Source organism: Cucurbita pepo, chromosome LG10 (genome assembly GCF_002806865.2).
Source record: "Cucurbita pepo subsp. pepo cultivar mu-cu-16 chromosome LG10, ASM280686v2, whole genome shotgun sequence".
Lineage (NCBI taxonomy): Eukaryota > Viridiplantae > Streptophyta > Magnoliopsida > Cucurbitales > Cucurbitaceae > Cucurbita > Cucurbita pepo.
The window spans coordinates 4883205-5017169 of NC_036647.1; the positions used below are offsets into that span (position 1 = coordinate 4883205).

The 133965-nt window shown below is 35.3% G+C and overlaps 24 protein-coding genes and 2 long non-coding RNA genes across 40 annotated transcripts in view; 14 read left to right on the forward strand and 12 right to left on the reverse strand.

Annotated features, from left to right (window-relative positions):
* Positions 1 to 1588: 1588 nt before the first annotated feature.
* LOC111803985 (pentatricopeptide repeat-containing protein At5g42450, mitochondrial-like) lies at positions 1589 to 3442 on the reverse strand. Its single transcript, XM_023688617.1, has one exon. It carries the CDS (start codon positions 3199 to 3201, stop codon positions 1657 to 1659), a length of 1545 nt encoding a protein of 514 aa, XP_023544385.1. The 5' UTR covers positions 3202 to 3442; the 3' UTR covers positions 1589 to 1656.
* A 601-nt stretch (positions 3443 to 4043) lies between these two features.
* Positions 4044 to 7353, forward strand: LOC111803986 (diaminopimelate epimerase, chloroplastic-like). Its single transcript, XM_023688618.1, has 9 exons — positions 4044 to 4463; positions 4791 to 4958; positions 5052 to 5122; positions 5403 to 5460; positions 5734 to 5913; positions 6461 to 6545; positions 6645 to 6704; positions 6790 to 6863; positions 7002 to 7353. Exons 1-9 carry the CDS (start codon positions 4062 to 4064, stop codon positions 7119 to 7121), a joined length of 1218 nt encoding a protein of 405 aa, XP_023544386.1. The 5' UTR covers positions 4044 to 4061; the 3' UTR covers positions 7122 to 7353.
* A 2216-nt stretch (positions 7354 to 9569) lies between these two features.
* LOC111803151 (kinesin-like protein KIN-5B) lies at positions 9570 to 16214 on the forward strand. The gene is made up of 24 exons (XM_023687438.1): positions 9570 to 9683; positions 9807 to 10031; positions 10621 to 10750; positions 10815 to 10970; positions 11064 to 11401; positions 11496 to 11634; positions 11836 to 11933; positions 12063 to 12219; positions 12297 to 12366; positions 12461 to 12537; positions 12735 to 12788; positions 12868 to 12948; positions 13059 to 13170; positions 13255 to 13341; positions 13637 to 13812; positions 13889 to 14050; positions 14151 to 14258; positions 14350 to 14508; positions 14587 to 14670; positions 14757 to 14962; positions 15063 to 15164; positions 15251 to 15360; positions 15445 to 15596; positions 15742 to 16214. The coding sequence occupies exons 2-24, from the start codon at positions 9850 to 9852 to the stop codon at positions 15946 to 15948; spliced, it is 3147 nt and encodes a 1048-aa protein (XP_023543206.1). The 5' UTR covers positions 9570 to 9683; positions 9807 to 9849; the 3' UTR covers positions 15949 to 16214.
* Positions 16215 to 18128: 1914 nt separating this feature from the next.
* Positions 18129 to 18687, forward strand: LOC111804504 (zinc finger protein ZAT11-like). Its single transcript, XM_023689334.1, has one exon. It carries the CDS (start codon positions 18204 to 18206, stop codon positions 18669 to 18671), a length of 468 nt encoding a protein of 155 aa, XP_023545102.1. The 5' UTR covers positions 18129 to 18203; the 3' UTR covers positions 18672 to 18687.
* Positions 18688 to 19271: 584 nt separating this feature from the next.
* On the reverse strand, positions 19272 to 23446 carry LOC111804484 (WAT1-related protein At2g37460-like). The gene is made up of 7 exons (XM_023689306.1): positions 22030 to 23446; positions 21864 to 21926; positions 21672 to 21788; positions 21354 to 21594; positions 20950 to 21111; positions 20084 to 20235; positions 19272 to 19609 (listed from the first exon to the last, which is right to left on the reverse strand). The coding sequence occupies exons 1-7, from the start codon at positions 22224 to 22226 to the stop codon at positions 19426 to 19428; spliced, it is 1116 nt and encodes a 371-aa protein (XP_023545074.1). The 5' UTR covers positions 22227 to 23446; the 3' UTR covers positions 19272 to 19425.
* Positions 23447 to 29073: 5627 nt separating this feature from the next.
* Positions 29074 to 33172, reverse strand: LOC111804398 (ras-related protein RABE1a). Of its 3 annotated transcripts, none has more exons than XM_023689188.1 (9): positions 33057 to 33172; positions 32808 to 32880; positions 32210 to 32282; positions 32023 to 32123; positions 30704 to 30769; positions 30365 to 30462; positions 30219 to 30281; positions 30046 to 30138; positions 29074 to 29369 (listed from the first exon to the last, which is right to left on the reverse strand). In XM_023689188.1, the coding sequence occupies exons 2-9, from the start codon at positions 32878 to 32880 to the stop codon at positions 29286 to 29288; spliced, it is 651 nt and encodes a 216-aa protein (XP_023544956.1). In that variant the 5' UTR covers positions 33057 to 33172; the 3' UTR covers positions 29074 to 29285. The 3 variants fall into 3 exon arrangements, with proteins under 3 accessions (XP_023544956.1, XP_023544954.1, XP_023544955.1); XM_023689186.1 differs by having other exon boundaries at positions 32808 to 32932; XM_023689187.1 differs by lacking the exon at positions 33057 to 33172 and having other exon boundaries at positions 32808 to 33041.
* Positions 33173 to 36187: 3015 nt separating this feature from the next.
* On the forward strand, positions 36188 to 39828 carry LOC111804224 (soluble inorganic pyrophosphatase 4). The gene is made up of 9 exons (XM_023688954.1): positions 36188 to 36362; positions 37907 to 38042; positions 38147 to 38175; positions 38457 to 38522; positions 38601 to 38708; positions 38798 to 38863; positions 38935 to 39055; positions 39184 to 39265; positions 39368 to 39828. Exons 2-9 carry the CDS (start codon positions 37916 to 37918, stop codon positions 39408 to 39410), a joined length of 642 nt encoding a protein of 213 aa, XP_023544722.1. The 5' UTR covers positions 36188 to 36362; positions 37907 to 37915; the 3' UTR covers positions 39411 to 39828.
* Positions 39829 to 42165: 2337 nt separating this feature from the next.
* Positions 42166 to 44149, forward strand: LOC111803191 (actin-depolymerizing factor 1-like). Its single transcript, XM_023687485.1, has 3 exons — positions 42166 to 42364; positions 43374 to 43639; positions 43710 to 44149. Exons 1-3 carry the CDS (start codon positions 42362 to 42364, stop codon positions 43861 to 43863), a joined length of 423 nt encoding a protein of 140 aa, XP_023543253.1. The 5' UTR covers positions 42166 to 42361; the 3' UTR covers positions 43864 to 44149.
* Positions 44150 to 45179: 1030 nt separating this feature from the next.
* On the forward strand, positions 45180 to 47760 carry LOC111804315 (pentatricopeptide repeat-containing protein At3g53700, chloroplastic-like). 2 transcript variants are annotated; one of them, XM_023689077.1, is made up of 2 exons: positions 45180 to 46026; positions 46111 to 47760. In XM_023689077.1, exons 1-2 carry the CDS (start codon positions 45373 to 45375, stop codon positions 47671 to 47673), a joined length of 2217 nt encoding a protein of 738 aa, XP_023544845.1. In that variant the 5' UTR covers positions 45180 to 45372; the 3' UTR covers positions 47674 to 47760. The 2 variants fall into 2 exon arrangements, with proteins under 2 accessions (XP_023544845.1, XP_023544844.1); XM_023689076.1 differs by having other exon boundaries at positions 45180 to 47760.
* A 431-nt stretch (positions 47761 to 48191) lies between these two features.
* LOC111804539 (cation/H(+) antiporter 20-like) lies at positions 48192 to 52061 on the reverse strand. The gene is made up of 4 exons (XM_023689387.1): positions 51775 to 52061; positions 50672 to 51697; positions 48811 to 49746; positions 48192 to 48710 (listed from the first exon to the last, which is right to left on the reverse strand). The coding sequence occupies exons 1-4, from the start codon at positions 51952 to 51954 to the stop codon at positions 48321 to 48323; spliced, it is 2532 nt and encodes an 843-aa protein (XP_023545155.1). The 5' UTR covers positions 51955 to 52061; the 3' UTR covers positions 48192 to 48320.
* A 3939-nt stretch (positions 52062 to 56000) lies between these two features.
* Positions 56001 to 57325, forward strand: LOC111803160. Of its 2 annotated transcripts, none has more exons than XM_023687447.1 (3): positions 56001 to 56193; positions 56310 to 56352; positions 57016 to 57325. In XM_023687447.1, the coding sequence occupies exons 1-3, from the start codon at positions 56073 to 56075 to the stop codon at positions 57020 to 57022; spliced, it is 171 nt and encodes a 56-aa protein (XP_023543215.1). In that variant the 5' UTR covers positions 56001 to 56072; the 3' UTR covers positions 57023 to 57325. The 2 variants fall into 2 exon arrangements, with proteins under 2 accessions (XP_023543215.1, XP_023543216.1); XM_023687448.1 differs by having other exon boundaries at positions 57060 to 57325.
* A 297-nt stretch (positions 57326 to 57622) lies between these two features.
* LOC111803975 (mis18-binding protein 1) lies at positions 57623 to 60555 on the reverse strand. Its single transcript, XM_023688603.1, has 9 exons — positions 60329 to 60555; positions 60163 to 60248; positions 59855 to 59999; positions 59632 to 59770; positions 58759 to 58937; positions 58544 to 58634; positions 58025 to 58083; positions 57849 to 57915; positions 57623 to 57778 (listed from the first exon to the last, which is right to left on the reverse strand). Exons 1-9 carry the CDS (start codon positions 60419 to 60421, stop codon positions 57747 to 57749), a joined length of 891 nt encoding a protein of 296 aa, XP_023544371.1. The 5' UTR covers positions 60422 to 60555; the 3' UTR covers positions 57623 to 57746.
* Positions 60556 to 61063: 508 nt separating this feature from the next.
* LOC111804038 lies at positions 61064 to 65096 on the reverse strand. Of its 2 annotated transcripts, XM_023688704.1 has the most exons (6): positions 64718 to 65096; positions 63106 to 63211; positions 62641 to 62728; positions 62311 to 62522; positions 62042 to 62218; positions 61064 to 61369 (listed from the first exon to the last, which is right to left on the reverse strand). In XM_023688704.1, exons 1-6 carry the CDS (start codon positions 64801 to 64803, stop codon positions 61292 to 61294), a joined length of 747 nt encoding a protein of 248 aa, XP_023544472.1. In that variant the 5' UTR covers positions 64804 to 65096; the 3' UTR covers positions 61064 to 61291. The 2 variants fall into 2 exon arrangements, with proteins under 2 accessions (XP_023544472.1, XP_023544471.1); XM_023688703.1 differs by lacking the exons at positions 62042 to 62218; positions 62311 to 62522; positions 62641 to 62728; positions 63106 to 63211 and adding exons at positions 63548 to 63724; positions 63817 to 64028; positions 64147 to 64234 and having other exon boundaries at positions 61073 to 61369; positions 64612 to 65096.
* A 415-nt stretch (positions 65097 to 65511) lies between these two features.
* Positions 65512 to 67594, reverse strand: LOC111804107. Of its 2 annotated transcripts, XM_023688801.1 has the most exons (3): positions 67458 to 67594; positions 66734 to 67377; positions 65512 to 66643 (listed from the first exon to the last, which is right to left on the reverse strand). In XM_023688801.1, exons 1-3 carry the CDS (start codon positions 67569 to 67571, stop codon positions 65707 to 65709), a joined length of 1695 nt encoding a protein of 564 aa, XP_023544569.1. In that variant the 5' UTR covers positions 67572 to 67594; the 3' UTR covers positions 65512 to 65706. The 2 variants fall into 2 exon arrangements, with proteins under 2 accessions (XP_023544569.1, XP_023544568.1); XM_023688800.1 differs by having other exon boundaries at positions 65512 to 67377.
* Positions 67595 to 72279: 4685 nt separating this feature from the next.
* LOC111803465 (heat shock cognate 70 kDa protein 2) lies at positions 72280 to 75277 on the forward strand. Its single transcript, XM_023687871.1, has 2 exons — positions 72280 to 72611; positions 73330 to 75277. The coding sequence occupies exons 1-2, from the start codon at positions 72398 to 72400 to the stop codon at positions 75057 to 75059; spliced, it is 1944 nt and encodes a 647-aa protein (XP_023543639.1). The 5' UTR covers positions 72280 to 72397; the 3' UTR covers positions 75060 to 75277.
* A 2706-nt stretch (positions 75278 to 77983) lies between these two features.
* Positions 77984 to 79112, forward strand: LOC111804313 (dof zinc finger protein DOF3.6-like). The gene is made up of 2 exons (XM_023689072.1): positions 77984 to 78464; positions 78635 to 79112. Exons 1-2 carry the CDS (start codon positions 78050 to 78052, stop codon positions 78967 to 78969), a joined length of 750 nt encoding a protein of 249 aa, XP_023544840.1. The 5' UTR covers positions 77984 to 78049; the 3' UTR covers positions 78970 to 79112.
* A 2977-nt stretch (positions 79113 to 82089) lies between these two features.
* Positions 82090 to 83938, reverse strand: LOC111804220. Its single transcript, XR_002816488.1, has 2 exons — positions 83765 to 83938; positions 82090 to 82393 (listed from the first exon to the last, which is right to left on the reverse strand). It is a non-coding gene; the product is annotated as an uncharacterized LOC111804220 (long non-coding RNA).
* A 768-nt stretch (positions 83939 to 84706) lies between these two features.
* Positions 84707 to 88153, forward strand: LOC111804151 (putative E3 ubiquitin-protein ligase XBAT31). Of its 3 annotated transcripts, none has more exons than XM_023688857.1 (8): positions 84962 to 85141; positions 85227 to 85286; positions 85405 to 85476; positions 85579 to 85700; positions 85779 to 85919; positions 86015 to 86122; positions 87001 to 87259; positions 87453 to 88153. In XM_023688857.1, the coding sequence occupies exons 1-8, from the start codon at positions 84962 to 84964 to the stop codon at positions 87840 to 87842; spliced, it is 1332 nt and encodes a 443-aa protein (XP_023544625.1). In that variant the 3' UTR covers positions 87843 to 88153. The 3 variants fall into 3 exon arrangements, with proteins under 3 accessions (XP_023544626.1, XP_023544625.1, XP_023544627.1); XM_023688859.1 differs by having other exon boundaries at positions 85061 to 85141; positions 85405 to 85492; XM_023688858.1 differs by lacking the exon at positions 85405 to 85476 and having other exon boundaries at positions 84707 to 85141.
* An 833-nt stretch (positions 88154 to 88986) lies between these two features.
* On the reverse strand, positions 88987 to 93756 carry LOC111803275 (WD repeat-containing protein 44-like). Its single transcript, XM_023687604.1, has 7 exons — positions 92126 to 93756; positions 91954 to 92044; positions 91719 to 91876; positions 90487 to 90538; positions 90301 to 90380; positions 90121 to 90214; positions 88987 to 90036 (listed from the first exon to the last, which is right to left on the reverse strand). Exons 1-7 carry the CDS (start codon positions 93692 to 93694, stop codon positions 89309 to 89311), a joined length of 2772 nt encoding a protein of 923 aa, XP_023543372.1. The 5' UTR covers positions 93695 to 93756; the 3' UTR covers positions 88987 to 89308.
* A 5171-nt stretch (positions 93757 to 98927) lies between these two features.
* LOC111803633 (actin-like) lies at positions 98928 to 103977 on the forward strand. Of its 6 annotated transcripts, none has more exons than XR_002816407.1 (9): positions 98928 to 99022; positions 99933 to 100004; positions 100193 to 100586; positions 100734 to 101347; positions 101443 to 101529; positions 101917 to 102236; positions 102349 to 102437; positions 102643 to 102711; positions 103895 to 103977. XR_002816407.1 is itself a non-coding variant. In XM_023688137.1 (5 exons), exons 2-5 carry the CDS (start codon positions 99945 to 99947, stop codon positions 101506 to 101508), a joined length of 1134 nt encoding a protein of 377 aa, XP_023543905.1. In that variant the 5' UTR covers positions 98928 to 99022; positions 99933 to 99944; the 3' UTR covers positions 101509 to 101783. The 6 variants fall into 6 exon arrangements, 1 of the variants encoding a protein (XP_023543905.1); XR_002816408.1 differs by having other exon boundaries at positions 102647 to 102711; XR_002816405.1 differs by lacking the exon at positions 103895 to 103977 and adding an exon at positions 103774 to 103856.
* Positions 103659 to 106559, reverse strand: LOC111803632 (probable protein phosphatase 2C 23). Its single transcript, XM_023688135.1, has 4 exons — positions 104735 to 106559; positions 104533 to 104646; positions 104190 to 104454; positions 103659 to 104101 (listed from the first exon to the last, which is right to left on the reverse strand). The coding sequence occupies exons 1-4, from the start codon at positions 106238 to 106240 to the stop codon at positions 103986 to 103988; spliced, it is 2001 nt and encodes a 666-aa protein (XP_023543903.1). The 5' UTR covers positions 106241 to 106559; the 3' UTR covers positions 103659 to 103985.
* A 4171-nt stretch (positions 106560 to 110730) lies between these two features.
* Positions 110731 to 111353, forward strand: LOC111804064. Its single transcript, XR_002816457.1, has 3 exons — positions 110731 to 110868; positions 110995 to 111024; positions 111118 to 111353. It is a non-coding gene; the product is annotated as an uncharacterized LOC111804064 (long non-coding RNA).
* Positions 111354 to 113119: 1766 nt separating this feature from the next.
* Positions 113120 to 118772, forward strand: LOC111804126. Its single transcript, XM_023688827.1, has 9 exons — positions 113120 to 113360; positions 113656 to 113778; positions 115612 to 115695; positions 115776 to 115901; positions 115978 to 116082; positions 116173 to 116316; positions 116400 to 116534; positions 116641 to 117109; positions 118013 to 118772. Exons 1-9 carry the CDS (start codon positions 113193 to 113195, stop codon positions 118531 to 118533), a joined length of 1875 nt encoding a protein of 624 aa, XP_023544595.1. The 5' UTR covers positions 113120 to 113192; the 3' UTR covers positions 118534 to 118772.
* Positions 118773 to 119975: 1203 nt separating this feature from the next.
* LOC111804127 (receptor-like cytoplasmic kinase 176) lies at positions 119976 to 122084 on the forward strand. The gene is made up of 6 exons (XM_023688828.1): positions 119976 to 120290; positions 120524 to 120852; positions 120973 to 121108; positions 121195 to 121337; positions 121417 to 121540; positions 121615 to 122084. The coding sequence occupies exons 1-6, from the start codon at positions 120242 to 120244 to the stop codon at positions 121965 to 121967; spliced, it is 1134 nt and encodes a 377-aa protein (XP_023544596.1). The 5' UTR covers positions 119976 to 120241; the 3' UTR covers positions 121968 to 122084.
* Positions 122085 to 124606: 2522 nt separating this feature from the next.
* LOC111803823 (expansin-A4-like) lies at positions 124607 to 126261 on the reverse strand. The gene is made up of 3 exons (XM_023688404.1): positions 125996 to 126261; positions 125597 to 125915; positions 124607 to 125325 (listed from the first exon to the last, which is right to left on the reverse strand). The coding sequence occupies exons 1-3, from the start codon at positions 126150 to 126152 to the stop codon at positions 125016 to 125018; spliced, it is 786 nt and encodes a 261-aa protein (XP_023544172.1). The 5' UTR covers positions 126153 to 126261; the 3' UTR covers positions 124607 to 125015.
* Positions 126262 to 130870: 4609 nt separating this feature from the next.
* Positions 130871 to 133965, reverse strand: part of LOC111803822 (ribonuclease II, chloroplastic/mitochondrial-like) — a 9081-nt gene continuing 5986 nt past the window's right edge. Inside the window, exons 12-16 of one of the 2 annotated variants that reach the window (XM_023688403.1) lie at positions 133684 to 133965; positions 132948 to 133172; positions 132331 to 132515; positions 131841 to 131931; positions 130871 to 131093 (exon numbers count right to left, since the gene is read on the reverse strand). The exon at positions 133684 to 133965 is cut by the window's right edge and continues 114 nt beyond it. In XM_023688403.1, the coding sequence (XP_023544171.1) occupies positions 132393 to 132515; positions 132948 to 133172; positions 133684 to 133965 (630 nt within the window). In that variant the 3' untranslated portion in view covers positions 130871 to 131093; positions 131841 to 131931; positions 132331 to 132392. Of the gene's footprint in view, positions 131094 to 131255; positions 131932 to 132330; positions 132516 to 132947; positions 133173 to 133683 lie in introns of those variants that run through there. The other variant, XM_023688402.1, reaches the window with a different exon arrangement.

Genomic DNA, 133965 nt, shown 5'->3' on the forward strand with positions numbered 1-133965 from the left:
TCTAACCAATACGAGATCTGACAGTCCACCCACTTAAGGGTTCCAATGTCTTAGTTGGCATACCACGCTCTGTCTAACTCTGATACTATTTGTAACCGCTCAAACCCACCACTAGCAAATATTGTCCATTTCACTTCTGAGTTTCCTTTCAAAATTTTAAAACGTGTCTGCTAGGGAGAGGTTTCCACACACTTATAAAGAAAATTTAGTTTCACCCTCCAACTACGCGTGCCGTGACGGGGTACATTGAATAATTAATGTAAACTTTTGTCATAAACTTAAACTAGTACACATCACTTTCAATGAAACACAGTGTTTATGAATTGGAGATATTCCAAAAATGGGCAAGCAATTCCAAACTCAATCACATGCCTTCCTATTATCAACTTAGAATCTTTCCAAAGATCTTCAAATTCTCAATGCTAATTAAAATATATTGAGATTAATTTATGCGGTTGGGTGAAAATTAAATTTGTGTTTTTTGTGGACCAAAATGCAAAAAAACAAAAAAGTAAAGGGGCTAGGACAAAAATTTAGAGAAAATTTGAGGGTAGGACGGTGAAAAGTGAGAAATATTCCGAACTCATTAGCCACCGAGAGATGAAAGCTATGGGATAGGGGTTGAAAATGGTTTATTTGACATATCATGGTTCAATAATTGTCGGGTTAGATCGTTTGCCTCGACTAGAGGTAATTTTATACCATATTACTTCAACTATACGTTTTACTACAGTTTCACTTATGCTAAATCTGTTATTCAATAATTGTCGGGTTAGATCGTTTGCCTCGACTAGAGGTAATTTTATACCATATTACTTCAACTATACGTTTTACTACAGTTTCACTTATGCTAAATCTGTTATTCTATCATGTGAATGATTGCAAATCATGTTTTTTTTATGGTGTGGATTGATCGACGTTGGAGGAATTTACTCTGGGATGTCGAAACGTCAATTTTCTCGGTGAGTAGTATTTGGTTTCTTGTTGGGTTGCAACTTCCCACATGGCACCTCGTGATTGGCCATGTATTTGGTGCAGCCGAGCTAGCTGGCAAATATTACTTGGTGTGGCAAGTTAGTTTATGGTTGTTGTTGTAACGACCCAACCCCTCTGTTAGCAAATATTGTTGTTTTTAGGCTTTCTATCAAAGTTCTTAAAACGTCGTACCCTTCTATAAAGAATGTTTCGTTCTTCTCCCCAACTGATGTGGGATCTCACAATTCATCCCTTCGAGCCCCAGCGTCCTTAGCACTCGTTCTCTTCTCTAATCGATGTGGGACCCACAATTCACCCTCCTTTGGGGCCCAGCATCCTTGTCGGCACATAGCCTCTTGTCCACCCCCTTCGGGACTCAACTTCCTCACTGACACATCGCCTGCCATTTGTAACGCCCCAATCCACCGTTAGCAGATGTTGTCCTCTTTAGACTTTTCCTTTAGGGATTCCCTTCAAGGTTTTTAAAACATGTCTACGGGAGAGAGATTTCCACACCCTTATAAAGAATGCTTCGTTCTTCTCCTCAATTGGTGTGGGATCTCCCAGATTTTGTCGTCCTCGTCTAAATAAATAAATTCATACAGAGAATTATTGAGCAAATTGTTTCTACCCTTTCAAGTTGCAATAACTCTTGTCAACCTCATACCAATCATATCCAATTTATGAATCTGAAAGAAAGTTGAAATCTTCACTCTCTTTCAAGTGTTCAACAAAAAATTTCAAGGTAGAACAAATTTCATCCTTTTGGTGGTGATTTTTGTCACCAGTTACAAAGACATGAACTTTGCTCCTAATTTCAATCCAACTGCAACCCGGAATTCTCTTCATCCCCTTCTCCTTCATTTCCCTTCTTAAGATCGACACGCTATGCCATTTCCCGGCTGCTGAATGCACGTTCGACATCATTACATACGACGAGACATCACTTGGATCCAAGGCCAGGATTCTTTGAGCTGCAAGCTCCCCAAGTTCCATATTCGAGTGAATTTGGCAGCCCCCAAGCAATGCCTTCCAAAACCCGATCCCTGGATCGAAAGGTAGGTCGCGTATAAACTCCTCTGCTTGTCTAAACTGACCTGAACGTGAGAGCAAATCGACCATACAAGCATAATGCTCGGGTTTTAACAAGCTGGGGTTCTCGAGTTTCGCCTGATTGAAATATGAATAACCTTCATCAACTAGGCCAGCATGATTACAAGCCCATAACAAGCTAAGAAGTGTCACTCCATTGGGTTTGCAGCCTGAAAAACTCATCCTCTGGTAGAAATCTATGGCTTCCTTTCCCCTACCATTTTGAGCATAACCACAAAGGACAGCATTCCATGAAACTGTATTTCTTTTGTCAAGCAATTTATTGAAAACCAACAAACTATCTTCCATACTTCCACATTTTGCATAAAAACTAATAAGTGAATTGCTCACGAACACGTCGAGATCGCCCAAGAACTTGATACCACAAGCATGAAAACTCCTCCCTATTCCAATGGAAGCTATATTAGCAGCAGCACATAAAGCACAAGGAAAAGTAGATTGAGTGGGCAAAAACCCTTCTCTGAGCATATCAATGAAGAGATGCACGGCATCTTCATTGTGTCCCTTTCGGCTAAACCCGCCAATCATCGCATTCCAGGACACGATGTTTCGCTCGGGCATTTCATCGAACACCCGGAACGCATCTTGAATCTTCTCGGTTTTCAAGTACCCAGAAATCAAACTAGTGTAAGAAACCACATTAGGCATCTTGATATCATCAAAAGCCCTTTGAGCTTCCTCAATGACACTCAACTTGACATACAAATCCAAAGCCGCACTACCAACAAACACATTAGAATGAAGGCCTATTTTTATGGCACAAGCATGAAGTTGCTTGCCAATATCAATGTCCCGGAGTGCCGTAGCAGAGTGAATCACAGTGCCAAAAGTGAACTCATTGGGCCTTAAATTTAACACAAACATTGCAGAAAATAGACCCAACGCCTCTTCGTGCTGATGCTGCCTTGCGCAGCGCCCAATCATAGCGGTTGCAGAAACCACGTTTATTTGAGGCATTTTGTCGAACAGTTGGCGGGCATCCAATTCACCGCGAGGAAATGGGGGTTTCTTGGATTGTTCAGCCGGAGTAACAACGGCGCCATGGGCATCCGCTTTGAGTTTGATCAATTGCCTACAAGATGAAGCATAAGATCTTCTCCATATGGGTATCATATGGCTGGGTTCTGAACTTGGAAGATTGGAGATCGGACCGACGAGCTCGAATCGCTATTGTTTAGCGGCAAGCACAACAGAGCTACTGTAAATTATTGAGCTTAGATCATCATCAGCTTAAGAATTCAGAAGATTTGAAGGATTCTGTACTCCATTAATGGCAGTTTTTGATACAATTTTCAAATGGAAGAAGAACCCAATTGCTTCAAAAGCTTATCTTCATGTCAAAAAATAAAAGAATATATTAATAGACAATAAAACATCGCGAAATTAAAAGAAGTTTCCTTAAAAAAATTCTATGAAAAATTAATCATTTAACTTAAATATTTCTAAAAATAGATTTAATTGAGATTTAAAACACTAAACTTAAAATGAAATTTAAATAATTATCCAAATATCTTTTTATATTTTTTAATTTATTTAAAATGCATCTAAAATGAAATTTAAGGAAGAAAATAATATATATATATTTTTTTATCCTTTTAAAATTTAATAATTACTTTTCTTTTTATTTTTTACTTTTAAAATATTGTATTTTTACCCTTAATTTATTGGTTTAATTTCAATTTAGTCTATGGACTATAATATTTAATTATTTAAAATAGTTAAAATAATTATGATCAAATTAATTTTTTGTCACTAATAAAAATAATTGAAGGATCCACTTTTTATTACTATTTTAAATTAATTAATTAATTAAAAGTTAATAATAAAAAATAGAGTACAAGTATAAAATCTATAATTTTAAGGACTAGATAAAAATTAAATTAAAAAAAATTAATATTTGAAATATAAGGGCCGAAGGAAAGATAAGCCCAAACCACGTGTTCTGAAATATGGGCTTGGCCGTTTTATGGCCCATGGCCAGATCAGCAACGACGACTCCTTTCCCCGTCGTATATGCTCCGACTTCTCTGTTGCGCTGCTTCTGCTCACCGAAGAGGGAAGTCTCTACTCCGACACCACAGGCAGCCATGGCCATAGCCGCCACCATTTCTCTTCCACTTACTTCTCCATCTCGACGCTCTCTCGCCTCAATTTCTTCTCTCCGATCGTCTGTTGCTTCCACGCTTCAACTGGATTCCTTTTCGAAGTATTCGGCGCGGAGAAGAAGCCCTAGGCTCTCTGTATCCGCGTCTTCCGCGTCTTCCGCTGGCCTTGAAGTTACAGAGAAAGCGCTTTCGTCTTCTTTTCTTGACCGGAGAGAGAGTGGCCTCCTTCACTTTGTTAAATACCATGGTCTTGGCAATGACTTCATCCTGGTAATGACTTTTTGAGTGTACTGCCTGATATGATTTTGTTTTGTTTTGATTTTCTTTAAATTGATTGTAAATGTTTGGTCTATCTATGGCTTATCTGTTGGAGCTTTGGATTTGAAATGGTGGAAGTCTGAAATCGGAACTTTGTAACTTAACTTTGCTACTCCAGTGATGTTAATCATGGAGAATCACATGGATTTTAATAAGAAACTAATTGGAAACTTTTTCTCGGCCAGTCTTCTCTTCATGCAGGATAGTTTTATTCATTCTCAGCTAATCAGTCTGCATTTTGGTATTAGTCTGATATTAATTGCAAGTGAGCTTGAATAGGTCGATAATAGGGACTCATCAGAGCCTAGGATCACCCCGGGGCAAGCTGCGAAATTATGTGATCGAAACTTTGGGATCGGTGCTGATGGAGTTATCTTTGCTCTGCCGGGCGTTAATGGTACGGATTATACCATGAGGATATTCAATTCCGACGGGAGTGAACCGGAGGTAATTAATTGTTTTCTTCAGAAATAATTTCCTGTTATTGTATTTCTATCGATTACGTCTGAGTCTGAATTTTTGTGCGCTTGTATCTTATAGATGTGTGGTAATGGAGTACGATGCTTTGCCAGATTTATTGCGGAGCTTGAGAATTTACAGGGAAGGCATAGGTATATCTTCTGCTGTTTTACCATTGTTTTATCTTTTCAGGCCTGCATACCGTTCCAACGTAGTATAGCCCTTTCAAAACACTACTTAAATTTACCTTTCGATATTAATATTTCAAAGACGAACGATTTGCTTTATATTCCTGGTCCTGAGCTAAGAAATCTGTTTCCTTGTGTTGTTGACCTATAAAACTAATTAAATTGTTATAGCTTAGATCTTTTATTTCATGTTCATTTATGTATTAATTTCTGAGTGAACAGTTTTCTATACATGATCTTGCAGTTTCACTATTCATACTGGTGCTGGTCTCATTGTTCCACAACTTCAGGATAATGGACTGGTATATCTCGACAGATTTTTTAATCTACAGTCAACTGCTGTTAAAAATTTTTAGAGTTCTTGTGAGGAATTTTGGGTCTTTTTTTAGGTTTAATGCTTCGCTTTGGGCATCTGTTCACTGTGCTTCTTTATACTTTCTGCCACTTTTCTCCATGAAAGTGTAGTAGCCTTAATAGGCACATCTTTACCATTTCTTTCATTGGAAAATGCAATCTGTGTCTTTTCAATTTNGGGGGGGGGGTCGGTTCCCATCTTAACGTACATGCAATTTCAGGTAAAAGTAGACATGGGCGAACCAATTCTCAAAGCATCAGATGTGCCTACACGATTGACACCAAATACGGACCAATCTGTTGTTAAGGCAGAGATAGAAGTAGATGGAGTTGCATGGAGCGTGACCTGTGTCAGTATGGGAAACCCCCATTGTGTAACTTTTGGCAACAAAATTGAGCAGGTATTTATTTAGAAGTACATTTTGTAACATCTCATTCACTGTTCTAAATCTTCTTAAAGTTCTTAAAGTGGATTACTTTGGCTTGCCCTTTTGTTTTCTCTTCTTTTACTTAAATATAATCACTTATCAAGTTATATATATTGTGTACGTGATGTAGTAGATTAGAGACAATAAGTGACGATTTAATATTAAGTACAAGAATTTCTGAGTACTTTGTTGGCTCCGGTCCGTAAGAGTACACAAATTGTATTTATCAGAATTTAGTTGATTGATTGAGATGTGTTCAACGTTGTTATGTTATCTTTTAGAGCATTCATGAACCATGGAGTACAATTATATTAGGAAGCAATACTAATGATGTCTAAGCTCCTTTCACATTGAAATCATTCCTTTCCTCCTTTGATCTAAAATAGCTTACGGCAGTTTAAACCCTTTAATGCAACTTCCTAGAGTCTTGAGGTACATATGACTGCCTCTAGTCATTCTGTTGGGGTTCAACTTTACCGTTTATTTACTACTTGTGCTGATTTAGCATGGTCATGAACAGAATCTGCAGGTTGATGACATCAATTTAGCTGCAATTGGTCCAAAATTTGAACATCATGAGATGTTTCCAGCACGAACAAATACAGGTTTGTTTCTTAGCGAGTTGGCACGAAAATTTTCTTTTATTTTTACGTAGATGGTCTTTTTACACTGCTCATGCTGTTTTTTCTTGATGCCCACGACAGAATTTGTGCAAGTCTTCTCCAATTCACACCTTAAAATGCGTGTTTGGGAGCGTGGTGCAGGTACAAATTTGATATAATTTAAAGTTGTAAGCATATAATTATTGAAACGCTTCATAACAAACCTGCCTTCTCAATGTCACTACAGGCGCGACGCTTGCTTGTGGAACCGGAGCCTGTGCGGTTGTTGTTGCAGCAGTTCTTGAAGGTCGTGCTGGGCGGGTAAGAAGATCAATTGTATCTTGTAAACACAACGGAAACAATATAACATGGTTTCATCAGACAAAAAAATAAAGATCATGCGAATTTCAATCCTTTCCTTTAAATTTCCTAACTTTTGATTCAAATGTGTCGAGACAGAATTGCACCGTTGATCTGCCTGGAGGACCATTACAGATAGAATGGAGTGAGCAAGACAACCACGTATACATGACTGGACCTGCCGAAGCAGTGTTCTATGGATCGGTTCCCCTACAATAAAATCATCCCATAGAATCAGGACAAAAGCAACTGTCAATTTTTGGTCTCTCAGCCGGCACACAGCTCCTTTAGCCCCCTCGACAAGTACCATTAAAACCTGTACGTGGCAAGTTATGAAATGCTTCTTCTGCTTGAACTTTCATGATTCTGTTATGCACATTGTCCTGTTTGAATTATATTGTCTTCTGTTTCTTGAGAATAAAAGTTTTGTCTTTGCTTTTGTACTGATACATAATTTCGAACATGCAGAGTAGACTTATTTTGCTTTGATTTCTTTTGTTGGCTCTGGTTAGTGTTGAGTTTCCCACTAAACACTCCAAATATTATCCGTTATGTATCGCCATCAGCCTCACAGTTTTAGAATGTGTCTATTAGGGAGAGTTTACCGTCCAAACCCAACACTAGCAAATATTATCTGTTTTGGCCCGTTACGTATTGCCGTCAGCCTCAGGTTTTAAAATGCGTTTATTAGAGAGATGTTTCCACACCTTTATAAAGAATACTTATATTCTCTTCTCCAATCGATGTGAGATCTCACACTCCTCTATCGTGAACATTATCCAGTGTGGTTATGCTTACTTTGGAATAGTGCCTAGGATAGAATTAATAGTATTAATTTCTATGGAGGTGGATAGACTGTTGGAGGAGGTATAGGAGGGGACAAGGGTTAATATTGAAGTGTTACCCCTTCTTCAGTCCCTTTCGATACTTAGTTCTTGTGCTCCCTTTTGTTTTCTGATTTCGGTTGGGCTGTTTTTTTATGTCCTTGTATTCCTTTCCTTATCGAAGTACGGTTTCTTACAACATGTGGAGTATCGAAATTTGAACTTTCAACTTCATAGTAAGAAACATGTGCCAACTACCAGCGAGCTATGCTCGTGTTGGCGAACAAGTTCCTAGCTTGCTATTTGCTCTTAGTTGATTACAAATGATCGTATAGATTTTTACAACAACCTTGTCTCGATGAACACATTTGCTCACGTAAGAATGGATTCCAAAAAGATTCTCAAGTATATTTTGGTTCATACATTTGCTCCTAATTCAAATTAGTTGACGATCTCGATAAAACTTTTGGGAAGTAATAAGCATTAAAAAATAGTTGCTTATTTTGAGATTCGCTAAAGTGTATTCAATTTGAAAAAGGGGCCATCAAATTCCTTGTCAGACGTGGCAAAATTACCTACCCCTACTGTAATTGGCCACACATTATGCAATAAAATACTTTCCTTTTCAAGTGCATTTTCTTTATAACCAATTATATTATTCCAAAAATACCCCATTCTTCCAATTCAATTACTTTTATTAATGTTAAATGTATCTTTGATTTTATTCTAGAAAAAGAATACACCATCGGAATATATTTTTAGAATTTATAAACTATAATTTTAAAAATTAGAATATCATTCTTATGGTTCGATAAAACTCCATACGGTAGGGATTAATTTCTAGAGTTTTATAAAATTATAGGATGAATTCTAGATTTTTAAACCCGGAACTAAAGGGATCAAATTTGAAATTTAACATTTTTATTAATTTAATATTAACTATATATTATATTTATCTTGAGTTCGGAAGACTTGCCAAATCTAAATTATTTTTTTGTCGGTATAATAAATGTGAGGATAAAGATTTGAATATGAGGTATCTTAAAAGTTGAGATGTTCGACTAAATTGTATATTAACTTTTAACATTATTCGTACCTGTTTCTCAGTTTGATTAATACTCCATATTGTTGGGCAACGATGCTCATATAATATACTAAACAAATTATAAATGAGTTTTGTGTATATTTTTCTTAAAACATTTTTAATAAAAGTTGTTTTAAATAAAATATTTATATGGTTGGTTTGGTTGTATTACATTTAAAAGTGATTCTAAATACGTTATATTACTATAATTTATTTAATAATAAAACACGAACATAGTTGAGCAGTTAAAACATTTAATCCATACCTTGAAGCTAGACGTTTAAATCTTTAACTTTACTTTTATTGTTTAAATCTTTAACTTTACTTTTATTGTCCTAAAAAGAATCGGGACAATTATTTTTTGAAAAATTAAATTTCAAGAGTTTCTTTGAAAATATATATTTTAAAATCAATTAGATTAAAAAATATATTTTTTATTTAATTAAGAAGGAAAAATTTTAATTTATAAATTTCAGAAATTAAATGGTTGTAATATTTAATTAATTATCCCAAAAAAGCAGCCCTTTTTTACTCCCTTTTCTTAAGGATTAAAAAAAAAAGAAAAAAAAAAGAAAAAAGGAAAAAAAAAAAAGCTTTTTGGAGATAAATCCAACGAATTGCAATTGCAGGCTCTAGTGGTGCCCCAGAAATTTGAATTTCTTTCTGGAGTGGGACCCGCCAGCGTTCATTGAATTCAAATTTACGAATCTAACGGCTACTTTCTCCTATATGTAAAAATGTAGTGGACAGTATCCGAGGGATCACAGACAAGAAACCTTTCCCCCCCTTTCTTCTCCATAGCGCTGCTCTCCAATTCAAGCGATCTTCGAATCGAACGCGGGAACAACTCTCTCCATTGCATCTTCGATTGAGGTTTTCCTCTTCTTTTCTCCGATTTCTGTTAATGTATATGAATTTATGAGCGAGGAGAATACGGTGAATTGGAATCTCTTTTGTTCTGAAGTAGTTGTTTCGATCCTGTTTTGTTCACTGTAGGTTGGTGGTGATTTTCTGCTAGTTTTTGAAATCGAGAAAGAAAATGGTGCCACTGACGCCTGATCAGTCTAAGAAATCCGGAGTTGGAGTTACGCCATCTCCAGCTCCATTTCTGACTCCTCGTCCCGAACGGCGGCGAACTGATTCTAGAGGCTCTGATTCGAGTTCTAATCATCATCAGAATAGGGATAAAGAAGTTAATATCCAGGTTGTGCTGAGATGCAGGTGAGTTTGTTTGAGTGTTAGAAGTAGATCCACTGCCTGATTCTTTGCAGATTCTCATTCCACTTGATTCATTAGGTTAAAGAAGAATCTATTGGATTTAGTTTTCCGTTTGAAATGATTTCGAGAAGTATATACAACTAACAGGGTTTCTGGACCAGCTCTTACTTGGCTTTGCTCTATTGTTCTTTGTTATGTGTGTATCTTCGTACTCTTGGTGAATTGCTTGTGCCGACCTCAAATAACCTGCTGATGTTCTTGCAACTGTCTTCTGCTTCCTTTTCTTCACTTGAAAGCTCTTATAACATTAAACTTTGATTTAATTATCATATTTCTTGGCTTTGCTCCGACCAAAAATTCCAGAGCAATGTGTCTTTTGATGTCCATATCGCTTTTGAAACCAAGCTCGGTGGATTTTTCAGAAGTACTGGCGACTTGTTTCCTGATTTTCTGCTTGTATGACCATGTTTTTTTTTTTTTTTAATCTCGTGATCTAATATTTAGAAATGAAGTGGTGATGATGAATTCTTTGAAAGTGTTGAGAATGTACATTTCTCTGAAGGGGACCTAATGTATTGTATTCCAATGGTAGGCCATTAAATGACGATGAACAGCGGTCGAACATTCCACAAGTGATATCATGTAATGAAGTAAGAAGGGAAGTCAGTGTCTTGCAAAGCGTAGCCAATAAGCAAGTAGATAGAATCTTCTCCTTTGACAAGGTAAGTTTCTGATACGTTAACTTTGTGATAATGGTTATTTTAGCTGACTATGAATGGTTGTCAGGTGTTCGGTCCGAAAGCACAGCAAAGATCAATTTATGAACAAGCTATTGCCCCTATTGTTAATGAAGTCCTTGAAGGCTTCAACTGCACCGTCTTTGCTTATGGGCAAACGGGCACCGGTAAAACATATACAATGGAAGGTGGGATGAAAAATAAGGTATGGATAGTCAAAACAAGAACCTTATATTTCATTTCCTTGCGTTCATGTATTCTCTGTTTTTGACATATATTTACCATGTCAAACAAATAGGGTAAGGATCTGCCTGCTGAGGCTGGTGTTATTCCACGGGCTGTTCGTCAAATTTTCGATACACTTGAAGAGCAAAATGCAGACTATAGCATGAAAGTGACATTCTTGGAGCTTTACAATGAAGAAATTACTGATTTGTTGGCTCAGGAAGATCAATCACGATCTGTAGAAGAAAAGCAAAAGAAACCTATTTCCTTGTTGGAGGATGGAAAGGGAGCAGTGGTCGTCAGGGGCCTCGAAGAAGAAGCAGTCTACAGTTTAAATGAGATATATACCCTTTTGGAACGAGGATCTGCCAAAAGGCGTACAGCAGACACCTTGTTAAACAAGCGGAGCAGGTATATCTTTATTAGCATGTTGATGAAAATGATTTGGATAATTGAAAAAATTGGAATCCTAACATGTTTTGTTCAATATGGTCTATTATTGCAGCCGCTCTCATTCTGTCTTTTCTATTACTCTCCACATTAAAGAATCATCCGTTGGTGATGAAGAACTGATCAAATGTGGAAAGCTTAATCTTGTTGATTTAGCAGGGTCAGAGAATATATCTCGCTCAGGTGCACGAGAGGTAAAAAAACTTGTGTATGCATAAAAAATCTTCACCATGACAAACAAGACAGAACTGAAGTTGATATACGGTCAATTGTGTTCATCATATTCTAACCTTGTCCCCATTCAGCTATGAATGAACATGAAGCCAAGAACCTTTTAGTTCAGCAGATATTTTTGTTGGTCAGATTTGAATCAATATACTGCTTTTAACTTTCAGGCTCGAGCAAGAGAAGCAGGAGAGATTAACAAGAGCTTACTTACCTTGGGACGTGTTATAAATGCATTGGTTGAACATTCTGCTCATATACCTTACAGGTATCTCCTAAAATTTATTAATATTACAAGCTTTATTTCTTTATCAGTAGATTTTCTTTTTTTTTTTTTTTTTTTATTATAACTGTTAATAATTTTGTGGCTCTTCTGTCATGGCAAATTCTATGGCAGGGATAGTAAACTTACTAGGCTGTTGAGAGATTCTTTGGGAGGGAAGACAAAAACTTGTGTCATTGCTACAATTTCTCCTTCTGTTAATTGTTTGGAAGAGACACTTAGTACGCTAGACTACGCCCATCGTGCAAAACATATCAAGAACAAACCTGAGGTTCACTCCCAAAAAACTGTTTATCCTATTAATTTTTACTCTTTTTCCCCAGTGCTGACAATGAAGTTTAATTGCAGGCAAACCAGAAAATATCTAAAGCTGTGCTACTAAAGGATCTGTATCTTGAAATAGAGAGAATGAAAGAAGGTTGGATAACTCTTTAACATATTTAGATTGACGTCTGTCTTAATAATCGAGGAGAAGTATCCTTTTTGTTTAATATATGCAAAAATTGTTGCAGATATTCGAGCTGCAAGGGACAAGAATGGTGTTTATATTCCACGCGAGAGATATGCTCAAGATGAAGCTGAAAAGAAGGTCAGTCTGGAACTTTTTTTTTTTCCTTTTATAATTCTGATTCTTTCAAAGCATTAGCTTTCAAAATTTGATAAATGGATTAAGACATATTGTCGCTGCTTAATAGTTGGTGCATAAGACATGAAAATTGGTTTAGACCCGAAAATTTCAAACAGTAATTTTGTATCCTTAAGCTTTTCATGGTAACTGCTCCACAGGCAAAATCTGAGAGGATTGAACAACTTGAAAATGAACTCAACCTTAGCGAGAAGGTCAGTTTTGCTCAACAAATAGTTTTATTCTTTCTCATCAACATTGTTTATAAGACTGCAAGGTTGCCTTTTCGTACAGCAAGTTGAAAGCTTCCGAGAGCTTTATCTGACTGAACAAAAGATGAAACTGGACATGGAATATGAGCTCAAGGATTGCATGGTACGAAGTCGTACACACTTCAAGATATTGTTTTTTCTTTTTGTTGGGTATATATCTACATAGAATGTCCTGAAACATTGCTTCTCTTCTCTACATACTTGTTCGTTCAGATAAATTTGGAAAGCCGGAACAAGGCATTGTCTGACCTACAAGACGAACATGGATTAGCCATTGCAGCCTTGAAAGAAAAGGAGTCCATCATCTCCCATCTGAAAACCTCAGGTTTGTTGTCTCTCAGTTATAAGAATTGTTAAAAAAAAAAAAATTTGCTTTCATTAAATAATCTTATTACTTTGGTACAAACAGAAAATTCTTTACTTCAACGAGCAAAGTCATTGCGCACAGACTTGCAGAATGCCTCTGAGGACATTAGTTTACTATTTGAAAAAATAGGTATGTCCTCTTTCCAAATAATTGAATTTTTGGATTGTAAAGTTTACCCTATGCAAAACTATTATTCTTATCACGATGATGCATAGTGAAAATCCAGATAATTTTGGTTTCTTATCATTGTGCAATTATGTTTATTTAATGCCATTAGTCTGGACAACGTAGTTTCGGGATCTCACATCGTAACGATAGTCCAGGCTGACGGCGATACGTAACGGGTCAAAACAGACAATATCTACTAGCAGTGAGTTTGAGTAGTTACGCATTATCCTAATAATTTTGGTTTCTCCCTTTACAGATCGGAAAGATAGGATGGAAGCAGAAAATCAGAGTAGGGTCTTAACATTTGGTTCTCAACTTGATCAGAATTTAAAAGATCTTCACAAGATCATCCTAGGATCTGTTTCTCAACATCAAGAGCAGCTAAGATGCATGGAAGAACATGCACACTCGTATCTTGCAAGTAAATCTGATGTAAGGAAAGAAAGAATCTTGTAAAGTTTCGATGCATGTTTGCCTTGTAACTAATTCATAACCTCCTCATTTTCAGGCAACTCAAATCCTGGAGACAAAAGTAGGAAAAATGGCTCAGACTTACTCTTCGGGAGTAGCTGCCTTAAGACAGTTAATCAAGACATTGCAACAGAATGTTTCTACCGATCTAGAACAGATGAATTCTACCGTATCATCACAGGCAATTAATGTTGAAAACGTATGAAATGCATAGGAATACCTTTTTTCTGTCCATTCATTTTCATTTATAAAGTTACATGTGAAAATTCTGACAATTCAACATGTGAAATTTTGTCCAGTTCTTGGTCAATGCAGTATTGGAGGCCAAGGAGGTTGTCAAGGAGATCCAGAGTTCTCTTGATGATCAGAAACAACTTCTTGATCTCTATATGCAACGACAAGAAGAGGTAGTGATCATTATTCGTAAAACTGGCTTTTAATGGTTAGGAGTTCTTGCCAAGTCCAATTAATTTAATCCTTGGAAAAAAAAAAATTCAGGGATTGCAACACAGTTTGGTTTCAGCACAGAAGATATCAAATGCAAGTATGAACATCTTTAATGAACTTCATTCCCATGCATCCAAAGTCATGACGCTGATTGAAGAAAATCAAATTGAGAAGTCCAACCAATTAGTGAATTTTGAGAAGACGTTCAAGGTAGCTAAAGCCAAATTGCCAATTGAAGTTTTTCATCGTTCGCTATCAATTTTTAACCCACTTAATTTTATGAAACAGGAGCAGGCAGAGAAAGAGGAGAAACAAGCTCTGGCGAACATCGCAGCCATTATTGCAAATTTGACATCTAAGAGGGCTGAGATGGTTGGTCAATGTTCTTCAATATCATTGGCATATTTTTTGAAAACTCGAATGAAGTCTTATGTGTCCTAACTTCTTAAATTCAATAGGTATCAGAGGCATCAATCAACATTCAGGAATTGAACCAACAACACAACAAGATATTACAGCAAGAAATGTCCTGCATGCAGGAAGTATCAAATTGTGCCAAGAAGGACATGAGTGAATATGTTGAAAAGGTGGAATCTCATTTCACAAAGAGCATGATTTCAGCAAATGAATCGAAGACCGAACTGGATAACGGAATCGTTGAATGGTAAGTTTTACTTGAATCATCTTTTGTGATTGAAAAAATAACCAGTCCCACAAAATGATTAAAGTTTTTGAGTATAAATCTGTTTTCTTACAATGTGTAGCTCAAAGAGATTGAATCATTCTCAAAAACTATGGGAAGATGCACAATCATCGGTGATAAAACTGAGTAAGAATGGTGCTACAGAGATAGAATCTTCTGTAAAGTGAGTTTTTGTTCTCCTACTTGTTCTTCAGTTTCTCATTGACTATGATTTGCAAAAAGTAAACTTCCTTAATTGTTTTAAAACAGGGATAGTATTTGCAAAAATCATTTTGCACATGAAGAATTTGCAGCTGTTTCTTCAACACTGGATGCTGACTTTGATGCTGAAGTCAGTGGTATACTGACTGCAGTAACTGGTACTTCTAGATACCTTTAAAATGCGTTGTTCTTTTTGAAAAACTACGTTTCTTATGCTTACTTCTGGTGAAAATCTTATGTAGATTCTCTGAGATTGGACCATGAAAATAAAAATGAGTTGGACTCGATTGCTACCTCGTGCTTGGACGACCTCAAATCCACGCAAGATAACCATGGACGAACCGTATCGAAAATCCGAGACCAGGCAGAACAGTGCCTCATAAAAGATTATCTGGTTTGCCTTTTTGCTTGACTACTGACTCCATTGATTTAATGAGCTTAGATCTGTTGCTGATAATAGCTAGCCATGATCATCATGTCCATATATAGCTTTGTTTACAAGAATTTTCATGATATGATAAAACTTCGATTGCGAACAGGTCGATCAACATGCCGACTCGACACCGAAGAAAAGAGTAATTGCGGTGCCAAGTTTAGGATCCATTGAGGAGATGAGAACTCCAGCACATCATCTGAAAGAAGGCATTTCAACAGAGAATAAGTTGAAATGGGGTTTGATAGAAGGCAAAGTTCAAGATGGAGCAGTGTTATTATCCTCAAGAGCTCCTCTTACAAGTATCAACTGAAAAAGAGCACCAAAACAAAGCTTGCTTCATGATGCTGTGAAGCTGCGAAAAAGATCCTTTTCATTTCATCACAGAATCTTATTAAGGTGAGTTTGATGATTGATTAGTGAAAATAGCCAGATGAGATGATGATGATGAAATTTATTCATCTTCTTCTTCTTCACTGTTTGTATATGTATCATTTTTTAGATTTAGTTTGTTCAAAGATGGATCAGATATTATTCCTTACTATATGAATATATATAATATTTTGATCTGTTTCTTCATGTTGTTGTTCATCATCAAAGCTAGCTTTCTGCAAGTCAATGATGCTTGTGTTGAAACCGCCAGGTGCCGGTTGGCGGCTGTTAGCCGCCGGGCCGTTCTTTCAAAGCACAAAAGTGATTGAGAAGTTTCAGCCTTCTCACGTGCTTCAGTTGAGGGCCCTCTTTAGAAAGACCACTTTTCAGAGATGATTAGGTATTCCCCTTTTGGATTAACTTGAAAATTTTCAACATCCAAACACGATTCATCACTATGTCAATGATTCAAGTTAGAGATTACATGGGATGAACATAGCATTTACTAAACTTTAATGATTCGGTATGCCAGTTAGGACGTTGGTCTTCACGAGTGAATTGTGAGATCTCACCTCAATTGAGGAGGGTAAAAAAGTCATCCCTTATAAAGATGTAGAAATCTCTCCCTAATAGACGTCCAGCAAAGACGCAGATCCTCAAGGGAGGTGGATTGTGAAATCCCACATCGGTTGGAAAAAGTAACGAAGCATCTCTCGTAAGGGTGTGGAAATCTCTCTCCAATAGATGCATGTTTAAAATCGTGAGGCTGGCAGTGGAACGAAATATTTCTTACAAGAGTGTGGAAACCTCTGCCTAATAAACCTATTTTAAAAATCATGAAGCCTACAATATCTACTAGCGATGTTCTTAAATTATTACAAAGTAAGTTAGGAAGAAGACAGAAGGCCGGCTGCCCGTTCCCTTTTTATAGTTCATATAAATTACAATTAATGTACACATGCTTTAAAAAGTTTTCAAATAATATTTATTTTTTGAGTTAATATTCAATTTTGTTTCTGGTCAACCTAATCAACTAAACTAATCATCTAAATTAATATTATATAAATAAAACATCATCATTATATAAATGAATAACTTGTCACGTATTTAATAGAATAAATAAATAATTAGTAAGAAATAAAAAAAATAATCGATCATATAGATACCAAGTAGCAGTAGCTAAATTTATAGCGTTGAATTAAACTGTTTAATCTAAAATTAAATATTATGTAATTATATAAATTATATATATATATATATAATGGATCATTACAAATTTGAACTTGCTATAAGACGTTGAATAGATAGTTTTTCAATTGGACACGTGGGTGAAGTACGGCTTCTAGAACACATGGGAGTTTTTATTAATTTTCCTAATTAAACATGATAATTGTGGGGATTTATTAAATAAAAAATAAACATATATATATCATAACTCACGTGTCAATTAATATTGTGATTAGTTTTATATTCCTTTGACACTGTCTTCTCAAACTCAATCACTTCAATTCAATAATCTTTTAAATAAAAATAATTATTATTATAAATACTAATAAATAAACAATTTTGTCAATTATGCCATTAAATTTATGATCTTATGATCGTTACTCGGTGACTTGAGATTCTAAGATACACTAATATTGTCCGTAAATTCCGACTCTCACACAGTTGACTTAATTGATTAGAACAAGTACTGCACAATCGTTATTCCAAAGAAAAAAGTCAAACGAAGATTGGGTTGGAAGCTTCCATGGAAGGTCGCCTATGGTCATACCCAGCTCGCCACCCATGACTTTTTTTATTTTTTTATTTTTTAAAAAAACTATTTATTGCTCACCAACTTCACTTATTTTTACACATTCATATTACGTCATTATTATTATTATTATTATTATTTAATTTTTGGATAAGGATTGTTGGATAAATTCTGGGACACGATTAATTGTTTCAGAGTCCAACTTGTTTAAACAAATTCCAGCCGCCAATATATATATATTTAAATTTTAAAAAAGGTCTGATTTTTGTTTAGTCAAACCAAAACCCACCAAGAATTCAGAGGTTAAATACTTACAAATCCCATCTCCTTCATCAAAATCAAATCTTTCCTTTTCCTCTGTAAAAAACCCATCAAAACAGAGCTCCTCTGCAACTCTTCTTCTTCTTCAAATTCTTCAAATTCTTCAAATTCTTATTCCCATGGCGGCTAAGAGAATCAGACAAGAATTCGAGGCCACCGACATGGCCAAATCCCCCATGTTTATCTCTTATGGAATTGAATCATCCAACCCCATCATTCCATTCCAAAACGCCTCTGTTTTCGAGTGCAAAACCTGCAACCGCCACTTCTCATCCTTCCAGGCTCTCGGCGGCCACCGGGCCAGCCACAAACGGCCCCGGACCACGGCGGAAGACCCCAAGGAGGCGGTGGATTTGAAACACAAAATGCACGAGTGTGGCCTCTGTGGACAGGAGTTCTCTTCTGGGCAGGCTCTCGGTGGGCACATGCGCCGCCACCGTGTGACGGCGGTGCCGGAGAAGATTCCGGTGCTGAAGAGATCTGGGAGTAGGAGAATTATGTGCTTGGACCTCAATTTGACGCCATTGGAGAATGACTTGAAGATGCTGTTCGGAAAAATGGCTCCAACCGTTGATCTTGTTCTTTGATTTTTATTTATTTATTATTTTTTGTGGAACTCTTTGATATTTTGGATTCTTTCATTTGTTATAATTTATAAAAATGATTCCTAAATTATTTTCAGTTCTTTCCCAAGAAAATTGGAAGTAATAATCACAAAATTTGTATAAATTCGTCTAATAAGATGAAAACGTCAATGAAATCGTTGTATAACCATAAATATTCATTTCCTTAGGTTATTGTTGGTCGGAAGAGACAACAATAAAAACTTGTTTAAATCAAAGGTATGTCAAACAATCCGAGCTCGAAGGATTGATCTACGCCCATATCTTACTTTTCGTACAACTTCAACTTTTGTTGCCCGTGAAAATGTCGAAATTCCTTTTTTGAGATCCAAAAACTTCTCAAAATATTGATCATATACTGAACGTCACGTCAAATTCGATAGAACAAAATAATAATAATAATCCAGTGAGGCACAAAAACCCAATAGGAAAGGTACCTACTGTAAGATGCCTTATTTGAACTCGAGTTTTTAAAATCAATACACCAAAGCAGAGTCTGTGTTTATCTCAAAAACATTAAATCGTTCTTTCATAATCAGTTTCTTGTTCGACAACAACTAAATATATTAAATACCAAAGTTTGTTTTACATTCATCGTTATCTTTCCATAACATTACACCCGACCCGAAGAACCCTAATAAAAAACCCTAATTTTCCGAAAATTATTCAGAAAAATTCAGGAAATCAAAGATGATTCATAAGGTTTTGGGTTCCAATTTCATGATTTTTGCTCATTGTTTGAATCAACAGAATTAAGTTCTTGAACTGATGATGAACTTTCTTCCATTTCTGTTGTTTGTTTGATGGGCAATTTCAAGTCTTCATTTGAGGAATTCCCATCTTTATTTTTCCCCCAAACAACAAGGTACAGTCCCACAATTATCACCCCAGCTCCAACAATCCTGCAAAATTATTATTTTTTAATTTAATATTAATAACATCCATAAAAATAATCGATCCAGAATGGTCTATATTCATCACTGATACGTTCCGTCGTTATAGGTTAAGAATGCTAAAAAAATTTGATGACTCAAAAAACCCGATCAACCGTTGGGTTGGGGTTATAAATTAGTTTGATTCATAAGTTACTGATGAGGTTGAATCGAATCCACCCGAATTTATTTTTAATTCTTTTTAACCAAATTAGATGATAAATTCAAATAAATGACCTAAACAACTTAACTTAACCATGGTTAGGTTAGGTTGGGTTTATTATTTAACCAACGTTACTTGGGTTGGAAAATTTAAAAACCGAACAGTTGAGTTGGGTTTAAAAAATGTCAAAACCCGATCCAATTCAACCTACGAACACCTCTACTTAACACTCAACTTCTCTCGAGACTCGATATTAATAATCAACTGGATATTGAAATTACCTGCCAAAGTAAAGACGTTCGCCCAAAATGAAGGAGCTCATGATAGCGACGATGACCATACTCAATGGGCTAAAGGCAGTGACAAACACAGGACCTTTGTCTTTCATCACTAATCCTTGAATGTAATAAGCAAGTCCTGAACAAAATATCCCCTGCCATAATTTACAAATTTTATTAACCACAAATATCTTAAATTCCTTTTAATATTTAAAAAATTATTTCTTTTTCTTTTTAAAATTAGAAAAATAAATAAATTATAATAAATAAATAAATAAAAATATCCCCTGCCATAATTTACAAATTTTATTAACCACAAATATCTTAAATTCCTTTTAATATTTAAAAAATTAATTCTTTTTCTTTTTAAAATTAGAAAAATAAATAAATTATAATAAATAAATAAATAACACAAATAAATGTTGGTATGGGAGATTATTTTCCTTTAATTATAATAATTATTATTTACTAAAAAATAGTTTAAATTATTTATTACCCATATATTTATATCTTAATAAACTTTCAGTTAAAATATTATTATATTTTTACTTTTTAATTGTCCAATTTTAATCTTTTTTTTTTAATTAAAATTAATTTTATAATTTGAATAAATCTTAAATCTAATCGTTTTTACAAAAATTAATTAAATAAAAATAATAATAGTTTTTATGTGTGAATATATATATTTATTAAGAATGTAATAGAGATTATTTTTTTTTTAAAATATTATTAAAAATATTATAGTAAAAAACCTATTAATTATTTCTATTAAATAAATAAAAAAAATAAATCTGAAAAACTGATTAAAATATATTTTAAAAAAATAGTACTGAAAATTTGAACTTAATTAAGAAATTAGTGGTGCTTACACTATAAACGGCAGCGAGCAATTGGGTTCCCCAACCAATGGACCAAACGGCGGCGTTTCCTCTTTCCATCACCAAAGCCAACACAGTGCCCTCCGCTGTGCCCAGCAGGCAGATCCAAGCCGTGAGAGAAAGCTCAGCTGGGTAAGCTTTCAAAGTGATTGCCTGTATATCCCAAATCATTGATCATTAATTTCTTTATATAATTATCGATGAATTATAGTTCTTTTTTCCCCTCAAAAGTGGGGGGGGGGAAATGGTTGAATTCGATTGTTGTTCTTTTTGTCAATCGTCGCGTGCTATTAAACTGTGTGATGGGAATAAAATCTTCTGTTGGGGGAATCAACAAATGGGTTCTTTTCGGATTAGATTATGGATTCGGGAATCTTGTGAGGGGAAAAGGGCACCTGAAGAATCATGAAGCAGGCCCAGCTGAAACACCCAATTGTGATCATAATTGAACCTTTGATTGTGTGTTGAAGGCTGATATCGCTCCTTTGTTGTGCATGATCTGCTCTCTGTTTCACCCAGAATAGCTCCAGAATTGGGCCTTTTATCAGTGTCATTATCATGGCTCCTCCTACTGTTGCTATTGTTCCCACCAATTTAGCTTGGCTTCTGATGCTTTTGATTTTAACCTTCTCTAGCCTGAAAAAAGTATGAGGAACTTCAATAACAGAGATTGGGTTTGGGTTATATGGTTTGGTTGTGCTTATTTTGATTACCTGAGGATCCAAGCCATTACAAAGGTGATGGCAGGGAGAATATTGCACATGGCAGCTGCAAAAGTTGCTGTTGTGTACTTCATTCCCAAGAAATATAAGTTCTGATCAATCACAGGCCTGTCAAAAGGGGGAGATTTTAAATGTTATGTTCTTGAAAGATTTACAAGGAGAAAGGGGTATCCAGGGCAGTACTCTAGCAAGCTGAGGATCATTAACTTGGCGAAGATTGGAATTGTCATCTTTGGTCTGACCTTCCTGGGAAAAGAAAAACAGCCTCAAAGGGTCACTTCATGCATGCATGTAAAGTGTTTGATAAAATGTCCCAACGAGGGAAACTGAGTGGAAGAGAGAAAAATACTTGTCAAAAATCAATGCAAAAGGAGCTATAACAATTGTGGCAACTGCATGGCGGTAAACAACAAGAACATAGTTGCTCATTCCTTGGTTCAGAGCTGCTTTAGACAGGATGTCCATTCCTGCAAGCCCAAACTGCAAGAACACCACAGCAAAAAAAGGCTTGGCTGAGACACACCATTGGCTAACTTGGGGATTCATCCTGATGCTGAAGGATGCTGAAGCTGCAAGATGAACAGGTGTGTTGCTATAATTTCTTTAATGTCTCATATTTGTTCTGCTTTTATAGGAAGTAAAATGCATAAAGCATATGACACATCTCTTCTTTCTGAAACCTTTCAAGCTCGTTGGAATCTATTAGGTATAAAAACATGGTTAGAATCGTGAACCCACTTCATTCATACATGTTTAAGGAAAAAGAATAATGTGATTAAGACACTAATGTTTAATTTGATAGTGCTTTCAATTATTCACTTAACTTTCTGTCACTGAGTGATCACTGATCTCATGAATGGTTTTGGGCCCCATAGTGGCTAAGGCACCCCACTTGCTAGAATTAATATATGCTCCAATTCCTATAAACAAATATTCCTTAAAGAATTTGATTATAAATATTTGGTAAGAAACCAGCTTTCATACCAAAATGGATTATATTTGATTATTTGATTATTACATAAAATGAACTTTATTTAGTGCACTATGTATATGTGTGTGGATAAAATCTCCAGATTACTCTTTCTAGAATTTTCTTTGCCATGTCCTTCATATGTGTGAACTAAGTTGTGAGTTTTGCATCCAGTGCATATTCGATCTCTCTTCGCAACGCAGTATATTAGTCTTGTTCTCTCGGCGTCTATCTTTTAAGTCATTGATTTCATATTGAGAAGCGGTGTTCAGTATTAAGCCTACACTCAATGCTTTTATTAAGGTTCAATACTCTTTGTGTTAGGCTTTCCTCCACCATGCTAGTTACTAACTTAGGTATCTAGCCTATAATCCATAGAGAATATCAAAGAGTTACTTTTTCTATGTCTATATCTTTTTGTAACACCCCGGTTTTAAAATGCGTTTTCTATGGAGAAGTTTCCACACCCTTATAAGGAATGCTTCGTTCCCCTCTCTAATCGTTGTGAGTTCTCACACTTTTAATCATCAAGGTCCTACTCTATGGTAGGTTTTGTTCATCCTAAAGTCCGCTTAACAGGATCACAAGGACTAAACTGTTAAGCTTTTCACAAAGGGGTTTGAACCCAAAATCTTGAAGAGTAAATCACCAATCAACCCAAAAATTTAAGTTGATAGTTTACGTTAAATTTAATTATTTCAGTACTTTAATACTCTCCCCGACTCGTGGGCTTGAAATTTTGGAGAATACCCAACGAGTGGAAATCAATATAAATTGGAGAGGAACTCGCATTACAAGATAGTTTGAACATGGGACCTCTTGATGTCATGTTATATATCAATATTTCAACGGTATCCCTAGACATCCCAAGTTCATACCAATTAAGCCACATCTTTGGGGTCTTATTCTATAAGTTTGATTTCATTAAATTTCTAATTCGATAATTAGGGATGAACTTGTCGACCATATCGAAAATTAGCTTAAACCCTTACTTTGTAGTTATATCATGTAACCAATTGGATCAAGTGGAATATCTATGACATATTTCTAACTAGAATTTTCATTTATGGATGCTCACTTCCTGGAATATCTTTTAGGCCTTTTCTTTTCCTTGTCCTTCCCAATGCGTTACTTGAAAGATTGAAAGTTCTCTCTCTCTCTCTCTTTAAGCCTTTCTTTATGGGATTGAAGTATGGGCTGTGGTTCACTTTTTACGTTTTCACCATTTCCTGCATGGGCTGTTTGTTTGTAACATCATCTATCTCGTCTTTGCATCAGTTTTAAGAAAACTGTACTACATCGGTTGGGGAGGAGAACGAAACATTCTTTATAAGGGTGTGGAAACCTCTCCCTAGAAAACGCGTTTTTAAAACCTTGAGGGGAAGCCTGAAAGGGAAAGCCCAAAGAGGACAATAACGTCATATTTAAAAAGCAATAGAAAACGATTCTTGTATGGTTAATAAACATGAATATAAAGTGCAGCGTTTTTCTCTTGAAGGCAACATCCTTTTGATAAGGGAATGCATCTGGCAATAAAAGGCTTTTGACCATAACTTTTGAATTACTTTCTGTTTGTTGAGGATTACATTTGGAATGGTTAAGGAAAAGAGGAACTTTTTCATCNCTTTTTTTTTTTTTTTTTTTTTCTTTTATTCATTTTTCTCAGTTCTGATTGGAGAAATGCCAATTCTTTGGTCAATCCCCCCTCAAATTATTTCACCTTTATAGCTTTCTTGATCTTGTTGCTTTAATAATGCATGAGGCATGACTAAGACTATTGGTCCTGGCAAAGTAACTGGCTTGATATCATATGGTTCAAACTTAAAGGACCCTTAGAATCAACCAATAGCCCTTATAGCCAGTAATCTCGTGACAAAAAATCTCTCTCAATAGACTGATCTGAAAGCTCCTCTCTCGTGGGATCTCACATCGGTTGGAGAGGGGAACGNACGAGTGGAAATCAATATAAATTGGAGAGGAACTCGCATTACAAGATAGTTTGAACATGGGACCTCTTGATGTCATGTTATATATCAATATTTCAACGGTATCCCTAGACATCCCAAGTTCATACCAATTAAGCCACATCTTTGGGGTCTTATTCTATAAGTTTGATTTCATTAAATTTCTAATTCGATAATTAGGGATGAACTTGTCGACCATATCGAAAATTAGCTTAAACCCTTACTTTGTAGTTATATCATGTAACCAATTGGATCAAGTGGAATATCTATGACATATTTCTAACTAGAATTTTCATTTATGGATGCTCACTTCCTGGAATATCTTTTAGGCCTTTTCTTTTCCTTGTCCTTCCCAATGCGTTACTTGAAAGATTGAAAGTTCTCTCTCTCTCTCTCTTTAAGCCTTTCTTTATGGGATTGAAGTATGGGCTGTGGTTCACTTTTTACGTTTTCACCATTTCCTGCATGGGCTGTTTGTTTGTAACATCATCTATCTCGTCTTTGCATCAGTTTTAAGAAAACTGTANTAAGGGTGTAGAAACCTCTCCCTAGTAGATGTGTTTTAAAACTGTGAGGCTGACAGTGATACATAATGGGCCAAAGCGGATAATATCTACTAGTGGTGGGCTTGGACGGTTACAAATGGTATCAGAGCCAAGCACCGAGCGGTATGCCAGTGAAGACGCAGGCCCCCAAGGAGGGTGGATTGTGAGATCCCACATGGGTTGGAGGGGAACGAAGCATTCCTTATAAGAGTGTGGAAACCTCTCCCTAGTAGATGCATTTCAAAACTGTGAGGCTGACGGCGATACGTAACGGGCTAAAACAAACAATATCTACTAACAGTGGACTTTAGCTGTTTCATCTCTCGATGGATTGGATTGAACTTTTTTACTGTTCAAATATATTCAAGTCTATAAACATGAGATCTGATCTTAGGATAAACCGTAGAAGTTACGGTCGGTCTCCTAAGTAATCATTTAAGGTAGTAGCTACGAAACTTTTGATGCATTGCTCTCTCTTACATCCAATGTTATAAAACACGCCAAACACACGACCTCCTAAGTAAGAAGATTTAAATGGTGGATTAAAACTTCAAATCAATTAGATCGTAACGATGAAACCATGAAAAAGAAACTTAAACGTCTTTGGTCGAAAAATCTCACTTCTCCATTACTACTTTTTAACTTTGGTGATTTGCTGGATTATGCTTTTGTGTTGCATCAGCCACTAATTAGACTGATCCAAATGTTGATGTTTTTTATATGTCTGTGTAGGAATCCATATCCAATCTGGAACCCATTAGATTCATACTTTTTTAGATAATGGTTCTTTCATGGACCCATCAACTGGAAATGTAAATATGTTTGTTATATGATCTTTTAACCTCTTACTTATGTCAGACACCATTTTCTCTCTCTACCCAGATGGGAAAGAAACAAAATTAAGAGAGAAATTAGTGGATAAGATAATGTCGGTCTACCCAGGTTAAAGCTCGGTCTATGTAAGATTCCACCCACATCAGTTGGAGAGGAGAACGAAACATTTTTTGTAAGGGTGTGGAAACCTCTCCCTAGTAGATGCGTTTTAAAACCGTAAGACTGACAGTAATACCAAATAGTGTGCCAGTGAGGACGCTAGGGTTCGAAGGGAGTGGATTGTGAGATCCCACATCGGTTGGAGAGGGGAATGAAGCATTCTTTATAAGGGTTTGGAAACTTCTCACTGTCAGACGTGTTTCAAAATCGTAAGGTTGATAGCGATGAGCTTGGGGGCGGTTACCCTCTCTAAAAATTTGGAGAGTGTTGGTGGAAGATGACAAAGCAGTGAAGAACAGAATCCATTGACGTGGGGGAATTGGATAAGCATTGATTCTTAGAGGAACCCCCTCGTACTTGACAGCTTATTCCATACAATATAATCTTTTTGTTTGGGGGATAAAATCTTCTCCATTTTTATATTTTAATTTCATTCTAAGTTGGGTTTTTATTTATTTTTTTAATAATATTCGTAAGGACTTTATCCCCCGAAGAGTGTTTTTATTTTAATTCCATTTTTATATTTTAATTCCATTCTATGATATTTCTTATGTCAAATTGGACATTTGTTATTATTTTTTATCCACTTATCTTTTATATATATATATATATATATAATAAATAAGATGTTTAGAGTGAGTAATATAATTGTATATAGTTGTAAATATTTTATTGGAATAAATGTTTTTGTTGATATATATTTTTTATTTTAAAAAGTAAATAATAAAAGATTTAGAGTGAGTGAATTCTAGCCAAATTTTAATTACTTTTGGATAGGTAAATTCACTTATTAAAATATTAGCTCTCAAATTTGTGGACGTTTCCTGATATATTAATGCGCATGAAAGTTACAAACTTTTTATGCAAACATAGTTACTCTTAAGATTTATTATCGAAAATATAAATAGTTATTTATGTTATATAATTATGATTTCAGACATTTTAAATATTAAAATTGAAATTACAAATTGTTTTTTTAAGTCAAAAGCTTGTTCCTTTATATTTCTTGTAGGCTCGTGAGTCATTCAAGTAGTCTTAATCAAACTATCTTATAGATTAAATCGTCTTCATTTTAGAGTTTTAACACCTATACATATCCATAAGAGTTCTTAGATTTCGAGTCTTATTCGAAGCGGGACCAAGATCCAACCAAGTACAATTCTGCTGTGTCTATGGTGAAGCAGGCGGCGTGGTTGGTTGGTTGGTTGGGTGTAAATTGTAATGTAATCTGACGCCTTTGGTTTTCCACTACTTATCTCAGTGCTTCTCCCATCTCACAATTCAGCCTATTGAGTAATCACTTTTACAATCTTTCTACCTTTTTTAAAAAAAAAAAATATTATTATTTGTAATTAAAAAAATAGTTTTTTTTTATGTGGATAATAAGAATTGACCTTAGTCTTCTTCCATTATTTATTTTATTGGGCAAGAAATCCAATTGTTTTGATGTGTTGGTGGATCGTGACCCTTGTCAAATAAATTATGTTAGAAGGTATAGGTATGGATAAATTACTATGACACGCTCTGGAAGTATAATAAGATGTACGATAGCAAAAATAAGTGTACAAATTTGTCAACCAAACATAGCTTTGACTAAGCTATAATGCATGTTACCCACTTTCAAAACCATTAATCAAACATCTTTTCTTAAGACCTAAATTATGAGTCTAAGAAACAGGAATAGAGCCACTTAATAATCGGGTCGAAAGGGGCAGTTTTGAAGGGTAAGTTATGATTAAATTTTGAAATTAAATGTAGAGTACAATAACACCTCAATTCTCAAATTGCAATTATTGTTATTTAAGAATAAAAAGGAAAGTGTACTGAGAATCAATCATGTCCAAAGGAGAGACACCACAAGATGCACATGCTAACATATCTTGGGCCGGACATGATCTAATAGTAACATGCTCTCAAAGTGTTCCTAATTTTTCTTTTTAAAAGAGTGATGCATGAATGCAAAAAGAAAACCAAAGATATCGAAGGAAATATTAAAAATCTTAACATTGTACTTCCCTACTTCATCAACAGCTCATTGGCGTTCTTAATTTGAGGCCTAAGTTCGAGTTAATAATGTTTAAACTATAATTTTGGTCCGTAATAATAAAGTTCTATTCCGACACTTCACTAAATGATATATTGATTTTTTACATAGACCTACTCAATGAATTGAGGTAGGTAATATTATAATTTTTTTCAGGTGGGTATAAAGCAGTGGATCCTCCTGATACTAAACCCAGACAGGACTATGATTTGAGAGCACAGTGATGTGAAATTTCTGCATAGTCAAACTATGTCGTCTTAATGAGACAATGATATGCATTTCCCAAATGATTTTGATAATGTTTTACGAACTCAGCAATCCATTATGGAGAAGATTTGATCCAATCCATCAGGCAAGAACAAAATGATTTTTATATCAACAACAAAAGATAATGATTGATTTGTGCATATGGGAAAAACTTAAGAGGTCCCAGCCAATTTCTACGGTGATTCCAGGCTATTCCAAAACAAGAAAGTGAGTGTGGTGCGGAAGAGGAAAACATGGATGTTATGCAAATGTAATAAGATAGGGACAATAGCACCTGCTGTGATGAGGTGGACCAGTTCCATTTGCCGGCAATCATTTGAGCTCGCCATTGGCCGAGAATGAGAGACCGCGTGGGCTCACTGTGCGCATTAAGCAAAGCTGCGAGAACAAGCTAAAGCACAGATATTGGACTAAGAGGCTAATAATAGAAATTAATGTCCTGGAGAAAACAGAGACAGATGACAGAAGTAAAAGCAGCAGCTCAGGCTTACTCGAGGAGCGGGTCATCCAACAGTAATCACCACAGAGCAAGCCTTTCATTTCAAATATGACCTGCTATTTCTTTACCAAGCTGGATCAAATAAAGTTCGATGAAGAATGAAGTCGGCTGTTTGTAGAAAATCAACTAATATATAATTAATTTTCTCAAATAAGGATATCTGTCTGTTGTCATTCACACTCAGATTAGCACAAGTTGGGAAAAAAATATGATAATGAGAACTGATACAAGCAGCACTGATATAGTTGTAGCAGGACCCATCGATAGTTTCCACAAATGGTTCCTTAAGAATGTACCCTTGAGATCCCATCGACGTAACTTGCTTAAGAACCGCAGCATGCTGATCTTTGAGCAGCTTGAGCAGCCCCTGCACCCTGATCTGGTTGATTAATCTTGATTGTCTGAGGCTGCGATATCCAAAAGTAGAGTACATATCAATCACATGGAAAGAATGCCACTTAATTAAAGCATGTACTATGCAAACTTGCAAAATCACAAGGCACTATAAAACACAAACACATCAGTGAAAAAAAATATATATGAAGCAAACGAGAAAGTAATGCAATTGGCGGGATACTTTTTTACCCAGAAAACAATAATTAAGGGTCTATTTGATAGGAAATCCAAAAATAGAAATTTGAAAACAAGATATGCAAAGAAACATAGTTGTATTTTCAAATATGCGTTGGATAGCAAACTTAGAAATTGGATTCTAATTTAAGCAAGTTTTCAAAATGTGTTTGATATAGCACTAAATATTAGGTTGAATATAAATTACTATAAATTAATTTATGAAAATGTTTCATGCTAAAATTTTTGCATAATTATTATTTTACAATATCATATAATTTATAATATATTATATCATACATATTTTAATTTACCAAAAATAAATTGAGTTGATAAAATGAAATGCTATATTTATTTAACTTGTGATTTTTTGTAATATAAATCTGTATTTTAAATTTTCAAATTCAAAATCTAGATACATTGAAAACATAAAAATATTGTTTTCGGAATTCGCACTACTCTAATCACAGAAACCGAAAGCAGTTTTCAACCTAGTGATTTAAGAGTCTATACCTCGGCTTTTGAATCAGTATCAGCGAGTCTTTGTTTAATATCCCTAGCTATTGAGAAGAAAACTTCTTCCACGTTTAAGTTCGTCTTAGCACTCTGTAAAACACAAGATCTTTAGAATAGAATGTCCACCGGACATCATATCATAATTTTCCAAGCCAAGATGTGTAACTCACAGTCTCAAAGAACTTGATGCCATATTCATCTGCAAGAGCTTGACCCTTTGAGGTGGGAACAGCCTGAAAAATAAATTCTTGTCAAAAACATGTCACCTGAAAAATACAGACAGGAAGACCGATATAGAGAAAAAGAGAGAGGGTACCCTTTTGCTCTCATCCATGTCAGCTTTGTTACCGACCAGAATTTTGTTAACATTGTCTGAAGCATGTTGTTCAATGTTACGAATCCAGTTCCTAATGTCTGCAGAAAGAAATCAGCTTAGTTCATAATGCTTGGAGAAGCTAAGAAGATTCATCGTCTACAGAGATTTATTCCCAAAATAAAACTTCAATACATGGAGTGGCACTGAGAAAAGATACAAGCATTACAGTCATTTCAAATATCATAGTGAAGATAGACGGATATATAGAATCGGAGGCTCAAAATAGATACTCTAAAAGACAATAACAACTGAAGCTAAAAGAGGGTAGGGAAACATTACTGTTAAAGGAGGACTCATCAGTTACATCGTACACAAGCAAAATACCCATGGCTCCACGATAGTAAGCTGCAGAGGATAAAAAAGCGCAGAATCAGTTAAACTTGGGGGAAAATCCAAAAAATAAACCTGAGCTATATGGGTTTACGTATCCCAAAACTTGCAAAACTGTTGCAATTAAGTCCTATCACTTAAAAATCTATAAGTGGCAGCTCAAAAAATGCACAAATCATTTCTAAGTTACAGAGGTTCTTATATTTAAATCCTTGAGAACTTAGAATTTATGCAACTATACTCCACTTTTATATCCAAGAAAATTTGCAAACTAAAATATTATTTTAAATCTGAGAACTAAAATACCATTGATAATTGGACAATCTAAATCATACTTAATGTGCAGTGTATACTTGAAAATAATTATTAATTTACCAAAGAAAGAAAATTGTAACAATAAAATATAGTTAAGTAACTAATTAATCAAGGTCCCATTCGTTTTTTGGATTGGCTCCATCAAAGAGTGTGGTCTATAGAATTGGCATAAGTCGTCAAAGAATGAGCAATGAGTTATAAAGTAGGAAGTTGTCCACCACACTCATTTCGAGCATACTTATCAACCGCCCAAATCAAGAACAATGAGCAATGAGTTATAAAGTAGGAAGTTGTCCACCACACTCATTTCGAGCATACTTATCAACCGCCCAAATCAAGAACAATTGGCTGGACTCTTACATGGGCTATGAAGATCTTTTGAGATAGGTAAGGCAATGGTTAAATTATACGAATTCAGTCAAAAACATTGGAATAAGGTAAGAGGCACGGCATCAATGTTATAGTTCAATGGTGGTTTTTGCATTTTTTTTCTTAAACCTAAAATATCAAATGTTTATCTATTTATCTGAGCCCATATGACAATGGGACCTCAAAAACTAAAATTTGTTAGACAGCAAGGAATCAAGGTCTCAACACGCAAACTAATCAAAATACCTAATAAGAAAGGATCCAAATTTAACAGTTCCTTTTTTTTTTTACAAAAAATTCAAATGGAGTGGGAATTTGAACCTCAAACCTATTGTAAGGTTGGTTTCAATTAACTTGACCAATTGAGTAACATAGTAGGTACAAGTCAATAGATAAACATGCTTGATCCTATAAACTTGGAGATGTCAAATACTGATAAAAGATATCGAGACCTTTTAGTCCAACCTAAGACAATTTTTAAAGAATAACACATATGCCTAGGCCACTATCCTAGAAACGTCAACCACCTCATGCACATCACAACAACAGCACAAGATAATAAATTACGAACTTTAGACACTAACCAGTAGTAATTGTTCTGAACCGCTCCTGTCCAGCGGTATCCCAAATTTGTAGCTTGATCCTTTTTCCATCCAGCTCTATGGTCCTTATCTTAAAATCAATGCTGTCGAAGAACGTTCAGCCTACTCAATCAAGAATAATGTGGGAAAACCACATACTCATACAAGTTGTAGTTTAACAAGCACCTACCCAATGGTTGTGATGAAACTTGTGGTAAAGGAACCATCCGAGAAACGCAAGAGAAGGCAACTCTTCCCCACACCTGGAAAGGTTATATAAAACCATGAAGAAATACTCCATTCCAGACAAACATAAAGTTTGCAGCATATGCTCTCGCAATGAAATGCAAGAAGCACGCGGGTTAAAAAAATATTGAAGCAACGTCATCAAACACCATTTTACATTATCAAACCAAATTTCAACCTATTTTAAATGTAATCCAACAGTAGCTATCTTAGATATAGCCAATGTCCTAAAGGATCCTTAGAAAAATCCAGCAAAATGCGTTACGCATATGATGCAAATACGAAGTCAACAAGAAATAAATTCCAAACATTCCAAGAAATGCCAGGCTCAAACAAGTACTAAAATGCAGATTTTACCGTAAATCTAGAAACATATTGACAATGGTCACGAATCAAAGATTATTAAATTAAACACTCTACATTCCGAGTAGCTCAACGGTGGAAGAACAACTAAATCGAGAAGATCAAATATAAAATCTATAAAAAAAAAAAACGGAGATAGAAATGGAATAATGAGGTGAAAGAGTGAGAAATTCACATACCGCTATCACCGATCAGGAGGAGCTTTATGAGATAATCATAATCGGCTCGAGCCCTTGCTGGTGGAGCAGCCATCTATGGAACAAAATCGCAAGGGAGACCAGAAATCAAACCCTAGAGAGAAATACTGAAACAAAAGTGAAAGATCACACACCAAAGAAAAGGAAACAAATCTAAGAACAGCAACCAAACAGAAAATTGATTTCGTTTAATTTATATAATTTTCTCTTTTTTTCTTAAATTAAAATTACCGGATCAAAGGAGAATGGATGAATTTAAGATCTGAGACAAAGTAGAGAGGAGAATAGAAGAGGGAAATCGTCTCGTGTAACGCCAGCACTGGGCGGCCGTTGAAATTTTAGACTCGGCAAGGGTCTCTATGGGAGCGGGTGCACGTATTATACGGTGTACGAAACACCTTAGCCGTTGGATTAAAATAACATCGAGTTCTAGGTTGATCTAACGGATGATAGTGAGAAAACGGTAGAAAGGAACTTGAGAGACGACGTCGTTTTCTAAGTAGCTTCATTTTTCCCGCAAACAGGTGAAATCGCGATTGCATACGGCATACGCGTGTCAACTTCAAATGAGCAAATTTTGATAAGACTTTAGGATAATTTTTATTTTTTATTTCTTGTTTAATTTTGAAAAATATTTAAATAAGGTTATTTTGAATTGGTAATAATATTAATAATAAATTAGGGCGGGACGACTTTAGAATTCTTCCCATTTATCTATTATTAATATATGATAATAAAACACGCATTTTTATTTTCCAACGTGTCACACAATCAATATATATTATCATAATTAATATATATCAAAAATACCTTTTTTTTATTTGTTCACTTTCATAAAATATAATAATTTAATATTAATTTATAAACTTTAGGATATAACTCGGGCGACTTTCTACCTTCTAAATTTTCGATATGAGTATCATAATTTTTACAATTTTGAGTTTTGTAATCGTAACAAAATATTTTAATTTAAAATTACAATTTTATCTGTATATGAAATGATATTCGTTATTTATATATTAAATTAATAAATGTTAATGCATTATTGTTATATGTAACGTATTGTGTTGACTAGTGATATATACGAGATGAATAATGATTATTTACTGTATTTGGGATATACACAAAGTAACACAATGATTACTTACTGCATTTGAAAAAGATGAAAAAGATAAAAATGGTTGCTAAATTTGAAATATGGTATTTATATATTTATATATATATATATATATTTATTTATTTATTTATGTAAGAGGAATTTGTGACCATTTTTTAAGTAAAAACGAAATTGCCACGTATTAAAGTTTTGTATTTATTTTATTTTGCGTGTTGAGTTGGCATCGTACAGTTACCTTAATTATTATTTTTCCCAGTATTCTCATTTTCTATTTCACAATATTAACTGAATTAAATATAATAAGAGACGACGCCGTTTTTCTATTAATTGTTAGTTCCCTCGTTTGTTGTTGGTGGATGAGATATTAAAAGATTTTTTTTTTAATTACAAAAAGATGTATAAAAAGATCATCATCCATAGCCTTATAAACAATTTTTTTTTTTTTGTTCCTAACAATTTTTTCAAAATAAAATATATAAAAAAAAAAACTTGTTTTTTATTTAAATATTTTCTAAAACTTCAAGTGTTTTCGAACTATTATCCAACGAAACCTTAAAAATCTAACGTTTGTTTAGTTGATTAAACTCGTTCATCCTCAAACTTTGAAAATCGAACCTAAATTACTAAAGTTTTCAATCATTTAATTAGAATATGGATCACTTTGTACCGAATGCCCTAAAAATCATTGGTTCCTCTTCGTCCCAAGGAATCCATTCTATCCCCACTAGCCTTTTGACCCTCCGAAAGAAGAATGGCATATTAAGGGCACTAATTTGACATATTCACGACGTTGCTTTAAAACTTTGTTGACTTCTAGAGTGCTCGAGTCAAACACATGTATTTCTCGTGTTAGTTTATTCCGCTAAATTAAAAAGTATAATAAATAAAATTATATGATATAAGTCAATAACACAAAAACTAATATTTTGTTTGATAGGTAAGATTAATTGTTCGACATGATATGGCCCGCCATCTTATCTTCTTTCCCAAATAGGTTAAATCAAACATGTGATACCGTAAAGCTTAGCCCACATTAGGTGCATAAAGAAGCAAATAATTGCATCGTCTACGAGGACTAGCAAGCCACGCAAAATCTTTTGTTTTCTTTAACACTTTTGGTCACTCCCTTCCCTTATTTCCTCCATTCGTGTCCGTCCATTTTGACGCTATTTTGTAAAATATGTCACGAGAATAATGTTTCACCGAGTTCAATAATTAAAGGTGCAAAATTGAATTATTATTATTTTTAATTCCATAAATAAATTTAAGAAATTTTAAAAAATAATATATGTTAATTATTACTTAGGCTCACCTTAAAAAAAAAATGTTGGATAAGTAATAAATATATGTAAAAAAACAATTATAAATTGGTTTGCAAAGGATCCACGTGGAAAAATCAATTATTTAAAATTGAATTATTCTAATTTAAAAGTCGGTGTCGGAGGAGACGTCCATTGTCGCCTAACCAACCGCCGATTGCCAGCTCAGTTTTTAAACGATTGTACCTCTGCACACGTGTGACCGTCCACCGAAGCACCGTCAATTTTTTTTAATTTTTTTATAAATATAATAAAAAAATTGAATTACATATTTTTATTTTGCTTTTAAATTTTTTAATTGTCATTGGATTTTATAGTTAATTTATTTATTTTGATTTATTCGTGGAATGTAGATATTTTATATAGCTGAGTCATGCCTATATTCATATTAATTTCGATTAATGTAATATAAATATAATATTTTATTTTTTGAGTCCATTTTTGGTAACTCAGTAATAAGATATTAATTACAATAATCTATATTTAGTAATTGTTGAACTTATATTAAAATTTAAAATATTTAATAAAATAAAAGGAAGGAAAAAAAGACCGAGAAAATGGGAAGAAAAAGAGATAAAAACGATGAATTTTCAACCAAACACGTCATAATGACTCCTCACCTTATCAGCTTGGCTAACGATAAGATAACGGTAACGCCATTCGATCAACCCAATCAAACCGCACCGAATGGCCGTTAATTAAGAAAAGGAAACTCCGTCTCCGTTTTCTTAGTGGGTCCCAGCTGACTCACCGGAACGAAATGACGTGTACTGACTCACAAACAGCAACACGATAGACTTGCTTCCCCGAATATACGCATTTTTTCCTTTTATTTATTTATTATTCTTTTAATTTTAATTTTTTTAATTCGGTAAAAGAAACTGGAGGATTTTCACTTTTGTCTGCTCTCTCCCCTCTCTCTTCGCTTTCGTTTCCTTTAAAATGGTGTAAGAGGAAGAGAGCGGGAACGTGTAACGTACAGCTCCTCATTGCTTTCTCTGGTGCAGAGCATTTCTTGCTGTTTCTTCTTTCATCCTCAATCTCTTGCATTGAGATCTGCGATTCGGTTTTTGCTCTCCGTTTCTCCTCTGAAGCTTTCAGGTTCGATTTTTGAGCTTCAGATCTTTGATCTCTCGAGCTTTCGGTTTCGGTTCCTTGTTTTTTGGTTTTTGTTTGATCAGTTTTTGTTTGATCAGTTTTTGTTTCTGGATATCTCTGCGTTCGTGGAGATCCACTCTGGAATGTGTTTTGAATCTTGTTTGTTTTATATTATCTGTTTGCTATCTGCTTTTTCTTGTCAGTTTTTTTTTTGGAGTTACGGAGCGGATGAGTATTTTGACTGTGCTTGGAACTATATTGTGATTTCTGAATCTATTTTCTATGAAATATGTCTGTCTTCATTCTATATCATTTACATGGCAGATGCTGGTATGTTAGATCCAGGAGATCGTTGTTTGTTTAGATTTTTTTTGCTCTAATTTATTGCCGTTAATCTGCTTATGAAAGCATTGTGAATCTGTGGTTACAAGAGGCGTTGTGACGAAAACGTTGATTTCTGTTCCTCCGTTACATGCCTACCCGAATAAAGAGGCAGAGATGTGGAAACTAAAGAGAACGTAAGCAGATAGTCCAAAAGAGAGACGTAGGGAGAGAGGAGTAAATGAATTCATACGTGAACGCTTGACGGATATTTTTCGTATCTCGAAGTTATGAATATTGATATGGATGATGTGGACGTAGTAGTCTAGTCAAGAAGCATGCGGTCTTTGGATCTGTCGTTTCTTATCTCTTTCTAAAATCAATATTTGAGACCTATCTTATTCCTTTGGGCAATGTCAATTGTCACATGCGTTTTGTTAAAGATATGTGAAGTTGATGGAATTGTTGTTGATGTTTTGGTTATCGACCAATGACAATCGTGATGATGCCCATTAGTATCTGAATCGGAACAACCAGTGTCTGCATTTGTGAATGCATAAAATCTGCGAAGAAGAACATGTGACTGCCTATTTTGTGTTGCTTTTGAATGCCTCGTTCTTTTCACAGTTATAGATCCTGATTTCTTACCCATGAAAGTGCAAGTTTATGTTGCAATGTATGTTAATACTCTATTCTTCTCTGATTAGAGTATGTTGACTGGTTGAATCTGATAAACCTGTGGTACGAGAAATACGGTGCAATTGTCTTTACTTTCCAAAGTTGTACAGGTTGCATGAGCTCTTGGATTGCATTTGATGTTTAATGTTTTAAATGGGCACTTGCGATTACGTTTATTTATTTATTTATTGTTGAGAGAGCTCCATACATATATTAGAGATTGATCTTTTCCTTGCACCATTTTCTTTCATATATCAGTCAGTTGTTTTTAGATATGTTCAGTCTTAATTTTAACTTTATTCATTTATCTATTTATGATAAGGTTCAGTATAAGCTTGATGACGTAAGGTTCTTGTTACATCCTTTCGGCATAAATTTTCCGTTTTGTGATTGTAATAGTCCTATAAGTATTGATGTGAAATGATGTTGAAAGATTTGGGCCTTGGTTAATATGCTTGGAAGTGTGTATTTCATAGTGTCTTACGATACCCTCAAATTGAACTTTTTTTTTGAGAGTAGATGTCCTGATTAGCTGCTTTCACTTCCAGCTTGCTGTTATGGCTCCTTCAAATGGAACAACAATCAATGCCCGTCCTTCTCCATACCCACCACTGAATGAGAGAATACTTTCATCAATGACTAGGAGATCTGTTGCTGCACATCCTTGGCATGATCTTGAAATAGGTATGCGTTATACCTCACTGTCATTTACTGTACCTTTTATGTGGAGGAGATTTTATAGCTAGAATGATCTACTACTAATAAACAAATTTTTAATTCTATTTCAGGACCTGATGCTCCAAAGATTTTCAACTGTGTAAGGATGCTGTTCTGAATTCCATAATATCATATATGGTTTTTTTTAAAGATGGTTGTATTAGATGTGATATAAGTTCATGATAATGCCATCAGGTTTGAACCATAGTAACTGTTTATAGTCGCGGATTGATGTTATTCAATTTCGCGGATGAGTATTCTTAATTGTTATCCTATTTCTTCTTTATATATTAGCACTTCAGCAACTTAGAATTTTGAATTTTCACCAAAATTTTAACGATGAATGCATAAATTGAATCTTGATTAATTTTCATCATGCAGGTAGTTGAAATAGGAAAAGGAAGCAAAGTGAAGTATGAACTTGACAAAAAAACTGGTCTGATTAAGGTAATTATAAGCTAATCACTTGTTTTTGTGGTGGATTTTATCTGTCATCAGTTGGATAAAAGGCCCATGTTTATACAGGTTGATCGGATTCTGTACTCATCTGTTGTGTACCCACATAACTATGGCTTCATTCCGCGGACTCTTTGCGAGGACAACGATCCCATAGATGTCTTGGTCATCATGCAGGTACAACAACAATTAATTGTTTAATGAAAGTTGTATTTTTAATAATATCGGCGCACATCTTACCTGATGTTGTTCTGAAATATTTCCAGGAGCCAGTTCTTCCTGGATGTTTTCTGAGGGCTAAAGCAATAGGCCTTATGCCTATGATTGATCAGGTAACTCCTCTCGAATAAATGCCATCTTTTGTTCTTAAATAAAAGAGAGTTCTAATCATTAATTAACTCAGGGTGAAAAAGATGACAAGATTATAGCTGTTTGTGCCGATGATCCTGAATACCGTCACTACAACGACATCAAGGAGCTCCCACCGCATCGATTGGCTGAGATTCGCCGCTTCTTTGAAGACTGTATCCTTAAAATTAGTTTGATCATTTCTAACATCATCAGCGAAAACCAACTTACAGTGTCATCCTAATCGATCGTCCCTATATCTTTTTATTCTCAATTTGTAGTGTTTCTTGACAAACCAATTCAGACAAGAAGAATGAGAACAAAGAGGTAGCTGTGAATGACTTTCTGCCAGCCGCTGAGGCCTTCAACGCCGTACAACACTCAATGTAAGCAATGGTTACTCTAATTTTCCCTTATCTATAATTTGCCGGTACCAATAGCCAGCTTTGATCTGATGAAGGATTGTGTTTGTTCTGTTTTTTATGCAGGGACCTCTATGCAGACTACATAGTGGAGAGCTTGAGGCGGTAGGTGTCCGCCAAGCAATTGGCACCCGTGATTGCATTCATATCACACACATTGGGAAAGCCTTCATTGAAATGGTTTTGTTTCTAAGGCAAGATTTTCCTGTCTGTGGTTTGTTAATATGCTTTCATACTTGAATTTACTTGAATTTACTTGAATTTACACCGTGTTATGTTCGGGAAACGATAATGCCATTAAATGGTTGTATCGAGATCGAAATGTTACACAGCGATCGTACTAGCGTTAGGGTAATGGCTATATTTTTTGATTTTTTTCTTTTTTTGAAAAGTCTATTGTAATGAATCTACACTTCTACTGTACTAGACCTGGTGGGATCCATGATCATTGTTCCTTATCAGGTCTTTTTTGCTTTTTGTTCCCGACACGGGAGCAATGATACCGACTTCAAGTGATTCTCTTTATATGTGTGTGTGTTTCTTAGTATAAACTAATAAATTAAATTTTAAGTTTGCATTTCCTTTTTTTTAAATTAATAAAAATGTCCCAAACTTTGTACTTTGCCAACAAAATGTCCTTGAATTTTTAAATTTTTTTTAAAAATGAAATAGTTTTAAAAAAAAGGCTTCCGGAGCTTCTCATCTGTTGGAATGGGACTTTCCAAAACAGATCAAACAGTTCATCATGGTTCGTGTTTAAGATGGATCATCGATTGGCTTGATTCTCAAGCCACAGTGGAATGAGATTGGAGATGATTGTAGTCAATTCACTGGAACGAGAAAATAATTTAATTTATAAACCTAAGAAAAAAAAATTTGGGAATTGGGAGTTGAAAGACTAAGACCGTAAAATAAGTGCAATATACACTATTACAACTCGTAACTAATATTTCTTAGTGTATATTGCACTTATTTTTTCTCTTTCAAGGTGTGACTCTCTCTTGTTCTTCTTTTTTTTCTTTTATATTGAGCATGGATTCCCTCGGAGAAGTAATAAGTTGTCCACATAAGATGTTCCTCATTGGATAGTCAATAACCCACTTGGACTACTGATCTGGATTTAAAATTTAAATGTCATCCCCATTTGTTTACAGATTTGCTACTTGTTCACCATAAATGTTTGAGATTTTACCACATAACTAAATTAAATGTACCATTAAAAGATTGATTTATGCTAAATCATATTTCTTTCCTATTGGACTGATTTCATTGCTCACTATAAATGAGAAAATAGTGATTTATGCCAAATCATATTTCTTTCCTGTTGGACTGATTTCATTGCTCACTGATTAAAATAAATGGGATAATAAATGAGAAAATAGTGAATAAGAGTGCAACGTTAACTACAAAAAGATTTGATATGACTCTACTTTTGGAGAGTTATCAATCTTCAACCGTGTAGACTAGCTTTAGGAGAATTCAAGCTTCATGTTCATTTTTCGCCCAGCTTTGTGGCTACGTCGGACCATAGGCAAGGTTTGCATTCGCCAATTGAATATCGTTTATGCAGAATCAAAGCTTGTTTGGTCACACACGTTCGTGTGTGTTTAATCGTTTGACGCAACAATGTCGCATCTCATTATCAACTCAATTTTCAACAATATGACTCATGCTTTCTAATGTTGTCCCATGTCTGGAGACACAACTAGCCCATGTATCGATCACACATTTTTATTTCATATATGTGCATTCACATAATCAAATCTAAATTTTCTGCCTATAAATTTGCTTTTTTGGAAACAAATTTAAAAATTTAAAAATAAAATAAAAAATTTTAGAATTGAAAATGAAAATATTTTTTGATAATTTAGATATATATATATATATATATATTATATGTATATATAATATTTAATAATAGAGGATAGCGTTAGTTTGACGCGGCGATAGAGCGGGAGTGGGCCCACTGAATTTATTAAATTATATTTTTCAAAATTCTCAAACTAATTAATTAAATAAAGGTTGGAGTCGACAGAAAGTATCCAAAACTTCTTAATATTGTCAACGCCCAATAAATATCTAAGCCGGCGCCTGAGCCACTGCTCAATTGGCTCAGCCGCCGAATATTATATATATAGTGAAAATTATACGAAGACCAAAATATATACTTTTTTTTTAATTAAATTACATTTATAATTATTTAGTGCGTAAATTTTAAAAAATATCTATTATTACTTTAATTTTTCCAATTTACAAAACTTTCAAATTTATATTTAATATATCCTCGACATATTTGATATTCTTAATATTCACGAATTTACTGATTATATTTATAAATATTTATTAATTTTGTGGTTTACAATTTTTTAAAAGATTTTGTATTGAATTGTTATTTCATTAAATTTTTAATTTTTTTAAAATTAAACTTATAATTTAATTTTAATCTAAATTCTTCTCAATTTTATTTTTGCTAATTTATTTTTAAAAAATATCTAATAATTCTCTGAATTTTCAATTATGTATTTAATAAATTCTTCAATTTTTTTTAAAAAATATTTAATATAATTCATAATAGTTTATTAAATTTTTAAATTTGTATCTATAGATTTTTTACTAATTTTACATTTTAAAAAATTAGGCTCTTATTAAACACATAATTAAAATTTAAAATTTTATTAGACATAAAATTTCAAATTATTAAAAAAAAAAAAAGAGATATATTAGGTTAAAAAAAAAAAAGTTTGAGGTTGTATTATTTATTATTTAAAATTTAAGGGACCTAAAAAAAAAAAAGAAAACAGAAAAAGGTTTAACCTGGCTTTTTCTTGGAGCCGACTTCAAGAAAAGGAAGAGAAGCTCATCATCGTTTCCAACAGGGTTTTTGCAGTTTACACCAACACGATACGCTCCTCTGTTATTTGAATCACTCCCCACCATAATTACCACTCCCAACCACCCAATATAACCTTTCCCCCGCATTCACTCATTCATTCCTCTCTTCTCTTCATTCTTCGATTTCACTGTTGTTTGAGTTCTTCCGCAAGCATCCACGGAGAGAAAATGGTAACCCTTCGATTCATTTGCTTCATTTGTAGCTTCCCAAGTGTTTGATTAAATGACCTGCTCTGTTTCTGTGGAAGTTCTGGGAAATTGCTGGAATGGGTTTCTGGGAAATGTGGTTTTGTTGATTAGCTTCTCTTTTGGTTCTATTTGGTGTTTGATCTGTGGTTCTGACTTGACTGGAATTATTTGAATGTGTTTGGATTTGGTTGATTTATAATAATAGTTCATGAATTGTTTTGGTGTGTAATGAATTGCTCTGAGATCTTGGGATATGATCTGGTTTGTGTTGGAATGATTTTATGTTTGAAACTATTGGATGGTTTAGTTTTATGATCGGTCGAGATAGAGAATTTCCATCTGGTTCTGTATCCATTGCTCTTATCTAAATTATCTCTTGTGATGAACAGGGGTCCTCCTTTTAGTATTTTACTTCTCCCCTCCCCCCTTTTAGATTCAATCTTCCTTTCAAAGTTGTATGGAGTTTTGTTGTTGCTACGAGGCACCCACCGCTCGTAGATATTCTCTGCTTTGACCCGTTACGTATTTTCATTAACTTTGTTAGGGAAATGTTTCCACACTCTTACAAGAATGCCTCCTTTTCCTCTCCAACTTATGTGTGATCGCACAATCCACACTCTTACGTATTGCTGATGGCGATACATCATAGGCTAAAGCGGACAATACTTATTGACAATGGGCTTGAGTTGTTAGATGAAGTGTGTGTGTTTTGGGTGTCAGCCAACCTTCTCAGCGATACGTAACGGTATAAACCAGATAATATCTACTAGCGGTGGGCTTGAGTTGTTACGAGCGATAGGGAATGGGTGGGCTTGAATTGAATTGTTACATGAATGTGTGTGTTTTGTGTGTCAGTCAACCTTCTCTTTTATTGCATAATCTTGTCTTCAATTTAGAAGATACTTTAAAAGGTGATCAAATATTACAAACTTAGCTTAGTTCTTACAACCCAAAATATGTTCATAAAAGTATACTTTCATGAATCTGGTAGGCCAATGCAGCATCAGGAATGGCTGTGAATGATGAATGCAAGTTAAAGTTTCTAGAGCTCAAGTCGAAAAGAACTCATCGTTTCATTATCTTTAAGATCGAGGAGAAGCTAAAGCAAGTAGTTGTGGAGAAACTCGGTGGGCCTAGCCAAAGTTACGAGGATTTTGCTGCTAGTCTCCCTACCGATGAGTGTCGTTATGCTGTCTATGATTTCGACTTCGTCACCGAAGAAAATTGCCAAAAAAGCAGAATCTTCTTCATTGCATGGTAATGACAATTCTTAACCATTCAATGATTGCATACTTCATCTTATCACTGATTGAACTGTTAAATGAAGGTCTCCTGATAATTCAAGAGTCCGAAGCAAGATGATCTATGCAAGCTCCAAGGACAGATTTAAGAGAGAGCTTGATGGAATACAAGTAGAGCTGCAAGCAACCGATCCGACCGAGATGGGTCTCGATGTAATTCGTAGCCGTGCTGGAATATAAGCCTTCAAAAACGAATCGAAATGTGTAAAGATTTCACTGGAAATCTTCTGTTCTTGAACAAGTATGAATCTGTGTGTCATCTGGTATGTCTTTTAACTTGTTATGCAAAACCTTCTGTCTTGAGTGACCATTTAGAGTCTGATACCTATGAAGCTAATAGCTTGTGAGGGGTTAGCTGAGACCTTATGCTAATTTCATCTTTGTTTTTTTTTTTCAGTTTTAGTTTGGATTGCTGGCTTTACATTCTTTCTTTTGCCCAACATTATCCTCTCTACTTTTGGGTTTATTGTTGTTTTCTTTGTAAGTTGGTAGAAATTGATTGCTTGATTCTTTGATTCTTTGTTCTAATGCTCTTGTGCCTGCGTTCGTGTTCGTGTTCGTTCTTGCTGCATTTGTGATAGTTGGAAGTGATTTAGGTCTGGTTGGATGACTATTTGGTTTTCTGAATGAACACTATTTTCATGGGTAAGTTTCACTACTTGATTTCAAAAATTAAAGATGAGACCCTGGTAGGAGTAGGGCGAGAAAGTCCAAAGAATACCATATCTTTTAGCGGTGGACTTAGGCTGTTACAAATAGTATCAGAGCCGGTCATCAGACGGTGAGAGACGTTGGTCGGAGTATGACTAGACCCTCTCCGCGAGACGTTGGTCGGAGTATGACTAGACCCTCTCCGCGAGACGTTGGTCGGAGTATGACTAGACCCTCTCCACGAGACGTTGGTCGGAGTATGACTAGACCCTCTCCACGAGACGTTGGTTGGAGTATGACTAGACCCTCTCCATAATAGACACGTTTTAAAACCTTGAGAGTCCATAGTGAACACATTTTAAAACCTCGGGGGAAAGTTAGAAGGGAAAACCTATAGAGAACAATAAACTCTCTCCACAGTGAACACGATTTAAAACCTTGAGGAGAAGTCCAAAAGGAAAGACTCATAAAGAACAATATCTATTCTATTAGCCTAGACTGGGTGTTATATGCCTAATGTCCCATTAAGTTCGAAAGTCTAAAAAATGCTTAAGTTTTGTCGTAAAATTGACATAAACCATTTAACAGTTAAGAATGAGCAATTGAATTGAAATCATATTCTCATTGATATTCATAAACAAATAGGATACAGTATAGCAACTAACATCTATAAATAAATAAAAAATATATAAATTAATTAAATATTAAAAATAAAATAAAATATACTATAAATCAAATAAATAAAATATATTCGAAATAAAATATATTTCAAATATTATATCTTAATATTTTATTTAAAAATAAAATAATAATAATAACAAATTACTTAAAATACGATAAAGTTGGATATTTGCCCTAAAAATCATTTGGGAATTCAACCAAATCAAGCAGTTCCATCACAGATTCACAGTATCATCTTCCCTGAGAGACTCACTTCGTCTTCGCTGGCGAGGGTTCAATAGCTCTCCGGCATCTTCACGGTAACGCCGAACCTCCTCAAAATCTTTCTGCATTCTATGTGTTTGTCGAATTGACCCAATGGCTTTCACTTGTGTTAAGTGTTATCCATGGCCTCTCCCGCACGCTCCCCTCTCTTTTTCCTCTAAACCCATCTCCAATTCCTCCATCTTCTTTTCTGCGTCAGTTTCTGATCACCTCGCCTCCACTTCTTCGTCCAATAGTGTTTCGTCTTCACCAAATGTTCATCATCTTCCTCCTGATTTCACTCCGAAGCAGCTTGTCGAGACCCTTCGTCGCCAGAGGGATGAAGTGGCGGCCCTTCGCGTATTCAATTGGGCTTCGAAGCAGCCCAACTTCGTGCCTAGTTCGTCGTTCTACAAGGAGATTCTTCGCAAGCTTGGAAAGGCAGGATCGTTCGAGTACATGAGGTGCGTTTTGGAGGAGATGAAGCTCATTGGCTGTGAGGTGGATAGAGGTATTTTCTTGATTTTTGTTAAGAGTTATGCAAAATTTGAGCTGTATGATGAAGTTATGGGTATTGTTAAAGAAATGGAGGATGAATATAGGATAAAACCAGATACCTGTTTCTATAATGTGTTGTTGAATGTTCTTGTGGATGGCAGCAAGCTTAAACTTGTGGAATCTGCGCATTCTAGCATGGTTAGAAGACGAATTAGGCATGATATTTCAACGTTTAATATTTTGATAAAAGCCCTTTGCAAGGCTCATCAGGTTAGGCCTGCCATTTTGATGATGGAAGAGATGCCAAGTTATGGCTTGTCTCCTGATGAGACCACATTCACAACTATAATGCAGGGGTTCATTGAAGAGGGAAATTTGGATGGTGCACTGAGAATTAAAGAACATATGGTAGAATATGGGTGCCTCTGTACTGATATAACTGTTAATGTCTTGATTAATGGGTTCTGCAAACAGGGTAGAATTGATCAAGCCTTGAGTTTTATTCAAGAATCCGAAAATGAAGGATTTCGTCCCGACCAGTTTACGTATAATACTCTCATGAATGGTTTGTGCAAGGTGGGTCGTGCTAAGCACGCAATGGAAGTTGTAGATGCAATGCTTTTAGGAGGATTTGATCCTGATACATATACATACAACTCTCTGATTTCTGGACTGTGTAAGCTAGGTGAAATTAATGAGGCTGTTAAGATTCTGGATCTTATGGTTTCAAGGGACTGCTCCCCAAATGCTGTCACCTACAATACTATAATTAGCTCATTGTGCAAGAAGAAACGAGTTGAAGAGGCCACGGAAATAGCTCGTTTTCTCTCGAGAAAGGGAGTTTTACCAGATGTTTGTACATTCAATTCTTTGATACAGGGTCTCTGCTTGTCTAACAATCACAGGAATGCTATGGAGCTTTTTGAGGAAATGAAGGGTAAAGGATCTCGACCAGATGAGCTTACGTACAATATGTTGATTGACAGTCTTTGTTCGAGTGGGAAACTGGAGGAAGCTTTAAAACTGTTAAAAGAAATGGAGTTGAGTGGCTGTGCACGTAACGTCGTTATGTATAACACATTAATTGATGGGTTTTGTAAGAACAAGAGGATTGAAGAAGCAGAGGAGATATTTGATGAGATGGAGCTTCAAGGGATTTCTAGGAATTCAGTGACCTACAACACTCTTATTGATGGTCTTTGTAAAAGCAGGAGGATGGCAGATGCTGCTCATTTAATGGACCAAATGATAATGGAGGGCTTGAAGCTTGATAAATTCACCTACAATTCACTCCTCACTCACTTTTGCAAGACTGGGGACATTCAAAAGGCATCAGATATAGTTGAAACCATGACCTCGAGTGGATGCAATCCCGACATCGTCACATATGGGACGCTTATTAGTGGTCTCTGTAAGGCAGGAAGACTTCAGGTTGCGAGTCGGCTTCTCCGATCAATTCAGATGAAAGGGATGGTTCTTACACCACAGGCCTATAATCCTGTTATCCAATCATTGTTCAAGCGGAACAGAACTCATGAAGCCATGAGACTTTTCAGAGAGATGTTGGAGAAGGGCTATCCTCCAGATTCAATAACGTATAAGATTGTTTATCGTGGTCTCTGCAATGGCGGAGGGCCGATCGGGGAAGCCGTGGACTTCACGATCGAGATTATAGAGAGAGGTAATATACCTGAATTCTCATCATTTGTTATGTTGGCTGAAGGTCTGTGTAGTTTAGCGATGGAGGACACCCTTGTAAAGCTTGTGGATATGATAATGGAGGAAGGTAGATTCTCAAAGAGTGAGATTTCGAGGATAAGGGGTTACCTTAAAATCAGAAAATTTCATGATGCATTGTCCACTCTTGGAGGTATCTTGGAGGAGCTGTACCCCATAAAAACTTGTCGTGGAAGATGAGAATGAAGTGTTGTAATTTGTACGTAAAAACACGATGTTTCTGTAAATGTATTGGAAATCAGTTAAGCGGTTGATAGATATTGTCTTTTTTGGGTTTCTCTCAAGGTTTTAAAATACGTCTACTAGTGAGAAATTTCCACACCCTTAGAGAGCCTAGTGGCCACACTGCACAATGTCTAGCTTTAAACCATTTGTAACTGTCTAAGTCCTATTATTTTTTTGGGTTTCCTTCACGGTTTTAAAACCTGTCTAACAGGGAGAGGTTTTCACACCCTTAGGGGGGCCTAGTAGCCTCGTTGGTAACGGCCCAGTATCTAGCTATATACATTTGTAACCATCTAAGCCCTATTGTCCTATTTTAGCTCTCCCTCAAGGTTTCCACAATCTTAGGAGGTTTGGTACGCCTGGTGTCTAGCTCTGTACCATTTGTAGCGGTCCAAGTCATTTTTTAGTTTTTTCTTCAAAGGCTTTCCCTCAAGGTTTTAGAACACGTCTACGAGAGAGTGGTTTACACACCCTTTTCAAAATACGTATCTACTAGGATTGAAATTGAAATAATAATGCGTTATCTTTTCTATGAAATGGAGAGTAAACCGATACAATTAACTACCAACTATAATTTAACAAAGTTGAAGACACTTATGATATTATACATTAGTTGAAGCTCCATCGGTTGCCAAAGGCTGTTCGTTCTTACTCGATTCTGCTATCTTCATAACCGGAGCTTCTTCTGCATGACCACCTCCTCCATGTTGTTGAATTACTAGTACTGATGATACTATTCCCCTACCCGAGCTGGCTAGTATGTCCCCTACTGGCCCCAACTCTGCGTGCTCTGCCGGTCGGTCCGCTAGTTTCACCACCATGCTGGAGGGAACCCGACCCTTCCCGACCACGACTAGGTCGTAACCACCTTCCTTTCCGATGCTCACCACCCCTTCGACTATCATGTTCGTGTTGCTGGCCTCCTTCTCTGTGTACTCAACTGTTGCATCCCATTTGCTTCTGAATTCAGTCAGTGCTACATCATCTAGCTCCTGCTTTCCAATTCATAACATTTACGTTTACGTTGAATTTGAAATGACTTTTTAAGTGCTTTTATATATATATATATTTTTTTAAGAAATAAAAATGTACCTTTTCTTTTTCCGGGTTGATTGGAGCTGTGGAGAAGCTATAACGGTTGTCGCCAGATTTGGAATGCATGGGGCGTAAAATGACGTTGCTACCCTCAAACCCATTCGATGGCGACGGCCGGAACCTTACCACCGTGACCTTCACCGCCGGATGCTCCGCCATCAAGCCACCCAACTCCAGCGCCTCCCGGTCATCGGGCCCACCAAAAAACACGATACAAATCCTTTGGGCCACACCAACCATGAGCCCAGGCCCAGGCGTATGAACCGTATTGGCCCCAAATCCACGGTCCACAAGAACCGCCACGGAGCAAGGCGCATTCTTCAGAACCCGTTGGTTCACAACTCTCCAGCCATGGCCCACATTCTCCTCCTCTTCCTTGCCGTCGCCGTCAAACACCCTCCAATTCCGATGGAATGGCAAGATGATCATCGTGACCCTCTTCTCGTTCGCCACGTGGCAGATATCCTCATGCATAGTGGCCAAGGAAGAGACGGCCGTAGTGGGGCGGACCTTAACCCGACCCAGTTGGCTGTAGGCCTGAAAGGCAGCAGCCATCTGGTCCCGCCACTCACCGGCCTTCCGGAACCTGGCGAAGAAAGGAAAGCCGTTTCTGCGGGCGCGTTGGACCATCATGATGGACGAAGACCGCTCGGTGAGCTCGACCAGATGCATCACGAAGAGTTTGAGGGATGAGTTTTTTGTGCTGCGAGTTGCTTCAGTCAGACCCATGAGGGACGGCACGTTGCCAGAGCTGTGGAGACAGGCTAGGATCCGAAGCTCGTCTTCGCCCGAGAGGTCGTGGAGTTTCCGGTGGGTTTGTGGGGTGGAGCCGCCGCGGGCTGGCTTGTAAACCGCCATCACGGTGGGGGTAGTGATGAATGTTGTGAACAGTGCCATTAACACTAAAATGGCGAAGATTTCGTCGTTCAAAACCTGGGTGTGCAAAGTCACGAGAGATATTTAAAGACGACAACATCATATTTCAAAGTGGATAATATTATATCATTCTAGATATGAGTGATTCCTAACATGGTATTAGAGTCATGTCCTATGCCCTTAATTTGGTAGGAGTGTTATGCTTTGTACCCTTAATTTAGCTATGTCAATAAAATTCTCAAGTATCCAACAAAGAAGTTGCTAGCCTCAAAAGTGATTGAAGTATCGAACAAAAAAGGTGTACTTTGTTCAAAAGCTCCAGTGCGCCTCACAAAGGATGTACTTTGTTCGAGTGCTCCGAAGAAATTCAAGTGCTTCAGAGAAAGAAATTGAGCCTCACACATGGTGTACTTTGTTCAAGTGCTTCGAGGGCTCGAGAAAAGAGTCAAGCCTCACAAAGGGTGTACTTTATTCGAGTGTTCCAAAGAAAGGAATCGAGCCTCACAAATGGTGTATTTTGTTCAAGTGCTCCAGAGAAAGGATTCGAGCATCACAAAGGGTGTACTTTGCTCGAGGACTCTAGAGAAAGGAGCCGAGCCTCACAAATGGTATATTTTGTTCAGGTGCTCCAGAGAAAGGAGTCAAGTCTCACAAATGGTGTACTTTATTCGAGAGCTCCAGAGAAAGGAGTCAAACCTCACAAAGGATGTACTTTGCTCGAGGACTCCAGAGAAAGGAGTCGAGCCTCACAAAAAGTGTACTTTGTTCGAGAGCTCTAGAGAAAGGAGCCGAGCCTCACAAAGGGTGTAGATTGTTCAAGTATTCTAAAGAAAGGAGTCGAGCCTCACAAAAAGTGTACTTTGTTCGAGGGCTTTAGAGAAAGAAGTAAAGACTCACAAAAGGTGTACTTTGATGAGTGCTCGGGATAAAAGGAATAGAGCCTCTAACAATTTTTCATTAAATTAATTTTTTTCAAACTAACCTTTTTCTCTTTACCAATATTGAGAACAATCAATTCAACCAAGCCTTTAGTGTTCATAAGAAGCCCCAACGCTAAGGCCTCTCTCGCCGGGATCAGAAACGCCATCGCCGCCACAAATGTCGCCAGAATCTTACCGGCGCAAGCAGTGGAGATAACTAACGCCAGCAGCCCCCACGCTCTGCCCCCTTTAATCTTAGCCACATCCGTCTTCAACCCACTGGAAGCAAAATACAGAGGAAGAAGAAGACCCGACACAAAATCTTCAATCCTCTCAATCAATCTCTCCGCAAACCTTCCCCCTTTCGGAATCGCCAATCCAAACACAAAACCCCCAAAAATCGAATGAATTCCGATCAAATCTGTCACGAATCCCGACACCAACACCCCCACTAACGTCAAACAGATATACGCGTCGCCCAGAGCATCGTGCTCGTACGAACACCGCCGCACAACCCATTTCATTCCGGGACGAATAACCACCATCACGAAAACGACATACCCACCTCCGGAAAGTAGGACCCACACGGACACCAATGGACTCTTTTGGGCCCCACCTTCGCCGTTACCGGCGAGAGCCACCGCAAGTGCGAGGAGAATCCAAGCGGCGATGTCGTTAAACGCAGCAGCAGCCATAGCGGTTTCGCCGACTTGGGTAGTGAGGAGCTTAAGCTCAGCTAAAATGCGAGCAAGAACAGGGAAGGCAGTGATGGACAAGGCGACACCCATGAATACAATGAATTGACCATAGCCGACTTTGTCAACGCCGTCTACGGTTTTACGGAGGATGAAGGCTACTCCGATACCGGAGAGGAAAGGGACAGAGATTCCGGCGAGGGCGATTCCAAAAGCCCTCCGACCGCTGCGACGAATGGAGGACAAATCGAGTTCGAGTCCAACGAGGAACAGGAAGAACAATAAACCGATGCTGGCCACGGATTCAAGAATCGGAGTGCTCCATTGAGGGAAAATCCGGTGCAAATAAGCTTTGTTGCGGCCGAGCGCCGACGGACCCAGAAGAATCCCACCCTGAATTTAAAAAATTAAAAGAACCCATTAACGAAATCAAAAAAGTTGGAGAAACAGAGCATTGGAGAAGAACTTACGACGATTTCGGCGATGACTTTGGGCTGCCGGAGAGGTTTGAGGAGGAGGGCGAGGAGGCGAGAGAGGAGGAGAATGAGGACGGACTGAAGGATTAAGAGAGGGAAAGCGAAGTGGAGGGGGTTGTCGCCTTGCCAGACGCCATTGGAGGCGATTTTGATGGAGGTTATGTTCACGCTCATCGTCTTCCTGGGCTCTGCGAATCTTTTTTTTTTATTTTTATTTTTTAATTTTAAGAATTAAATTTTGGAAATTCAAACGCTAAGAGAATGGATAGCTACTTATAGAACAGCTTCAAACCCAAAATGCTTTAAATTCACCTCCCTATCTCCTTCCTACTTCAATTGGGTTTGCCTGTTTCTTATTTTTATACCTAAATTACCCTTTTAGTACCCTTTTCTTTTCCCTAATTTTGAATTTTATTTTTGTTTTTAATTTTTTTTATCTGCCCTTTTACCCCGAAAGGAAAATGAGCTTTGCTCCTCTAGGCTCCCGAGCCCTCCCGTGATATACTATGTGAGATTCCATATTAAATGGAGAGAGAAACAAGTGCTAGTAAGAAGAGAAACAAGTGCTAGTAAGAACATTTTAGAAAGTGAATTGTGACACTGTATGCTTAAGAAAATTTATTAAAAAATTTCAAATTTTTTAAATTTATATTTATTTAATTACTGGACTCTATAAAAACTTTTAGATTTGTATTCGTTTAACTTTTGAATTTTCGAAAATATCCAATTTTGTTTTTAATAGGTTATCAAATTTTTTTTTTATAAATATTTTTAAAGTTTAGAAATCTATTACACAGGCTAATAAATTGTGCCCATTAGGATAGCAAATCTACGTAGTTTGAAAGGAACTTGAAGTAGATAAGGTGTAATGACTAGGATGGTTTTAAAAGTAATTTAGAATTAAATCAAAATATTAAAAGTCAAACGCCATAAAACAAAATAGGTATAAAATTAAATTAAATCAAGATAAGGTTAACCATAATTAAAAAAATTAATTTCCTACATCAACTTTAATTTATTGAAATATGTTAATGCTTACTTTAATTGTAAATAAATGTATGATTTAATTTTCGTGATTTATTTAATATAAATATATTACTATTATTTACTGGTTTAAATAATTAAAATATTTATATAAAAAGAATAACTTTCTCCTCGTAATAATAAGAAATTTGAGTTTTAACGATAAATAAATTAGTTTTATGATTTTTTTTTCTTAATTTCTTAAATTATTTTATTTAGATCTTTAAACTTTTAAAATATATATTTTATTTGAACAAAAAGAAAATAGATATAATTATTTTATATGTTTAGGGCTTAAATTGATTAATTAATAATTATTTTCTTTTTGTAAAAGGGATGAGTAGAAGAAAGAGTTCACATGCATGTGCACTGAAAGAGAACCTTGAAAAATAGATTACATTTTGGATGCATGTATTTTTATTATCACGAGAAGTACGCAAAAGCAGAGTTAAAAGACTGTAACGTCTCGATATCTCTTATAATACGACTGTGTTTGTGCTCGAGAGCCACATTGTACTGGAATGGGTCTCACTTTAATATCATTTGTAACGCCTCAGGCACATCGTACTAGAAGGGGTCCCACTTTAATATCATTTGTAACGCCTCAGGCCCATAATTCATATCAGGATTTAGAATTTGAATTCGACATTTGATGTTCCTGAGATTCTCTTGTATCTCCTGCGATACGAACATTTTTAATATGTCACCCAACGTAACATTGCTCCAAGCTAAGGACGCTTAATTTTTTAGTTCTAATGAGTGAGCCACCGAAAAGGAAAGTACACCCGGTAGGTATTGATAGTCTCTGAAAAGGTGAGAGACAATCAAAGCTGCATTGTTTTATTATTGTTTTCTCACTCCATTCCTTTCTGGTGATTTATCGATTCTTGACTCATGAGCTTGAAGCGAACCCATCAGTTCATGAACGGAGAGTATTGATAAATCCTTAACTTCTTCTATGGCAGCCACACATGATCAAACTTTGGAGTTAAAGTTCTCAACACCTTTGCAACAATTGTTTCATCTGAAATTTTCTCTCCATAGGTATGCATCTGATTGACTATTGTCATTGCTCTTGACAAGAAGTCAGCAACTAATTTGCCATTCGTTATGAGCAGAGTTTTAAAATCACGTATTAGAGATTGCAATTTCACTGTTATGACCTTCGAATTTCCTAGAAACTCGTAGAATTGACCATGCTTACTTTGATGTGGTTGCTACTGCAGTTCGTGAAAAAATAGTCTCATATATCTTGTTGAATTAACAATACGTGTCGTGTCGTGGCTAAGAGGATTTTCTTAATTTCTTCAAACTTTTTTAACACTGTTCCTCAAACTTGCTTTATTGGCTGTAAAGCTAGTATGTACAATGTGTGAGTCCTAAGAGACAAGGTAAGTACCTTTCCTAAAATTAAGGATAATCTAACTTTTTAAAATATAATAATTACATAAATTATTTATTTATTATTATTATTATTATTTTCCTCGATTCAATTATGAAAGTTTAAAGTTTATTTTAATGGATATAATCTAAAATTTAAAATTTAGGAATATAAATAATAAAGGTTTAAATTAATTATTTATTTATATTAAAATTGTGGTGGCTTTGAAAGCACGTGAGTTAGAAAGTCAAAGTTTAAATTTTGTTCCAATAATGAAGAAGGCAGCTGCAAGGTGTCTGTGAGCTAAAGCAACCACTTCAAAAGACCACACATGACTCATGCCATGTGATTTTTTTTTTTTTTTTTTTAATTACATAATTTTTCAAGGATAAATTTGTAAAATAAGTTAATTTGACGTGATGAAAATTAAATTATTTTAAAAATAAAAATTAGAATATCAACTATATTCAAAATCACACCCGCCATCGCCTATTAATGTTTAAATTGACTTTGAATAAAAATTTGGAAATATTAATATGGTCGAGCTTTATTCTTGATTAGATCACCCTATTTGACTCGACTATCAAACAAGCCAACACGTGTCTTTGACATTTAAACGTGTGGCTCATATGTACGATACAATTCTACAAGAAAATTATTACAACTTCCTAAATTTCTTGAATTTTAAATTTTAAATTTTGTTGTTTATTTATGATATAAAATAAGAGGCTTTAGAGTTTATGTGTGACTTAAAATGAAAACTACACTTTTACCCCTAAAAGTGACATTTTGGAGATGGAGAAGGGGGAAGAGAAAGAATAAGCGAAAGAAAAAAGAAAAAAAAAAGATTTTTAATTTTAAAAATAAAAAAGTATTTTTAATTTTATTAAAAAATATGGTTTGTGTTTGAGGTGGATTTAGAATTTATCGATTTAATGTTTTATTATTTGTCTGAATCTTTAGAAGCGTGAGTGTGTAGGAAAGGCCAATTAATTAACCTACCAAAGTAAGATTAAGATACCAAATCAAGATTAATAAATAATTAGTTAAACTAATTGTGGATAATGGATTTTAGAGATATTATTTACATTTTTTAATTGACTCATGATTTTTAAATTTTACAATTTGTAACCTCATCTCCCGATATCTTCAAAGTTTAATATAAATTCCATAATTTTGTATTTTTTTTTTAATAAATTTTTGTCCAATTAATTAAAAATGTAGAATATCTTAATTTAATATAAAAAATATTGCATACCGGGTATTTTATCGACAATAACATTTATTATTCTAATGAGAAGAAAGAAAAAAAAAATAAGTTGAATCACGAACCATTATGATTATGTTGTTGAGTTACACCAATTCTAGAGATTTCCGCTTAACACGTGGGAAAGGTAGAGGGAGCGGGAAAAGATTACTCCCTATTAGCTAAATGCGACCAAATATGATGATTATATTTCATATCCACCGATCGAAAACTATGTTGTAATATTAAAATTTAAACTTTTAGAATACGGAATATTATTCTATTAATTAAGATATTCTACATTTTAATCAAAATTATATGGAAAAATGGATAAAAATAGAAATTATCCAGGGAAATTTTATTTAAATAATTAAACACTTAAAAATGGCGTCATCTAGATTCGAACCAGGGAACTAAAATAAATTTTAATTTTTATTTAAAATAGTTGTGTTAATGGGATTGGGCTTGGCCCAGTTATGGATAATTTTGTGGGCTTGACGGCATGGCTATTGGATTTATGTGGGCCGAGATTCTGAGTCGTCTCCTTATAACCAAACAAGATCTGAGCTTATACGTCTCCATTTTCACTTGTAAAAGGGAATCGAGACGAACGAACGAACGAACGCAGACAATCGAAGGAAGATGAGGCAGTTCGATCCATGGCCGGTGTTTTTCAGGCGAGAATGGAAGAGGAATTGGCCGTTCCTTGTTGGTTTCGCCATAACTGGAACCCTTATTACCAAGATGACCGCCGGATTTTCTGGTATGATGATCGATTGCCATTATTTCTTGTTATTTCTTCTTGTTTCCTTCGTTTTTAGGTTTAATTTGACTCCTTCGATTCTTTCTGTATTGATTACTTGTTCGATTAATTTTCAGAGGAAGAGGTGAAGAACTCTCCATTCGTGCAGAGGCACAATCGGTATTGTCTCGGAACCCTAAATTTACTGATTCAGACTCAATCTCGCATCCCGCACCTTGGATTTGCTTATGAATTAAATCTATTGTCTGATACAGTTTCGATTTGTCTGTGGATTTCTGGTTTTAGTCTGAAAAGTCACGAATCCGTTAAAGAGAATTGTACATTTATTATTGGTTTTCTGTTTTCTGAAATGAGGTTTTTATAATTACTTGAATGTGGTAGTCATATTGTTTTTGTGCATGTATTCCTCTTGCTTATTTCTCACTAATGGCCATTGATATATAATCATCGTGGTTGCATTGTTTTGGAGTATAATTGTTGATATTCCAGTATTTGATTGGAAGGGTATATTCTAGAGAGAGGTTAAAAATCCATCATATATAACCCGAAATCATCTCTAGAGAGAAATGAAAAGAGGGTAACTCCATTTTGACGATAATCTGAAAGTTATTTGGAGTTATTGCGATTCTTTCCTTCACATACGTTCCAATGTTTGTGGAGTGATTGATTTTTCTCTAGATGTTATTGTGCACTCTTATCTCTTCTTTATGTTCATGTTCCAGTAATTTTGTATTATTGACTTTCTCCAGCGGAGAGATATATTTGGATTTTCATTTTTTTTCTTCTCTATTCCGTCCCCTTTTGTGGCGATTGTTGGTATACAACATAGGAATGTGCTTGACAAGTTAATGCACTGCCTGCTGCAGGTGAATCTTTGGAGGGGAATTGGTGGCATTGCAGAATGTGATGTTTTTATTTGTACAAAATAACAGATGCTGCGGTTAGTTTTCAAGCCATTTGAAGCAAGTCATATCGGTACTTCGCAGTATTTCTCAAATTTGTAAGGATTTTGTGATGTTGTTTGCTTACATGAACACGAGCTCTCTTTCGTAGCATCATTGGATTGAAAACTTTGGTGTTCTTTAATTTTGAATAATTGACCTTGTTCACGATCAGTCGTTTCATATGTCTACCAGTCATTCATCTACCGTACTACTTTTGACCAATCTCGTTTCAAAACTATTTTTGGAGTGGTAATTTCTTGTTGTATGGGTAACTTTGAATAAAAATTTGAATAGTCATACCATTTTTTGTCAGCTGACACATTGTTTCAAGTTCTAAGCCAAGTTTTAGGAGGATTAATCCATAAGAATTAAGTAAATTCTAGGTTTGTGGAATTAATCATGCAGCCTAATATAATCTTGACGTGCTAATTAATTAATTAATTAATTAATTAATTAATCAATCAATCAATTTACCCAATTCAAAATTAAAGTGAATTAAGTGAGTATTCATGAAATGCAAAACAGAGGGCTCTGTAATTATTTATATTTACATAACAGTTGGGGAATTGAATGGTAAGAAAGGAATATTACCAAAACCACTCTTAACTTTTACCGCTTTCTTCCACCACCGCTTTTGCTGCCTGCACACCATCCAACTTTCTTTTATTTTATATTCTAAATTAATTAATTTAAAAATAATAATAAACAAACCTCTTGGCTGTGATTGTTGTGGCTGTATGTCTGGCAAGTTTTCCTGGATTCCTCGTAGCTTTCGATCCTATATTACAAATTAATAATAATAACTTTAGTATTCAAACTTTGAGAGTGCAGAGATATTTTCATTAATATTTCAATTAGTTTGTAAATTAAATAAATAAAAAAGTTACCGAGTCGTAAACAGGTAGCTGGTTGCGCCAAAACTCCATCGTGGGTAGAAGTAATCGCCCTGAATCCATGAATCCATGAATTCAAATCCATTAACCATAAGAAAAGAAACAAACAACCCATCAGCATTAGCCTCAACTTTGTTCTTAAGCGAACACGACTCTCTACAATGGTATGATATTGTCCACTTTGAGCATGCATAAGCTCTCATGGCTTTGCTTTGGGCTTCCCCAAAAAACGTCTCATACTAATGGAGAGAGTATTTCTTGATTATAAACCCATGATCATTCCCTAAATTAGTCCAAAAGGCCTCGTACTAATGTAGAGGGTTGCTTTGGGCTTTCCCAAAAGGCCTCATACTAATGGAGAGAGTATTTCTTGATTATAAACCCATGATCATTCCCTAGATTAGTCCAAAAGGCCTCGTACTAATGTAAAGGGTATTCCTTGATTATAAACCCATGATCAATCCCTTAATTAGTCGACGTGGATTTTCATCATCCAACACTTATCATTCTCACCTGATCGTGACCGCCCATAACTCAAACATTCTGGAGATATCATACACTTTTTCTCCTCCCTTTGCCTTGCACGCACAACAACACCACTTCCCTGAATCAACAACCACCATCCCATACACATTTTATGAGTTTCTTCAATCGAACCACACATTTATTACACCAATCTAGTTCTAATCATCAACTGAATTGACAAACAAATGCCAGAAATAACTTACAGGTGAATCGAAAACGATCTTCTTCTTCACTTTCCTCCTAGATTCTTTCTCTTTTCTTCTTTTGTTTTCTACTTTTTCTTCTTGAATATCAGAACCAGTGAAAGGAACTGGAGCTTCAGCTGCACTTGTTGTCTGCATCATATCTTGAGCCATAGAATCTCCTTCATCCAATCCATTACCTTATTCACAACTTTTTCTCAGTTCTTACATTCATGAAGTTGAAATCAACTACATATTTTTAATAATGCAATGTCATGTTATAAAAGATTTAAAGAAAACCCAAAACCAGACAGATATTTTTCTCTGTGATTCAACACATCGGTTAGAAAAGGGTGCAATGCATTCCTTACAAGGGTGTGAAAACCTCTCTCTAGAGGACACGTTTTAAAACCTTGAGGGGAAGCCTAGAAGGGAAAGTCCAAAGGGGACAATATCCGTAAGCAATGGGTTTGAGCTGTTAAAAATGGTATCAGAGTCAGACACCGGGTGATGTATCAGCAAGGACACTAGGCCCTCAAGGGAGGTGGATCGTGAGATCCCACATCGGTTGGAGAGAGTAACAAAATATTGCTTACAAGGGTGTGGAAACCTCAAGGGGGTGGATTGTGAGATCCCACAATGTTGTAGAGGGGAGCGAAACATTCCTTATAAGGGTGTGAAAACCTGTCCCTAGTAGACGTTTTAAAACCTTGAGGGGAAACCCGGAAGGGAAAGCTCAAAGAGGACAATATGGGTTGTTATAATTACTGGGAAGAACTTTTGACCTTTTAGTCAAGGTCGATTGTGCTTAACAAGTGTTTGACATGAATCCAACAAGAAGAAGAGTGTCCCACATGCGCTTATCTACCAATAGTAATTTGAAAATGCACTTACTTTTCGATCTACAACGCAAGCTGTCTGTATCAGAAATATTTCCCCCAGCAGCAGTATTATCCAAAGCTTCTCCCTGGAAGCAATTTGCTGCATAAGTTTCCCAGTTGGGAGGAAACCCAAACACAAAATGCTTGAAAACCTGTTTATAGTGAAAGCTACATTAAACCCAAATGAGAGCACCAGGAAATATAGGAAACAAGAACCACAAATTTGACATCCAAACCTCGGCCGTGAAGCCACTATCAGTAGTACGAAGTTTGTTTATGAAACCCTTAAGAACAACACAGATCCCATCAGCAGTCTCCAGAGTGAAAACATCGAATCTCTTAACAATGGGAGCAGAAGAAAATACACGAACAGGTTGTCCCCTAAAACAAACCAATAAAAAAAAAACGTGGAAGAGCGCAGAAAGAAAACACCAGAAGAAATTTTCGAGTCGCTTCACGAAATGGCAACAGATTGAGGCAAAATGTGAAAGAAAACAGAAACAATCACAAAGAAAGCCCTAGAACGGAGACAAAGTATGATTACGGTGTGGATGTTAACCCAGCGACGGCAAGCGATTTCCCATTGGAGTCATTTTCAGCTCTGATTAACCACCAATCGAGCAAACAAACCTTATTTTTCGATCAATTAGACACACAATCAGAATCAGATGAATAAAAGTAATTGAAGGAAAGTTTGAAGGAGCGCTTACTGTTTTCTGGAAGTAAGAAACTGAAGCGCGGGTGGGGATTTTGGTGTCGCTGATGGGGGTTGTTGGTCGATGCAATTCTGGAGTAGAAGCCATGGCGTTTGCGAAATTCGCCTGAGATTTTGAGAGGGATTTGCTTACATTAGGTTTTTGGCTCCTTTTTTCTGGGGAAGGTTTTGAAATTCATCGAGGAGAACGGCACCGGCGCGCGGGAATGCTTTACAGCCACACTCCCCTGTTTGTTGTGATATTTACAGTTCCCAAATTTTACAATTTTACCCTCTTCTGCCACGTTTGACATTTTATCTTATATATTTTCTATTATATTAATTAAATTAATTGTGCTTCTTATATTTTTATTTTAAATTAAAATACAATGAATTATGATTTTTTTAATTCATATATTATAAATTCCAAGGATTTCTAAGACGAGATGACGAGATTATGCACAAAAACCAATTGAGTTATGCACACGCTCAATGAGCCGGGAATAACTAGCTACTCCTAAATAACCACAAAATACAAAAGCTAGTTTTTATTAAAAATGTACGCAATCTAAAATCTAAAATGTTACATAAGTCGAATACTTGAGAAGTTGTTTGACTATAAGGAATTCAAATATCAGTGAACGATCATAGAGTAAGACATCGAAGCATAAATCTTTAGAACGAGAATAAAATGTTTTATCGACATCAAATATCGTCGTGTTGAAATTCAAAGCATCGGATAGAGGGAAAATATCAAATATGAAGGCATAAACTAGGATTGATATTCGAACACTAAAGAGAAGACAATTCATAGCTTTTCATCTTGAGTTTCATCACAAGGAACACAGCCAAAGTGGGTTTGGCTTGATTGAATATCACAACCAAAATGACTTCATAATATGTTGGCATCAACAACTCGATGTTTGTCTCAAAGAAAAGAAGTTTACGTATAGAGGAAATTAATGAAACAAAAACAACCTTAAAATATGTCTTGGTGGAAGTGTCCTGAAACAGATTGTGCCCTCTGCAGATGGAGATTCAATGTGTAATTTCTTACCTGCACAAAGACAATTCATAGCAACATAAGAATTTGTAGCATGTATTGCAAAAGCAAATTTTCGGCATAGCTTCTCGTAATCTTGCATCGAGTAACAACTAACGAGGGATGATCATTTTGACTATTCGAATCATAAGCTGATATTCAACAGTCTTAACTTCACATAATCTTGTTTCGAGTCAGGGTCTATATGATTCCCAAGCTATTATGGTGTTCTAATTCTATACGTTTATGCGTTCTTAAATTCCAATTCGAATTATGAAATCAACAGGTGCCTTAAAAATTGAGTCATAGAATCGCTACGTTCCTCCATAACATAACGAAAAATGTGTAACAGCCCAAGCCTATTGTCAGCAGATATTGTCCGCTTTGGCCCGTTGCGTATCGCCGTCAGCCTCACGGTGTTAAAATGCGTATGATAGGGAGAGGTTTCCACACCCTTATAAGGAATGCTTCGTTCTACTCTCAAACCGATGTGGATCTCACAAAATGTAGCCTTAAACATTCCAGAATATTACCAGGACAGCTAAGTTTACGGACAAAACATATTGAAGTAACTTACTAACAAGGATGAAGACGATGATGTAAAAAAAAGTTAGCGATCGCAAGGATTTTAGCACATGCCGTGATAACTCGAAGCAAAAAAAACTATGGAGGAGTACATCTGCATACCTCTAAACTTTGAATTTGTTCTTGATACTGGCATAAGACGTGCTTTAACTGATGGACTTCTCTCGTCTTCTCTTCTTGCTCAAGATTCCGCTCGTGCTGAATGGCGACCGCTCTCTTTAAAATTTGGTTGTCATTTACCAAGCTTTGCAAATGCCCCTTCAAAGAAGCATGCTTTAACTGCAACATAATGTGGAGAGAAACGAAAATTTAACCTTTTACACTTGATCAAAAGGAGATTGAACAGTCTATGGACAATAATTCCACACTACCTCCTCTGATTCTCTTGAATGCACAGTTACATTATGTTCAAAAGCTTCTAAAATCCTTGCGGCTCGAATTCTAGCATCACCAACATCAACTGCGCTTCCCATTTCTTCCACAAACATGTCCACCCACTTGGATCCATGCATTCCATATCCTTCACCAATGGCCGAACCAGCATCGGCGGCTTCTTCGACCTTCTCGTGTGACATTTGGCTGCCTGATTTCAGAAAAACCCGATTCGCTTAGAATAAGATATCAAGGCCATGTATATATTTTACGTAATCAAACCTGTTTAAACCAATGTCAGATGATACACATGTATAATAACAACTTACATGTAGCTGTTCTCTCATCCGGGACCGTAGAACAATTTCCAATCGTCACAGAATCGACACGAGCACTAAAATCATCAAAGGAAGGCACCTGTAGAGCATCACTTGCATATTTAATCTTCAAAATTATGATCCTAAGAACAGTTTCGACCCGCTAAACATGCACACAGAGGATAATCAGATCTTCCAAAAGCTTTAATTCATGACAAATTGGTTGATTATAATGCCTATGAATATCCTGATATCAAACCATCTTTATAGCATTCCTTTCTGATTAATCTAGAAGCATTGGTTACAAACAGACAGAATCAATCAAGTGGAGAAGAAACAGTACTCCATAAAAAAAATTAAAAATAAAAACCTATAGAATTTTCATTTGAAAATTTGATGGAAAGGCTGAAACCAATAATCCAAAATAAACTAAAAACGGAATTCATAAAACAACAACTGATGATCCTGGAAACAAACCTCGGCACCGACTCCAGGGAACATCTGAAGCAAAACCGAAGCAGAATCCTCATGTCCAGACCCGAACTCCGATCGGGTCGGGGATCCGAAACTGGACCACCGGGACCTTTTAGCGNATTGTCAGCAGATATTGTCCGCTTTGGCCCGTTGCGTATCGCCGTCAGCCTCACGGTGTTAAAATGCGTATGATAGGGAGAGGTTTCCACACCCTTATAAGGAATGCTTCGTTCTACTCTCAAACCGATGTGGATCTCACAAAATGTAGCCTTAAACATTCCAGAATATTACCAGGACAGCTAAGTTTACGGACAAAACATATTGAAGTAACTTACTAACAAGGATGAAGACGATGATGTAAAAAAAAGTTAGCGATCGCAAGGATTTTAGCACATGCCGTGATAACTCGAAGCAAAAAAAACTATGGAGGAGTACATCTGCATACCTCTAAACTTTGAATTTGTTCTTGATACTGGCATAAGACGTGCTTTAACTGATGGACTTCTCTCGTCTTCTCTTCTTGCTCAAGATTCCGCTCGTGCTGAATGGCGACCGCTCTCTTTAAAATTTGGTTGTCATTTACCAAGCTTTGCAAATGCCCCTTCAAAGAAGCATGCTTTAACTGCAACATAATGTGGAGAGAAACGAAAATTTAACCTTTTACACTTGATCAAAAGGAGATTGAACAGTCTATGGACAATAATTCCACACTACCTCCTCTGATTCTCTTGAATGCACAGTTACATTATGTTCAAAAGCTTCTAAAATCCTTGCGGCTCGAATTCTAGCATCACCAACATCAACTGCGCTTCCCATTTCTTCCACAAACATGTCCACCCACTTGGATCCATGCATTCCATATCCTTCACCAATGGCCGAACCAGCATCGGCGGCTTCTTCGACCTTCTCGTGTGACATTTGGCTGCCTGATTTCAGAAAAACCCGATTCGCTTAGAATAAGATATCAAGGCCATGTATATATTTTACGTAATCAAACCTGTTTAAACCAATGTCAGATGATACACATGTATAATAACAACTTACATGTAGCTGTTCTCTCATCCGGGACCGTAGAACAATTTCCAATCGTCACAGAATCGACACGAGCACTAAAATCATCAAAGGAAGGCACCTGTAGAGCATCACTTGCATATTTAATCTTCAAAATTATGATCCTAAGAACAGTTTCGACCCGCTAAACATGCACACAGAGGATAATCAGATCTTCCAAAAGCTTTAATTCATGACAAATTGGTTGATTATAATGCCTATGAATATCCTGATATCAAACCATCTTTATAGCATTCCTTTCTGATTAATCTAGAAGCATTGGTTACAAACAGACAGAATCAATCAAGTGGAGAAGAAACAGTACTCCATAAAAAAAATTAAAAATAAAAACCTATAGAATTTTCATTTGAAAATTTGATGGAAAGGCTGAAACCAATAATCCAAAATAAACTAAAAACGGAATTCATAAAACAACAACTGATGATCCTGGAAACAAACCTCGGCACCGACTCCAGGGAACATCTGAAGCAAAACCGAAGCAGAATCCTCATGTCCAGACCCGAACTCCGATCGGGTCGGGGATCCGAAACTGGACCACCGGGACCTTTTAGCGGAAGAACAGGCCGTCGGAGAAGAAGATCCAAAGATCTCCTCAAACCCAACCCGCTTTCCACAAACTCCAGCCGACATGGCCTCCTCCTCCTTAAACCCCCAAATTTATCGGATCAAAAACCCTAGAACGAAATTCCCAAATACGAAAAGGCGGAAAACCCCCAGAAAATCAGAAATCAAAAGGCTCTATGGTTCTAAAACAGAGATCGTCGGTGATCGGAAAATCGCCGCAATTCTGGAGAGGCAATCTGTTTGAAAACGTAGAAACAGATAGAAATAATGTAGAGAGAAATTGAGGGAATAGGGTTTGATGAAGGGAAAGAGAAGGAGCAGGTTGAAAGAGGGGAGGGTGAGGCCAGATTTTGGCGTTTAATGTGGGTTGGAATCTTTAGATATTTCCACCATTGAAGTTTACAGTTACGGTAGATGCACGAAAAAGATAAACGTATATCTATGCACAACATTATAGGGTAGACCAAATATACATTACTTTTTTATTTTTTTATTATTTCTTAAAATCTTATCAAAATTTTATATTTTGATTTTAATTGTTTATCGGCAGTAGAATGCGACTAATTGTCAATTCTTCTTTTTACCCGAATTATATGTTATCTAAAACACTTTCTATCGAACATGATAAAGACTCGAGCATATGTATTTGCTGAGTTAAAATTAAAAGTTCAAAGACCTATTTCAACTCGGCGAAGCTTTGCACATGCAAGTTGCTCTGAATAAAATATTAAGGGACCGAAAGCCGAGGGTAATCAAGAGACTAGGTTAATTTTTTAATGCAATTATTGCAACAAAAAAAAGTAAACTTTGCACAAATCAAGATATATCAGGCCTAATAAGTTGCTTGCCTTTTGATTTAAAAAACAATCAAGGCATTTAAGTCCCTGTTTGTTATTTGACCATAAACTTCGCCCGATAGCTGCAAAGTTCTTGATATCTATATAGATATATGGCTATGGTTTTGATATCTTATGCACAGTGAGCATCAACTTTTCTTGAAAGTTCTTGCAAATCAATATGAATGGATGGATTCTCCAGTTTCAGCAGTTGATGCACTTCCTTCTCCATCGCCATTGTTTCTCTCATCAAGCATTCCATGCAAAACCCAATTGAACACAAGCGCTGTGTCATTTGGGCTTTCAGATTTGCCTCATCTTCACCATTTATGTAAGCTTTGCTCAGAATTTCATTTGCATGTTGGCAGAAGGAACCCATAATTTTCTCAATATCTTCTTCACTGAGAGCTAGAGCTCTGCTTCCATGGTTTGAACCCTTTCCCATATCCTGGTTTTTGCTCTGCAATTCCTTCAAGGACTTTATCAGGCTCACCTTCTCCATGAACTTCAAAGAACATCCAACTTTTTTGCTGAATGCCTCCATGTCTTCGCTTAAGTTAGAACTGTTGAGTTCTAGAGACAGAGACCTCATTTCATGCACCAGAAATTGTAAGATATCTACTGATTTTTGCAGAGATTTCACAAGATTATCGTAGCAGGTAGCTTGGAAAGGTGTAGTCCAGAAATTTGGCTCAAACCCAGCTTCTATAATGAATTTTTCTAATTGACTAACGTGGGATTTCAGATTTTTGTGCTGTTCTATCAATGGAATCAAAGTAGAAGAAGATTCATACGAGTTCTTATGGGGAATAAGGATTACCCTCTTGATGCAATCTTGAAGGAGCTCTAAAGTTGTTGAGAACTCTGTTTTTGTCAAAGTTGCTGCTCTTGTTGGGTTGAAAACAACCTCCACGGTCAGATAACAGAGCAATCCAATGCAAGCTTCTATGATTCTAGCATTTGCAAACTCAGATGGAATGCCGTAGTTCTTCCTCCCAAGAACAAGCAACGCGCCTAATGCTGAGGCGATGCCACCAGATTGACCATACATTCTGCTATGGATTAGAAAGCTGGAAAAAACAACCCAAGGGAGAAGAGGTAAGAGCCATAGATACTCATATTTACGCAAAATAAAACAGCATATGACGCCATAGATTGACCCCATTGCCGTCCCTTGAGCTCGAGCGTTGGCGACTGTAAATATTGCCTGTCTCTCAGTTGCAAAGCTGATGGCAACCGTCAATCCTGACCAATACCCATTTCGCTTTGTGTAAGTCAGACCCAGATACACGGCAAGACCCAACGTAATCGAGCATTTCAGGGCAAAACAAAAACTCTTGGATGTAGGCAACATGTTCGACGAAATGCCCCAATGAGTCTTTTTTGTACAATCGTCCCCCAACTCAGTTGCCTCTCCCCCATTGAGTCTCCGACCTATTTTCACCTCGGAGACGAGATTCCGGGAAGCGGCGGCGGAGGTTGAGTCATACAGAAGGATTTCCATACACCGCAAGAAGAACGAAACCGGCAGAATTTGAGGGATAATGGGAGAAATATTAATCGGCCGATGGGTTGACAACGTGGGCTTCTTCTCCGGCGCAGTAGTGAAATTGAGCTGCTGTAGGTTTAAGATGGCCTTGGGTTTGAGATCGTTGAGCAAATTGCAGAGTTCTTCGTCCATTGCTCCGAAGGCAATGGAAGGGGAAGTCAGGGCAGCTTCCATTCCTCTCATTGCAACTTCAATTTCTTCCAACTTTTCTGCAATGTCGATGCCCCTCTGTGACCTTTCCCAGATCATTCCTCCCTGTGTTCATACCAACAAGGCTTGCATTAACCACTAAAATCCAAATCGCTACCGTGAAATTGAGGGTGAAGTTATCATACCATATTTGCTTTGATACTTTGAAGAAGCTTTGTTCCATATATCGATAGCGACTTGGCGTCGGCCATTGACGCAGCTGCCTCTGCTTTGCTCCTCGCGCCCAACCCATCCACCATGGCCGCCGTTCTCTCGCAGCCATTCTCAATATAGCCCCTACTAAGTTTCCTCATCTTCACTCGCACCAAATCAATTTATATATTTTTTAAAAAAATTATTATAATTTCATTTCCACGTCAGATAATAATTTCAACTAATTTAAATACTTTAGTTATACAATTGGAAGTGTTTTTATTAGATTTTAATGGGTTTTGTTTTAATTATTTAATTATTTATTCTTTGTCCCGTGCAAAATTAAAAGAAATTAAACGACCGTATGATATTGTTCACTTTGAGAATAAGTTTTCATAGCTTTGACTTAGGTGTCTACTCTTAACATAACCTCTCATGATTTTGTTTTGTGCTCCCAAAATTCTTGTACCAATGTAGAAAGTATTCTTTGATTATAAACTCATGAGCATTCTCTAAGCTGATGTGGGACTCATTTTCTTTTAGAGTCCTTTGTTCGACATTTGAGAATTTACCCCTCTATTGGCACGACTAAATTTAGGACATGACTCTGATACCATGTTAGACGATCACTCATCTCCATGGTATGATATTGTCCACTGAGCATAAGATCTCATTACTTTGGGGCTTTCATCATTCAACACCATACCACTCAAAACCAAATAATAATAATAAATCCTTTAAATTATATATATATCAAAATTTTATTTTAACTAAAATTTTGGTCGTGATTATGAAAATTTCTGGACCTTGATTTTACCTGGAAGGAGGCCAGCTGTGGGTAGGGAAGCATCATGGCGGCGACGGCGGCAAGAGCTCCGGCAGCCGTACTGGACGCAACACGAATTGGGTGCATATAAAAACTCGTCTGACCGCCGTGAATCACCGTTCCGACGTACACGATCACAAGCTGTCCAAATGCGATTCGCTTCGTCAGCAAGTGGGTCCGCTCCGGCAAAGCCACCATAAACGCACTGACGGCCACGGCCGCTGCCGCCGACGCGCTACCAGTGAACCGCTCCGGTTTGATCAGCCACAAGCAAGGTACAGACGAGAGCACCACCAACGCCACCGCCCACATCACGTGCCACACGCCCATCACAGCGTCGCCAATAGAAACGGCGTCGGAAAGCAATATGGAAATGATGGTGACGTAAGAGAAAGCCGAGAACGCCAATAAGTGCTTCACAGGCGCTGGTCCGAACACCGTGATGACGCCAATTATGGCACATGCCAAAGCAGCTCGTAGAGCCGAGCCGAGGCGCATCCTCCATAGCACCGCCGTCGTTACCGCCACCGGCATTATCAGTGGTTGTATGTATGTGGGGTATATAAGAGGAAGAAGAGAGCTATGTTTAAAAGTAACACTCTAACCATAGATTTTATAATTAAATTACATTACAATAAGTTGTAGTTCCAACATTTTTCTACGACATGATTACAATACGTGTCCATATATATTTCATATATTTTCACGTGTCACGTGTGGTTACTTATATGGAAAGTATGGTTAAAATTATTAACTTCTTTCACCTCTCCTTTTAAGTAAAATTTATTAATTTTAAAACAAAAAAAATTAATACAACATTATACACTCTTATAATAAATTGGGATATTAATTTTTTATAAGAACAATCATTAATATAATAAAAATTCCAACTTTATCCCTCAATGAATTTGGGTCGTTGACCAAAACAAAAATATCAATATTTTGGAATATTATATAACTCACAAATAAAAAATTAAGTAAAACTAAAATATTATGAAAATTTAAATTTAAAAGGATTAATGGGTTGATCAAATTTCAACTATGTATTAAATATGATTAATTTACATTATTTATGTTTTATATTAAATGCCAATCATTTATTGGGTTAGCTAGTCAAATATTAAGGTTATTTTTGTCAATTTCCCATTATTCAATGCGGATCATATAATTATCCAAAATTATAAAAATATTAGTTAATTAATTAAGTTTGGCCATTTAATTTGTCAATAAACCAATAAATTAGTTTTTTAGTTCAAACCACCGTATAAATAAAATAAATACAATTTAATTTGGAGTTCCAAAAATCTAGGTGAAATATCAACAAAATAACATATATTTATGGAAGAATAATAAAATAATTATTTTTTTAAAATATCTAAATAAATATTTTAAATTATATTATCGAGTTTAAATCATTATTTTTTTATTTTTTATCTTATAATCAAAATGTTGATTCACTCTTTATAATGTTGAGTCTATGACTTTAATGCATTTAGTGCGTTTTTATAACGATTTGGTGAATTAAATTATGTTGATGGAGCAAAATACTATTTCGTTCCACGCATTACTAAATTGAGATATAAGATTTAAAATAAAAATACTAGTTTTAAAATTTTTAAATATTAAAATATAGTTAGAGATGATTGATTCTATGCCAGGTGGGTTACTAGTGGTTGGTCGGTTTATATCATTCGTGAAAATCGACGGCTATGATAGATGAGTCATCGGACTTCAGAAGTTTTGCCTATGGCGGGGAAGATTGAACGTATGTGTACTTAATCAGTTTTTATTTTTTATTTTTTACTATTTACTTTCATAAATATTTGGGAATAATAATTGAGATTTGTAAAATGAAGATGAGAATGAAGATTGAGACCTAGAACGAATTTAATCATGTTCGGTCTTAAATTATGTTCTACGTGGGCTCACTCATTTTGGATCTTAACTTTCTTGAAACATTATAACTCGAATCTAATTTTGAAATTATTACGAAGGTGGAAGGTAATATTGTAAGTTTTGAAATAACATGAATATTTTCAAATAATATGCAAAGTGATGTAACTGAATTAAAGACAACAAAAAATAATCAATTTTTGCTAATAGTTTTAAATTTTTATAAATGATATTTTGAATGACGTAGACTTGCATCGTTCATAAATGACAATTTTGTAGCTAACAATAATTAAATTTTATGTTACTTAAAATCGTTTAGGAACGATTTACGCTAACTTAATGTTTTTCTTTTATTTGTTAAATTATAAATTTTAGCGTCGGATTTTCATGTTTGATATTTGACAAGTTGAGTAGCTTTATATTATATATTTAATTAGTTCATTCACTTCAAAAATGTCGCTCAGATTTTAAAACTTTTAAATTTGTATGTAATAAATTCCTAGTATTTAAAAAAGAAATTAAAATGAAAAAAATCAGATATAATTTTTAATTTTAATTTTGTATGTACAATTCTATTAAAACTCTTTAAAAGCCCATTACAATATTGTTCGAAGAATTATTTAAAATAAACGTACATATCCGATAATATTTCATAAACGTACATATCCGATAATATTTCAAAATTTTGTGAATAAATTAGGTTAAAATTTAATTGCAAAATAGTTAATTTAAAAATCAAATTACACAAACATGTAATTCACTACACACGAATTAATCATTTAAAATTAATATTTTTTTTATTGTCCGAGAATATAACGATAATTGAGGTACCTCAACGATCGTATTTAAATATAATAAAGTAAAAGAACGGTAATATAAGACGTGTCGGCCCAATTCATGTGGGCCATTTGCTACATAGTATAGCCCAATACCTGCAGGTCCATCCCTCAAACCTATTGGTTAGAAGATCAGAAATCGTCACAGGATTGGATTGTATCGGTTGACATTTTTTTTAATCCAATTATATTCCAACTAAGTATTAATTAATTAATTTTTTTTTTTGTTAATTTAATGTAAATTAGTGAAACATACCAAAATCAAATGTATACTAGAAATATGAGATCCGAACTCATATGACTTTGCGGAGACCCATGTTTTTTGTAAACAGTCGCTCGGGCTTGGTCACTACGACCCCCTTTGTGAGGAGGCATCCCTTCTCCTGAAGTTACGGGGCTATTTTGCCGAGTTCCTCAGAGAGAGTTGTCTTGCGCCCCTAGGTATTCTCTACCTACCTACCTGTGTCGATTTCGGGTATAGGTACCCTTTTGTTGAAGGTCGTTCGAGCTTTTCGTGGGAGTATGACATGGGTTACTTCAGCGTCGTAGCGCCTGATACTCGAACATTGACTCGAGGTATTTTCTCTACCCCTTCTTGCCCTAAAAAAAAAGCACCTTGCGTCTTGAACCAATAACCATTTTTCGGCTAACCTATCCTCCTTCGTCCGTCCGAGGGGTAGTACAGGAATATTCCCATTGGAGAGGTAAACTAAGGGCGTGAAAAGAAAAAGTAGACGGTACTACAGGAATATTCCTAATAGAGAGGGAAACGAAACGCATGAAAATAAATAATACAAAGAGGACCATATACTTATGGATGGGTTTCAGCCATTACAAAATAGTACAAGAGCGAGACATCAATCAATGTGGAGGTTGGACTCATGAGCGATATCACATTAGCGAAGACGCTGGCCCTCAGGGGAATAGATTGTGAGATCTCACACTTAATGGTGATATATTTATTAAGCTATTCTCAAAATTTAAAAAATATTTATTTTGTATTATGATTTATGAGACATGTGATTAAAATGATAATTTAAAAAAAAAAAAAATTTGAATTTTCATTCCGTATTAGCTGGATGTGATGCTAAGTGGGAAAAATACATGGAGGAGAGGGAAAGGGGGAAATCTGAAGTATAAGACCTTGTACAAGGAAATCCGACCGTTCATTCTCTTTACCATCAACGGATCAGAAATATAGGCTCCGAACCTTCTCGAATTTTTGAGTTCTCTGGTTATATATAATCATCTCATTTCCATCTGTTTCGCCACTTCATATAACCTAGTTTCGCCTCTTTCGTCCATTTCTCTTTCTCCTTTCAGATCTCGCTTTCCATTTCTCTGTTCTTCCTTGCTATCACCGTAGCAGAACAAGAAAATGGCCGGCAAGGGAGAAGGTCCGGCTATCGGAATCGATCTCGGAACCACCTACTCTTGCGTTGGTGTCTGGCAGCACGACCGTGTTGAGATCATTGCTAATGATCAGGGTAACAGGACCACCCCTTCCTACGTTGCCTTCACCGACTCCGAGCGTTTGATCGGTGATGCTGCCAAGAACCAGGTCGCCATGAACCCAATTAACACCGTTTTTGGTAAGATCTAACTTCTTGTCTTGCATTTTGTTTTTCTTTGTTGTTAGATCTGTCGTGTTTATTTAGTTCTGTTCGAATTTTCTACGGCTTTGTTATGACTACTTGTTATTGATCATAGTTGCCTTGGTTTTTTGTTTTTATTAGTTTTGTTCCTGATGATTGTGATTGGCTCTGAATATATTCGTATTTTGTAGATCTAGTTTTATTCTTGGAAGTTCTTTTGGATCTGAGTATTGTTTGAGCTTTAATCCCTATATTGTGGATCCGTTGTGTTCAGTTATATCATGACTTAGATATTTGCCACGACTGTAATTTAGTTTTGACTAGATCGACGAGAATAATTATTTAGACATGGAGAGCACTTTTGTGCATTCTGTAGGTTCTGTTGGCCTTTCTTTTACTGTTTTCTGGGAATATGAAATTGACTGGATTATTCTACTTCGATTTTAAGTATCAACTTGGGAATATGAGTTTTTTTTTTTTACTGTTTTCCCTTGTGTGTTTAGTTTAATTTATTAGAGCAACCTGTATCAGTTGTAGTGTTACGTTAGTGACAAATATTTTGATGTCTTTTGGCATCGAGGATTTCATTCATGGAAAAAACAATCGCTTGATAATGTTGATGTTGTGAACCTGCCCTGTTTATGTCTTCGAATTTCCTTTTGATATGTTTGGTTAATTGAGTTTTCAACTGAATGACCTGATTAACTGCGTGCAGATGCTAAGAGGTTGATTGGTAGAAGATTCAGTGACGCTCCCGTCCAAAGCGACATTAAGCTGTGGCCATTCAAGGTCATCGCAGGTCCTGGTGACAAGCCAATGATTGTTGTTAGCTACAAGGGAGAAGATAAGCAGTTCGCCGCTGAAGAAATCTCTTCCATGGTTCTCATCAAGATGCGTGAAATTGCCGAAGCTTACCTCGGTTCCACAGTGAAGAACGCCGTGGTAACTGTTCCTGCTTACTTCAACGACTCTCAACGTCAGGCCACCAAGGATGCTGGTGTCATTGCTGGTCTCAATGTCATGAGAATTATCAATGAGCCCACGGCCGCTGCCATTGCCTACGGACTTGACAAGAAGGCAACCAGTGTCGGTGAAAAGAATGTTTTGATTTTTGATCTAGGTGGTGGTACTTTTGATGTTTCTCTACTTACAATTGAAGAGGGTATCTTTGAGGTGAAGGCCACTGCTGGAGATACTCACCTTGGAGGTGAGGATTTTGACAACAGATTGGTCAACCACTTTGTCCAGGAGTTCAAGAGGAAGAACAAGAAGGACATCAGTGGCAACCCAAGAGCTCTTAGAAGGCTGAGGACCTCTTGTGAGAGAGCCAAGAGGACTCTCTCATCCACTGCTCAAACCACCATCGAGATTGATTCCTTGTACGAAGGAATCGACTTCTACTCAACAATTACCCGTGCCAGATTTGAAGAATTGAACATGGATCTTTTTAGGAAGTGTATGGAACCCGTTGAGAAGTGTTTGAGGGATGCCAAGATGGACAAGAGCACCGTCCACGATGTTGTTCTTGTTGGAGGTTCTACTAGGATTCCCAAGGTCCAACAGTTGTTGCAGGATTTCTTCAACGGTAAGGAGCTGTGCAAGAGCATTAACCCTGATGAAGCCGTTGCCTACGGTGCTGCAGTCCAAGCTGCCATCTTGAGTGGTGAGGGCAACGAGAAGGTCCAGGATCTTCTTCTCTTGGATGTGACTCCTCTTTCCCTCGGTTTGGAAACCGCCGGAGGTGTCATGACTGTTCTGATTCCAAGGAACACCACAATTCCCACAAAGAAGGAGCAGGTATTCTCTACCTACTCTGACAACCAGCCCGGTGTGTTGATCCAAGTGTACGAAGGTGAAAGAACCAGGACCCGCGACAACAACTTGCTTGGAAAATTCGAGCTCTCCGGAATCCCCCCAGCTCCCAGGGGGGTTCCTCAAATCACAGTGTGCTTTGACATCGATGCCAACGGTATCTTGAACGTCTCTGCCGAAGACAAGACCACCGGCCAGAAGAACAAAATCACGATCACGAACGACAAAGGAAGACTCTCAAAGGAGGAGATCGAGAAGATGGTTCAAGAAGCAGAGAAGTACAAGTCTGAGGATGAGGAGCACAAGAAGAAGGTGGAAGCCAAGAACGCCTTGGAGAACTACGCTTACAACATGAGGAACACAGTGAATGACGAGAAGATCGGTGCCAAGCTTTCCCCGGCCGACAAGAAGAAGATTGAAGACGCCATCGAGCAGGCCATCCAGTGGCTCGATGCCAACCAGCTGGCGGAGGCCGATGAGTTCGAGGACAAGATGAAGGAGTTGGAGAGCATCTGCAACCCAATCATCGCCAAGATGTACCAAGGTGCCGGAGCTGACATGGGCGGTGGTGCTGATGACAGCGTCCCTGCGGGCGGTAGCGGTGCAGGTCCCAAGATCGAGGAAGTCGACTAAGCCTTCTATCTCTCATTCTACAACGTCGGTCATTGTCTTGCTTGTTTTTTATTTTTATTTTTGGAACATCGATTTTGAAGAATTATTATCCTTGGGGTGGCTTGAATTAGTGAAAGCCACTCCCCCTGTTCACCGGCCTATTTTATTTTTGCTCTCTATATTCTATTGGAAAGACATTTTAGTGGTTGAAATTAAAATTATTTTCATTTTCATTTGAATTCCGATTGGTTATTCATCCAACATTATTCTCTTATTATTTTGTGGGTAAGATTCTTATCGGTTATTAAGAATAAAATTTCTTCAGATTTGAATATTAAGAAAAAAAATAGAAACTGAAAGAACAAGCGACCTTCTTGAAATCACATCTTACTCTCACTTTACCCACGACGCAATCATACCATCTTTTAATAAATATTGCTTAAATAAATAAAAATACTACTGAATTATATATATATATATATATATATATTTTAAATTTAAAAATTCATAGTTTATTATGAAAATCTTACTTTTAATGATTTGTTTGTTAGGAAAATGGATAACAAAAAATTGAATCAAAATAACGAAATCATTAAAAAAGTTGAATTGTGAAGGGATATAAATATGAACTAATAAAATGTGTTAATTTAAATTTAACACGATCTAAGATTTAAATTACTTTCAATTACGTAATTAATAAAAAAAAAATAATTAACTATGAAATTGAAGAATAATTTTAGAAATGATTTATGAGTTAGGAAAATAAAAAAAGAGTAATTGAATAAAATGGTATTAAAATAGACACTTGGAAGGGAGAGTTGAAGAGATTGGGTTGCAAATCCTTGGACATAACCACCTTACTATTGGGCCAGAAGTGGCTCCTACCAACTAACTCAAGCCCAATATTAAAGCTTAAACCTAGGCCCATGTGAGTTCCCAGCCTCCCTTTCTCTTATTACCAAAATAATAATAATAACAATAATACTAATTTCATTTCTATGGTTTGAAGGGTTACATTCAAATTTATAAATTTTACACTTCTATCTCTAAATTTTTATTAATATTTACTCATGAAGATTATTTTTTTTATAGATTATTTTAGAAAGAATGGAATTAAATTATTTTTCATTAATTTTTCTTACACTCTTTTTATTATATATCCACTGCCATAAACTTAATGCGTAATTTCACCATTCAATGTGTATTCCTGAATGATTCAACCATTTCATTTTACCAAGTTCAATGTTAGTCAGATTAGTCAACATTTCTATGTTTCGATGCAACAACAAGATGTTATTTGTGACAAGTAGTTTTGTTGGTTGGTTAATTGGTCACATTTTATTCATGAAATGGGTATTGATATTAGTTTTGATACAACAAAATAATTCTATTAGATCTAATAAGTAACTTGTGTCAGAATTCAAAAATTCTATTACTCGAATCTTTAGTATTCTCTTATTTATTTAACATTAATTAACGAAAACTTAAAACTAATGACCAAAAGTTAGTATTAGTGAGAATTCAGAGATAAATATGTAAAATCTAAAAATTTTGAGAATGAAAATTATTCTTCAAATTTAGATATCTAATTTTTTTTTTTAATATCCATCAAATATTCAATCCAATACATTCACATAATAATAATAAATAAATAAATAAAATTATTTATTGATTGATTGATTTATTTACATATAGTTGATTAATGTATTAGTGGTGGCCATGTGGTGGTACGTACGACTAGCAGCTTTCCATTAAATTCCCATGCAAATATTTGAAAAAAAATAAATTAAAAAGAGTAAAAACAAACAAAATTAGAGATTAAAAATTACAAATACGAGTGAGACCCCAAGCATATAATTTTTTTATATCCAAAATAAAAATAAAAGTAGGATTTTAAACAAGAAAAAGAAAAAGCAAAATAAAATAATTATTATTACTTTAATGAAGCAAAGATCCATATAATATTATTACTTAAAATAATTATTTTATTCAAATTTAAATAGAAACACTTGCAATAAAGTTATTATTATTATTATTATTATTATTATTATTGGTCTGAAAAAAATGACCCACATGACCCATGTGTGATAAAGGTTCATGTGGTCAGGTCCTTCACCTTTTGTAAGAGCCCCAAAGCCCTAAAGAGACACCCTTTAATTTTAAGTTCAATTATTATTTTCCTCTTTTCTTTCCAATTTTGTCCCTTCAAATTCTAAATCACTTCATATAATTTAGTCTTTTCCATAACAAAAAATCATTTCTTAATTAGTTTTCACTAAAAATATTTTTAATAAAAAGAATAACCACAGTCACCAATAGAATCGACCACTAGGCTCGTTTGTGGTTTCATGCACGCCTAGAAGTATATTAAGTTGAATATATAAATAAATTATACTGTCATGATGCTAGCTCTGTGTCACGTTCATACTTGTCCTAGACATGTTGTCTATGTCATATGTCGAATGTCCCAGTCATGCTTGTCCATGACCATATTACTCTTCCAAACCCTTTTTACATGCTTTCATGTTAGATAGATCTTTACTATTTCACGTTATATCAATATAAACGTGTATAACATTGTTCACCAAAATCATGTCTATACCCATTAGGGTTAAAATGTTTCAAAATGTACTTTAAGAAAGATATGATTAGTCGTAACTTTTTTCTACTCGGGCTATATGCTATCAGAGCCGTTTTTTTAGAATATTTCTCTCAAACGTGACTCGAGACTCAAACATACGTCGACGTTATCTGCAAAGTCTAAATTTCTCAGACATGTTCGCTGGGTTAGAACAAGTGCTACAAAATTATTGTCCCGTTGTCGTAAGAGTGCGATTGTGACGCTACTTATTGATTAAGAAACGAAAACCCTAAAGAAAAAACAAAGCAATAATTACAAAAAGGGAAAATTAGTGAGAATGTATAAAGAATAATGACATGAAACTTTCTCTCTCCCCCTCTTTCCCTCTCTCTCTCTCTAAAAACCCATCAAAGCTTTTACAAACCCATCAATGGTGTTTCCCTCTCACCCATCTAATTATCTTGATCCAACAACCCATCAATGGCAACATCAAACCCCAACCCATCAATCTGGGACCAGTTTTCAGCTCGTGTCGCCGCCACGGGCGCCGCCACAAGTCCGCCCTGGCTCGATGGTGGATCGTGCCCGAATGGCGAACCTGCCCGTGCCGGAAACAGCCCTGAAATGTCCAAGATGTGAATCAACTAACACAAAGTTTTGTTATTTCAACAACTATAGCCTCTCTCAGCCACGCCACTTTTGCAAGACCTGCCGTCGTTACTGGACCCGTGGTGGCGCCCTTAGAAGTGTCCCGGTCGGCGGCGGCTACCGCCGGAATAATAAAAGAACCAAAAGTACCTCTAAATCTCCGGTTAACTCCCAATGCCAACCGACAACTATTACTGGTACTTTCTTATACGAACTCATGATATCTTCAATTATCGACTTTAATCGTCGAATATTTTTATTGTTCAATAATACGTGGAGATGAAGATTCGAAAATTTAATATTTTGGTCGAGATTATTATAATTTCAGGAGTAAATTAAATTAAAATAAATTTACATCAAATTTCAGAGATTTCAGGAGGAGAAACAATGAGATTAAATTACGTACAAAATGAAGGAGGTATGGATTCAACTCATCCCCCCATTGGGATAACAAGCTTCTTAGGGTTTGATCAAATTCAATGGCGGCCACAGCTTCAGCTACACCGATCGCAGCCAGCTCGGTTACTCGGAAACGATGGTGGTGGTGGTGGCGACGCATCGTCGAGCTATAGCATTGTCGGGAAGATGGAAGCGACGAAAATGGAGGACGATGGAGAACACCATGTGAATGTGGGAAAGCCATATTGGGATCGCCATTATTGGAATGCTTTTAATCCTTCATCTTCTTCTTCCCATTTATGAGGGTTTGATGATCTCTTTCATTAACAACTTTGGATCTTTTTTTTGTTCGTAAATTAGGGTTTCATGTTGAAGAACTCTTTTGGGTCGTTTTTAAATGTGAAGAGAGTGCTTCGATTTATATATTTGATTGTGTTTTTCGTAAAGTTTAAGATTTAGATTTAACATATCTGCTCGTAAAAAATCTCGAGCCTGATCTCTTGTGAGGTGATGAGATGTTAGAGATTCATTTGATAATATTCTCATTTTTTTCGTATTTAATTTATGAATATTTTAGAAAATTATAAATGAAAACAATTTGTATAAATTTTAGATATATCTAAAAGAAAATAAAAAAATTAAGCCTAAAAGATATAAATAATAAATGAAAATCCTTTTTATGAGTAACGCACTGGTTCGAAACGAGGAAGATAATCAAAGTTTTACTTTTACCTCCAAACTGATAGGAAATAAAGGTCTAATTTGGTCGTATTTTTCAAGAAAAACAGTAAATTAATAATAATTACTGTTTTTTTTTTCTCTTCTGGTTAATCTAGAAAAGTTTAATGGCTTATACCCTACATAATTACCTAATCATGACTGAATTATTAAAAATAGGTTAAATTAATAAAAACAGCCTTAAAAATTTATATTTTATTTAAAAAATATCTATAAACTCTTAAAAAAATCTAAAAAATAATCTGACTATTAGTTTGGATAAAAATAGTTAACACTGTGTTTGAAAAATAACCTTAAACTTTTAACAATGTTTCAAAAATATCGGAATAGTGTTTCAAGAATACAGTTGAAAATTTGAAGATATTTGAGATTTTTTTTTTAAAAAAAATTTAAGAGTGTATTTAAGACAAAATATAGAATAATGTTCCTAATATATTTGGTGTGATATAGGTTTCAAAATGTTGATGATTATTGAGAGTGAATCCCACGTTGGTTAATTTAGTGGAAGATCATGAGTTTATGAGTGAGGAATAGTATCTTCATTCAAATGAGGCATTTCGGGAAGTCTAAAGCAAAGTCATGAGCGCTTATACTCAAAGTGGATAATATCATATCACGGAGAGTTGTGATTCCTAACACGGTATGTGCAGATTTGCACAAAACTTTTATTAGTGCTTAATAAATCTCTAAAATTTTCAATTTTGTATCTGACAAGTTCTTGACTTATTTAATATATCTTTTTAAACTCAATAATCTATTACTTCTTTATCTTTTGAGGTGTCTATTACTTCTTTATCTTTTGAGTTGTTTTGCCTCGGCCGTTCAAGACCATTGGTCTCTATCCGACACAATAAAAAAAATGAGATCACTTATTATGGACTCGTTGAGAATGATTCAGATCTAGTTTATTGGTATCCTCACAAATAGAGAAAGATTACAGTCGATTTGATAATAATCGAGTGACATTGCTTTTACGAAGGAAACCGAGAAAAGATATGAAAAGTTGAAAAATTTGAAGAAAAGAAAAGGAATTTTGCATTGATGTGATTTGTAGTAAATAAATGGGTAACATAAAGGCCTAAAGTTTGTGAGGTTGAGTAAGACCAAAAGCATTCAAAAGTGATAATCTTTAAAAAGCCACTGATTTTGGGCAAAAAACAATGCACCAAAATCTTATCTTTTTTATTTTATTTTTGGGTTCACTGCTTCAATTAAAACTGTTTTATGATTCCAAATTTCATAAACATATAAACATTATCTTTGCTTCAACCAAAAGTTTATTATTATTTCATCCACTTACTAATAATTAAACTCATAAATTTTATTGTTTGTTTAAAAAATATTTTCATTTTTTCAATATTATCATTTATATGTATATATATTTCAAATTAACCGAATTTTTTAGAATGTTCGAACAAAAAAACTAACACAACGTTGACTTTAAAATAACATCGTGGTGATAAGTCTTAAATTTTTATCCTACATTCTAATAATTTTCTACTAAGAATACTTTTGAAACGTTTATGAAAGGCCAATAGTAATATTGCAAATTCTGAAAAAGTACAACTAATTTAAAGAGCAATTTAAACGAGTATTTTTTTTATGTCTAAATATTAACTTTATATTAATGAGATCTATTAAAATTAAACGAAGTATAATAGAATAAGACTTGAAATACTCTAATCAAACTAATATTCAAGCATAAATCTTGAAACAAGATGTGTAATAAGTTTGGAAATAGATTATCACAGAGTTAAAGAAATTAAATTTATAATTTATCTTTAATTATTTTAATAAAAATAAATAAAATAAACTAATTTATGGAGAAGTTAGGAGATTAAAAAATAAGTTAAATTCGGTGGGCAGTAAAAAACTGAGAAACCTAGGAAGGTGGTCGGTCAAAAGAGGGAATTTGGGTGCGATTGGGAAGAGAATGTCGGAGGCTTTTGGCGGATATCGACGCGCCATAGTGGGCTGCGCTTTACACGCACCACGAAAAGACAAAGCTTTCTTTTGTCAGTATCTTGACTTTTTTTTAATTTTCAATACTGTGGCCCACATCTCTTCAGCCCCACGCTCCATCCCACTGATCTGATCGCAACTCAAACGTATCCGTAACAGCCAAAGCCCACTGTTAGCAAGTATTATGCGTTCTTAGTTACTCTCAAACATGTCCGTAACAGCCAAAGTCTACTGTTAGTAATTATTATACGTTTTGGTTCATTATGTATCGTTGTCGTCTTAAAACGCATCTACTAGGAAGAGTTTCTCCACTTGAGTTTCTCCACTCATATCAAGAATGCTTTGTTTTCTTCTCTAACCGATATGGGAACTCACAATCCACCTCCTTAGAGTGCCAGCGTCCTCGTTGACACACTGCACGATGTCTAGCTCTAATGCTACTTGAAACAGCTCAAGTCCATCGCTAGCCGATATCTTCCTCTTTGAATTTTCCCTTTTGAGTTTCCTTCAAGGTTTTAAAACACGTCTACTAGGAAGAGGTTTCTATACCTATATAAAGAATGTTTTGTTTCACTCTCCAACCAATGTCATAATGTGTTAACTCAGGTAATGGAAGCTACTTTTCTAACTCTACCCACGATTTCCTTGCTTTAAAGATTCCAGCCTTTTCCTGCATGAAAATGGATGCAAGACAACAGCAAAAGTCGATACATACCGAGTTACTGAAGTCGGTATAGTAGTCGGTTGTTAAACATGGAAGGACTGAAGTTTTTGCTACTGGGTGCATCATTACTGATTGATGAAACAAAAATCAGTCTTTAAACTACATATCAAAATCCTATTTGTGATTGTGATTCCACAAGCAGACCTAAACCAGCTGATAGAACTCTTCAGGAAAAAGGGTGTCAATGAACTAAATCAGCAGCTGAAAGGAAGATGTAGATTACTTGGTATCGGTGAGCCGACCGAACGCCATCTTTGATAGAATCATTCCATGCCTTCAATGGCACTAGCAAGAATCAAGTGTCTGTAGATCAAAACAGATGAGTGAAGTTAGGGACATGAAACAGAGTAGTATTGCAATTGAGTCCATCAGGAACTGCGAGAATCTCACATTGGTTGGGGAAGAAAACGAAACCCTTATATGGGGAGGAGAACGAAACATCCTTTATAAGGGCGTGGAAACCTTTCCCTAGCAGACGCGTTTTAAAAACCTTGAGGGAAAGCCCGAAAGGGAAAGCCCAAAGAGGACAATATCTGCTAGCGGTGGGCTTGGGCCGTTACATGTACACAGCCAGACTAGAACCAGAAATCTATAAGAAGCATTCTATTCATTAACAAAGCAGTCAGCAAAAAGGAGGAAGGATAGGATAGGATGGGATGCTCTCCTCATAAAAGTTACCGCAGACACTTGAAAATGAATCCAAAGATGAGTAATTACAAAAGAATTGGCATAGGAACCAGAAACTAATTCAGAACAAAAATACATCACAAGTTCCTCAATTTCTCATCCCACTCATGGATCAATCTTCAAAACTAAGAGGCCTCATTTCTAACCATCATATCCAATCCATATCCATAGCCTCCTTCTTCCACAGAGTAAAACCTTCTTTCTAACACCACTAAAAAGATTTGTTGTAACACGTCAAGTCCACTATTAGTAGATATTGTCCCTTTAAGTCTTTCCTTTCGAGCTTGCTTCCCCTCAGGGTTTTTAAAACGAGTTTGCTAGAGAGAGTTTTTATTTTTAAAAAGCGTCTGTGAGATCCCACATCGGTTAGGAGAGGAACGAAGCACTCTTTATAAGGGTGGAAACCTCTCCCTAGCTGATGCATTTTAAAAATCTTGAGGGGAAGTCCAGAAGGAAAGCTCAAAGAGGACAATATATGTGAGCTAACCGGAGATCTTGAACATACAAAATCGAAAGACCTCCAGATTTTCTCCTGGGGTTAGAGGCATCCTTGAATGGTTTCTTGTTTTACACTGATCATTGTTAACTTAATTTATTTGCAAGAGATGCAATTTTATGATGTTTGCAATTAAATGAATCTCATCAGTCATCTCAAGAAATACATATTGAGATGAAAACTCTAATGGAAAAAATAGGGTCTCTAAATACAATATAGCTAATGGTTTTGAAGCTTAGGAAACATTCAGAATCAAACATTCTTAAATGAGATGGTTAGTAAGCAATACAATCAAAGAAGCAATCTCTGGAATAATGAACACATTGAAACCACCATGAAGTCAATAACATTCAATGAGTTTATTATTCCAGATCTTCCAATCCTCCTCTCTCCTATTCATCCAAACCACTATATATATGTGTGTGTGAGTAAGAACAAGCTATCAGATTCTGATCAGAAAAAAAAGAAGCTCATTAGAAGATGAAGCAAACCTCTAAAGTCTGAAACACGACTGATCCAGAAAATGAGGCACCCCGCTATGCACCGGATCCTGATCAGATTAACGTGAAGCGAAGCTCTGAAGTCCGAAATCAATTTGGCTCGTCTCTGGAGACTAGAAATCAGGAGATTTTTAACGGAAGATCGCTTTCGTGAGAGAGGCCGGGAAGAGGGCTCAGTCGCGCGCATTACTGCTCGGCTCACACTGCATTTTGGGCTTGGGCTGCTCTGCCTAAGATTTTGGACTTTCAATTTTCACTAAATAACAATTTGGTTTACTAAAATTTAAGGAGATTTATTATATTTAGTTTACTAAAGATTTATTAAATTGTAGTACTAAAATTGCTAATATTAGATGTTTTTTTTATAATATAAAATGTAGCTCGAGAATTTTTTCCATCACAAGCATAGTTCAACGATAATTGACATACACTCTGGTGAGATCCCACGTTAATTGTAGAGGAGAACGAATTATTCCTTATAAGGGTATGAGAAACCTTTATCTTGTAGACATGTTTTAAAATTTTGAGAATGACGACGATATGTAACAGGTTAAAACGAACAATATCTACTAACGGTGGACTTGGGTTGTTACTAATGTTAGCCCGTCACTGGGTTATGTGACAACAAGTACGTTAGCCACTCTCAAGAGGAATGAAAACATTCCTTATAAGAGTGTGGGAAACCTCTTGTTGGGCTCGGTAGGGGAGTGTATGGTGAGAAGCCACATCGGTTGGAAACCTCTCCCCAATAGACACCGGCTAAAAAAATAATATGTATTAAAATTTTAAGAAATGAATGAGTATTATATGCATTTGAAAACTTGTCGCCGTAAAAGTTTGAGGTCACCAACCGATCGATCCAACAATGGACTTAAAATCTGTGTTCTTTTTGCTTCAATAAAATAACCAAAAGAAACAGCACTCGTATTCACGCCAGAAGGGGTCAAATTCCGCGATCGATAGTCATAAATTTCACACAAAAGGGTCAAGCCAAGCAGTCGAAGAAGGCCCACTCCCCACGATTTTCTTCCGAAGAAATTTCCCTTTCACAATCAGCGTTTAGAAGCAGCAGCAACAACGCCCAATCCACCAGCAAAACGACTCCGGCAAACCACCACACGTGGTGGCGCGTGAATCAGTTGCTGGGCACATCTCCATGTGCTGACGGCTGAATCCGGCCGGGAGGTGATGGGTCAGGGCCCGAGCTGCGGCGAACGCTTTGAAAATGGCCTGTTCCGAGCTGTGCAGAATGGGGATTTGGAGCTCGTTGATGCTATGGTAAGGACCGATCCAACTGTCTTGGAACAGACCACTCCTCGTATGAAGATGTCTGCTCTGCACATCGCAGCTGCTTATGGTCAGATCGAGGTGGGTCGCGATTCTTACCGTTTTTTTTTTCTCGTTTGGTGAATCACTAACATTTCTATCTGATGGGTTTTTGCTGTCTAATCAGATTCTTTCTATGCTCTTAGAACGGAGTGTGAATCCTGATGTGTTGAATTGCAATAAACAGGTAATGATTTCATGTGTACTTCTTGTTTTGGTTTTCCAATGAATCAATTTGCGCTTTCATCACTGAAATTAGATATAATCTTTGAACATGTTCTGGATTTTGTTTATGATTGAGCTAGACCCCATTAATGCTGGCTACAATGAATGGGAAGATATCATGTGTGCAGAGACTTATTGAAGCAGGAGCAAACGTTTGTGTCCCAATTTGTATGATTTATTGAATGTTCTTGGTGTATGCTTAATTCAATTACAAAGTAATCATTAACAATGTGTTGTTCTTATGATCTCAATAGATTCTGATGTTTGATTCTCTAAACCGACGAACCTGTTTGCATTATGCTGCTTATTATGGCCACTCAGATTGCTTAGAAGCTATAATTTCTGCTGCTCATTCAGATCCAGTAGCAGCCACTTGGTCAGTTTCTCATTGCCTCAGATCTTGATCTTCTGTATTTTGATGGTTTACTTACCTTGAAGTCGATGTCGTTGGCAGGGGATTTCTCAGATACGTGAACATTCGAGATGGAGGTGGTGCTACGCCATTGCATATAGCTGCACGACGTAGACAGCCACGGTGCGCTCAGATCCTTTTGGCGAATGGAGCTCTTGTTTGTGCTTTAACTTGTGGTTATGGGTATATATCTAAGCAGATTGTGATGTAGATTGTATTTATATTTGTATTAGCTCATGTTTCATTAAAATCAAGAGAGGTACATTGATTTGCTGCAGCTATCCGGGGAGTTCGCCTCTTCATCTGGCTGCTCGGAGTGGTTCTTTAGAATGTGTTCGGGAATTGCTCGCGGGAGGAGCAGAAAGATTACAAGTGGATGCAGCTGGGTAAGGTTTAGCAAGTTCTATGAATTGATCAATCTTTTTTGGCAGCTATACTTTGATGTTGACCTGCCTATTTGTTAATTTGTATCCCTCAATTGTTGAGCTTTTTTTCCAAGTTCTAAGGCGTTCGACTCACGGGTTAGGCTTGTATAGTTTGACGTTGTGAAACTAAGCCTTCACTAGTATGTGAGTAAATAGTTCAAACCATCGGAGGAGCTGATAATTTGTAACAACCCCAGTCCATTGCTAATAGATATTGTCTGCTTTGGCTCGTTATGTTTTGTCGTCAACCTCACGATTTTAAAACGTGTCTAGTAGGGAGAGGTTTCCACACCTTTATAAGGAATGATTCGTTCCCCCTCTTCAACCAATGTGGGATCTCACAATCCACCCCCCTTGGGGGCTCAATGTTCTCGTTAGCACACTGCCCGGTGTTTGGATTTGATACCATTTGTAACAACTCAAACCCACCTCTAATAGATATTGTCCGCTTTGGCCCGTTACGTATCGTCATCAGCCTCACGGTTTTAAAATGTGTCTACTAGGGAGAGGTTTCCACACTCTTATAACGTTCTCCTCTTCAACCGACGTGGGCTCACACAATCCCATGAGCTACACAAATCCAAACTACAAAAAAAAAACCTCAAACTTCTAAAGCCCACAACTTTGGCTACACTTTGATGCCTCGATTCATCCGAAAACTTCAAGAGATTTTTCATTATGAAGAAGAATCTACTTGGTTTGAAATCATGAACTTGTGAATCAAATGATTATAAATACTCAATAACCTTAACCTTCTAGGACAACAGCATCCTGGCAAGTTGCTGCTCACATTCAGTCACAATTTCTTTGAAAATTTAACTGTCAATGCTTGATTGCAGGAGAATACCCTACACGGTCGCTATGAAGCGCAAGAATCGGGCATGCGCCGCCTTGCTGAATCCTTCAGCAGCAGAACCTCTTGTTTGGCCATCAAAACTGAAGTTCATCAATGAGCTAAATCAAGAAGCAAAAGCTCTGTTAGAGAGGGCCTTGGTGGAAGCAAACATGGAGAGAGAGAAGGCCATATTGCAGCAGATTTCCTGCTCACCTCCATCTCCTTTACAATCTGATGTTGAGTTGGATGACGCAGAATCCGAGGTAATATCGATCTTAGCTATATTATATTTAGGTCAGGTAATATCCATATACCCGAAAACATGAAAAACACAGAACGAAACATCGAGTTATGCTATAGTTGACTAAACTATAGCGCGATGTAAAGATATGATATAGTTGTCTCAAACTGCACGTACTCCGATTCTTATATTCACTTGTGGAAATTTTCGAACAGGGTTGCAATGTCGAGTTATGCTGCATATGCTTTGAACATGTCTGCACTTTAGAGGTCCATCCTTGTGGTCATCAAATGTGTGCGCCTTGCACGCTAGCGTTATGCTGTTACAAGAAGCCAAATATCTCGAGCAATAGTCCTACTGCCCCGCTTTGCCCTTTTTGTCGAGGCAGCATTACGCAACTACTCGTGGCAAAGATCAAGATGACTGATAATGCAGAGTCTGAGATTAGTTCATCGAAACAAAGACGATCGAAGAAGTCGAATTTCAGTGAGGGGAGCAGTAGCTTCAAGAGCTTATCTGCTTTGGGGTCATTAGGGAAGATTGGCGGCCAAAGTACAGGAAGGTTTCCGGTTGAATGTGACGAGGAGGTCGATAAGAGTTTCTAAGTTGGCATCTTCAGCTCGGGATCTTGTTCGGGCTAAGCTGATTATCGAGTTGATACAAGAATCTTGGATATGGAAGAACAGCAATGGTTATGTTCACTATATCTACAAAAATCTACTTGAATGCCTGTGAAGCACGGGACGCTTCGTAGGTGATCGAATCTGTCGTCATCGTTTTCTTCGTAGGTCATGAATGCTTGTCTGAGTACTTATGTTCTTGAGTTCTAATAAGGCTTTGCTCATTGATTCAGTCATAGCCACTTTTGGAAGGTTTAATCTGATCATTTTTCCCTATTCATATAGAAAGGCATTAATCAACTGAGATTTAACTGCCATGATATTTAATCTAAGTTCTATAATATATCTACCATGATATATATATATATATATTATATTAAATGCTATATTTAGTAGTTGTCACATCATAATTATTAAAACATAAATATATAAAATAAAGTTGTTGTCGTGTCATGTGACATGTCATAAAAGCGAAAATGTGGGAAATATTGTTTTTTATTCCACATTTTTTAATAATTAATCCCAACTACATTAGATATTTTGTTTAGATAACCAAACTCAAACTAAATCACAAGTCATAAATGTTTTTTGAAAAAACACTTTTTGGTCCTTTAATTATCCTAACTTTTAATAATTTTGCCCCAATTTAATATATTTTTAAATGATTTTGACTTTTTTCCTAGAGAAAATAGATATTAAAAAAAAAAATATATTTTAATAATTACCAATTTAACCTCGATGATTTGGAGAACGTTAAAATTTAGGATGCCCAAGCTTTTCTAAGACATTTGGAGCCCTCGAACAACGTACTCATTTTGTCTTACATTTGGAGTCACTTTTAACTCGATTTTCAAGACAAGGGAATGACTTTGATATTAAACTAACAACTCTCCACAATAATATGATATTGTCCGTTTTGAGGATAAGTTTTCATCGTTTTGTATTTTGTTTTTCCAAAATAAATTGTAGTTTACTTATCGTTTTGTATTTTGTTTTTCCAAAATAAATTGTAGTTGAGTTATAAACACATAGTTTTTAGTTAGCGAACGTGTGAGTTCTTTCGACAAACATTGTTCTTCTATCCATATGCCGAATCCGGTTATTATAAGACTGAATGGCCTGAATTTATCCATAGTTATAAGCATTCTAGTACCAAAAAAAACATAATGTAATAATGTTGAATGCCAAAAATTGTTGGCAGGTAGGGTACATTTACTATACTTTCTGAAGTTCATATTTGCTGTATTTAACAATCTACAAATACAGCAGCTTTAGCCCTTTGAAACAAACCTCCCGGCAGCTTGTATTTTAGCCCTATATATGTATCAGAGAACTCCATCCTAGTATACTGAGTTCACTGGAAGAGTTGTATATGGTAAAACTAGAACCAAATTCCCAATCCTATGGAGATCACCATGGGAATTTGTTTGGTCACCAATCAATTTACTCTTCTAGGCTGTTGGCCAGAAATTGGTCTGTCGTCCAATCCTACGTGGCAGTCCAAAATTTTGATAGGCTCTTATTTCACCTCCCAGCCCAGCAGTCACAATGACCAATCCCCATGCGGTGGCTGGGATGGCATGATGTCCATGGCTATTACCGACATCAAACCAAGACCAAGAGGAAGGCCAGGAGGAAGACGAAGAGCTGTTGATAGCAGAAGAAGAAATAGAAGGCGAATCGCCTGACCTGATGGAAGGTGATGGAGTGAGCGATTCGCCAGTTTTGGAATCTGAGCGAGTCACCTGAGCTGGCTGCTGTGGCTCCTCATCTGGAGGAGTTGTTGAGGCACTATTATTCTCTGCAGCATTGTTGTTTTTCTTTGGTAGAGGTGGCAGCTGTTTCTTACTATTTCCAACCGAGCTGCCTTCTTCTCGAGTTGGTGAGCTGCAGGCTGAAGCTGACTGCGATGGGCAGCGTTTAGAATTTCTTTTCGAGTTCATTTGTGACAACGGAGGCTCGCTGTTCATCATGCCAGGCCATGCAATTGCTACAGAAACATCTTTACAAGGGAAGTGTTCATAACCTCTAGTTGCTATCAAACTTTTCTTTCCAGAATTTGAATTTCGTGGCTCCTCTCTTCTCCACACAAAAACTTGAGAATCTTCACTTGCACATATCACATATTTCCCATCTTGACTGAACGATGCTGTAAGTTGGCTGTTCGTGTTTCGGAAGCCTAATATCCAACAACATCAGTTCTATGGTAAACAGGCCATTTTAAGATGAACTTTGAGTAATTTCCATCCAAGAGTTATCTTACCTCTGAATCTTTGAGTAATTTCGGTGCCTTCCAAGATTCGAATTCGAGAATCAGCAGAGGTAACCAGCACTTCAGTGGGGCTCCCTGGAACAAACTGTTCAGGTACCAAGTTATTGCAGCATTAATTTAGTTAGTGTAGCAAATAATAAATGGAGGGTAGAAGAAGATAGGCATAATTACTTGGAAACCAGTGATCTTTTTTCCTTGGGCCTTCTTTTTGCTTTGCACATCAACCTGGTGCTTTTGTTCTAACTTGGAATCTATACTCCAAATAATACTGGTAAGTTAACTTAGAACAAAATCAATTATCATTATTATCGTTATCGTTATCGTTATAGTTAATCGATTGGAATTTAATATCTATACCCTCTATGGTGTACGTTCGGCAAATCCCCTTATGTGAACCTATTATGGCACCCTGCAGAAGCATAAGCATGATTTAGGCGGACTGTACATCTAACATTATTCACCAAGACGAATATGCTCAAAAGAAAGGGGAAAAATTGTCTACAATAATAACTGCATATGTGACGATGAAAAGAAATATATACATGTATGTATACATAATGTGCCATAAATATCTATATACATCATTCATGAAGTATACACACACTTATTTATATAAATAAAAACAACCCACTTAAATTTTCAAATTTGACCAAGTTGAATCTATGTTGCTCTTACCTGAGCACTTGAACTACTCAACATCAAACATTAGAAAACATTTTGATTTTTTTCAAAATTCAAGTACTGATTTAATCTTACAACTTAAGTTTATAATAATAATTTAATGTATTTCTTTTAGCCATCCCTGTACAGTTACTTTGAACGTCACAATTTTAATGATTTGGTTATTTCTACCATAAAAAAATAAGTTCAATTTTTTTAAAATTTATTAATGCACTTCAACTTTAAAATAGTTTAAAGAAATATCCTTGTGAGCTTTGGAATAAAAATGGTAAGAATTTTGTTCACAAAATACTCTTAACATTAATATACCAACTGAAACTATCGTTACAAATTTAAGAAACCATTATTACAATTAAATTTCAAGAGACTTTGACAAGAAAATTTTAACCCCTTTTTTCTCCTTAAAATGAAAAAAAGAAATATAAGATTTTTTTACATACATGACTCTACTTTTCTCTCTAAATTTAAAAAAAAAAAAAAAAAAAAAAAAAAACTTCTATTGAAATTTCTTTTTCATAAAATAAAATGTCATTGCAGCACAGATCATATTTGAAAAATTAATAAATAAATAACACAGTGGATACTTAAAATAAATATATTATTATTTTGAGATTTATATAGTTTTTAAATTTTCAAACCTATTTAATAAATCTCTAAATTTTAGTAACCTTCCAAATTTTGCATGTATCTCAACAAATTTAATTTCATTATTCGATACAAATTTTTGCATGTATCTCAACCAATTTAATTTCATTATTCGATACAAATTTAATTTGGGTGTATATTTAATTTTGTATCTAATAATTCTTAAAATTTAAGAACTAATGAATTAAATTTATAATTAACCCATTTTGATAGAATGTAATGATTAAATGCAATGGAGAAATAAAGTTGAGGAGGAGAGTAACCTGGGCATCGGGTGTATAGCAAGCGGCAGTGACCATTTCGTGAAGATCAGTCCAATCCACGACATATCGATCAGGGATGTTCCATATCCTCACCTTTGCATCAAGTGATCCACTGATGAACTGGTTATCATCCATCGGGTTGAACTGTATGCAGGTCACTGTACAATAACAAGAATTATATTCTTTTTCCATAACTAAAAACAAAAAACATGTATGATTACTGAAAGAGTCTAACCATAATCGTTGTGGGCGAACATCTTTAAACAGCTTTTGGTTTCCATGTCCCACAGCCTTACAGTTTTGTCCATTGAAGATGAAAGCAGGAGCTAAAATTCCATCACCAACATTGGGGATTTTAGATTATTTGAGAAACCAAATATGAATTAAGAAAAATGTATGAAGCTGACCTGAGAATTAGAAGACCAAGAGAGATCAAGAATATCGTCAAGATGACCACTCAAAGAGCAGATTGGTTTATCGGAAAGGGAGAAAACAGATTCGGGAACATGAACATAATCGGGAATCACATTCCCTTTCCTGCTTCCAGAAAGCCCCTTTCCTTTCTTCCTCTTATCGGATGGCAATGGAGAAGCATCTCCTGTTGCAGTCCTATCAGGTGAGGGACAGAAAGCTGGGTGGAGCGGCGTAAGGCTTCCTTCTTCGTTTGGTTTCATCGACATTACTTCGCATTCTTGCACTTCCCATACATGGATTATTCGATCCTCACCTCCACTCGCTAACAATTTGGCATCGCAACTGAATTTCAACGTCCAAATTGAGCCCTCATGCGCTTGAATTTCCTGACAGAAATGCAGCGCCGAAAGCTCCTTGTACGATCTGCCGCTCTGTCTCACTTTTACCCACTCTGACGACGACGGCGCCGCCGCCGTAGAGGAGGATGAAGGGGGAGAATTAGTCGATGATGCGTTCTTGCTAGGTTTTGAATCTAGCGCTTGAGAAAGTTCCTTTTCCCCCATTAAACCTGTCATTGAGCCCTTGATGTTCTTCAATAGAGCCGCTCCTCTTCTCTTACTCATTCTCAAGCTCTTCGATAACGAATTCATGTTGAGCTTCTTATCGCCGAAGAATCCGTTCCCTCTTCGCATCATTTCCTTCACTACCGATGAATATCCAACGCATTTCTCGAATTCCTCCATCGTAAGCTGCTTCCCCGTCTGAATATCGCTGAGACGATTCCACATTCCGTCTTGGTCGTATCCATTCACGATGAATTCATTTCCCGTATCCAGATTCTTGATCAGAAAAAATGAGCCGAATCTGTTGTTTGAGATCACCGTCGACAGCGTCGCACCATGCCTAATCGTTTGTCCACATTCGTTCGCCGACACTCTGATCGACTCAGGATAATTACACATCCGAGCACTGGACGCCATTATCATTGAGTAAGTTCTCGTGAGGCGCTGCTTCGAGACATTTCCAATTAGTTCGTCTTTCCGTCTCTTGGTAAACGAGAATGTGTCAATATCTCCATCAGATCGCGAACGTACAAGCACGATCGGTAATGGCGTTTGCGATGCGTCTTGCTTCTGGTCCACATCAGGAGATTCGACGATTTCTGGCTGACAAACTTGAACGTCCTCAAGTAATTTCCTCGAAACCTCCCTCTGGAGTTCTTTGCTCTGAATCCTCTGAAATTGTTTGCCACTATTCAGGCCCATTCCTTCGAGCAATCGCTTGCGACGTTCCGTAATCGATCCCGGTGCCGCCATCCAAATGTCATATTCTGGCTTCATCGGTGTAGCCACCGCAAAGGCTCTGAAATCCTCGTGGTGTTTGGTGGAGACGACAGAGGCGAAGGACATTCTACTGTCTTCGAAATCGTCATCGTCAGAAGAGGAAGCCAAATCCTCCGGCATGGCGCACGACATTCTCTCAATGGACTCGAAAAACCGGTCATCGTCGTCGTCATCCTGCAGTCCAGCCCAGTTCATCGTCATCGTCTTCTTGCGCTCCATTTTGGACGCCAGCGTGAATGAACTTGGAGGAGGAAGGAGGACGGAGGAAGCGAAGGACGAAGGACGAAGGACGAAGGAGGAAGCGAAGGACGAAGGACGAAGGACGAAGGAGGAAGGAGAAAATTCTTCTACTGGTATTTGACTTTTATTTACTTTTTCATTATTTATTTATTTCTTTCTTTCTCATTCTTTTATTATTGCTTTTTTTTATATATAAAAAGTATTTTTTTTATTTTCTTTTTAATAAGGAAATAGGAAGAAAAGTGGAACAGAGGAAATCAAGGGTTCATTTACCGTACAATTTCTTTTGGAGGAAAAAGAAACGGTCAACGGTATTTATTAGAGCCCTTCCTTTTTTCATTTTCTTCCTTTATTTTTTTAATTTTCTTATTATCCATATTTAGCATCTATATGCTTTACATTTTTAAACATATTTATTTTTTATTTTGAGTTTTTTTAAAAATGATAATTAATTATTAATTAAGGAATTTATGTGAAATTATTTAAAATCTACATTTTAATATAATAATGATATTAATATGGGCTGAAATAGGTTGGATTTTGGCCCATATTTTTCTTGGACTTATAAGCTCTCGGCCCATCTTGTATTAAAATTGTTGTTGTTTTTACTTTTATTAATATTATTTAGTGGATAAGAGAGGTTGGAGAGCCCATTTCCCACCCCCACATTATTGAATTTTAAAAGATTAGACACGAGATCTCGATCAACTTATACTGTCCAATTTAAATTTTAAAAGTTAGGTTAAGTTAGATTTTGTTGAATTTTTGTTTGGGACTCGAAAATATAATTACAACTGTACCCTATTATACTCTTTAGTTTATTATGAAGACTATGAACCTTTGATGTTTATAATTGACGTTAGTGATGTGTTTTGAATAATAAAAGTTTGGTATTTGAATTTTATGATATTCCAGTTTTTAACCTAAGTATGATTTTTTAAAATTTTTTTTTTAGAGTACAACTCAATAACTCATTCCAACTCAACTCGAAAATAGAGTATTGAGTTGGGTTGGATTGTAAACTTGGATCGTTCATCACCAATTTAATTAGTTGGGGAGCCAATTCAACTGAAGGAGGAGCAAACAACTAAGGAGCCACCAATTCAACTTAAGGAGGAGCGAACAACTGGAGGGAGTCACCAATTCAACTGAAGGAGGAGCAAACAGCTGGGGGAGCCACCAATTCAACTGAAGGAGGAGCGAACAGTGAGGAACTCGAAATTTTAGGTTGGTCCAAAATATTTTACTAATTCATGTACTCCCTTATTAATATCTTAATAAAAATATATATATATTAAGTTTAGTAAACTTTATAAGCTATACATAAAAGTATTTATATAATTACGTTTAAATATATATATATTTTAATTTGATCTAATTAAATTTGTTGTAAGCCCGGTTGGAATGGACTTGGAATTTTTTTTTTTTCCCTTTATTTATAAACATATATATTTTTAAAAAATAAATATATAACTTTTTCATTGAAATATAAATCTATAAATTATATTTTAAAAGACGCTTTTTTCATTAAAAATAAATAGCTTAAAATTTATAAACCTAAATGGTAACTCATTTATTTTTAAGGAATTATTCTTTGCACCTACAAACATGAAATAATAATAAACATATGATAATGTATTGTTTCAAAAGGCTCCATTAAATTTGATTTCTTTTATAAGAAATAAAATTATTCTTCCTTTCATAAAATTAATATCAAAATCAATAATAATTTTTATTCATACAAAAATAATTATATTTTTTTTTTCATTTTATTTAAAATTTGAATAAACATTCCATTCTAAATCAATCAAATCAATCATATTTTGAGATTCTTATTCTTCAAATATAAAAATAAAAATGTGATTAAATGATTAGAGGACCAAAGATGCATCTTTTACTAAAATATACTAAACCCCAACATACTTTTAACAATCTCTTTAACTCAATCATATCTACCTATGGCATCCCCATAATTAATTTAATATCATTATTATTCTCATTCAAAACTAAATTAAAAGCTATTGGGTATAATAATTCTTACCCAAAATAAAGCTACTTGGTACCAAACTTAATATATATTTTTTTTTTTACCACAAATGTCAAACTTTTAATTAAAAAAATTTATGATAAAGTTTTACAAAATAATTATAAAGTTAATATACAAATGAAATTAAATCAGCTATCAGAAATTGGTTCATTCATATCAAATTTAAAATGAAACAAGAAATAAAATGATTCGTTATCTTATAAACTCTAAGCTAATAAATTATAAAGTATGAAAAGATCAAAATCTAGGATCACAAATTGACTATAGAAACCATGTGGAATATCCAAATTCTTCGTTGAGGAGCAAAAAAGGCGTTCATAACTAGGCAGATATACATCAAAAAGAAAACGTGGAACTTCACAGATATTCATGGATTTTGTTCGTGCCTGGTCTCCTATTCGTCGGAGTTTTGGATCTTCGGATGATTTTCCTCACAGGAGAAATCGACAGTTGATTAATTAATAAAGAGAAACTAACAATTTCATTTCATTCACCGCCATTACCGTTCTTCCGAGCTTTCTTAGTCTTCTGGTGCAGCAAATCGGAGCAGAAGATCGAGTCCGCGATTTCGTCTGAGATATACACACGAAAACCTCTACGAACACCTGAAGTTCTCGGCAAGGTTCTGGAGCAGGAGATCGGCTTCGGTCGTGTAGGAGCCGGCGGACACTGTTGAACCACCGGAATCTTATGATCGGAAGACGTCGGCGTTCTGAAACCGTCGTCGTCGTCGGAGATCGAGTCTGGTGGAGCGGAACGATCGAGAGAAACGGAATCGGAAGCGAGTGGAGGATCATCGTTTAGAGCGAAAATGAAATCGATCTGGTTCGTGGCGTCGTTCAAATTGACGCGGAAGGATTGTGGCGTAGTAATGGTGGTGAAGGAAATGCGAGGGTGCGTGAGGGGGGAGATTTCTTGGAATCCTGAGGCCATGATGACGATTGATGGAGAAAGGAGAAGGGGATTTGATGATGAAAATGGAGGTTGTTGGTAGCTTAGAGAATGGGGAAGAAGAATAAATAATAATGGAGGTGTGATTTTGTCAGGGTAGAGAGAGAAAACGGTTTCATTCAACTGAAGGTGGAAATGCAGAAGGGGAGAAACGAAAGCTTTAATGAAAGCATTGGATCCTTCGCCTTCCCTCGCCTTCCCTCGCCTTCTAGCTAACGCTTTCTACTTTCAATTTTCTCTCTCTCCCTCCTCCTTCGCACGTGCGAATGTTGGGAATCTCGTGTTTTATTTTCTTTTATTATTATGAATTAAATTACCAAAACTCTATTTTATTGATATAGATAGTAATTTTCATTTTTTTAAAACATTTTTTAGACTTACTATTCTCGTAATCACTTTTGTGTTACAGGTTATTATTATGATTTTATGATTTCTAATTTGAAAATAAATGTCATTTGATATATTTGTTAATTCCATCACTCAAAGTACATGAGGTCTATGAAGGAAGGACTACTAGCGGAGGACCATTTATAATTTATTTAACATATTAAAAGACCTAAATGTGACAGTAATAATAATATTTCTCTCATTTATTGTATTTGGAATCCTATGAAATTTGAGATTCAATTCTTATCCTATAAAATGTTTTCAGTACTTGAATACACCCATTAATTTGAGTGAATTAATTATTGGAATCCGAAGGATTTGGGAATTGAATTTCATTTCATTTCATTTAAATTCCAACTTTATAATTCAAGTCAAAATTATGAAAATTAATTTATATAATATAAAAAACGAGTTTAAAAGGATTTTTTTTTAAAAGAGAAATTTTATGGGTTTAAAAATAAATAAAGTATTAATATGTTAATTTAAAATTGGTGGAAGTGATTCATATGATTTTGTGATGCTGCCTCCCCATCTCCAACCATCATGTTCCACGTGTTGCAATTATCACTCCACCTGTCGACCTTCCCCATATATTTTCTTACCTTTTCTATTAATATATTTATAAATATAAAAAAGGAAAATAGTTAATCATTTTTTTAAATAGTAAAACCTTACTTTTCAAAATATTACACTTTTTATTTTTTAAATTAATTTTTATTTATGGTCTTTCCATGTCAACATATTATATTTATGGTAATATAATATTTTAAAATTTAGATTAAAAATAATAATGAATTTATTATAACCTTTTATCTTCTTTTAATGCATAATTATGTGGTTTTAATATTATAACTCAAACATAGAGAAAGATTCAAATGAGTTATAAAAAAAGGTTAATAACTTTATGGCCATGTGTGTATTATTAAAAATGTATTATTTTCCAACTTTGTAAATTTAATTAATAAAAAAGAATCTGAAAAATTCTAAAATTAAATTAAAAATATATATATATCTTGTCCTTTTCTTTTTATATCATAAATGTTTTTTTTTTCAAAAGACATTTATTAATAAAGCGTATGTTTGTGTGACAGTTTTGATATATACAGTGTATTTTCAATAATAAGCATAAGCATGTTTTTTTTTTCTTTTGTATAATTAGCAATGGTTAAAGGTCATAATTTAAATTCCTCTAATTTCATTAAATAAATAAAAGAATCCAACGATATTTCTATAATGCCCTTAAACTATATATAAAAAAAAAAAAAAAAAACTTTTAAATAGAAATTTTTAAAAAGTATTTAATGAAAATTTTTAAATAAAATATTAATTGTTTCTATTAGTAAAAATATTTTTTTTTTGAAATAAAATATAAAATTTAGGAATATTTTTAAAGAAAGGTTGAAAAAATAAAGTATAAAACATTACAATTATTGTAATTAGAAAACATATACGTAAGAGAGAACAATTTAATTTTATATTGAAAAAAATGAAATTACGAATCATCTAAATTAATTATCCAATTTTCATTTTCGTTTAAATAACATATTAGTGGAGGGTTATTTTGGTCCCAGAGAGAGAACGACAGCTGGATCCACCGGCGACCCAGATCAAATTGACGCGTCATGTGGGCCGTAGATCCAGTGGTTATATCGGATTCTGGACCAAGGATCGGTCAGAATGAGACCGAATTTGAGGTGCATTTGAGTCGCATTTCATTTCGGGCAGAGCTTCTTTTCCTATTTCCCATTTTATTTTTATTTNTTTTTTTTTTTTTTTTTTTTTTTTTTTTTTTTTTTTTTTTTTTTTTTTTTTTTTGTATCTGCGATTTTTGTAAAAATAAACTCCTCGGGAGGCGGGTAGCTGCTAGCTAAGAAATCATCTTCGAGCGAAAACGCTCTCGATTTCAACGGTTTCGAAAAAAGGTACTGCAAAATTTTCACCCTGATTGTTCGATGAATGCTTGTTTCTACATGTTCATCGTAATGTACTGATTTCGATTCTCGAATTTCTTTCCAAACGATCGGCATTTCCTCCTGCTCTATGATTTGCTGCTTTCTTTGGAGTTGATGCAATGCTTTGGTAGCTTTTTGGATGTTGTAGCTTTAGATATGACTGTTTGATTGATGTTCTTCGCATTCTTGTTTTGTTGGCTCTACTGAACGGATATTGATTGGAGCTTGATTCTTCTGGAGTTTTATTTTTCCTTCTTATTTATTTGTTAATAATTTGATTTTTATTGAACTGGCCTTGCTGCACAGAAAGATTATTTAGATTATTTCGAGTAATACTTCAGTAGCACAACGACTAGTTCTCGTATATCAATAATCAAAATGCAGCTTCTTAGAATTTAATCATTGTGGCGTATTACTTGCCTGGATGTTTTTGCAATCAGAGTGTGAGTTTTCTGAAATGACTGTGCAGTACCGATCAGGTCATGATCTTCCGTATTCTGCACGTAGCAGAGGATAGACATTAGATATTTTACTTATGATTAAGTCGTTTTTTGAATATCAGAAAGGGTCATTTTATTTCCTTGCGTTATTGTAATAGTGTATGTTTATTCGAGTCTCTCGAGTTCCCATAAGTTGCAGCTTTCAAATTTCTCAGATATGTTGTATGTCAAGGATCTTAGGTGGATTGTGGAATTCCGACCTTTCAAAATTTTGTTGTTGCATACGGCTATCATGATTGATGAATTTGTACACCGATTATTTTCCTTAAATATAAGTTTGGGGATCTTAGCATATTGCTTTCTTCCTATCTCTGAAAGAACCATTCCACATTCACCTTTTCTTTTATATACGTTTGATGCAATCTAAAATTCTTTTGCAGACAATATAAAACATGGCTGAGAACGAGGACATCCAGCCTCTTGTCTGTGATAATGGAACAGGAATGGTTAAGGTGATGGAATTTTACCTTCAGTTGAGGATCAAATTTTCTGAATTTTTTTATTTTATTTTAAAATTTGTAAATACAATACTCATGAATCGATGCGTTAAATAAAAAATTTCATTCTAAACGATTAGTTGTGATCCTCGTTCTATTCAACAGAAGAAAACTTAAATTGTAATTTTCCTGTTGTTTATCAGGCTGGGTTTGCTGGGGATGATGCTCCAAGGGCTGTCTTCCCTAGCATTGTTGGTCGCCCTCGCCATACAGGTGTTATGGTTGGAATGGGGCAGAAAGATGCTTATGTTGGGGATGAGGCTCAGTCTAAGCGTGGTATTTTGACTCTCAAATACCCTATTGAGCACGGAATTGTCAGCAACTGGGATGACATGGAGAAGATTTGGCATCACACTTTCTACAATGAACTTCGTGTCGCTCCAGAAGAACATCCAATTCTTCTAACTGAGGCACCACTCAATCCCAAAGCTAACCGTGAGAAGATGACCCAGATTATGTTTGAGACCTTCAATGCACCAGCTATGTACGTAGCCATTCAAGCTGTTCTTTCCCTTTATGCCAGTGGTCGTACAACTGGTCAGCTTTCTCATTGGTGTTTAAAATAGAACATATGTCACTATGTTCTGAAAAGTTACTTCTGTACTTTTTGCTGATGAAAAGTAGCCGAACTGAGAGATTATGTTTATTGAGCCTGCCTCGTGAAGTTATTCTGCTTTGTTGTAGGCATTGTGCTAGATTCTGGAGATGGTGTCAGTCACACAGTCCCCATCTACGAGGGATATGCACTTCCGCATGCTATCCTACGTATTGATCTTGCTGGCCGTGACCTGACTGACGCCCTCATGAAAATTTTGACGGAGCGTGGTTATTCATTCACCACTTCAGCTGAGCGTGAAATTGTGAGGGATATGAAGGAAAAGTTGGCATACATTGCCCTTGACTTTGAGCAAGAATTAGAAACCTCTAAGACGAGCTCTTCAGTTGAGAAGAGTTATGAATTGCCAGATGGTCAGGTGATTACCATCGGCGCTGAGCGTTTCCGATGCCCGGAAGTCCTTTTCCAGCCATCCATGATCGGAATGGAAGCTGCTGGTATTCATGAGACAACATACAATTCCATCATGAAATGTGATGTTGACATCAGGAAAGATTTGTATGGAAACATTGTGCTCAGTGGTGGTTCAACCATGTTCCCTGGAATTGCTGATAGAATGAGCAAGGAGATCACTGCCTTGGCCCCGAGCAGCATGAAGATTAAGGTGGTTGCGCCGCCTGAAAGGAAGTACAGTGTGTGGATTGGAGGTTCCATCTTGGCGTCCTTGAGCACTTTCCAGCAGGTGAGTTTATTTCAAGGCGTTTTCCTTCTCATCACAATGCACATTATGTTTGATGTAGGGTCTCGAACTTACATATTTGGCTTGCTTCTATGTAGATGTGGATCGCTAAGGCTGAGTATGATGAGTCTGGCCCCTCAATTGTCCACAGGAAATGCTTCTAATCATGAGCAAACACGTGTCAAGTTCGGTACCGTTTTACGTGAGAAAGAAATTGCTGCTTGATATTCCCTCTTTCGTTCAACTCCATTTTTCCATTTTTTTTTCCTTCTTTTTGTATCTTGTCTTATCCTAATGTATGGTCGTCAACCTTTAATGGAAGGAGTGATAGCTGGACTTTTTGTCAATCATTCAGTTATCACTTATAATCCCTTTGGTGCCAAGTCTATTGTGTTATTTTCATTTTTTATTCTTCTGAATATGGTGACCAGTGAGGAAATTTTGAATAATTTATCCTTCTTCAAAGATGTTTTTAAGTTTTAACTAATTTATGAATATGGTTATATGCAATAATTTGGCCTCATTTTTCTTTTGAGAGGATTGTCAACTTTTATTGATTTGAATTGGGTCAGGATCGGGGCTAAAAAAATACGGAGCTGATGGCAGCGGAGGTGGAATCATCGCCTGCCATATGTTTCCCGCGTAAACGGCAGCGCGCATGTCCATTATCCCAAATTTCAATTCGGTCTTCATTCTTGAGCCGAACCTGAACCCTAGCTTAGCGATGACTTCAAATTCAGATTCTTAGTATTATCCATTTTGTTGCCCTGATTCAGAAAGATGTAGATTGTTCATCTCGCCAAGAATCTGAATCGCCGTAGCCGCCATCAAGAGTTTGTGGGTGGTTCCTATCTCCATTCTCGTTTACCGCATTGTTTCCGATCCGAACATGGTATGTTTTTCGTCATATTCGTTTCGAATTTTTTAAATTTGGAGTTTGTTCGTTCTCAGTTGCATTTTCTTAGTAAAATTAGCTGAAATATTGATCCTGACTTATGTTTAAGGACGAGATATTTCATGTACCTTAAGCTCAGAAATGCTGCAGTGGGAACTTCCGAAGTTGGGACCCGAAGACTTCAAATCCTCCTGGACTGTATGTTCTTATCTCTCTATTCTATGAGTCTTTCAACTAGAAGTGTTGGCTCCTATTCTGGATTATTGTCCTGATTTGTATCCTTATTCAGCTTACAGGCTATCCAGTATGGAATAGTGAAATATTTGCTTCTTGTTTTCTTAATTTTTTAAGTACTCAATTGTCCCTGCGAGGAATAAATAACAATTATTTGTCTATCATCAAGGTAGCATCGCTAGGACTTTTGGCAGAACTTCGTGGTAATGATAATACATGGAACCTAAATCTTCTGAAGGTACTATCTTTCACTTGCCCACGTTGCTTCTTTGTTTCATGCCATTGTCTTTACTCGAGCCGTACCATCATTTTCTGAAGCTTGTTCCATTCATATTCTCCGTTCAACTAATTTGCATCATTTTCTAGTAACTAGATCTGTATTATCATTCTTTGTAGCCCTTGATGTTATTAGATTCTTACGTGCTCCGTGTCAGCCATAAATGTGCAAGTGGGGTTTGAATGCTCTGATTATTTTGAAAACGAATTTGCATCCACTATCCTTTATTTTATTTTATGGCATAGTCTTTTGTCTTACAATCGCTTACTTTTTTTCGGTGGAATTCAAACTGGAGATCCACCTACATGATCAATAACCATAGGAGGTAAAAGTCCAAATAAATGTACTGGTGCTCCTTTCCAAAGGATTTATGACAGTAACAGACCCATCATAGGTGGGCTTCACACAAGGTCTGATATTTTTCCTGTTGTTGTAGAAGTAGAAGCAAAATTGATCGTAATTACACACCCACGAACAGAAATATACAAAGTGACAACGATTTACATGGTTCAGAGAGAGAAAATTTTCTTATATGTACTAGTGGTAACCTATCACCCTATAAAGTCTTCACAAGTCTATCTCTACAAAGTCTCACTTTAGAAATTTCTAAACCATTGACTAAATATTAGAATAGATTTATAACTAATAAATAGCTAAAATGTATCAAGCTATTTTAATTATGATTAATTGCATGGTAACCAAATAACGAATAACTCAGTTTGTGATGGATGCTTTGTGTAGTCTGACCAAGATTTCCATTTCGAAGAGGGGTTGAGTGGGTGGAGGAAGAGGATTCAAAGGCTGATTACTTTGTCTTTCTTTTCTTTTATTGGGAGTGGGACATAAAATTTTGATCCCCAGCTCCATTTCCACCAACAAGCTCAAATTCAAAGTAAAATTTAGTAGAGTAAATGTAAATGAGTGATTGTTTATTTTGGGTGGGTGGGTTGGTAGGAAGTCAAGACTCCTAGAGAAGAAACTTCTTAAGTCTGCTAAACAAAATTGCTGAAATTTTCCAAACAGTTCTGCTTTGGAATGTATTTGTATTGGATGCAAGTTGCAACCCACACACGCACGCACGAACAATTTGGGGTGGAAGACAGGCAAGAGGAAGCTGAACAACTCTACACTCTCTGTGTTGAAGGTTGAAGAAGAAGAATCAATGAAATAAATGGCAGAATTATTTCGCCCATCTACTGTTGTTATCTTTGATTTCTATTGGCTAGTATCTCTATTTACATCAACCAATGCCAAATTCTTCCTTCTAATGAAATGATGATAACTGAAACGTCGTCGTGGTACTTCCGCCGCTCCCCTTGTGGGATATCAAGCAGCTCATGGAAGGCCATTCCTGCATGTTTTCCAAATCACATCAGTAAGTAAATAACATATATGCTGTATTTGTTTCTTTTCTTTTATCTTCCTTTCTTGTTTCTTACCATATTTTTTAGCTGCTCGGAACAATACTTCTTCAATGAGATTTTGAGCAGGATCTCCTTCAGGGAAAGATGCAATGAAGGACTCTACTTGAGCAACAGCTTCTTCATTTGTAAAGTATTGATAGAGTCCATCAGACGACAATATCAAGAATCTGTCGGTTGGGCTGAGTTTATAATGGCACAGAGTTGGATCACAGGTGATGTAAGGTGAATTTCCCACATAGTCTATTCTGAACATCTCTAGCAATGCATTATTCCACTTTGGCTGCAAAACACTCATTTCATCAGTACCATATTTGTCTTACATTCTAGCAGACTACAAGGTTTGGAAATGTGGAAAGACCTGTTTCAGAAAGCCAGCTCCAAACGCCCGTGTGATTTTCAAATAACCTTTCACCCTGTCATTCATAATTGCGGAAGGGTCGTCAGGATGAGCATTCTTGATCCTCTGAACTTCCTGATGATATTCAAGTTTTCTCTCATAAATGCATGTAATCTAAATGCAGTGTTTTGTGGAAGATGAGTGATATTGACAAGAACATTACCTCCTCTGTGTACGTGCTGTGGTCCATTGTAAGCTGATGGGAAGCCAAGGCTGTTAATCTTTCAGGGGATTCTAATACCCGTAGTGTTCCTTCATTGATTCTCTCCAAGTCTCTGTATGGTTCGAGTTGCTGCGCTACAATTGCACGGCTGTCTCCTACATTCATCAGGTACACATCTTCTCCTCTCATTAACATAACCAAAACACAAGAACCCATTAGAGCTAGCTCAGGATTTCTTGTGGCCATCTTGTCTGCATTCTGCAGATATGATTCCTCTGTTTTTTTCAATGCTTCAGACAGAGCATTCAACACCTCAGAATGATTGATTGTTGTTGATTCATCCCATATGTTGTGGTGATCTAATCCTATGCTTTCCCTTTCCCTTTCCCATTTCCAATTCTTTGGATCCTGATCGCCCTTCTTCATCAGCTGTCTCGTCCTATTTTCTGCCGAAAAGTTCTCTGTAGGTTGATGAACATTAGCCTGAGTTTTTATGTGGGTTGTTCCATGATCGTCTTCCTCAATTGAAGCAGAGTTGGATGAGTTCATGGAAGACGTGGTTGCAGTTGAATCGAACTTATCATTCCATATCAAACCCTTGAGCTCTTTGAGAACGGCAGTGTAGAGATTAGCGAGTAAGTAATCAGGAGCATCAGGGCCGTTGAATCCATCATAAACTCCGACAAAAACCCAACCATTATCCTCCGATATCACCACGTGAACTCTATCCTCACCGGCCTTCCCCTGTGCCCACTGTACGCCCTGACCGCCGACAAAGTAATCGCCATCGTCTTCCTGCGCCAAACTGGCGTGGCTACTCAAATGAACACTGCTTTGAGTCTGAGCTGCATTCTCATTATGTTTGTATGAACTCGCAGCCTTCTGGTTTCGAGAAATGGTTTTGGATATGGCTCTCTTCAGAATCCGAATGAGACTTCTTTTCGATTTCGGTTGTCTATCTCCAACGCCGCCGTTAGAGACGCTTCTCTGCAATTTCTCAGGTCCGCCGCCCTTCTCAATCGAGCCGGAGTAAACCACTCGATCTATCGGGCCCGATTCGATGCTCCGGGCGGCCAAGGGCCCGGATAAGAACCCTCTCTCCATTGGACCCGAAGAAGGGAATCCACCGAAATTTCCCGACATCGAGTGGCGTGGCACCGGCTGTAGCGGCACAGAGGCAAAGGAATTCGAGCAATCAAAAGCAGCGGCCCGGTCAAACGTCGTGCTATAAGGATAGAGATCGACCAGAGACGTGGACAGCGGCGTTGAGACGTTGGCGCTTACAGAGGCGCCGGAAATCGACCGGAAAATGGTCGCTGGAGAGATGTAATCATCGGGGAAAGCTTTGAAGGAGGGGAGGGTTTGTGGGTCGGGTGGGAGATAGTAAAAGGAGTGGCCAAAACCGCCGTCGTGGGGGTCGGAGATTATGTCGGCAGGACCATAACGACTGGAAATATCGCCGGCGCCGGCGAAGCAGTGGCCAATCTTCCCAATATGGTTACCCATATGAAAAAAGAAAAAAAAAAAAAAAAAAGAGAATTTATCTTCTCTGCTGTTTGATTTGATTGATCATTGCATAATACTCTCTCTCTCAATGTGAGAGAGATCGTGCGCCTCAGACCGAAAGAAGTTTGATAGCTCAGAAATTGTTAATGAGAGAGAAAGAGGAGAGAGAGAGAGAGAGAGAAGAGTTGACTTTTAGAAGTGGGATTCATATTTGTTTGTTTGTTTGTTGCTTTTTAAAACTTTATTTTCTCTAAAAAATACTTCCGCTTTTTTTTATTATTATTTTATTCATTAGATCGTTGACCTGCATTAAACTAAAAGCAAATGAATTGGAAATTTTAGGAATTTTCAATTAAAGAGATAGTTCGATTATTTTTCCTCTTTTATTTTATCATTATTATTATTGTTGTTATTATTATTTTGTAGGATCTTAGTACAATCCAAAAGTCAATGTTTGAAATTTCATATCAAATAAATAACGAATAATCATTTATCTTAACTTAAAACCCAAATATAAATTAATTAGTTTCCAAACTTTTAATTCTTTTAATTTTCAACTACATGAACGTGCAATGAAGATAGTTTCTATTTAACCAATCAGCATATGCCACGTCATATTATTTTATTTCTTTATTCTTTTTGAATTTGAATTATTTTCATTAAGGTAATAGACATGGAAAGCTTGTTAATTTTTTCCCTAAATAATTTATTTTTTATTGAAAAGAAAATTGGTTGCTGCCTTTCATTATTTGGTTTGAATTTAGTGGTAACCTATATGTAGCTAAATTACACGTGGAAAATAAAATTTCACTCTTTCTATTTAAGTAATTTTAGGGATTGGTTAGGAAATTGATGCATTTTCAATTCTCACCTAACATTCCATTCAAAGAAATGCATGCATTTCTTTGTTTCACATTTATTTTTATAAATCAAATTATTAATTCTAGAAAAATGTAAGCATTTGAAGCTTCAATTGCTCGTTAATGTTTCCATATTGGCTTAATTAATTGAAACTAAACAAATATGAACGCATATATATATATATATATATGTATATATTTTGTATGAATTATTTAAAAAATAATAATTAAATTATGAGTTTAATGAATTGTTTAAATTGAAAGTTTAATTTAAAACTTTCACAATATGAATTTGAAAGTTAAATAAAAAATTAGAAACTAAGAAATGAAATTTAAGGATTAAAACGATAATTAATTTAGAATAAATCATATAAACTATCTTTTTCCTTGGAATAAAATTGGAGACGATGTATTTAGAGATAAACATTGAAAATATAAAGGAAATTTTTTGACACGTGTCACTATCCCAGGAATTCGTTCACTTTTCTCCTCAAAAAACTTTCTAAAATTAGAAAGTTTCAATGGCCCCAAAATAAAAAGATAATGAAGTTGATGGTTATTTAAATTCCCGTGGTCCATCCAATGTAAAGGCTTCGATTTTTCTGAAAAATCGAAATTATAATGAATAAATAAATAAAGTTGTATTTGAATTTCTTTTTCATATTTCATCCACCACCAAATTTCTCCATATATATTAAATATTTAAAAAAATAAATAAATGAAAATTTTATAAATTTGGTTGGTTTATAAATTCTGATAATTCTACCGTATAAATTTATTTTATTTTTCTCCTGGCTTTACTTTGGGATTCCTCAAAAGTTCCAACAATCCTCTCCTCGAACAAAGTACATTATAAGCCTCCTTTGAGGCTTATAGAGCTCTCGAACAACCTCCCCTTAATCGAGGCTTGACTCCTTTCGCTGGAGTCCTCGAACAAAGTACATCGATATTTAAGGATTCTATTGTCATGGCTAAGTTTAGGGCACGACTCTGATACCATGTTAGGAATCACGACTCTCCACAATGGTATGATATTGTTCATTTTGAGCGCTCTCATGTCTTTTCTTTGGACTTCCCAAACGCTTCATACCAACGAAAAAGAATCATTCCTAAATTAGTCATTCCTATAAACGGAGGATCATTCCTAAATTACTTATAAACGGAGGATCATTCCTAAATTAGTCAAATAGAAACTATTTCTATATATATATATATGGAAACTGTGTTGCAAATCTTAATTAAGTGTTTGAAAATAAATAAAGATGTGTTTTACTTATCAACATTTTAGTTTTATTAAAACAAATGATTCGAACAATACAAGCAGTCCCAACAATCCCAACTCAAATATTTTATGTTTGAATTGGATTCGCTATTTAAAAAAGTTACTGAATTTGAAAAGATCTACATGAAAGCACGAGATCTTGTCTAAAAAATATCTAAACCCGACTCGACTAAACTCATAAATATTCTTAAACGAGAATTTTGAATGATGAGTAAAAGGTATGGGTCTTCCTTGGATGTAGCTGAGGATATGGATATGGGTCGTTGGACAGCTCAGCATCAAAGCCCAAACCACTTGGGCTCGCGGAACAGACTTAGCCCAAACCAAAATGGTATTGGGCTAAGCCTGTTTTTCTTCATCGATATCTGTGAGGTTACAAAATATTTTATATTTATTTGTGCTCAAATTAGTAAATATTTTGAGCATAATTCAATATATTAACATATACACCTCTATATATATAATTGAAAAAAAAAATAGATATTTACTTACACTTTAGACTATAAAATATGAGATTAATGTCGTTTGACCTCTAAAAAAAACTTTAGTTCAAACGGTATCCCACATATTTATTGAATACAAATATTTATATTAAATACAAAATTAAATTATATATTCAATACATTTATTGAGTTTAAACAGTATCCGAAAAAAAATGACAAATTTTAAATTTTTGTTTTTTTTGTAATATTGAGACATTAAATTCATATTTAAACTTAGAAATTTAATCAAATAATAAATAATATAATGTATTGAAGTGGTGGAAGTCAAAGTTCGATATGGGCTGTATGGCCCACACTCCATAAGTGACCACTTTCATTCTCCACCCACCAAAATATCCAACCATTCCAATTTTTATTATTTTTATTATACTTTTTCAAACGAATAATCTATTTTTTCAATCCCAACAAAATAAAAAAAATAATATTCTAACTAAAAATTATCAATTATTTATAAAAAAAAATTAAAAAAAAAACCATGTTAGGTAGTTTTCATTTAAATTTATATTTTTAAAAATTTCTTATATCAAGATTATAATTATTTTAAACCCAATTATTATTTTTTATTTTGTTTTTTCCTTCACAAAAAGACCAATTTTTTTTTATTTATGTGGGAAGAAAAAAATAAATAAAGAAAGAAAATTGGGTTTTTTTTTGTGCCTTCCATAGTGGAAAAAGGTGAAATTCTAAGGGCCCATTTTCCATTACTATGGAATGTTACACTTTAGCATACTTCATCTTCTTCTTATGCTTTAAAAAGTTTTATTTTATTATTATAAATAACCAATTAAATGTATTTTTTAAATAATTATTTAAAAAAAAAAAATACAAAGTCTCCATGCCTGATTTTCAGGCGTTTGTGACTTTTTTTATTATTTATTTTCTATTTATTATAAAAATTAAATTTGATTTTTCACAAAATTTTAAGAGAATAAATAAATTAATTTTAATCAACGTTTCAATATGTCTTTTTCTGGTTATAGAGACGTTGAGACATTTATTGGGAATCCAAAAATAAAAGAATCTTTTCACTTTTTTATTTTTTATATAATTAAAATTATGCTAAAATAATAGAATATTCCTATTATATAGTTGATTTTAAAATTTCCCTTTAATATTTTAATTTTTTTTTACTGAAGTACCAACGCAAATTTCTTTTAAAAAAATATTTGTTTGAATTTTATCCATTTTTTAAATAAAAATAATTGAATAAATAATAACTATTTTGGCGTTACTAGAATAAAAGGAGAAAAAAAACAAAAAAACTTACCAAATAAAGATTTTTTTTTTATTGAAAATGATGAAAATTAAAAATATTTAAAATAAAAACAGAAAAATGTTTTTAAAAAGTGATTTATTTAGCGGAACTCTAAAATATAAAGACAAAAGGACTCAATCGTCAGAGTTTTTAATGAAAGTGGACCAACCGCTTAAGACGGTCCATTTCATTATGGGCAGAGCTTTTGAACCGGCCAACTCAATCGCCCTCAAAACGGTGTCGTTTTAGCAAGAAAAAATCAATTCAAACACTAAATTATCATAATTAAATTAATTTTTACCATTTATAATTGATTAATCATTATTTTCACTTAAAATTGATTTTTTTCCATTAAAACTATTCACTCTCTTCAATTACAAGAAATAAAAATGAAAAAACAATTAAAAAAAAAAGAGAATAATCGATTTAAAAAAATAAAAAGAGAAATACGAAACCATGTAATAAAAAAAATAATACAGAAAAAAAAAAAAAGTAGAGATGCGCGTTTGGGAAGCGAATGAGATCGCAACACGTGGACGGTGGATAGCATCCAACACGCCACTATAAATAACGCTTGAAATTGAGAGACTGAAACCAGCAAGCTCCGAGTTTTTGAACCAAAAATCAAAAAAACAATTTGAGATTGAATTTTTCGTACGGAAAAAAGGAAAAAAAATGCCTAAGTGTGGATGTGACGCTGCCTGCAATTGCAGTCTCAACAACTGCTCGTCAGTATCCTCTCTTTCCCACCTTCCTTCTTATTTTCTGTTTGTTTCTCGAGAAAATTTGGGAATTTTATTTTCCCGAGAAAATCAGAAACTGACTGTTTTTCATACTTTGTTTTTTTGTTACAGATGCAAACATGATGTTGGTCCCATGAAAGAGTATGAATTTGCATTTATATTTATATTTTATATATATGTGTGTATATAATAAAAGTTTGCACATAATTAAAAAGGTGTGTTTTGTGAAAGCAGGAACTTTGAGGCAGGTGGGTGTGACTGCAAATGCTCGTGCGTGGACAATTGCAAGTGTGGGTGTGGGTCATGCAGCTGCTAAAGACATATAATTTAAGGCTATGATTTGAATGAAATATGTATGAACGGGTTGTGTGTGTTGTGTGTGTTGTGTTTGTGTGTAAGGTGTTCGACGAAATGCCGCTTACAAATACTTGAGAAATAAATGGCACACTCATTCCTATTTTAATGCATCATCTGCCTTCTTCATTTCTTAAGTCTAACTTTTTCAAACACGTCTAAACTTTTTAAAAAATAGCATACTTCCATTCTGAGCCCAAAAAAAGTCTTAGACCAATAGGGATAGTATTCATTCATTATAAACTCATGATTATTCTTAAAGTAGCTGAGGTGAGATTCCACTCTTAGCCCAAAAAACCTTAGACCAATAGAGATAGTATTCATTGATTATCAACCTATGACTATTCCCTAAAGTAGCAGATCTGAGATTTTCATCCTCGAACAAGTATAACATTAAAAAAGATAATTTATAAGGTATCGATATACTATTTTTATCTATAATTAAAGGTAAAAAAAGTTTTTTTTTTTAAATTTCATGTGTATTTTTTAAAAGTTGAAGGCTATAAATGAAATACTTCTCAAAGTTTAAGGGTATTTTTGAAATAAAAAACTAATGATAAAGATATTTATGAGTATTTTTTAAAATTTAAAGATATTATTAAAAAATTTAAAAATTAAGAGATATTTTTTAGATAAACTTCTGTATCTTAAAAAAAATTAGTTTAGCTTATATTTTTCTACCCTAATTAATTATTATTATTATTTTGAGGAAATATTTGTTATTCAGTTAAATTACAACTGTAGGTATGAACTTTTCATTTTTTTTATCACTAATCTTGTAAACCCTAAAAATACATAATAAAATTTTAAACTTTTAATTTTGTGTATATATACGTGACTTACTCACGGACCTATTCAATATTTTAATTATTATAATAATAATCACACGCTCGCTGTTTACAATTCGGAGACATGAAGGACAAATTCGTAAATTAACCTTATTATATCTAGATATGTTTATTAATTTCATCGTACCGAGTTCCAAGTCAACAACGACAAAGATCTTTTTCCTCTCGACCGTTAAGCTTATAATAAATAGAACCCATAAACTAATATATATATTTTTTATTCCTAGCTACCATTGTTTAATTAATATCCACCGTCAATTATTTACTTGATCATAAAAAAATAAGTTAGTGTAAAAATTTCCGTAAGAAGTAAAATTATAAATATCTTAGGTGGTTATTTACATGTCCAGCGGAAGGGAAATAATTGTGTATTACATACATAATAGCAACTTCTTGATTAAATCATATTAAAATTAGGGTTTTTTTATTTTTATTTTTTTAATTTAAATAAAATAATTTAATTTAAGAAGAAATAAACAAATTCCCATTATTTTGTGTGAAATGAACGAAGCAGGTAATTAAATGCAAAGAAGCTACACAGTATCCATTACGCATTACAGGTAATTCATTCACTAACCTTCCAAATATGGGCAACAAATTATGGAATTCCAAATGTGAAATTACCATTTTGTATTTAGCCACAAAAATGGCAATTTAGTATAAACCGATATTCTTGTTTTTTTTTCTTTATTAATAATAATAATTAAAACCAACTTTAACCCTCGAATTGTGCTGAAATTACTGAGGTACACATGATCCATCACTCCATAATTTTTATTTTTTATTTTTTTTCAAATCTTATATTATAATATTATTCATTTGTAACGTCTAACAATACCACCCCCAAATCCTCCTTCAAAACCACGCCAAACAACTCGATTTCTCCTCCGTGTCAGCAAGCAATTCCCCCATTCATCCAATCATTCCTTGCCACGTGTCCTCTGCATGTGGGGTCTTGAGTTTATACTTATAGAGCCAGAGAAGTTGATACCATACCTCCCCCTCTCCTCCTCCTCCTCCCTCCCTCCCTCCCTCCCTCCCTCTCTCTCTCTCTCTCTCTCTCTCTCTGTGTCTCTCCCCCTCTGTGCTTGGTTTCTGGGTTTGAAAATGGTGATCTGTGTGGAGGAAAACAGTGATAGCGACAGAGATCCAGCGAAGGGAAAAGGAGCCATGGTTCCAATGCATGCACCATGGTCAAACCCAAGTGGCTCACTGCCATTACAGACAAATCACAGCTTGTCTCTCACTCTTCTCAGTGACCCTCAAGGGCAAGGGGTATTATTATTATTATTATTATTATTTATTATCACTATTATATTAAAAATAAATTTACAAAAAATAATTCATCCTTTAAATCTTTGTCTCANAAAAAAAAAAAAAAAAAAAAAAAAAAAAAAAAAAAAAAAAAAAAAAAACATGGTATCAGAACAAGAACATGGATCTGAAGATCTAACGAAGAACATAAAACCCTAATAAGAACGAACGATCGAGCGATGAACACGGTTTGATGTTTGTTTGTTGGGTGTAATTTTGTTTAACCCTAGATTTGTTTATTTTGTTGAAATTACAGGTTGTGTTGAAGATGTCTCAAACACCTGAAACGAATTACATGACATTTCTTCCATCAGGCTCTCAACTCAAGCTCAGCTTACAAATTCCTCAACCCACTTCACTTCCTACAAGGACAACTTCGGTAATACCATTTCTTCCTTCATCTACAACTCATATCTTGTTCATCATCTCTCAATCGAGTTTAAGTTTTGGGATGATGAACAATTGTGTCATAATTAGTGTTGATTTCTACATGCATGTTGCATTTGACACGATCTAAGTCGAAATCCGTAAATAATTTGGTTTTTTCGTAACTATGAACATGTTTCGTTACTCGGTTTTGTAGATAAAAGGTAAGAAGAGGAAAAAAAACATTTACATGGAAAGAAAATTTTGTAGATAAAATCTAATGTTTGTTGATCGTTAACCGTTAGTCGTTAATCGTTGATGTTCGTTTAAATCATGAACCGTTAATTGGTAATCATTAATTTGAACTTCCACAACTAAAATATGTACTCGTGTGCTACCGGTTTAATTATTAAAACAAATGTCTTTTTATAACTTGTACGAACATGACGTAAGGTCGTCTTTGATTCGTGGTTATAAAAGAATTACCAAAGATGAACGAACGTCTTGTCTTATTTTTTTTATAACGAGAAAATTAAAATAATTAATTGAAATTATCCTAGTTAATTAGTTATTAGGGAAGTTTATGAAACATTGAGATGTTAGCATGTTCATATATATGGAATTTAAATGTTGATTGTTTATTGCATGTTTATTTGTTTAAGTGGGTGATTATTGATAATATGATTAAATGTCTCCAAATTACATTAGACATATAATATATTATAATCTGGGTTAACTATATGTTGTATTCCATCTTTTTTTTTTTTTTTTTTTTTTTTTTTTTCAATTTAGTTTTATTATTTTAAAAGTTTTGATTATTAAAATTTTGTCGATTAATGTTAGAATTAGTTGATGATAAACTTACATGACTGATACATTATTGTCATGAACTAAACTGAAAAAATAGGTTAAATTACAGGTTTAGTTCATAAGATTCATGTTTGTGTCTATTGAGTCTCTAAACTTTTAATTTCATGTAAAAAAAAGTGTCTAATAGAATCTTAAATTTTTAATTTAGTGTCGGTTTAGTTTCTAAACTTTTAGTTTCATGTCAGGTATCTAAACTTTTAAACAGGGTAATAAAATTTAAAACTTTTAATTGAGTGTTTATTTAGTGTCTAAATTTTTAATTTCGTGTCAAATAAGTCTCTAAACTTTTGTGTAATAAAACCTAAAACTTTTAATTGAGTGTCTCTAAACTTTTAAACAGTGTAATAGAATCTAAGTCTTTTAATTGAGTGTCTATTTAGTGTCTAAACTTTTAACTTGGTGTGAAATAGGTTTCTAAATTTTAAAAAGTGTCTAATAGAATCTAAAACTCTTAACTCTGTGTCTATTTAGTCTCTAAATTTTTAATTTGGTCTGAGATACGTCTCTAAACTTTAAAAAAAATGTTTAATAGAATCTAAAACTCTTAATTTTGTGTCTATTTAATCTTTAAACTTTTAATTTGGTCTGATTTAAGTCTCTAAACTTTTAAAAAATGTCTAAATAGAATCTAAAACTTTTAGTTGAGTGTCTAATTACTCTCTAAACTTTCAATTTCGTGTCTAACAGGTCTCCAAATTTTAAGCCAGTCCCTAAATTTTGAGTTGTGTGTCATCTCTAAATTTTTTAATTTGGTGTGTAATAAACTATTATGCAACTACAAACTCAAAAGCTTAAATGATTAATGAAATGAAGAGAGTGGTTAAAGATGAAGTTGTTTTGGTGGGTCTCTGTAATGGCGACGTTTGAAGATTGAAAACGATGAGATTTGGTAGTTTTAAGTCAGAAAACAATGAAACCACCACTATATCCACTCACTCTTCATATCACCTTCATCTTTTTCTTTGTTTCCTTCTAGACCAAGATGCTTGATTGGAGCCACCCCACAAAAACTGCTCCTAATCGCTCTCAAATCATCAAAACTCTTAGAGAAATGGTCAAGGTAACCCCTCCCTCCCAATTAACACTTCCTTTTTTGTTTCATAAACCCCTACTTTTCTTCCTTAACTTTCTTTTTCGCAGAGGGCCGTCACCGAGTTTAGACTATCGTCCTCGCCCATGAACCTTAACGAAAGAGCCAACTTCGACGACGTTGTTGAAGCCGTCCCCGTCTCCTTTAGACCCCCTCAACCACCCGACACAGATATGGTACAATCTCGACTATATTTTACTTTCCAAGTTTTTTGGAAGGACGAATGACAATTTTGTTTTTGGATTGGATTAGGTTTTGTCTCGCAAAAAGAGAGTGACGACGTTGCTCGTGGGGGAAACCCTAGTTTCGTTCCAACTTCCTTACAATTGTCCGTTTAATCTCGAGGATCTTGAGGAGGTATAATTTCATAATTTAAATTTTGAAACATGATTGTTATTTAAATGAGATTAGGTTTTAATTTGACATTATGGATAATGTTTTATATAGTTGGTGGAAGTAGAGAGGACTGAGGCAATGGCTCTAAAGACGACTGGTGAGATTATTTATAATGTGCCTCGCTATACCTTCCTTCAAAGATTAAATGGTTGGAAAATGGAAAGGCGTCAACGCATTAACGGAAGATTTGACTTGGTATGTTTGACTTTGACCCATGTTTGTCAACCTTATTATAAACAAAAAAAAAATAATGTTAACATATGATGTTTTTGTCACAGTACTATCATCATCTACCATCAAGGAAGGTGTTTCGCTCCATCACTGAAGTTGTGAATTTTTTCATATATGAAGTTTATCCCGACAAACCTCAAAAATCTGCGACCAAATTAAATCGGGGCGAAAATCAATTTCCCGTGAGTTTTTTTTTTTTTAATTTTTTATTATTATTCTTCGTTCCAATTAATTTGATATTCATGTTTGAGAGTGATTTTGAAAATGAATGCAATTTATTTGGTTTAGGGTGAAACGAGTGAAAAGAGGGTTTCGCCATTGAAGAGGAAAGTTGATGAAATGAGGGAGAAATGGCGTCCGATGTTCTTTGATGTTAATGGCGATAATAAGAAGAATGATGATAGGCGCATTGCACGTCCGTTTGATCTTAACGACGAACATCAAAATGATGATGAAGATGATGATGATTATTACTTCGGGGATGATCAAACATGGAACCAGAAGGAAAGAGTGGAGAAGTTCTTGGCTGAATCATATGAGAATCTCCTAAACTTACCTAATACTCAGAAACCCAAATCCTTGAGTTTTGATATCAATGAAGAAATCTGTGAGGAAGAAGAAGAACAAAAGGAAGAAGAAGAACAAAAAGATGTCAACTTAATCACTTACCCTAATGAACCCACTGTCGAGGAGTTGCTGGCCGCGGCTTACGATAACCTTGTAAACGCGGCCAGGAATAAACTCAACTCCATTAAAGGTACTTCTTTCATCTCTCTCCGTTCAAGTCTATCGTTAATAGATATTGTTACTTTTGCAGTATTGTCCTTTTTAGGTTTTCCCTCTCGGAAATCTCGAAAGAGGCTTTCTCTTTCGAGTTTCCACAACTAATAGTTGTTCTTTTTAGGGCTTCTGCCGCTAACAAATATGGTTCTTTTTAGAGTTTCACTTTTGGGTTTCTACTACTAATAGATATTGTTCTTTTTAGGGTTTTACTTTCGGGTTTCTACCGCTAATAGATATTGTTCTTTTTAGGGTTTTACTTTCGGGTTTCTACAGCTAACAGATATTGTTCTTTTTAGGGTTTCTCTTTCGGGTTTCTACCCCTAGCAAATATTATTCTTTTTAGGGTTTCTCTTTTGGGTTTCCACTGCTATCCGATATTATTCTTTTTAGGGTTTTCCTTTCGGCTTTTCAGGGAAGTGGCTTTCTCTTCGAGGTTTTCACAACTAATAGATATTGTACTTTTTAGGCTTTCTTTTCGGGTTTTCACCTAACATACAGTTCTTTTCAGGCTTTCCCTTTCGGATTTTCCCGAAAGAAGCTTTCTCTTTCGAGTTTCCACCGCTAGCAGATATTGTCCTTTTTAGGCTTTCCCTTTTGAATTTCTCCTCAAGGTTTTTAAAAGGTGTCGAGGTTTCCACACTCTTAAATATCATAAACTCTTATGATATTTATATATAGTAACGGCATGGCTCAAGTCCACGGCTAGTAGATATTGTCCTTTCTGAACATTTCCTTTCGGGGTTTTCCTCATGGTTTTTAAAACGTGTCTGCTAGTGGAAGATTTACACACCCTTATAAAAAAAAATGTTTCGTTCTACTGCCCAACTGACGTGGGATCTCACCCGACATGTTATTTTGTTTTTTAATTTGTTTGTAGGAAAGGAAAAGTGTGAAAGCTTCCCAGAGATTGAAAGCAGCAAAACATTAAAAGCTTTGACCTTTACATGCCTTCCTTCTTCTTCTTCTTCTTCTCCTTCTCCTTCCAACGTTCCCATCAACATAAACTCCATGCCATTAGAGACGATCACAGAAGCACCCGAAGCCATGGAAGTGGAAGACCCAGCTTCTATTGTGAATGTGAAACCTGAATATTTCGATATCATCCCAGAAGTGAATCCTGAAAATGTCATCATTGATGACAAACCGAGCGCAGAGGCAGCGGCAGAGGCAGAGGCAGCAGCAGCGGCAGCGGCAGCGGCAGCGGTCGTGGTGGCAGAGACAGAGACGGAGAAGATGACAGAAGGGTTTGATGGAATCTGTTCTTCAATGGAAGCGGCCAAATCTGTTGCATATATGAACATGGATGAGTGTGACCTGATCAACCACATCCCAGAATCCTCGGACATGTTTGACCTTGCTATGTTCTTGGCCAATAACAGGGAGAGCGGGGGCTTCTAAACCCTACAAATATATGTGTGCGTGTGTGTAATAAAAAGACTTCAATAACCAAGACATGTTTCTGGTTAGCTCTGGAAAAACCTATGCAGTTTCCTAAACTAAGGTTTGGTTAGATACTCGTTGTCGTCGTCGTCGTTGTTGCTGTTGTTGTTTTACCTTGTATTGAATGTCTGGTTTCATGCTTGACTGTTCATACTGTGTTTTAGTTCTATATAATAATATGTAATATGTCCCTATTATGCTGTGTGTTTTTCTTTCTAGGCTCGACGACGATAGCGTGTTTAAATCCTATTTAGTTTTTTTCTCTATCTGTGTGCAGGCTTTTGTCAATTCCTTTGAGTTTTGATCAGGTGAATGGACGAGCTTCTGTGGAGAGGCGTCTTTCGATGACTATTTGTTTATATAAAGACATGCTTCTCAAACCTTTCTTTTCTTATTAGGCTTTGTGTCGGAAGGATCACTCTTGTGGTCTTCCTTTATCCTCCCTAACATTCAAAGTTGTTCTCGGTTGTGAGACCTTTGAATGATTATGGATTTAATTTGTGTTGAGTTGGGTCTGTGAGATAATTTGGAGTTGGGTCGAGTTACCAATTTAACCAACTCAAACTTTTGAAGTCGTCCAAAAATCTTCTAACTCGACCCATGTAACTCCACCTTATGATGGATACAGATTTGACTTCCTTCTCTTCTTCAGCTACCTCTGAAACTCTTTCTTCAACAACGTCCGACGTCTGACTTGGTCAAATTTGTGTTGAATACAACAGGTGTGTGCATGAAGCCCGAAGATTATTACCCCTAAATAGAACATGTCTGACCTTGTTTGGATCATTATCAATTCTTCTAACTTCAAAAAGATGGAAAGGCTACTTAGCTCAAGATCGTCGTTAAGTGAGAAATCAAAGACCTTCAATAAGCTAAAAGATGAACTTTCCATAAGTTTAAAGTTGAAAATTCAACCTCGAGAAAAATTACATTTCGATCCTCGAGTCAAATATACATTCGAGAGAAATTACACGACATATTTTTCTTTTTACTGGTATTTCACATTCTGAATTTCAACATAAATATAAATTAATGATTAAACAAATTTATACTTTTTTGCCTTTCATTTATTGTAATTGTTGTTTTATTAATTTTTTTATTGAAAAAAAAAAAGTTATCTAGAAGGAGTGGAATAAGTCAACTTAGAATAGGTAGTGTTTTCCCATTAGACCCCCAGTCCAAAAGGGCAACCAAACATACCCCACGTGCCAACGACCTTTGTTCCTAAATATTCCCAAATAAAAAGCTTATATATATTTATTCATTTATTAAAAAAATCATTTCATTAAAATATGTTTTATTAAAAAAATTAGTGTTCTAAACTTAATTTTTAAAAAATAATACCAATAACAGAGTAAAGAAATGAATATATATATATATATATGAAAACAAAAAATAAAGATAGTCCCAAAATTGCTCTGCTGCGACCGTCCAATCCAATCACGTAGACTATGATCCATGGCTGAATAAAGTTGGTGATCTTTTTCGTAACCGAGTTGCCTTTCCATTTCTTCATCTTTGAGTTCATACAGCTTTTCCCCCTGAAGAGACAATAAATTTGACTCTGTTTTCTTCAAGATTTCCGATCTCTTGAAGAACTTAGGGGTTTTTAATCTGTTCGTCATTCGTTTCCAAGTTGCTTCAAGATTTTGATTCGATTTTGCCGATGGGGGCGTGCTGGAGTGATCGTTCCAAGTCTGTGGGTACTCATACAGGTACTTATCGCCTCTGATTTGGGTTCCCTCTGTTCTTGATTTGGGTCTTAGATTTCATATTTGGTGATTTCTTTTTGTGGGTATTTTAGATTCTTTCGATTTTGCCGATTGGGGGCTTGTTGGGTTCTGGGAAAGTAGAGGAATCTGCTATAATTTGTGTATGTGTTCATGGGGTGTTCTTTATTGATGTCACTTCAAGATTCATGGCATTTGTAATGGTGATTGAATTTTAGGTCTTAAAAGTTATAAGTCCAAGAGAGGAGATGGGGAACATTCTCATGTTTCCAGCAGCAAGGTATCCTCTGCCTCCATTCCTGCTACTCCTCGGAGTGAAGATCAAATTCTTCAATGCTCCAATTTGAAGAACTTCACCTTCAACGAATTGAAAACGGCAACGAGAAATTTTCGCCCTGATAGTGTTGTTGGAGAGGGTGGATTTGGTTCAGTCTTCAAAGGATGGATTGATGAGCATTCCTTAACTCCCACCAAGCCTGGAACTGGCTTGGTCATTGCTGTTAAGCGGCTCAATAGAGATGGACCACAGGGTCACAAGGAGTGGTTGGTTAGTACTCGCTTTCTAATACAATTAGTCTGTTAAATGGCTGTGTTTAAACCGATCGGTCGCGGTCGGGTTATGGCTTGATTCTGCATAGTTTGGTTAACTTATGGTTTGAATATATAGGCTGAGATCAACTACTTGGGGCAGCTTACCCATCCTAATCTTGTGAAGCTGATTGGTTACTGCTTTGAAGATGATCATAGGTTGTTGGTTTATGAGTTTATGCAAAAGGGCAGTGCTGAAAATCATCTTTTCAGAAGTGAGTTGGGACAGCTTATCCATGTTTTCTCTTGTTCATTGTTCTGTTTTTAAGATGATCATACATAGCTTGTGTCGTCGATACAGGAAGCGCTCACTTTCGACCGCTTTCATGGAATGTTCGGATGAAAATCGCGCTCGATGCTGCCAGAGGACTTGCATTTCTTCACAATAGTGATGCTAAAGTCATATACCGTGACTTCAAGACATCTAATGTTCTTCTTGATGCAGTAAGTTCTTATTAGTATGGCGAGTTATTTGTAGTTTTATTTCAAAATATGACGATTTTGTTTTACTCGAAATCGATAGAACTACGACGCGAAGCTTTCGGATTTTGGATTAGCTAGAGATGGGCCAATTGGTGATCAAAGCCATGTCTCTACTAAAATCATGGGAACTCATGGATATGCAGCTCCTGAATACTTAGCCACAGGTTCTTCTAATTCTCTGTTTCTCTCATGACTGAGTAACTGATTGGCCTCTAACGACATCCCTTTCTTTGGTAAGGTCATCTAACGGCAAAGAGCGATGTATATAGTTTCGGGGTTGTTCTTCTCGAAATGATATCAGGGCGACGAGTGATAGACATGAATCGACCACCTGGGGAACACAATTTGGTGGATTGGGCAAAACCATATCTAGTAAATAAACGCAAAATTCGTCGCGTCATGGATAATCGTCTCGACGGGCACTATGGTCTTGGACAAGCACAAAGGGCAGCTAACCTTGCATTTCTTTGCCTAGCCACAGATCCCAAGTACAGACCCAGCATGAATGAGGTTGTAGCAGTGTTGGAGCAGCTGAGTAGTGAAAGAAAGGATCATAATGGTCAGCCAAATGGTGGTACCAAAGAAGGTTGAAGAGGTAAGGTTGTGAAATGTACAGCTGATGTGATGAATATGTATAAAATATATTTGTAAACTTGATTAAAGTTTTCATTTAAATCGTAAGAATTGACTTGTTGTTAGTTTTTTTTTTCTTTTCCTTGTTTGTTTCTAACACACCAAATGCATTCTTCAACTTGTTTGAGTCTCCATCAAAGTCTTGTCTTCAACAATAATCTCGTGTGTCGTCGATCTTGACGTGTTTTTAACTCTAATGATGTCGAAATTCATCTCTACAAAGTCTTCTTTGCTATAATTTGAATATAGATTTAAAGCGTGTGGAAGGAGATGTCATGTTGGTTGGAGAGAGAAACGAAACATTCCTTATGAGCATGTGGAAACTTTTCTTAACTATGAGCATGATGACGATACACAACATGTTAAAATGGAAAATACCCGTTAGAGGTGGTCTCAGACCGTTATAGTTAGTATTCGAGCCAGACACTAATCGTGTGCCAGCAAGGACGTTGGGTCCTAAAGGTGGGTGGATTAAGAGATCCCACGTGGTTTGGAGAGGGTGGAAACTTCCCCTAATAAACGCGTTTTAAAATCACGAGGTTGATGACTATACATAAAGTGGGCAATATCTGGTAGGGGTAGTATCTAGTTTCTATTTATATGGACTTATAAATCAACGAATGCTCATTTTTTCTCCGACTAATATTAATTTCTACTCATCGGGACTTCTCAAGCCCACCCGTAAAGAAAAACGTACTTTTGGGTTGGTAGGTAATGCAACGATTTATCTTTATTTGGAGAGTCACGGGCTCAACTGTGAGGTGACGAGTATATATATAGAGAGAGAGAGAAGGTGGAGAGGGCAAAAGAAGAAGGAAAATGGAGGGGAAGAAGGTAGGGATGGTGATGGCGGTATTGGTGGCGATGATGTTCACGGGGTGTGTTGCGGAATGGACAAGGAAGAATGGAAGGATTGAAGAAGTGTTGTCCGATGGTGGCAATCATGAGGATGCTGCAGAGGAGATGTTGTTGGTGTCTGTTGTTGATGATAATATGATGAGGAAAATGATGATGAAGAAGGGGCATGTCTTAGCCTGTGTTCCGCAATTTTGCAACGCCGCACTCCCATGCGAAACTGGCTGCACTTGTTTGGGTATTCCGGGTGTGGCTGGAATATGTGCCTAAACCCTATCAACTTTTATCTATCTCTTTCCCAATGATAATAATAATAATAATAATGGATTCTGTCTATCCACTCCTGTCTGTGTTTCTTTAAGGTATGTCGTGTCGTCAATGTTGCTTTGTTTGGTTTAAAGTTCTGTCTCTTTCTCTCTTCTCTTCACGAATGGTTGGCAATAATATCCAGACATGTTGATTCTAATTTGTGGGTTTTGTATTTCATTCTAATTTAGTGTAGCTAGATGGCGCATGCACTAAGAACTTTGATGAGTGCTACGATGTAGGCAATAGCAACCTAGAGCTCCGCTAACATTAAATTATGTTGGGATGGTAAATGATATTTGTGATTTTTTATATCGGTACGAGAGGAGAATGAAGTATTTTTGTAAGAGCGTGGAAATCTCTCCCATGAGGCCCATTTTATAAACTTTGAGGTGAAGCCCGAATAGAAAAGTTGAAAGGATATAATATATGCTATTAGGCTTTGGAGGTTAAAAATCATAGTTTTATAATCGTAAATTTTTAAGTTTCTTCTTATTTTATCTTTTATTTTGTCTTTCGAATCAAAATTGTTTAAAGATTAGGGGCATAACTGAAGCCCAATCAATTATGAAAAAGCCTAAAACCCAATAAATTACGAAAAAGACTAATGCCAATCAATTATGAAAAAGCCTAAAGCCCAATAAATTACGAAAAGGCCCAATCAATTATGAAAAAGACAAAAGCCCAATAAATTACGAAAAGGCCCAATCAATTATGAAAAAGACAAAAGCCCAATCAATTATGAAAAAGCCCAAAGCCCAATCAATTATGAAAAAGACTGAAGCCCAATCATTTATGAAAAAGCCTAAAGCCCAAGAAATTACGAAAAAGACTGAAGCCCAATCAATTATGAAAAAATTCTGCAGTTATTGGGCTTCAGTTTCTTCGTAATTGATTGGGCTTTGGGCTTTTTCATAATTGATTGGGCTTTGGGCTTTTTCAGAATTTATTGGGCTTTGGGCTTTTTCATAATTAATTGGGCTTTGGCTTTTTCATAATTGATTGGGCTTAAAAAGCTGTAATAGTTTCCCTCATAAGAATTTAGGTTATTAGATGAAAGATACCCACATGATCAAATAACTTACCTTTCATGCCAAAAATTTATCATCTCACATCACTGTTATATTCCCTACAATTGTCCAAAAATCTTTCATTCGTGATAGTGATGTGATGTCCTTTAGAATTAATTTATATTAAAAACTAAATTAGATAATTTTAAGATTTTAATAACAATATTTAAAATAGTTAGACTATTATATATTATATGCTATTTTATGAAATATTTTAACTAATTATGATTTTTTTACCAATTTTTTAATATAATTCAATAAATATTTTAAAAAAATAATAACAAATGGAAAAAAATTACTCCATGAAGAAGTATATAGAGAGACAAAAGAAAAAGAATATTTAGGGGAATTTGGTAAAAGAGAATATAAGATAAAATTAACCACAATAATGTAACTTCACTTCTTAAGTAATTTCATATAACATAACAACTTCTTACTGTATGTAGCAGTAAAATGCTGCGGGCTACATATTTTACCATTGCAGCCACTTCAGCCTCTCTCCCTACACTATTTTCAACCGCGGTAATTTTCAAAACCACCACCGCTACTAAACATATAAAACCAAACACCCTAACCCAAAACAATGTAACTTTTCCAAGATCTACGATTCAAAACTAGACACGCCTTCAACTACTGACCTTTTTTTAACCCTATAAAGACCCATTTTGACCGTCCTACTTTTGAGTTTTACTTTTACCTCTCTCCCCACTCAAATTTCCCCGGTAAATAAAAGGGAAAATTTTCAAAAAAAAAAAGATAAAAGAGGGAGGGAATTTCAAACGCGGAAATTCTTTCCCGTGAATGTCTGACCAAACTGCCAATTAGAAGGCACCACGTTCAATGAAGTTGAGGTACGACGGTCACTGCCGGTGACGCGGAAGGACAGAGACTGGCCCACTAAAACGACGTTGGATTGCCAATTTTGCCCCCAGTTATGGCTCATGCTCATCCAACCCGTGTTTGATCCTTTCACGCTAACCCTCACGATATTCCCTGCACCCGCGACGTTCGTGATCAATACCAAGTTGAAGTAACGGAAACCGTTGATTGTGAACCTGATTCCCCCTTGTTTCCTACATGGCACCCTGTAATAACAATAAATTATATTTAAATCAAAAGGATAATCCCACTTTATCCGAGGGAAAATAATAAACTCAGGCAGGTTTGATTCCAGAAAAACATGATGGAAACATAAATTTCTAGATCACAAATAAAATATTTGCTGCATTTTTCAGTTTATAATATATTTTATTACGAAATTGTATGTATTGAATTAAACAGAGTATGTACCAAACAGAGAACATCCAAGAAAAACAATTATCCAGGAATGGCGTAATGGATTAGAAGCAAACTCACCGGCGGTAAGAGACGGGAACGATTCCGGCGCGGTACTCGGCGATTTTAAGGAACATAGGCATAGCGAGATCGAAATGGGTGCGAGGAGGGTTACACCAGCCGCCATTGTCACTAGGAAGAGCGTAATTGGGGGGACAAAAATTGGTAGCCGTAATGAATATAGAAGGGCTACCGGGATGGCACCATTGGGGGTCATTAGCGCACTTGATCTCAAAGCAAGCACCACAGCTGAGTCCATTGTTGTACAGAGCAGTACTCAGAGCGGCAGTGTTAACACCATACCCCTGGCTGTAGAGATTCCCATACCCACAAGAACCACCTGCAAAACAACAAACCCGTATAAGCAAAAGCGATCTCAAAATGTGATTCGAAGAGAGGAGAGTAGGGAAATGTAGAAACCCATGGTTCCGGAAGCATCACTGCCGCCGTAGAATGTGGCGTGGGCGTCCTGCCAGGCTCCGGCGGAGTAGACGCCGGGAATTCTAGCGTGAGAGAGGAGGAAGAGGGAGGAGAAAGAAGCAATGGAAATGCAGCAGAGGAGGGAAAGAGAAGCCATGGATGTTGATGATGGGTGTAAGAGAAGAAGCAAATGGGAATTTAGGGTTGCAGTGAATGGAAAAGGGGAGGGAAGCAGAGGGGGTACTTATGGAGGGAGGAGGGCGAGGAAAAGGACAGCGAGGAGGGAATACGAATCCAAATCCAACTGCTCTGCATACCCCAAACAAAGCTCCCATATTAACACTTCCTCCCTAATTAATGCCATTTTCATATTCCTTTTTTGCCCCTACATATTTTCCTTTTAATTGTTTTCTTATTTATATTATTTTCCTTTTAATATATGATTTATTTAGATATAAATAGCAAAATATTAATAAATTACGCTGGTTTTAATTTGTTTGAGGCCAAGATATTATACCAATTTAATTCGTTAGAGCTTAAATTCGTATGCTCTGAATTACGTAGGGATTATAATTACTTCAATTTGATGTGTGACAAGACATAAACCAATTTATAAATCAACATCTGTTATTTACTTTTATTTTTTGTTGCTACTTTATTATAAAATCATCCACCAACAAAAGAATGTGTATTTTAGGAAAATTAAAATAAAATAGATAAGCTATGCTCATATTAGCATCTCGAGCACGGAATTACTTGAATTAAAAAGATTTTAAAGATTTNTTTTTTTTTTTTTTTTTTAAGATCTAAATATGATCTACAGTAATAAAATGAGAAAACATAAGGAATCCATTCATTGCTTGAATCACAAGCTGTGTTAAATAGCGAAGGCTGTGGATTGAATGAACCAAAAAATTGCTTATTTCTTACTCCACATTCGCTCACACCAACAAAAAGTGAAAAAAAAAATGCAAATATTACACAAAATATTTTGATTAATATAATAAATTATTTCGAAAGATAATTATGATGGGTTTTATTTTTTTAATATAATATTTCAAAATTGGACAAACAAAAATAATGAACTAATTCTTGACATTTACTGTTTTTAGGAAGTAGATTACCTTTTTAGGCTTCTGCCCTTAAAAGGTAACAGATAGGAAAGAAAATTAAGAATTTGATTCTGGACACTGTTTTAATTTTTAATATTAGAGTAAGGAAATAATAAATAAATAAATAAATAAATAAATAAAATCATTAACCATGCTCTAAATTTAATTTAATTTAATTTAAATTGCAAAAAGATGAAAAGAAAAATAGTAAAAGACAAATGGTCAGTTTCGTATCTTTTAACTTTATTGAAAGTTCTACAAACTATTTTTCTATTTCTTTTATTTTATAAAATAATTAAATTTAAAATCATTTTAAGTCTTTATTATTCATTATATATTTTTAATATATACGGAAAATTTGCTAATGTTTTTAATTTAATTGGTTACTTATAAACTGTGTGCAATGTTTAATCAAATAAAAATAATTAAATTAAAACTTTTAAAAATAAATTAAAAAATTAAATGGGAAGTAAATAAAAAGGGGATGGACGGTTGGAGTTGGAGAGAGAGAGAGAGTGAGAGAGCGTGCGCAGAGTTTTAGGGAAGGCATGGGCCCCACCTTGGGGCAAATTTGGTAACTTTCAAACTGCCATCAGGGCCCACCTCGAGCCTTGCGACCCCTGATTTGTTGGAATTCGGAGTTGGGGCCCACTTAGATTCCTCCCGTTTTTACTCCTCTCTCTATTTTTATATTAATTAATATAAAAATAAGGTTAAATTCCAATATATATATATATTTTTTTTTTGAATAAATCTTAAAATTTGGAATATTTGCGATAAAAAAAAAAAAAAAAAGTATTGTGGTTAAAATGGTCATTTGGTTTAAAAAAAGAATAAATAAATATTTTTGTTTACCGCCAAAGAAAAAGCAAAACCCACTCTCCGCGAACCAGTGGTGTTTTACCAAGCCTCAATTGTACGCTCTCCTTTTTATAAAAACTCATTTATTATTATTCTGCCACTAGGGAAATGACGTGCGTACCCCTACTGGTTTGTATTAATTACCTCACCTGTTCTATGAAGCCACGTATCCTACAATTTTACTGAAAAGCCCCTAACCCAACCAATGCAGGACATTATTCGGTGAATCAGATTCCACCGTACCAACGGTCCAACGGGTAACCATAGTAAGTAGTGATTATTTATTTATTTATTTATTTATTTATTTATTTATTTATTTATTTATTTATTTATGAAAAAGAAGTAGCAGTTAAGTTGAATAGTCGGTGGGGATTTTATTACCATAATTCCACCACGAGAATTTAAGGTAGGAACAAAAATATTCACACCATTATTTGTCTTTATAAAACAAAATTTAATTTATACCAAGTTCCCATATGTAATTAAATGTTGAAAATTTTACCATCATTTTTGCAATTTTATTTTTTCCATATGTAATTAAGCGACACGTTTTACTTCATCCGAAATGTTACCTCCATATAGTTTTAATATTATGAAATATAAAATATGCTTATATTGGAGGTGGCTAGACGTTTCAAGCTCCTTTTGAGTTAATTTTTTTTTTCGGACACGTAAATATGTTTCGAACATTTATGTCCATTTTGTCATTGAAAAGACATTTCAACACCTTTTTCACTTTTGGGTTAAGCTGGCTTTCGGAGTGGATTATATGCGTTAATCTCATTTCAAACTTTTTGGGACATTTAGGCACGTTTAAGACGTTTGTGTAAGTTGGAGATAGACGATGAGTAGATTAGACTTGTTTTTGGGTAACGACGGATGACTAGATTCTTTGATTTTTTTTTAAGACACTTACATAAGTTTTGAGTTTATGATCGTTCAAGTATGTATCTACATTATTGTGAAGGTTATTGTTGAAAAGAAAAAAAAAACGAGCAAAAAAGCATTTTAAACTACATTTTTTCCTTTTGGTTGTAGCTACACAACTTTATCATGATAGCACTTTTGATATTAGCGCACTAAAGGTTGGATTATCGATATTTTATTTGAATATATTAAATTTATTTGATTCCATTCAGGTTAATACTATTGTTATTAGTTAGAAACAAAATTGGTAGGTAATTACAGAGAATAGAAAGTATATGTTGAACTAAATAAATTTAAGAATTAAAAAAAGGTGGTAGAACGAAGCTATACAAGTGCATTAGACATCACCATAGAGCTATGTATCTCGATTCTAATGTGAAGCGGGTAGAAAAATAAGGTAAAATTGATGTCATTTTGCATTAATAAACGTGTCTAGAAATAATGAATCTTATTAATTTATTTTTGAAATATTTTAGGAGAATTAATATCAAATATTAAAAAAAATGTATATGGTTGAGTAATGAAGAGTAAATTTTATTTAAATAAGAAGCAAGTGGGATTATTAATATAATTTACAAGGAACATTGTAACATGATTTCATCCTTAATCCTATGATAATTTTGTCCATCATTGACTTTATATTAATTTAATTTCTTTATAATAATAACCAGATTTATTCTCGTACTCGAATGCTTTGTCTCATATGGTCAACTTTATTTTTAATGTTTTAATATCATTATATTTAACTATTGACTTGAATGAGTGGTTGCATTAAAAAAAAAAAAATTTAAAAATAGTGGTGAAGTTAATATTATGTTATTTATTAATTAATTTGTTCATTTTTTTTTAATTTATGAAACTAATTATTTTATTTAAAAAACGTTTAGAGAAAAGTGACTAAATATTTTTTGTTATTGAAATTTATGAATTTAGAAAAAATAATTCAATAGTTCAATTTATCCATTTGTCAAACTAATTTTTATATAAGATTTTATTTTATGAAAACTAATGAATTTATAAAGATTTAAATTAGTAAAACGTAAATCGAGAGTAAATTTACCACATTTATTTAGGTTTAGTGTCAATTACATAGAACATTTTGAATAAAACTGATATAACATTTTTAACTTAAGAGTAAAAATTATTTCGAACGTGATAAATAAATCGTGTCTATTTTATAAAAGAGTTTAACGTTTTTAGTAACATACGAGAAGACAATATAACTAGAGACATAAACATAAAAAAATAAAAATAAGTGTCATGATGTAGTTTTTAAGTATTTGACTCATTGGCCATAACTCCAATTTCCCTTATTTGATGGCTTTAAGTATTTGACTTTTTTTGGGTGGGGTTTGGCGCTTTATAAATAAACATTCTTAGGAATGCTTATTGAATTTTGCGACATTTAATTAACTTTCCTAAATATAAGATTAAAGCACATGAATGATAGTTTCGATTTTGTATTAACTTGTCTTATTGGACAAACTTACCGTATTTTGTTCTCAAATTCTAAGGTATCTTTGTTACATTTATGGTCACCTATTAGAAAAAAACAATCCGTAGAGTTAGATAAATCTAAAAAAATTGCCTAATTATGAGGAAAAACAATAGGATAAATCTAAAAAAATTGCCTAATTATGAGGAAAAATAATAGAATTAATCAAATTTTCTTACAAATCCAGTAAAAAATTTCATTCCCCTTCCCACCGTGTCATGTAATTTCTCAACTAATTCTTTAAAATTGGTAAGTCGAAGAGTGAACCTGATTATGTTTGAGGTCATGTTTCAAGAGTTGAGTGAAACAAGTACATCGACTAGCTTGAAATCATGGTAATTTTACATTCATCTTAGCGATAAGTACCTTATCTTCCGATTATGTATAAAAACGAGTCAAATAAGTCCAACATGATTAGAATTATCAAGATAGGAATATGTTTTTATTATGAAATAGTCTCTAATAAATAAAAAAGAAAAAAGAAAAAAGAAAAAAGAAAAAAGAAATTTGCATAAACATAACACATGGGTCATGTCGGATCACTTACAAAGCTCAGACTCTTTGTACCTTTTTACTTGCATGCTCTGGTTTCATGTGAAACCCCATTCAATTGCTTACTCTGTTTATCTCTATCAACTGTCAACCAAATGGGTCTCGTGACAGTCAAGAAAATCTTCATTGCCCAACTTTATTTTTTAATTCTCTATCATTTAATGCAAAAAGAAATTCAAGATTGTTACAATGTGATAGACTATTAAAACATAATAGAAAGAAAAACATAATAGATTGTTACAATGTCAATTTTCATTTTATTTAAAAGAGAAAGAAAAACTAAACAAATTTATTCTTAAAACAAATATGAAAGTTGAAGAGAAAAATGAAACTTTATAAATTCTAAAAAACATAATAGAAACCTACATTCATGACTATTTTGTATAATTCAACCATTTGACAGAATAACTGGGCTTCAAATAGAGGTATTCTATAATCAAACCATGACACCCTCATGATATTTAAAGTTGCATACTAAAGCAGATGAAGACAAGATGAACTATTCCCACACTTGTACCTTTGAATGAGGTTACGAGAAAGTATTGAATCAGCAGTACCAACCATTTGGAAAATGTTGTCACCTTCCGACTGTCATCTTGTTTTCCATATTTCAATTGATTTCCAGAAGGACCCACAATCTTTTTATTAGCTTGAAAGGTCCTTTCATTTTGTATCAAATATAAAGTGATGAACTATCGAAAAGCTCCATGATGTTTCCAGTTTCCTCCAACAAAGGTAATTCATTTACAACCTACTTAACAGATAAATGCTCTAGCTCAAGACCAAGGTGATCGTACTTGATCTAGTAACAACAATCACTGTGTAACATACTAGAAGATACAAAAATGGCAGCACGGCTAATAGCCCCATGGTATAGAAGGCTTCAAGTAATTCATACCTTCTAAAACGACCAGAATTTCCACAATATAGCTGGACATGTGGTTGAGATTCATGAAATGAACTCTTGGTGAACTCTCGTGGTATCAACCCTGCAGCAAACGTTGTTGAGAGATGTCTGGTTTATTTCATCATAGCTCGAGCTCTTTTAAGCAATTTAAAACAGTAATTCACTGTGCATGGATAAGAAAATCCAGAAGAAGTAATCGGATTTGAATCTAGCTTAGTCCATAAATGTTTTGTTTTTAGCTTATGTTTTTAAAAGGAATACTTTTCATTAACAATGTCTTAGTCAAATATTAGAAACAAAACAAATAGTTTTCACAAGTTTGTGTTAAAATTTGGATAAGTTTTTTACAAGGGCTACTTTGGAAAAAAATATTTTTAGTAAACGATTGGTTTTTTAAAAACAGAAAGAGAAACAAAAATTGCAATTGAGTTAATTTATTTTTCCAGGAAAAGTGGCATCAGATTTGGAGAAGAGTACTAACCATGAAAGTTCAGGGAGTGACACCTTGTCATAAAACATTTGACTTAAGAGAACCTCATATATCTACTGAATGATCTCCTTCAGAGAAAGAACATCATCACGTGGATGGGCATCCACCACTCGAACTTGTACTTCATCTCCAATTTCTGCTCCAAGAGAAACCCATGCAGATGCTTGAAGCCCCACCTACAAATTCCGAATGCATAAGACACAAAATGTAATGATATTCATACTTAGAGAGACTATTTGCACCGACAAAACTATATATAGTTCTATTTCGCTTGAGCAATGGATCTAACAGTGAAACTGATGATTGGGGAAAAAAGAAAGTCATTTCTGCATGCATTTGATATTGTCATATGTTTGTAAAGCATCAAGTGGGGCAGTTTATCTTTTGGTTCATGGGCCGAACCCACCAACCAGGAGAGGTTATTGGCAATCGACGATAATCAGCACAATGTGAAGAGGCGAACAACCAGTGGAAACAGAAAATAAATCAGATGAGGATCAAATCAAATTCAAACGTGGAGAAAAGAGTGTTTCCTTTTTTCTTCTTTAAGCCCAAGTCAGAATGAGGATTGCATCACAGTCTGAAAGCTTTTATCAATCAATCCTCACCTCAACCAACAGCAGGGCTGCAATTCGATCTTTAATGAACCTAAGAATCAACGCTCGATATCTGTTTTCTTTTGGTTGCCGTCTCAAGTACTCTAATACCCAATAACGATGACTGAGGCTTGAGAGTCTCTTTGCCAATTTAATATTTATATTTACAGTAGATGCTATCCCTTCCAATTGACCATGGGAATACGGAGGAGAGTCGCCTCTAAGGAATGCCTTAACCTACAAATAAATATAAGAGTAAAACTAAGTCAAAAGAATAAACACTCCATCTACAAAGTCTTGAAATGTATGATTATTAGTTATGCAACCAAAATCATACACAATATAACAAGATGATGTTACGAGTATGGTTGCAATGATGGTGAATCGGCAATTTAAAACTAAAATTCCTGAGGTAATGAGCAAGTAAATTCAGAACTAATACTTTAAAAATGATGACACTACTAAAGCCGCAAGCTTCAAGAAATAGTTCCTCTAAGATAGCAGAGGAGAAGAGAGAACCAGAAAATGTTTCAGACAACAGAATGGTCTATCACGAATAAGGTCCATTAATATACATACATACATACATACATATATATTACCACATTACAATATGAACAACATAATAATGTTCTCATCTTTTCTCAAGAAAGGATGTAAGAGATCCTAAAATGTCCACGACAAATGGGTAGTGCAGGCTTGATTAAAAAATAAAAATCCACAGGACACAGGAAATTAGAAGAAATACCTGGTAATGTGCAACGAGGTCCAAATACCTACGGATGGGAGATGTAAATTGGACATAACCAGAAATTCCCAAAATCCCATGGCGTATAGGCTTACTGAAGTCAATTTCAGCAGCACGCATTGTTCTAACTATTGCAGAGCTCCTAACAGGTCCTTCTGGAAGATGTGCAAATGCAGATACATCAATATTTGTTTGAGGTTGTCCTCTGTAGGGTAACGGAATGTTATTGCGAGAACCAAAAGTGGCTATAACTTCTCCACATAGGATCATCATCTCTGAAAC

What these genes read in the sequence shown, in the direction of transcription:
- LOC111804539 (XM_023689387.1), bottom strand. Translation starts at nt 51,954, where the DNA reads ATGAGCGTGAACATAACCTCCATCAAAATCGCCTCCAATGGCGTCTGG. An exon ending in ATATTGGTAAAGAGAAAAAG is followed by an intron (nt 49,747 to 50,671) that starts GTTAGTTTGAAA and finishes TTGCACACCCAG; the next exon opens with GTTTTGAACGACGAAATCTT. An exon ending in TCAACCCGGAAAAAGAAAAG is followed by an intron (nt 48,711 to 48,810) that starts GTACATTTTTAT and finishes ATTGGAAAGCAG; the next exon opens with GAGCTAGATGATGTAGCACT.
- LOC111804484 (XM_023689306.1), bottom strand. Translation starts at nt 22,226, where the DNA reads ATGAATCCCCAAGTTAGCCAATGGTGTGTCTCAGCCAAGCCTTTTTTT. An exon ending in CCTGCTTCATGATTCTTCAG is followed by an intron (nt 21,112 to 21,353) that starts GTGCCCTTTTCC and finishes TGGGATATACAG; the next exon opens with GCAATCACTTTGAAAGCTTA. An exon ending in GAACGTCTTTACTTTGGCAG is followed by an intron (nt 19,610 to 20,083) that starts GTAATTTCAATA and finishes ATAATTTTGCAG; the next exon opens with GATTGTTGGAGCTGGGGTGA.
- LOC111804127 (XM_023688828.1), top strand. Translation starts at nt 120,242, where the DNA reads ATGGGGGCGTGCTGGAGTGATCGTTCCAAGTCTGTGGGTACTCATACA. An exon ending in TGAAAATCATCTTTTCAGAA is followed by an intron (nt 121,109 to 121,194) that starts GTGAGTTGGGAC and finishes TCGTCGATACAG; the next exon opens with GAAGCGCTCACTTTCGACCG. An exon ending in CTAATGTTCTTCTTGATGCA is followed by an intron (nt 121,338 to 121,416) that starts GTAAGTTCTTAT and finishes CGAAATCGATAG; the next exon opens with AACTACGACGCGAAGCTTTC.
- LOC111803986 (XM_023688618.1), top strand. Translation starts at nt 4,062, where the DNA reads ATGGCCAGATCAGCAACGACGACTCCTTTCCCCGTCGTATATGCTCCG. An exon ending in AATTTACAGGGAAGGCATAG is followed by an intron (nt 5,123 to 5,402) that starts GTATATCTTCTG and finishes ATGATCTTGCAG; the next exon opens with TTTCACTATTCATACTGGTG. An exon ending in TCCAGCACGAACAAATACAG is followed by an intron (nt 6,546 to 6,644) that starts GTTTGTTTCTTA and finishes TGCCCACGACAG; the next exon opens with AATTTGTGCAAGTCTTCTCC.
- LOC111804504 (XM_023689334.1), top strand. Translation starts at nt 18,204, where the DNA reads ATGGCGGCTAAGAGAATCAGACAAGAATTCGAGGCCACCGACATGGCC.
- LOC111804151 (XM_023688857.1), top strand. Translation starts at nt 84,962, where the DNA reads ATGGGTCAGGGCCCGAGCTGCGGCGAACGCTTTGAAAATGGCCTGTTC. An exon ending in CTGCTTATGGTCAGATCGAG is followed by an intron (nt 85,142 to 85,226) that starts GTGGGTCGCGAT and finishes CTGTCTAATCAG; the next exon opens with ATTCTTTCTATGCTCTTAGA. An exon ending in GCTTTAACTTGTGGTTATGG is followed by an intron (nt 85,920 to 86,014) that starts GTATATATCTAA and finishes GATTTGCTGCAG; the next exon opens with CTATCCGGGGAGTTCGCCTC.
- LOC111803633 (XM_023688137.1), top strand. Translation starts at nt 99,945, where the DNA reads ATGGCTGAGAACGAGGACATCCAGCCTCTTGTCTGTGATAATGGAACA. An exon ending in ATGGAACAGGAATGGTTAAG is followed by an intron (nt 100,005 to 100,192) that starts GTGATGGAATTT and finishes GTTGTTTATCAG; the next exon opens with GCTGGGTTTGCTGGGGATGA. An exon ending in CCTTGAGCACTTTCCAGCAG is followed by an intron (nt 101,348 to 101,442) that starts GTGAGTTTATTT and finishes GCTTCTATGTAG; the next exon opens with ATGTGGATCGCTAAGGCTGA.
- LOC111803975 (XM_023688603.1), bottom strand. Translation starts at nt 60,421, where the DNA reads ATGGCTTCTACTCCAGAATTGCATCGACCAACAACCCCCATCAGCGAC. An exon ending in TTATGGGCGGTCACGATCAG is followed by an intron (nt 58,084 to 58,543) that starts GTGAGAATGATA and finishes TCATGGATTCAG; the next exon opens with GGCGATTACTTCTACCCACG. An exon ending in ACAACAATCACAGCCAAGAG is followed by an intron (nt 57,779 to 57,848) that starts GTTTGTTTATTA and finishes GATGGTGTGCAG; the next exon opens with GCAGCAAAAGCGGTGGTGGA.
- LOC111803160 (XM_023687447.1), top strand. Translation starts at nt 56,073, where the DNA reads ATGAGGCAGTTCGATCCATGGCCGGTGTTTTTCAGGCGAGAATGGAAG. An exon ending in GATGACCGCCGGATTTTCTG is followed by an intron (nt 56,194 to 56,309) that starts GTATGATGATCG and finishes ATTAATTTTCAG; the next exon opens with AGGAAGAGGTGAAGAACTCT.
- LOC111803632 (XM_023688135.1), bottom strand. Translation starts at nt 106,240, where the DNA reads ATGGGTAACCATATTGGGAAGATTGGCCACTGCTTCGCCGGCGCCGGC. An exon ending in GAGCTGGCTTTCTGAAACAG is followed by an intron (nt 104,455 to 104,532) that starts GTCTTTCCACAT and finishes AGTGTTTTGCAG; the next exon opens with CCAAAGTGGAATAATGCATT. An exon ending in CCGAGCAGCTAAAAAATATG is followed by an intron (nt 104,102 to 104,189) that starts GTAAGAAACAAG and finishes GAAAACATGCAG; the next exon opens with GAATGGCCTTCCATGAGCTG.
- LOC111803465 (XM_023687871.1), top strand. Translation starts at nt 72,398, where the DNA reads ATGGCCGGCAAGGGAGAAGGTCCGGCTATCGGAATCGATCTCGGAACC. An exon ending in CCCAATTAACACCGTTTTTG is followed by an intron (nt 72,612 to 73,329) that starts GTAAGATCTAAC and finishes AACTGCGTGCAG; the next exon opens with ATGCTAAGAGGTTGATTGGT.
- LOC111804107 (XM_023688800.1), bottom strand. Translation starts at nt 67,571, where the DNA reads ATGGTGGATGGGTTGGGCGCGAGGAGCAAAGCAGAGGCAGCTGCGTCA. An exon ending in AAAGTATCAAAGCAAATATG is followed by an intron (nt 67,378 to 67,457) that starts GTATGATAACTT and finishes GTATGAACACAG; the next exon opens with GGAGGAATGATCTGGGAAAG.
- LOC111803823 (XM_023688404.1), bottom strand. Translation starts at nt 126,152, where the DNA reads ATGGCTTCTCTTTCCCTCCTCTGCTGCATTTCCATTGCTTCTTTCTCC. An exon ending in TGATGCTTCCGGAACCATGG is followed by an intron (nt 125,916 to 125,995) that starts GTTTCTACATTT and finishes GTTGTTTTGCAG; the next exon opens with GTGGTTCTTGTGGGTATGGG. An exon ending in GTTCCCGTCTCTTACCGCCG is followed by an intron (nt 125,326 to 125,596) that starts GTGAGTTTGCTT and finishes TTGTTATTACAG; the next exon opens with GGTGCCATGTAGGAAACAAG.
- LOC111804038 (XM_023688704.1), bottom strand. Translation starts at nt 64,803, where the DNA reads ATGTCGGCTGGAGTTTGTGGAAAGCGGGTTGGGTTTGAGGAGATCTTT. An exon ending in ATTCAAGAGAATCAGAGGAG is followed by an intron (nt 62,219 to 62,310) that starts GTAGTGTGGAAT and finishes ATTATGTTGCAG; the next exon opens with TTAAAGCATGCTTCTTTGAA. An exon ending in AACAAATTCAAAGTTTAGAG is followed by an intron (nt 61,370 to 62,041) that starts GTATGCAGATGT and finishes GTCTTTGTGCAG; the next exon opens with GTAAGAAATTACACATTGAA.
- LOC111803985 (XM_023688617.1), bottom strand. Translation starts at nt 3,201, where the DNA reads ATGATACCCATATGGAGAAGATCTTATGCTTCATCTTGTAGGCAATTG.
- LOC111804126 (XM_023688827.1), top strand. Translation starts at nt 113,193, where the DNA reads ATGGTGATCTGTGTGGAGGAAAACAGTGATAGCGACAGAGATCCAGCG. An exon ending in CTCTTAGAGAAATGGTCAAG is followed by an intron (nt 115,696 to 115,775) that starts GTAACCCCTCCC and finishes TCTTTTTCGCAG; the next exon opens with AGGGCCGTCACCGAGTTTAG. An exon ending in ATCTCGAGGATCTTGAGGAG is followed by an intron (nt 116,083 to 116,172) that starts GTATAATTTCAT and finishes TGTTTTATATAG; the next exon opens with TTGGTGGAAGTAGAGAGGAC.
- LOC111804313 (XM_023689072.1), top strand. Translation starts at nt 78,050, where the DNA reads ATGGTGTTTCCCTCTCACCCATCTAATTATCTTGATCCAACAACCCAT. An exon ending in CCAACCGACAACTATTACTG is followed by an intron (nt 78,465 to 78,634) that starts GTACTTTCTTAT and finishes ATCAAATTTCAG; the next exon opens with AGATTTCAGGAGGAGAAACA.
- LOC111803151 (XM_023687438.1), top strand. Translation starts at nt 9,850, where the DNA reads ATGGTGCCACTGACGCCTGATCAGTCTAAGAAATCCGGAGTTGGAGTT. An exon ending in GAGATAGAATCTTCTGTAAA is followed by an intron (nt 15,165 to 15,250) that starts GTGAGTTTTTGT and finishes GTTTTAAAACAG; the next exon opens with GGATAGTATTTGCAAAAATC. An exon ending in TATACTGACTGCAGTAACTG is followed by an intron (nt 15,361 to 15,444) that starts GTACTTCTAGAT and finishes AATCTTATGTAG; the next exon opens with ATTCTCTGAGATTGGACCAT.
- LOC111803275 (XM_023687604.1), bottom strand. Translation starts at nt 93,694, where the DNA reads ATGGAGCGCAAGAAGACGATGACGATGAACTGGGCTGGACTGCAGGAT. An exon ending in GCTATACACCCGATGCCCAG is followed by an intron (nt 90,539 to 91,718) that starts GTTACTCTCCTC and finishes ATGCTTCTGCAG; the next exon opens with GGTGCCATAATAGGTTCACA. An exon ending in AAAAGATCACTGGTTTCCAA is followed by an intron (nt 90,215 to 90,300) that starts GTAATTATGCCT and finishes GTACCTGAACAG; the next exon opens with TTTGTTCCAGGGAGCCCCAC.
- LOC111804315 (XM_023689076.1), top strand. Translation starts at nt 45,373, where the DNA reads ATGGCTTTCACTTGTGTTAAGTGTTATCCATGGCCTCTCCCGCACGCT.
- LOC111804398 (XM_023689188.1), bottom strand. Translation starts at nt 32,880, where the DNA reads ATGGCTGCTCCACCAGCAAGGGCTCGAGCCGATTATGATTATCTCATA. An exon ending in ACATGGATGAGAGCAAAAGG is followed by an intron (nt 30,282 to 30,364) that starts GTACCCTCTCTC and finishes TTTATTTTTCAG; the next exon opens with GCTGTTCCCACCTCAAAGGG. An exon ending in GCATCAAGTTCTTTGAGACT is followed by an intron (nt 30,139 to 30,218) that starts GTGAGTTACACA and finishes TGTGTTTTACAG; the next exon opens with AGTGCTAAGACGAACTTAAA.
- LOC111804224 (XM_023688954.1), top strand. Translation starts at nt 37,916, where the DNA reads ATGGCTCCTTCAAATGGAACAACAATCAATGCCCGTCCTTCTCCATAC. An exon ending in AAAAAACTGGTCTGATTAAG is followed by an intron (nt 38,523 to 38,600) that starts GTAATTATAAGC and finishes ATGTTTATACAG; the next exon opens with GTTGATCGGATTCTGTACTC. An exon ending in AACGCCGTACAACACTCAAT is followed by an intron (nt 39,266 to 39,367) that starts GTAAGCAATGGT and finishes TTTTTTATGCAG; the next exon opens with GGACCTCTATGCAGACTACA.
- LOC111803191 (XM_023687485.1), top strand. An exon ending in AGAATCTTCTTCATTGCATG is followed by an intron (nt 43,640 to 43,709) that starts GTAATGACAATT and finishes TGTTAAATGAAG; the next exon opens with GTCTCCTGATAATTCAAGAG.